The 144,179-nt window shown below is 40.5% G+C and overlaps 1 protein-coding gene across 4 annotated transcripts; it reads left to right on the forward strand.

Moving 5' to 3' along the window:
- Positions 1-3,877: 3,877 nt before the first annotated feature.
- pip4k2a.S (phosphatidylinositol-5-phosphate 4-kinase S homeolog, type II, alpha) lies at positions 3,878-97,061 on the forward strand. Of its 4 annotated transcripts, none has more exons than XM_018269098.2 (11): positions 3,878-4,134; positions 4,559-5,141; positions 65,116-65,213; positions 74,858-74,954; positions 83,609-83,761; positions 83,931-84,077; positions 85,314-85,352; positions 90,286-90,399; positions 91,380-91,623; positions 92,136-92,239; positions 94,418-97,061. In XM_018269098.2, the coding sequence occupies exons 2-11, from the start codon at positions 5,001-5,003 to the stop codon at positions 94,496-94,498; spliced, it is 1,218 nt and encodes a 405-aa protein (XP_018124587.1). In that variant the 5' UTR covers positions 3,878-4,134; positions 4,559-5,000; the 3' UTR covers positions 94,499-97,061. The 4 variants fall into 4 exon arrangements, with proteins under 4 accessions (XP_018124587.1, XP_018124586.1, XP_018124588.1 ...); XM_018269097.2 differs by having other exon boundaries at positions 3,878-4,079; XM_018269099.2 differs by having other exon boundaries at positions 4,133-4,153.
- Positions 97,062-144,179: the final 47,118 nt, after the last annotated feature.

Below are 144,179 nucleotides of genomic sequence, written 5' to 3' on the forward strand. Positions count from 1 at the left end.
TTGAAATAGCATTGAATCGGGAAGCTTGCATCTCTGAGCAAAGAGACAGAGAGCCTCAGCAGACTCTTAGGGGCAGATTTATCAAGGGTCGAAGTGAATTCGTGGGAATTTTCGAAGTAAAAAATTCGAAATTCAAAGTTTTTGAAGTCGAAGTAAAAATCGTACAATCGTACGATAAAACCGGTCGATTCGAAGGATTTAATCGTTCGATTTTACTTTGACCGCAGAATAGCCAAATTCGATGAAAAAAGTTCGAATTCGATATTCAAAGTATTTTAATTCGATGGTTGAATTTCAAAGTATTTTTAACTTCAAAATTCAACCCTTGATAAATCTGCCCCTTAAAGTCAGCACAATTCAGCGATTTTGTGACAAAGTCCATTACATGACATTTTCATATACCTTTTTTTGTTACAAAATATGATTTAACCGCATTTAGATTTAGGCATTCTTTTTCTTATTTGTCCTTCTTGGAGGATTCTTTTCCGCACAGACACTCTGAAACATATTACAGTACATGCATAATGTATTCTTCTCACTGCTGACAGAGCCCATTCTATTCTCTTATTGTATGAGATTAATAAGAGATGTGTTAGCAAAGTGAGGATTTGTTCATCATGATACTGGCAACATTTGCTACTTGTAGGTAAGAACTGTACTGGCTGCCGTTCCCGATGGAGCATGTGCTGATATAGAACTCGATCCCTGCTAGGTAATTACAGCAATTATGTGTGTAACACAGTGACTTTTAGGGTAAGGCCAGACGAGGAGATTCGGGGAGATTTTGTCGCCTGCGACTTATCGCCACGTCTTTTGCGCGACTATCTCCCCGAACTGCCTCAGCATCTTTTCCCCATAGGCTACAGCGCAAAATCGCCTGCGCTAATGCACACGCGACTTTTCATTTGAGCCTATGGGGAAAAAACGCTGAGGCAGTTCTGGGAGATAGTCGCGCAAAAGACATGGTGATAAGTCGCCAGGCGACAAAATCTCCCCGAATCTCCTCGTCTGGCCTTACCCTTACAAGTGTCAAATAAATCTTGATTGGTAGCTTAGTTTCTTAAAGGGATATTTGTATTATGCCAAAATTTCCCGTAAACATTTGTTTTAATTTTTCAGTGCTAGGTGATTTTCTGTTAATACACATATAACTACAGACTGCTGTGACGCTTCCTCGTCTCACACATTATACTGTTTAAGGGATTGTTCACTTCAAAATTAAATTTAGTATACTGCTGCGGTCTGCAATTATTATTTTTTTTTTATTATTTTATTCTGCAGCTATCTGCTGGTTTGTATGAGAGACTGGGAGATTAATTGGAGAGTGTATCTAGAGAAAGTCAAGTAATAAAAGGTAAAAAGCCACTTTTGAATTCTAATCATATTCCTTTTACTGATTAGTGCATATACAATACTGTCTCCACCTCCAGATATATAGGCACCAAAGTACCACCCTATTAAATATGCCACCCTAGGCATAGGCCTCAGATGCCTATATATAAATATCAGGGCTGGACTGGGAATAAAAAGCAGGCCTGCCAAAAAAAATTAAAGCAACCCACACATAATTGGCAGCCAGCCCCAAACCCACAAGTAAAAAAAAACCAGGGTCCTCAATATAACTAAAAATAAATTGGTGGCCAGCCCCTCCAACCGGCAGTGTTCTTCCAGCAGTTTCTCCTGTTCACTGTTGCGGTTCACAACTTCAGCTGGCATTTGGAGGCTCGCAGCTTCTTCTTCCATTTGGAGGCTTGCAGTTCTGGCTCTGTTTGTTTTTTTACACTTTGCAAGCTGTTATAAAATAAGGGCCTATAGGAGCGCGGCTATAAAGTCAAAAGCCCTCAGCTGAAGGTGGGTGGGGAAAGCAGGAGGAAGAGCTCAACCCGCACCCGCCCGCCACAAGGGAGTGCGAGGTTGTCCCGAACCCAACCAACTCGCGGGTATCGGCCCGACCCACACATCAGTAAAGGCTGGTCATTTTTTTCCAGAAAAGGTGGCAACCCTATTTGTACATGAAATGCCAGGGCCTGTTGTAAATCCCAGTCTAGACCTGACTGTGGCCATAGGCCCAAACTGACAATTTGTAAATTCAGGCAAATGATACCAGGGGCTACAGAAAGATACCATAGACCAGTGATCCCCAACCAGTAGCTTGTGAGCAACATGTTGCTCTCCAGCCCCTTGGCTATTGCTCCCAGTGTCTTTAAGTAGGCGCTTATTTTTGAATTCCAGATTTGGAAGCAAGTGTTAATTGCATAAAAACGGAGTATAGTGTCAAGTAGGCTGCCAGTCCACATAGGGGCAAATAGTTAATCACAGTCCTTTTTTGGCACCCAAGGGACTTTTTCATGCTTGTGTTGCTCTCAAACTCATTACATTTGAATGTGGCTTTCGAGTTAAAATGGTTGGGGATCCCTGCCATAGACAGTCACTATTTAGTAAGCTGCTGGGGGGCTATATATTCTTGTGGATGATGTAATCCTTTCGTTATTCGGTAGTGTATGGTTCACCCTCAGAGTAAGGCACCGCCAGACCTTCAAACTTTCACAAATCTTAGATATAACTCTGGAGAATCTCTTTGTTCAGTAATTCTTTTATTCAGAAATACATGACATGTTTCGGACCGAGTAATCCTTCCTCAGGTGCATCTGAGGAAGCACCTGAGGAAGGATCAGTCGGTCCAAAACATGTCATGCATTTCTGAATAAAGGGGGCTTTTTGGGCCTGTGTGTGGAATGCGACTGGCCAAATTGACTGCCACTCCAGACTTGCTAGGGCTTAAAGGTGGCCATACACGAGCAGATAAAGCTGCCGATATCGGTCGTTTGGACCGATTTGACAGCTTATCTGCCCGTGTATGGGGGCTTCCGACGGGTCATCCCGATCGATATCTGGCCACGATATCGATCGGGAAGGTTGGATTTTTACCCGACCGACCCGTCAGAGCCGCTTGGCGCATCGTAATTCGATCGTTCGGCCATACGGCCGAACGCTCGAATTACCCCCGATATAGCCACGCAGTTTAGTGGCATATCGGGGAAAGATCCGCTCGTTTGGCGATGTCGCCAAACGAGCAGATCTTTAAGTCTATGGCCACCTTTAGGTGCCAATACGAAAGAAATCCACGGCACACAGGCTGCTGCAAGCAAGGATCCCCTTGCACGTTTAATGCGTGACCCCGAAACGTTGCTCACTTCCGCATTAAACGTGCAAGGGGATCCTTGCTTGCAGCAGCCTGTGTGCCGTGGATTTCTTTCGTATTGATTCAATTGTGAGGTGGCCGAACCTCTACCACTGAGCACCGGACTTCGCATTATACACTGGGTGTGCGAGAGCCAGCTTTTGTTTTACACCTTTAGGTGCCCACATACTATAAGATCTGCTCGTTTGGCAAGGTCGACAAACGAGCGGATCTTAACCCGATATGCCCACTAACGGCTGGACGATATTGGATGAATCCGAACATTCGGCTCCCGGGCCAAATGATCGAATTACGATACTACGAATGGGCTCCGACGGGTCGCAGGACTGCATCAACTAGCCGATGTGGTCCTGGATCGTACAAAAAAAAAATCAAACTTGACCAATCGATATCTGGCCGATTTTTGGCCTGATATGAACAGGCAGCCCCCACACAGAGCTGCAGAATCTGTATAAAGGACCAATATCGGCATTTAATCTGCCCGTGTATGACCTTTACTCTGCACCTGAGGTAAAACACCCGCAATTCAGCCACAGTGACCATACTCAGGGCAGTAGGTTACACGACACAGACGGTATGAAGACTTGTGGGCCAGTACGAAGTAATGCAGTGGATTTCATTTAACTTGTAGCCACATAAAGCCGCTGCGACGAGGCGCGCTCTTTCTCACGCCCTCCCGCACGTATTCTGCCCGGGGCTCTAGCTGATGAAACCAAGAAGGCTCTGTGCCCCGGCGCCTTTCCAAGTGAGGCAGGGCCCGACCGCCCCTCCTTTTCAGTCTTCCCTCCTCCTCCGAGACTGTCAGTCAAGCAGCAGAAGCTGTAAGCGGCCGGAAGCGCTGGGAAAGATGCGGCCAACAGCAGCAGCGACAGACGCGGTAGGGGCTGGAGGATTGTAAAGGGGAAGCACTGTCCTTAGGACAACATAGAGGAGTGAGTGGTGCAGATGTCGGTGAGACGCGGTTGGAGGGGAGGGAGAGGGCTGTGTGTCTCCTGTATGCACGGCAGCAGGGAGGGCTCTGGCTGCAGCAGGAGAGGTTGTGAGCTGGAAATACTGCAGGGTGCCAGTGTGTGTCTTTATTTATACTGGGACTCTGTGCCTGACTCTCCATCTCTGCTGATACAATTGATTGCAATGTATGCTTGAGGATTTTCTGCTGGACCTGTTCATTTCTAACCAATGTCATTGTACAGATAGTCAGTGGGAGTCGAATCTCCCAGTTCTGCTTTCCATGACCCTGCTATTCAGATGCCTATACTTATCTAGACAATGTCCTGTTCCAGACCTTCTGGCTGGGGATGCTGGGAGTTGTAGTTGAATAAGCTAAAATCTGTGCTATTCTTTATTTCTTTGCAGTTGGAGCCGCTGCTGCAGTGTCTGTCCGTCCTTCGCTGCCACCCAGCCGAGCTGAGATAGATGGATAGGATACGATCCAGTTCAGGGAACAGGAGGGAGGCGCATTGAATCAGACCCCTGTGCCTGGCAGGAGACAGAGGAAAAGATCTGAATTGGATGTGGGAGAAAAGAGATAGAGGGAAACGCCTACAGAGCCAGAAGATCTCTCTCTCCCCGTGTCTCACACACACACACTTCTCTTCTGAGCAGTCTTTTCTTTCCGGGGCTGGCTATAAAGCCCTGCCTGAAGATTGCACTTTTTTTTTTAACTTCTCCTATATGTGAAGAAAACTTTCCTGGATCTTGCCATTTTTTTTTTTGGATGTGCCGATAGTGGTGACGGATACCAAATCCAATTTCCCTTTCTAAAGGACAAGGAATTTGTGCAAGTGGGGGAACAGCTATGGCTGCTGCAAGCACCGCAATCTCCACAATGGCCAGTAAGACCAAGACTAAGAAAAAACATTTTGTGGCCCAAAAAGTCAAATTGTTCCGAGCCAGCGACCCTTTGCTGAGCGTCCTGATGTGGGGAGTGAACCACTCGGTAAGGGAATAGGACTGTCAATGTCCTTTCCTATTGATTTTATAGTTGCTGATGATAGGACATGAGGGTATGTGACCTGTGAAGGTATGATGCCTGGCTGCTTCTTTCTGATATACTTGCGGGATAAAACAACGAACGGTATCAGGTCTGCAGCCTTACTGTTAATGTAAAACCTGCCCCAGAGTGTTGCTGATTGGACATAAAAAGGTTATTAAATATATGCTGGGTATTCTGTAGTCTTGTGCTGTTTTATGGGATGGTTTCCCCTCATAATTATGCAACCCGTATGATATAAAAGCTGCAGACTTACATACTGGTGAGTTTAGGGTACAGCAGTTTTTATGAACCATCACCGACCGTGGATTTGCAGGCAGCTGCTTGACTTTAGCTTGCCCCTTGGCAGTGCATCAGTGAAAAAAGGCAGATCAGGTGGCTTGTGTTGCCTCTTTATGTGATGAATTGCACACGTTTGGCTACAGCTCTGTGAGCTTTTGAGCTTTGGAGAATGGTTGGGCAGTGACAATGTTGATTTTTATTATTGTTGTCCTTGCCTTGGTTTTAGCCTGATGCTCATCTTCGTACATAAGCCTTCGGAGGGGGGAATTTGGAGGAAGGGGGAACTTTTAAAGGGGAACTAAGGCGAAAATTAAAATTCAACAAAAGCTTCATCATACTGAAATAAGGAACTTTCTAAAGGCAATCAATTAAATATCCTATATGTAAATTATACCATCTGTTTCTCTTCATTCTGTCTTCATGCAGGAGTCGGCTGTCAGACAGTTAGATCCAATATATCTGATATTTGCCTAGATGTATTAGAGCTCATTCTATTTAAATCACCAGACATCATGTCTCTCTACATGCAGGATTTGTGCAAAAGGCAGTTATTTTGTTAGATTCTGTTTGTACTGGAATCAGTTATTTGAGTGAGTTCTAATACATCTGCTAGGAAAGGATGCCCCCTATAAGGTATATTGGATCTAACGGACTATGATTATCTGACACCCAACTGCTGCATGAAGACAGAATGAAGAAGCAGATGCTGAGAGAGGAAAAGTGAAGATAAACTTGATTATTTCAGAAACAATGCAGAATTTAATTGATTGTATTTAGAATAATGAAGCGTATATTACATTTTCACGATAGTTCCCCTTTAAGCTGATTAATTTGTTTAAAGGAAAGATAACATACATTAATAAGTCAAGGAGTGCCCACCATGCCAGTGAACTGTATGTTGTGTTTATGTGTATACAAATAATGTGGCACAGGTCCATGAAACAGTTGATAGCTCATGGCACACAGGGCGTTATTGCTGATGTGATCAAAACACCCTAAATGCCCAACTTTTATAATTGTAGCCCCCCTTATACTTGTCCTGCAGTTCTAATACAATTGGAGGCCTGAGGTGGAACATCTCTGCACCTAACCTAGGACTTGGTTAGGGATTTGCCTGGGATTCTGCCTTTTTCTGCAGGATTCGGCTGAATTTGAGAGCCTGGCTGAACTGAATCGGAATCCATAATATCACGTGACTGTTCTTCACATAAACAGGGAAATTACCTCTTTTTTTTAACCCTCCCTTGCCTTAATTTACATATGCAAATAGGGTTCTGATCTGGTTCAGGATTCGGCCAAATGTTTTATGAAAGATTTGGCATTTGCTCAAATCCCAAAATAGTGGATTCAGTGCATCCCTAGCTTTAATCACATCCCAACTTGGCATCTTATTTGACTGTAGAGATATTACAAAGGGAAATTTATTATCATCACTTTACACTTGAAAAGCAAAGAGGTTATGCATTAGCTGCAATCTCTACAATAGCTGTAATATTCTGGCTGAACCAATGGAACGACCCAGAGGTGTATAGGGAAGCATGAGTAACTGTCATTCTCTTCCAGGAATAAGACCATTGTCCCCAGGCCCGGACTGGCAATCTGTAGGTTCTGGCAAATGCCAGAGGAGCCACTGTAAGGTGCCATAGAAAGTCACTATTTAGTGGGCTGGTAGGAGGCCTCTGTGTACTTGGAATGCCAGTTCCTATTTTGACTCCCAGTCCAGACTTGATTGTCCCCCCCATGTACATTGCTGCATTACATTGGTGCTGCGGCTCCCCCCCCTCTTCCTTATGCATTGGAAACTGGAACTCCTGTGCTATATTTGGCTGCTAAAATATGGCTTAGAGATTCCATGTTGCATTGCTTGGATGTTTGCAGTGTGACCCCTTGGATACGGATAGACAGATTTCATGAGATGTATCTTTCCCAGTCCTTGTGTTGTGTGCCATGTGCCACAAAAACACCAATAGTTATGAGTGAATCTGTCCCATTGCGGTCAATGTTTTTTTTTTTTACATGCAACCATTTTTACACGCGCAATAATTTTTCTCTCTCCAAATGCACGTCAAGTTTTTACTTATGGGACTTTTTTGTCCTAATGCATTTAAGTCAATGGGTGTTTTTCATATTGCGAGTTTATTGTCTTAATGCATTAAAGTCAATGGGCGTTTTTGTTCTTATGGCGACTTTTATTGTCCTAATCTGCATTAAAGTCAATGGGCGTTTTTGTTCTTGTGGCGACTTTTATTGTCCTAATGCATTAAAGTCAATGGGCGTTTTTGTTCTTGTGGCGACTTTTATTGTCCTAATTCATTAAAGCAATGGGCATTTTTTTTAAGGCGACTTTTAGTCCTAATGCATTAAAGTCAATGGGCATTTTTTCTTATGGTGACTTTTTTGTCCTAATGCATTAAAGCAATGGGAGTATTTTTAAGGAGACTTTTAGTCCTAACGCATAAAAGTCAATGGGAGTTTTTTTCTTATGGTGGCTTTTATTGTCCTAATGCATTAAAGTCAATGGACATTTTTTTCTTATGGCGACTTTTATTGTCCTAATGCCTTAAAGTCAATGTGCGTTTTTCTTATGGGCATTTTTTCTCTGCGAATTTTCCTGCAGCGAATTTCTGCCGCAGTTTCGCGAAAACAAATTCAGAATTTTGCCGCAAATCCATGGCTAGCGTATAAATTCGCTCATCACTACTCCTTAGTATTAAAATCATAGTTTCAAAATTCTTTCCTCTTCTTAATTTAAGTTAAAGCCAAGGGAATGGTTGGGCACATGGCACTCTCAATGCTGACTTTTCAGTGAGAAAATATTAAAGAAGAGGCAAAGTTTAAATGGCTGGTGCCCTCGCTTACATCTGCCTGGCAGGGCATCTTTTGTCTCTCCTGGTCCATGAATAGATCTAACTTAATAGGATCTTGCTTACTGCATTCCCAACAGTGTCATTGACTTTTAGGGCACTTGGGGAGTTCCCCTCCGTGCCTCGCTCCTCCGAGCCTATTGCACTCTCTGAGTGTGACCTGTGTCATTTTAATCTGATTAGTAGATAGAGAGAAATATGATCTCTGCTTGCTGATGGCTGGCCCATGAAAGTTTAAATATCCCTGTGGGTCCTGTGCTGTGACTTATTAGGGTAAGGGCACACGCTAAGATTCGGGGAAATTTAGTTGCCCGGCTACAAATCGGCTCTTCTTCAGCCGACTATTCTCCCAGAAAAGCATTCCTGTCAGCTAGAATCTAAATCGCCGGAGGGATGGCCCTTGGAGCGTTTCATTTTCTGAAGTCGCCCAAAGTTTCCTCGTTGTTGGGGATATTAGTCGCCCGAAGAAGAGGCAATTTGTCACCCGGCAACTAAATCTCCTTGAATCTTAGCGTGTGCCCTTACCCTTTGGGGACTAAATGTTATTGGAAAACTACAAAGCGGTTGGAGTACTCATTAAATGAGGCAGATGCTGCCATTCAGCAGATGTAATTATGGCATGTTTTCCATTGCATTACCTTAAATTAAGAAATTGCATACTGGAGTACTTTACCATGAGTATTGGCACACTGCTTGATCTGTACTCTACCAGCTGGTTTACCAGCATTATTGGGAAATAATATATTGCTTGCCTGTATTGTGGTAAATGCCACTAGCATTAACTGGAAGTATAGGTTTACATATACAAGTATGGGACCTGTTATTCAGAATGCTCCGGACCTTGGGTTTTCCGGATGATGGCTCTTTCCATAATTTGTATCTTCTTACCATAAATCTACTAGAAAATCATGTAAACATTAAATAAACACAATAGGCTGGTGTTGCTTCCTATAAAGATTAATTATACCTTAGTTGGGATCAAGTACAAGGCACTGTTTTATTATTACTAAGAAAAAGGAAATAATTTTTACAAATTTGGATTATTTGGATAAAATTGAGTCTATGGCTGATGGGCATTCCGTTATTCAGAGCTTTCTGGATATTTTTCTACCTACCAACCAACTAATCAGTTAAGGGTTCCTTTGAGTTTATAACAGCTCAGAGTATTTCTATTTCTAGAAAATAAGTTTATATTAAACTAATTCTAGTATGATATAGAGGACTATTTTCTTGGCAGCATTTTAATTAGTCTTAAAGTGGACCTGTCATCCAGACATAAAAAGCTGTATAATAAAAGTCCTTTACAAAATAAACATGAAATCCAAATTTTTTTTTATTAAAGCGTTTATAGCTGTTGTAAACTCTTTTAAAAATCTCAGCTGTCAATCAAAATATTAGGCATAGAGGCGGGGCAAGCAAGCAATTTCTTTCACTTTCCATTCAGCACTTTCTAGATACCACTGCACTCTCCACATTCCCTACCATTCTCTAGTCTTAACCATTTAATTGTGTAGCCAGGGCATGGGGATGGACATCAGGTCCCCCATTCTGGTGCACAAACAAGATTCTGAGATGATACAAGACTTGCCTTAATAACAGTGTCCTCAAAATGGCTCCTGCCTGCTTGTTATAATGAATTCCCAGACTGATGGAAACAAGATTCAAATAATTTATATAGTGTAATTAAAGTTAATTTTGCTTGACTAACATGATAAAATAGGAGTTGGAATAATTTTTTGTATTTTTTTCCATTATTGGCTTTCCTATGTTGCCTTTTTCCAACCTGGAATTGATAATGCTATTGGTTGTCTGGGTCGATGAACCCTGGCAATTAAAACTTCAAAAAATTCATATATATCAAGAAAAACTACCCTTACAGCAACTGCTGTAAGCACCGCATGAAGATTTTCATGTTCCAGTCGTCATATTGTACAGCAGCTCTGAACCATGACAATGGGGAACTCCGGCTTCCAAACCAAAATTTGATAAAGAGGCCCACATAACACAGAATCCCTAATATATCCATCACATATATCCATACCTGTTTCTTCAAAAAGTAAGAATAAATGCCATTTTCTATGCTGAAATCCAGCTGTTTAATAGTTAGCTGTTTTACAGACAGCATGCAGGAACTACATAACCGACAATGCATTGCACTGTGATGTTCTGTTCCTTATTGAAATCATGTGTGCAGGGAATTGTGGGGTTTGGAGGATGCAGTCTACAAAGTAACAGTAGTCAGCCAGCTCAGCAAAGTAGTCAGACAGATCAGCAGGAGAGCAGTGGGCTAGGCTTAGGGAACTGTTCCAAACCATTAAAAATCATGAAAAGTCTGCATATTTTTTAATTTATGTATATTGCAAAGTTACTTGAAAATTATGTTTACTTTTCAAAAAGCTCGAGTTATGTTTGTGTGGAATTCCCCTTTAAATATTGTTGTAAGAATGTAGTTCCTATTTACTGATGCATTTTAAAGGATACACTAAATCCAGGGTACAAATAATAACAATGGGTTTGACAGAATCCCTTGGATTAGCTCTGTAAAACAGAACCATTGTTTTCTTGAAAATCTGTTGGTAGTTGGGGCTGACAAGTGCTAAAGTATATGGGGTTTTTTGGTTATCCCCCTCCGTTTCTATAAATGGGGAGTTGCTAGTTTAAGATAGGGGGGATGCATATGTATATTCCCAGTGCTTTAAAGGGGAAGGAAACCTCGTCGGCGCTAACCCCCCTCCCCCCTCTCGTGTATTGCCCCCCTCCCTCCTCCCCTCTGGCCTACCCCTCCCGCTGGGCAAATGCCCCAAACTTGTTACTTACCCTTCTGCGCAGGTCCAGTCCAGGGAGTTCACAGACGACATCTTCTTCCATGCGATCTTCTTCTTCCTTTGCCCCTCGTTTTGGCGCATGCGCAGTAGGAGCATTTCGCCGGTACGGATCTACTGCGCATGCGCCAAAAGTCACGCGCATGCGCAGTAGATCGTACCGGCGAAACAATCCTACTGCGCATGCGCCGGTCAAAGCAGGAAGAAGATCGCGTGGAAGAAGATGTCGCCTGTGAACTCCCTGGACTGGACCTGCGCAGAAGGGTAAGTAACAAGTTAGGGGCATTTGCCCAGCGGGAGGGGTAGGCCAGGGGGGAGGAGGGAGGGGGGGCAATACACGGGAGGGGGGGTGGGGGGTTAGCGCCGAGGAGGTTTCCTTCCCCTTTAAGGTTCTTTGCCTTATTAATGCTGCTGAATATGACCAGCATTCTATTGTGGATTTGCTGGATGATGAGGTACAGACAGACCAAACTCTGCGTTTCCGTGGAGGAAGTGGTTTTCAGTCAGCACGTTCTGCATGGTGGCAATCTCTTTTTTGTTTAACTGCAGAATGATTAGTCATTAAATTGGTCTCTTTCTCGTTTTCACTTTATTTTCATGTGATTGACACCCTTTGAGACATCAAAAAACTCTCACACTAACACATATATGTATGGACTGTTATTTCATGAAGGAACACGTATTGCGGTTTATTTTTAACAGGCCTGAAAGGTTGGAAAAGTTGGTCTTGACATGATGGCACTGTTAAAAGGGAACTCCACAAAAACATAACTTAAGCTTTTTGAAAAGTAAACATAATTTCAAGCAACGTTGCAATATACATCAATTAAAAAATATGCCTTTTCATGACTTTTAAAGGTTTCTGACAGTTTCTTAAGCCTAGCCCCCTGCTCTCCTGCTGACCTGTCTGACTACTTTGCTGAGCTGGCTGACTACTGTCACTTTGTATCAGCGCCATCTGTCCTTAGACTGCATCCTCCAAACCCCACAATTCCCTGCACACGTGATTTCAATAAGGAACGAACATCACCGTGCAATGCATTGTTGGTTATGTAGTTCCTGCATGCTGTCTGTAAGCTGTGGAGAAGTTCTTACAACAAGTGTTTAGTCCCTTCTTCCCTGCCAGGATTTCAAATAATGCAGAAAGAGAACAGTTAAACAGCTGGATTTCAGCATAGAAAATGGCATTTTTTCTAACTTTTTAAAGAAACAGGTAACTGTGATGGGTATATTAGGGGTTTATGTGTTATGCGGGCCTCTTTATCAAATTTTGGTTTGAAAGCCGGAGTTCCCCTTTGATTGCAGCACTTGTACTTACTGTTATATATTTTATGTACCCCATATATCTGACCACCCATAATAGCTATTTCATTTCTGCATGAACAGGTCAAATTTTGGTGGTGAGATTAAAGGAGAAAGAAAACTACCAAACCAGATTATTGCCAATAGATTAGCCACAATACTGCAAGCTTTAACACTATATTTATTCTGCAGAATGCTTTATCATACCTGAGTAAACATCTCTAGAATCACTCTCTGTTTGTTTAGGATAGCAGCTACTATATTAGCTTGGAGTGACATAATTTCCTGCCTGAGTCTCTCCCTGCTCATACATCACTCTGGGCTCAGATTACAGCAGGGAGGGGGAAGAGGAACAAATTGAGCATGCTCAAGCCCTAGCCCTGGAGGTTTATGCTGAAAACCGGAAGTCTGATACAGAAGTCCATATATACACAATAGAAAGAAAGAAATGTGATGTTTCTTTTGACAGAGGACTCAGAGCAGTATTACTTTAAGGTTTTACTGGTGTATTTATATTGAGCTTTCTGATAAAGCTTGCTTAATTTTAGCCTTTCCTTCTCCTTTAATCATATCGGGGGAAATTTGGTGTCCGTTTAATATCCAGATTGGTGAACCAGATCTGCAGGTGTGTGCCAGACACAAGGTACTCTAGCAATTTAGGAATGCTGAGGCCCTATCTGTAGAACATAAATGTCCAACCTGCAGCCCTCCAGTTCTTGTTGGAACTCCCACTATATTCTGGTCACAAAGAAAATATAATTACATTTTTATAGCAATTTACCAGTCACTGAACGTTATGGTGGGATTGTTGGTGCAAAATTGATTGTGGTTCATGAATTAGTTTTGCTAAGTTATGTTTCTCTCATTTGTCATCTTTACCTGTTCTTGTATTTATTGATCCTAGCCTTATCCTGTAACTCTCTCCTCTTCATAAATAGTCTTTGGTAGGTCACACCCTATTTATTTAATCTCCCCTTTCACAATTATTTGAGATTACGCGTTTGTTTCTTTGATGTTTAACTCTTCCCGTTCCCTGCCTATTGCTTGGTTAGCAAACCTCCCAGATATCCTTATACCATTTTAGGAATACAAGCTCCCCAGACAAACACCTTCAGCGTTATCATTACCACCGGCACCTGACATGCTTTTTTGTTTTATACAAACAAATGACTTCCATGGAATATCTACAGCAGTGCCTTCAGTTATTTGCATGTGGGTGGGTGATTATCCAGTATACCACATGTTTTTATGTTGGCTAATGTTAAAATGGTTAAAGCAAAGTTTTAAAAAGTTGGAGGGCCAGCCTAGGGTCAGAGCCCTCTGTAGAGCTTAACAAGGTTACAGAATATCTGTGCAAAGGTAATCTAGCTATCATTCTAAGAATATCTAGTAAAGCATATAGGCTTTCAATCTAATTGAAAATGACCTTTCAGGTCACGTTGGAATTACCACTAAGGGGCATATTTATCAAGGGTCAAATTTCGAATTTAAAAACTGCGAAATTCGAATTAAAAAAAAAAAACAACCGAAATTAAGTTGACACTTTTTTTTGGTTCGAATAGGTCCGTTTTTATTATTTGTGGTTCTTGAGGTTATTTAGCTATTTATTCAGCAGCTAAAAGTTATCTAAAATGTGAACCACCCCTTCAGGGTAAGGGCCCACCTGGCGATTCGAGGAGATTTAGTCGCCTGGCGACTAATCGCCTCGACTAATCTCCCCAAACGGCTTCCCCCTGTCTTGCGCTGGCTATAATGAAAAGTCGCCTGCGGCATGGCACACGCTGCGCTTCGTATTCCGAAGTTGCCTCACAAGGAAACTTTGGGCGACTTCGGAATACGAAGCGCAGCGTGTGTCATGCCGCAGGCGACTTTTCATTATAGCCGGCGCAAGACGGGGAAGCCGTTCAGGGAGATTAGCCGCCCCAAAGAAGAGGTGATTAGTCGCTAGGCAACTAAATCACCACGAATCGCCAGGTGTGCCCTTACCCTTAAGCTATACACACAATTGGGGTTTTCATATAATTTGGTTATTTTTATACCAAACTGTATGATTTATTTGTGCTTGTTTAAGCCTCAGTAATATGCCCAAAGCAAACTCTTTCACAGTTGCATCAAATCTGATAAGCCATATAGAAATGAACCAATAAATCAAAAGTATGGAGTCAAAATTGCACTGGTCCACACTTCTGATACTGGTTTGATATAAGGTACATAGGGTAATCAATCTAATGTAAGTAATCTGCATGTATGGCCTATTGCATGATTATCTGACTGGCTATCAGATGTAACTTGCTGGCGCAATACAAATAAAACATAATGATGAGATGTGTTAGGGATGGGCGATTTTTTCGCCTTGTTTTGCCGAAAAAATGACGCCCATAGACTTGTATGGCGTTGTGCGTCAAAAAAAAAGAAGACGCACAACAAAATGTTTTTGACGGCCATAGACTGTCATGGGCGTCTGCAACATTTCGCCGGCGTCAAAATTTTGACGGAACGGGTCAAAGTCGCCCATCCCTAGATGTGATCAGTTATCCAGGAACAGGACCGGTATGTAGCCACTGCGGTTGTCTTTGTTTGGCCTTCAGTACCTCTAGTGTAAGTAGGGTTGCCACCTTTTCTGGAAAAAAATACCGGCCTTCCTATAGATTTATCTTTTTTCCTTATTAATAACATTGGGGGTCAACCATCATTTTTACCGGTAAAATACCGGCTAGGTGGCAACCCTAAGTGTTAGCTTTTGTCTGACTGAATGAGATATAGGTGCTTTCTACTAAAATGATAATCATCTCTGTTTTGATAGATGTTTTTGAAGAATCCTGATCACAGAGACCTTCCAGGCTTTGCTGGTATGTCAGTTGTTTTTAGCTGTAATCCTTTGTTGCTTCAGCATAAATTGCTTGTGCTTTGCCCTGCGCTATTTGTTGATTCTAGGCAGGAATGTCTAATTCCAGCTTTCAGTGCTCTCTCTCTGCTTTTAGGATATTAAAAGCGGAAAGTTGTTTCCTTTTGGAAATGAGAACTGTGATTTAGAAAACGTTGTCTTTTTGTACGCTTGTGGCTTTAAAAATGATTATGGCACTGTTGGTTGAGCAACAAACACAATTGTATTCATCTCTGTGACCAACCAAGTATTTATTAAGAAAAATGACATTTGTTGAGTACACGGATTTTGTGCAAGCAAGTGCAAATATCTGTGGATCAAGGCCTTTAAAGCAATTGACACCTGTGTAACCCAGGGGTGTAGTACAGAATGCTCGGGAACTAATGGATTTTTCTGTAATTTTGGAACTTCATACCTTAAATCTACTAGAAAATCATTAAATAAACTCAATAGGCTGGTTTTGCTTCCAATAGGGATTAATTATATCTTAGTTTGGATCAAGTACAATGTACTGTTTTATTATTTACCATTTTTAAAAATGTGGATTATCTGGATGAAATGAAGTCTATGGATGACAGGCTTTCCGTAATTCGGTTATTTCTGGATAACGGGTTTCTGGATAACGGATCCCATACCTGTATATCACTAAAGCCTGATGTGGACTGGCAATCTAAAGATTCTGGAAAGTGCCAGGAGGAGCTGCTGTAGAATGCCATAGAAATCCCTTGGTCGCATTTTTGCAATTGTTGTTAGGGGCCCCAAAGGTGTTTAATCATGGGCTGGGGGTTGCAGTGTTATTCACAGGGGAGGAGTTGGCATATGGATTAAAGGGTATGTTTATGGAATATTTAAGGTTATGACTTACATCCCTGCAGTGAGCACCAACCATTTGTTTTTTTTTTGGTGTGTTACCACCATTAATATGGACATTGTATTAAAAGTTTCTGAGATAACATGGGTGTGATTTAACTGGGTGTGGTTTAAAAAGGGGGAGTGGTCAACACTGGCTTCAGTTATCGGCCCTCCACCACGTAGGCCAGAAAAGTTCCTGCCCTCAGTACGGTTGGACAGCACTGCTCTAGAGCAATACTGGCAATACATGAACTGATAAAATAGTTTTGCTGAATTTCTGTATGTGTATGCTGGCTTGCCTGTCCGACCGATATCTGTATACCCTGAATATTGGTCATGCAGTTAGAAAATTAAATTTGCAGATGTACCATGTTGGCCATTGTATCAGCATATAAGAAAGTGAAGAGGAGCTTCTTCCTGGTGTTTCTATAGTTTGGGTGGGGGCCCACAATAGACAGATAATTTGTTGCATTGGCTTGATTGGTCAAACACAGTACAGGACCAGTCAGTGTATGGCTGCCTTAAATGGTGCATTTATAAATACAGAACTCAAGCTAACTGGCTGCGTAGAAACATATTTTAAAACTGGTTACACCTTTTAATTCAAAATAATGAAGTAGATAAATTGTCAATCATTATTCGTTATGCACAGTTATGTAATAATCGTTCTCCAGAGAATGACTACGGGTTTGGGTTCTGCAGTACAGAAGTGAACATTCCAGACCGGGGCATTCATTTGATTTCCTGGCAGCCACACTTTTTTTGTTTAGAACCTGTCTTACCAGGAAAATAAAGATTGCCATCGCTCTTATTACGAGTGTCCTTGGAATGAGTCGCTTTCTAGTTTCTCTGAATTGAAAAATGGTGAAACATTGAATTAGTGTAAAGTTACAGAACTGATACAAGGCACAATTTGCCCTCCGTCTGATTCAATGCTGAAAACAATTATGTACAGTTTCTCACTGTGGGGTGAATGTATAATTGGTCACTAATGTAAAATTCACAGTTCGTTCGCAATGTGAATAAATGTTCCCAAAGTGAAACATTTTGCCTTTGCAAACACTTTGCCCCTCACACGACAGTAGGATCGAGATTGCAAATTTTAAATATTAAATGGTGCGCAGTGTATGTACTAAAACTTCTTACCGTAATAAAAAAGTTTGCTCCAAAAGTTTATGCCACCTTCAAGCAGGTGTTAAAGGTTTGCAATGTGCAATAAAGATTTGCAATACAATGAAAGCCTAATGGAGAATATTACATTGCAACTTGAAAATTTGTATTCACAAATTTTATGACATTTTCCCCATGGAGTGATATCCTTATAATGTGTAATAAAATAATAGTTCTTACTTATTCATTCTTATGATAAGTTCTTTCTTATAACAATTCTTACAATGTAGTGATTATTTCAAACTTTCTTCAATTCTTTAAAGGAGCAAAAGAAAGTGAATGTTTATCTTTGTTCTTTTGCATTAAATGATAACAAGGATTAGCTACTTCAGCTATAAGCGAGTGCTTTGCCAGTGCAGTGAAGCATAGGGAAAAATGCTTTGAAATTATGGTCAAGCAAGTTCCGCTGATGTTCGTGTCAGCTTGTGTGAACAAAGTAAGTTAGGTTGACACGCTTCCATCAAGTTCAACCTCTTAACCCTATTTCAAAGGAGAAGGAAATGCAAAAATGCAAAAATCAATACCTTCTTGTATTGTACTCCCCAACACCTCCTGAAATGCTATGGTATAAACGCACATAGGCCCGTCAAATCTCGTAGAATCCATGTCCTTGTTCGCATCGCTTCTTTAGTCAGGCAGGCACCATGTTAGTAAAGGCATCCTTTACCTCTTTCTTCTTATTGGGCATGTGCAAAAAAAAAAAACTAGTTGACCCTGTAGCGCGTCACCACTGACGTAGTGCTCATTAGTAAGCAGCGCCAGCATCGCATTAGCCTGCTCTGTATAAAGGTATTGTCCCCTCGCTGCGCACCGCAAGCGCTTGAAGCAGACTGCTGTCCCCACTATAAGTAAACACTGATTCCCATGTGTCTCCATAGCTCCCAAGATTGGGTGGGGGTGTGGCATAATGGTCCATGATGACGCGCACATAGCCTCATTTGGTTGGGAGAAAGGCAGTGCCCGAGGACATGCACTCTACAACTAAATTATGAATAATGCGCCTCAAGGCTGCAGCAGCAGAGCGGAAGGTGCCTGTAAAAAGTGTGACGTTACCCGAGTCACACGCTGCAGTCTTCAGAGAGGGTAGCTGCTTATACATCAGACCAGGGAGAACAGTTTGAAAATTGTCAGTAAGTTCTATGTGCTAAAGACTTTAGTTCAAAGGCTATTTATGGTTTGCCTTTCCTTCTCCTTTAACCTGCCTAACTGCTGGTTGATCCAGAGGAAGGCAAAAAAAAAACATTTTAAGATTCTCCTCAGAGGGGGAAAAAATGAGTTCCTGACTCCAAGATGGCAATCGAACTAGTCCCTGAAGCTGGCAATACACAGACTAATTCCGACATTTCCTTAATGAGTCGGCCGTTTATTGGCCTGTCTAGATATCCAATATACAGGTTAGAATCTGTCCTGACAGACCTGCATAGACCCAAATACATTTGCATCAAATCATTAAACATCTTATTCTGATCACTTACCCCATTCTTTCTTTTTCCTTGTGACTATGTTGTATCTTAGAAAACTCTGCCAGGAAAAAAGTGGGCCCAGACAGACATTAGATCCAAGGCTATCATTTTCTACCTGCTAACGGAAAAATGGTGATACACTGACTACACCGTACTGCACAATCTAGAAGAGTAGTTTAATGATAATGAACCTTTCTAATGAATTAAATGTTGTTGAAATCCTACACTGTAGCATCAACTCAACTCAGAATTAAAGGAAACATGTATCCAGGGTATTTCTGTATATATTTTCTGTATATTTCTTGCAAACTAGTTGAGGTCTTTAATCAGTCAAAAAACGGCGCAAACATGGTCGCTAACGTTCGCAAAGGGGTTTAAGAAAGTTTTTTGCTGTAACGAAACATATTACATTATCCCATTAGTGTAGTTTGCATGTTAGATTGGTATTGTCCATCCAGCAGCAGGGCTACCAGTATAGCTTAAGGTGGCCGTAGATGTTACAATTACAATCTCTCCTGGAAAAGATCTTTTCAAGAAAGATTGTTCGTTTCAATACACACGTTTAGAGCTGAATCGTCAGATACACAGGTAGAAAAAATAGAATTCTACTTGTATGTGACGTTTCAGCAATAACAATGGCCGATGTTCGGGTGCCTTCAAAGGCGCCACATCAAAATTCTGGGCATCCCGATCAATGAGCCAACCAATATCTAAGTCTTCTGCCAATATTGGTTGGCTCGTCTCCCACCATATACGCAACGAATATCATACAAAAATTAGTTTCGTACAATATTGTCGGTGCGTCTATGGTCACCTTAAGTCATTAATGTCATAGTATTAAAGCTTGTTTTTCCAGCAAGAAAATAACAGAATTCTAAAATATCTAATGACTTGCATATCTTTTGTACTGTATGTTGTAACAGCAATCACAATGATCTTTTGATGTGTGTGGTGTTTTTGCTTTTGGAAACAAAGCCAGAAAATCAGATTACTATATCTGGAACTCTCCTCAGTGAGGCAACTTCGGGCGACTATAGAAAACGCATTGCCGCTTGCTCATTAGCGCAGGCGACTTTTCATTGCAACATATGGGTAAAAAACGCTGAGGTAGTTCGGGGGTGATAGTCGCTCAAAAGACTAGGCGATTAGTGGCCAGGCGACAAAATCTACCCGAATCTTCTCGTGTGGCCTTACCCTGAGGATTGAGTATTATTATTATTATCTCTGAGAAGCATCTTTTCAGATTTTGTCTTTTGCCTTTCCTCATAAGGGAACACTTTATTACATTTATGAGACTGGCTGGTAGGATGTGGCACATGCTGCTACTTGGGGAGAGTAGTAGCCCAGCGACAAATCGACTCTTCTTCGGGCAGCTAATCTCCCTGAAATGACTTCGAATAGCCGAAGCGATCCGAGTGGCATCCCGCTGGCGATTTACATTCTAGCTGGCGGGATGGCACTCGGATCGCTTCGGCTTTCCGAAGTTTCCTCGTGAGGCAACTTCGGGCGACTTCAGAAAACAAAGCGTTCAGAGTGCCATCCCGCCAGCGATTTACATTCTAGTCGGCGGTAAGGCAGTTCGAGGAGATTAGTCGCCCGAAGAAGAAGCGATTTGTCTCTGGACGACTAATCTCCCGAAATAGCAGCGTGTGTCTCTGCCCTTAGTATAAAGACTCTAAAATACAAAGCATCTAAAATAGTTAAAGTGGCTGTACATGGACTGATAAAAGCTGCTGACTCTGTCTTTCCAGTCATTTTTATTGCTGCTTACCGGTAAATGTAATGACTCAAAATGCAGACATTGCCCCTGTTATAATAACAAAAGGGATCTGTTAATTTTCCTGGAATTACAAACTCCTCGCTGAAGAGCAACAGGCAATGTTTTCGAAACTTTTATAATGTATTATGGTTACTTCCTTACAGTTAGAGATTTAAAGTAAATATATTTGTGATTTTAACATTGAATGTATCCAGCATAATGGCCGTTTCTTGCTTTATATCGACGTGCACTTTTATTTTTTTCATTGAATATATTTCTTTTTGCTAGTAAAAGACTTTTATTAATTCATATTTTTAACCCAGCTGATATTAATATTGAACCGATTATGCATTCTTCAGAGAAATATCTCTTTTCATATACTAAGGCTGCAAGCAATAAAACATGTTATCGCTGCATTCGTATCACTCCCGTCTAGATAAGCTACGTACAGTACCTCAACAGACGTCTTACTGGTCTGGCACCCAAAATCAACTACTTCCACCTATTGACTTCAATTGGAAAACACCTGAAAGTGCAGTTGATTTTGATTTTCAGACTAAAATGCTGGGGCCTTTTTAGCTAGCTAACAAATTTGCACGTTAATGTTTGCAGAATGACCTGTGGCAGGAGAATCCAGATAAATGAGACTCTCTGCTGTGGGACTGATTTACTACTATACCAGCACATACCTCTGAACATTTTTGAAATAGAAAGAGGGACAAAAAGATGTGTCCTGCCTAGCAGGCCAATTACTTTGATCACATTCATTTTGTGGCCACACCCCCTAATTACCATGTTTATTTTACAAAATTTGGCAAGTTATAAATGCCTGAACACATTTCTGTGGTTTTTGTGTTATTACAATTTTGCTAATGAAGATGAATTCCCCTGTAAGTTGAACGTTTTCCCTGCTTATCTTAAATTGTTACAATATGCTTATCTCAAAATTGTTACAAAAGTATCCAAGTGCAACTGGTGGCTGTTCTGGGCTCTCTGTCAGAAGCCAATTAAGTTAGAAACGTTGTATCTTTTTCTGTCAGTGCAGGAGATCAAAGACAAAGTTGGGACATTTCAGTAACAAGCTGGGACTGCCGGTTGAGCTGTCGAAATCAGAACTGTCCCGCTCACAATGGAACAGGTGGGAGGTATGCCACTGCAGTTGGTAGAAACCATTAGTAATTATTTTTCCAGTCTGCTAAAAGTTAGAAAATGAAAGCAAATTGATGGGTTGCTACAGATATCTGCACTAGTGCAATTTAGCAACCATGCTAGTCAATTAGCCCCAGTTAGGAGACTGCCTGTTTAAGAAGCCGCTTTTGCTTTTGGCTGTAGTTGCACTACGGTCCAATTTGGCATAGTCATCTAATACTCCTTTTGAGAGAAGTTGATCTCCTGACTCTACATCTGTTTTCAACCTGCAGTTAGTATTTAGAGCATGGATACCAGGGAGGCCATGCCAAATGTTTCTAGTCTCAAGAGCAAAAGGTTGACCAGCAGATGTACATTTATAACCTAAAGCATGCTTTACATTCCCAATTTCATATGGGATAAATTACTAAACCAACCAGTTTTCCCCCAAAGATCTCTTACATGGATGCTATCAATAAAGTATATAACATTTTAATCTAAAACCGTCCATAGTCTTTTGTAGCAAGGAGACAACTCTGTATGGGAATAGCTATTTCTTAGTAAACGTGTGACTAATATCAGCTTCCTGTCAAAGAGTCTGGACATGATTTATGATAGAGCTCCTAGACAGACAGAAATAATCAGGGCAAGATCAATGATAATCTGAAAAAACATAGACATTCCACTGCTTGCATCTTGGCTCCTTTAGAAGGAAATTTAAGGTTAATTAATGGCAACTAAGCAGGACCACAGTGCCTCTAAAACATATATTATGTACTGTAAGCTGAAAAGATGAAACTGTACTTATTATACTATTTAATTTGTTTCGTGTATTTATATTTTGTAGGTGCATATGCTTATGGTTTTACTATTTTGCATTCATTTTATGATAAGGCATCTATTTTTGCAAGAACATTTTCCTGCATTTTTATCTGCTAGCCCTATTTTGACATTTCTCTTTGTGCTCTCTACGTTTTGTCATAGAGATTGCTTAATTGCTTAATATAATGTGTACTTCTGTAGACTATTCTGTCATGAATACTGCAGGCTAATAATCACCAAAGTTATACGTTTTAATATCGGGTAATGAATGGATTTCTAATTAACATCTGACTTCTTAGGTGCATGCATGTGTTCTCCATGAAAAACGTTTTATAAATTGGATTAGATTGAGTTTAAAAGGATTGCAAAATAAGTCTCCATAGCAATTTATGGTCATGTAGGGGTTTCCCAGAATCACTCGATTTTTTTCTAACTTTTTCCTGAAAAGTCAGATTTTTGCCTGAGAAGCCTGAAAAATTAGGATTTTCGGGCTAATTCCAGCGCAGACCACAGAAACTTCCAAAACTTACATACAACCTTGGCAGGTCTGAAATGGAGGACCTTTTCCATCCTCGCGGTTTAATAAATCTCGAGGGTTTTTTTTCCACTAAAGATTCGGATTTTATAGTAAAAAAAACTCAAATTTTTTCAAGTTTTTTGCATTCAGACTTTAATAAATAACCCCTGTAATGTCTGCATATACACATGACAATATATACTCTATATATATATATATATATATATATATATATATATATATATATATATATATATATATATATATATATATATATATATATATATATATATATATATATATATATATTTTAAGAGCAAGTGATGGAAAAAAGCTCTCTGTTGATGCTTTTGTGGCGTTCTTCTATACCTGTGGGCAGATTTATCAAGGGTCGAAGTGAAAATTAGAATATTATAATTTTCAAGTTTTTTAGTGGAATTCGTCTAGGGAATAGTTAAAATTCGATTTGAGTTTTTTTAAAGAAAAATTTGAATTTGATTTTTGAAATTTATCATGTACTGGTTCTTTAAGAATTAGAATTTGACTTTTCGCCATCTTAAACCTGGCGAATTGCTGTTTTAGCCTATGGGTGAAGTCCGAGCATTAATTTGGAGTTGTTTGCAACCTTCCTAAATATCAAGTTTTTTTTCTGAGAAAAAAAAAAAATCTAATTTTGCGGGTCAATCCCATTCACACGAATTTGAAAAAGTATTTTTTTCCGAATTTCCAGTTCATGGGAGTTTTTACAAACTTCCATGAACTTGAAATTCGACCCTTGATAAATCTGCCGATTTGGTGTATTTGGCAGGTACGATGAAGAAAATGACATTTTCTGAACCGCCAACCTTTAGGTCTAATACAGGTATGGGATCTATTAAACCAGAATACCTGGGAACTGTAGTTTTCTGGATAAGGTTTTTTTAACTCAGTTTGGAGCACATGCCTTAAAGCTACCCCAAATGTGTATATTAATAAAACTGTATTACTGTTTTCTCACCAACAAGGGCTTATTATGTTAACTTAGTTACCATCAATTACAAGGTACAAACTAATAACAGAAAAATAAGGAATCTGTAAAAAGAGAATGAACTATTTGTTTAAATTGGACACTATAGCAAATATTGTATTTCTGTGACACTGGGTTTCCGGATAATAGATTCTATACCTGTATTCTTCTAAGGGCAGAGACACACGATCAGATTCGGGGAGGTCAGTTGCCTGGCGACAAATTTCCTCTTCTTTGGGCGGCCTAATCTACCCGAATCTGCTCGTGTGTCTCTGCCCTAAGGGCCTTTGCACATAGGAAGACAGGCTCAATTCTAACTCACTGATTAAAGTGGGAATTGGGTTTCCAAGGAGTCAGCCAGTATGTTTTGGGCAATAAAAATCAGCTTTTTAGCGACTTTGCCCTCCCTCAAAACAAAAAAAAAAAATAGCTTTCAAAACTTGACCAGGTATAAAAATTACAATCACAAATGCTTCTCCTCAAAGCCATTTTGCAAGTTTTGCTGTGATTTTATGCAGCAAGTTCTGCTCCAGAATGAAATCTCACTCCTTTTGGATCCTTATCCCTAGATTTTCTTTTTCCATTTTCCTTCCCTCTTGTTTTTTCCTACAACTCAAAGCTCCATCCTACGGGACTGTTAGCAATTTGAGCAGCCTTCTCTATTTTTTCAGCAGTGTCCGTCTCGTTTTATGAAAATCCTAGGCCTTCTCATATTCATAAGTGCAATGCAAGCACAAACTCTGGAAAGCTATTTTTAAGCAAATATATACAATGAAAGGGGATCTGTTCCTATGGGAGCCATCTTAGTGATTTTTGCAGGGGTTGCATTGTGCATGCCTTGTGTTGAGCGAAACAATTCCCATGCAGCTGTTACTGCTGCTTGCTCAGAGAATGTGACGTGAGCCTCAGGAGACCCTCGCTTTCACTGCCTCCAGTACATGCTAAAGGGGAGCAATAGCCCGTGTCCGTTAAATCTGTGGCATGCATTGGCAACTTGAGACTTGATGCTTGGGCTCACTTGAAAGTGGGAGCATGTGGAGACAGCTGTTAGAGCTTGCTAATCCCTGGGTCCCCTCTCACTGACAACCAACCTAAAAACATATGAAAATGTTGTCCTTCAACATAAGACGTGATATATTTTCATGCGTATAGATAACGTAGTATTATCGTAGTATTATCATTTTGTATTTCTGTATATCAGGAATCCAAACCAGACATGGGATTCAGAGCAGAGCGACTAGTGTGCATGCCAGGGGAATTGAGGAATAGGTGCATCATGGGATTGTCTGATGTATTAAAATGGATTCCTTGGAACTGCTTCTCCTCAGAGACTGTCATGAAACATGAAAAGAGAGAAGAGAAGTATCCTAGACTGATGGCAGCAGGACAGAGGGGCAAAATGTGAGAAGGTTGGGGAAGTTAGTAGAGATGGAGGTGGAGTTGGTACATAAGTCCTTCAACTCCTCAGTTCATGGTATCTCCGACTTTCAACTCCGACTCCTCTATTTTTAAAGGAACCTGTAACACCAAAGGTAATTAAAATTAGGGATGCACCAAATCCAGGATTCGGTTCGGGATTCGGCCCTTTTTCAGCAGGATTCGGCTGAATCCTTCTGCCCGAACCAAATCTCTAATCCTAATTTGCATATGCAAATTAAGGGCGGGAGGGAAACAGCATGACTTTTTGTCACAAAACAAGGAAGTAAAAAATCTTTTCCCCTTCCCATCCCTAATGTGCATATGCAAATTAGGATTCAGATTCAGTTTGGTATTCGGCAGAATCTTTCGTGAAGGATTCAGGGGTTCGGCCTAATCCAAAATAGTGGATTCGGTTCTTCCCTAATTAAAATATAATGTACTGTTGCTCTGCACTGGTAAAACTGGTGTGTTTGCTACAGAAACAATACTATAGTTTAAATAAAAAGCTGCTTTGTAGCCATGGGGGCAGCCATTTTTTTCTGGCTTGAATGGCTGCCCCATGGCTTCCCCACAGCTTATTTGTATAAACTATAGTAGTCTTTCTGAAACTAACACCCAGCTAACAGTATATTATAACTGTATGTTATATGTTAATTACTTAAAACAATATAATTTTTTGGTGTTACTGGCACCAGCTCTCTTTATTCAGCAGCTCTCCAGTTTGCAATTTTAGAAATCTGCTTGCTAGGGTGCAAATTATCCTAGCAACCATGCTTCGGTTTGAATAAGAGACTGGAATATGAATAAGAAAGGGTCTGAATAGAAGGATGAGTAACAAAAAACAGCAATAACAATATATTTATAGCGTTACAGAGCATTCGTTTTTACATGGGATGGGATGCTGAAAAGAGGTAGAAGAAGAAGGCAAATTAAAAAAAAAAACTATAAAAAATAATTAATGAAAACCAATTGAAAAGTTGCTTAGAATTAGCCATTCTATGAAACCCCCCTTTAAATACAATGCAACATTAACTAAAGGATTGCTTCTGCCAGATCCAACTTCATAGAAGCTCTTTAATCTGATTTGATTTTTTCAGTGCTTTTGTACTCCAGATTAAAATGTGTATAAATATCAGGCTGTATAATAGTTCAGCTGAACTTGACGCTAGTGAAACTGCTACAAACTGGGCTTTATTCTTACAGCAGAACATGTTCTAGTCTCTTTTGAATTTCTTCATGTGTGAACCATGCATCATGTATTACTAGAATTGGGACTATTAATAAGGAAACCTTCATTAGCTGGTTCCTCATTTGTGTAGAGAGACAAAAAATATGAATTCAGAATCTGAGCTTTTTTTTTGTTCTCATCAACCAGCAGACCCCCCCCTCTGATATTAACGGTCCCATCCCTTCCTGCTTAATTTTTTTACTATTAACATATTTTAAAAAGAATTTTGGATTCTTTTTACTGCTTGCCGCAATATCCTTTTCCATATCGATTTTGGCTTGCCTAATAGCTTTTTTGCATTATATATTGGCCTCCTTGTAAATTATTCGGCTGTCCCAGCTAACTTTAAATCCTTAAAAGCACGTCTTTTCTTACCCACCTCAACACTTCTATTGAACCAAAAAGGTTTTGCTTTGCAACGACGTTCCTTGCTTACATTGGGAATATACTGACATATATTTATGAAGCAGAATTTTAAAGACTTCCCATTTTTGTTCTGTGTTTAACTCTGTGAAAAGCATTTCCCACTTAATATGTTGCAGAGATGCCCTTATACTGTCAAAGTTTGCACGTCTGAAATTTAGTGTTTTAGTTACTCCCTTATAGAATTGCCTCTCAATGGAGACCATGTTATGATCACTATTCCCTTAATGCTCACCCAATGCTAGAGATGAGTTCAGTATTACTAGTTATTACAAGATACAAAAGAGAGTTATTCCTAGTAGGTTCTTAGAAAGCTGTGAACTATAGCTCCCCACATCCCTCTGTCAGCCAATGCTTGTTGAGAGGTGCTGAGAGCTTCAGCCCAATAACAGTTGAACTACAACTATGGTGTTCTAACGTTGTAGGCCGTAGTCTTTTGCTTCATGGCTCTGAGCCTTCTTTGGCCCTGTCATCGGAAATCAGTTTGTGTCTGGGAACTGCTCCTGCTGACAGGTATAGGGGCGCATATAAGAGAGATGAAATGAGCACAGAGAGTCTCATTCTGCAAAACATTTTAGCACCCTATTAATAAAACAGTTGGCCTACATAGAGAGAGTGTTTGATCAGCTCAGCAAGTTTTCAGTGGTATTTAGTATTAATAATGTAAGATGTGTTCTGTCTGTTGAAATGGAATGTGTGCCCCTCAAAAAACACTCCGCTACATTGGTTAAGTGTGTGCGTGTATGTTTACGTGCTGCGGCAGCGGATGTGTGCTGCATCTGAAATGCTTTACATATTGTGCCAATTTGCTGAACATTTAGTTTGTTCAGTGGTCCCTTAGGCTTAGCATACTGGCCTCTTTCTTGCTTGAATGTGGGAGGCTGAATGGGAAAACATATTTCACAGAATGTCTACATTCTAGCAACACTGTGGGTTATCATTAAACTGCTTTTTGCTGCCTACAGACTGGCCCCAATAATTTCCTATTTTCATGGCTAGATGTGCCTTTTATTGTATTAGAGACTATTTTATAGTGGCGTGTGCCTGTAACAGACAATGGCATGGTTACTACAGGTTTGAATTGCCTTTTAAGTGACTTTTAAAAAAACTTGATCGATGCGACTAAACGTAGCAACTTAGCAGACGTAAGTAAATGTTCTAGTCGCCGCCTGCTGCCAGAATAAATCAGTTGGCACAACTCGTTTCAAAAGTCGTGGTGACAAATTGCCCTAAAAGTAATAGGGACCTTCAACTGTAAGTTGCACTGGGGCAGGGACAAATGTGCAAAAGTTAGGGATATTTTAATAAATATGCACCCATGGGTTACCCCCTAAAGCTGCCACTAGAATCATGGGCTTACTGTTGCCTATATATAAATACAGCTTTGGTGATAACATCAGTGGTTATCACCAATACGGGAATATTTTGGCAGAGATTTCAGTGATCTTAAACCTGAACAGTCAATTTTGCACTGGTCTATCAGTGTGAAAACCAAATAGGTGGCACCCTTATCAGACATTCAAAATCATAAGGGGGAATGTAATAAAATTTGCAAAGAGCAAAACTTTGCGAATAAAAATTTGCCTGTCGCAATGTAATATTCTTTGTTAGGCCTTTCTTGCATTGTGAATCTTAATTGCACATTGCAAAACTTTAAAGGTGAAGGAAAGGAGTTTTTACTTGGGAGTGCCAAAAGTAAGGCACCCAAGTGACTGTAGCTACTTACTTGACATCCTGGGCCAGTTCTCCTATCGGCAGAAAACTGCACCAGCCCAGGGTTATTCCAGCGAACACCACGGAGCAATCGCCTTCCTGCTTTTTCTTTCTTCAAATTTCCCGGGCAGACGCAAGTGCAGTAGAACGATCGCTCTGGAATAACCCCGGGCCGGTGCAGTTTTATGTTGATAGGAGCACTGGCCCGGGGTGTCTGGTAAGAAAATAGAATCACTTGGGGGTGCCTAACTTTTGGCACCGCAAGTATAAAATGCCTTTTCTTCTCCTTTAACACCTGCTCTGGAGTTTCATTAAATATTATATGGCGATTGCGAAATTTTATTACATACACCGCGAATGTTCGCAAAAGCAATTTGGTTTCAAACTTTGCAAGGAGGTGTTGAGGTCTTTAATCGGTCAGAAATTGAGCAAACATGGTCTCTGATGTACGCAAAAGTGTCTGCAAACGTTTTGTGCGCTAACGAAACATATTACATTTCCCCATTAAAGTTTATGGCAAACAGTTAAAGTCCCACTATCTCTCCTACCTATCTCTTTTGCCACCCAACGCTCCTTTTGGCTTTATTACTCCTTTTTTCTGCTCTCTCCCTCCAAAAGCCAAGACACTGATAAAGCTAGCAGTAGAATTTGGTTGAACATAGATGGCCAGCTGTAAATAGGTCAGTGACCCCATGCACATGGCAATGTATCATATGCCCAGAAGCGTCACTAGAGGGGGGCGGGCCCTGGTGCGTTACGCACAGCTGGGCCCCGCCCCCTCCGAACGCCCGCATTTGTCAGCGGCGCGCGGTCTGCCGGGGGCCCTGAGAGGGTGCGGGCCTTGGCCCGCTCGCACCCCCTGCTCCCCCGGTAGTTCTGCCACTGCATATGCCATTATGGGTTTTCTCCTTTGGTTGGATTTATCTAATCTGCTGCACAGACTCATGGTAAATAAAAAATTAAAAATGGAAATGACATTGTTTAAAACTATAGATGTTATAGTGCTTGTGCAAATATGTGGGTGGGGTTTTTTAAGGTGAAGTGCACAAGCTGAAGGAAATGTCAATACATTGCAGCTATAAAGTAATTGAAGAAATAAAGACTAGTAGTTCACTAGCAAATTCCGAGGATACTCTGCCTAGCACAGCAGCTGTTGTTTGGTAATGGAGACAGATTGATGAAAGGGAGCAACTGCAACTGGCTCAGTGCTTATTTCAAGATTAAGCACTGAAAATTATCAGCAGGATGTTTCACACCACTTTATGGGGGAAAGAAAAGCCAAAAGATGATCTCAATTAAAAAGAAAAGCACGACACAAAGCAAGACAAATGTAGTGTACACCGAATATTGCTGTAAACTATAGTAAGCATTTTTATACTGTTTAATCCCTTGTGCCCTGCTATCCTGAAACTGCTGAATGAAGCCTAATATTTGTTGATTTATTAATGATAGTTCCTTGGGTTGGGGCAATACAAAGTAAGAAAACACAAGAAAAATCTGATGTTTTCTTTCTTCTATTGTTTTTTCCAGTCTCTCTCTTTTTTTTTTTTACCACAATTTGAATTTTTAAATGTAAAACCTAACAATTTGTGTAAATGTTTAGAAAAAAAATTAAAATTTTTTGTGAAGTATATGACCAGTATAGCCTATCCAATGGGTCAGCAATGCAATCCTTTCAAGGCCCCTTGAAAAACTTTGGAACAATACTGCACCATGTTGTATCAATAAAAGAACATAAATGTTATACGATAGATTCCCGATTTTACATTCTCGGAATTTACAGTTTCTCGGATTATTTATCGTCCCATGCTCGTACACTCCATTAATTTTTGTCATTTATGTGATCCAGTCACTGTCCTAAACAGGTCTAAAATTCATATCAGCTTCAATGGGTGCTGTAGATTATTAATGAAATGAATGAGCTATTATTCTTTTTTAAGAATATCTGAAATGCCCAAGGTTACTCATCTATAGACTTTTACTTCAGCTTTGGTTGAGCTCTGCAGTGTGAATTGTTCTGGAGGGCTCTTCTTAATCCAAAGTACCCCTGCAGTAGAAAATTATCAAACATGCAAAAGGGAGTAGATCAATAGCAATGAGCTGCATCTGTGCTATATTGTGTTGTGTGCTTTTCTGCCATTATGCATTATCCTTCTCACGTTTTTGACTGCCTTTACATTCATTCAGCTGCCACAGATAGACACACATCTTAATGCATAATGGGATTTCATACAAATTCTTGTTGTGGTTTTACAAGCAGGTGAACAAGGGTCCCCTAGAATCCGGCAAGTGACTTGGTTCTCTGTATACATTGAGTACATTAGTTAATGTGTTTCTCGCCAGCTTTGAACTATCTTGTTCTCCAAATTGGTGCTTTTCATTTATAAAAACGAGAGAATTTTTTTTGGGTTGGCATCTTTGCTTTTGTTGGCCTACAATTCCATCCCTGGGTGCTGAGCTATATTATAGTGTGTAGAAGGGTGCTGGGATTTCAAGTTTAGAAAGTAATGGAATGATATATATTATCAATAAATCCAAACAGAACATTATTGACAAAAAAATCTTTGTGGGTCACAAGGCTAACTCCTGGATGTTGCCGTCTTTTTATTTTACATCCCCTAAAGTGATCAATGAGCCCTGGGAAATATCTATTAAAAATGATTCTGTCCCCTTGCAAAGAGCTCTCTGTCGCTTTGCTAATCTGTCACTGTTGTTGGCTCTGAAGGGTTGGAGTAGCTTCTCAAAACCCAGGACAGAGGCCACTGAACCTGAAAAATAACCCCCGACCAGCCTCCCCTCTAATAGTGCATGGGTCTCAAAGTCTGTAAACTGCACCAAACCATAGCATAGTCAAACCAATATTAGTCTACATTGCCTTGACCCACACCTGCACTTGGCTTCATGGTGGAGGAAAGGTCCTACCACTGATGTCACCAAGAGAGGCGATAATAGGAAAACACCAAAGACCAACCCCAGAGCTAAAGTTGCAGGTCTAGCAGTACTTGCAGCTGGACAGTAACTATAAATGTTGTACCCTGGGCAATTATATAGTGAATAAAGTACCCCATATTGTAAAATATAAGGAAGGGGTTAGTGCCGAAAGAAGCTTTGTGATTTTACCCCAACAGGCTTTTTTTTCAATGAAAATTCAGCACCTAAAGGCTGCCAAAGATTTTCTGTTAGAAAAAAAAAGTTTGCCAAGTTTACCACAGAATTTCATTTAAGAAAGTGTGAAGCAATCTTTAGTGTTAATCCAGAATCTCATCTTAATTGACCTTCACAAACAAGCATGTTCCTCAACTCTAACCTTTATCCAAGGCTCCCTTCAGATACTTTTCAGGGTCTCCCTAGGTGGGCCAACAAGAATTGCCACCTGGCTGATAAAAATGATGCTTTATGACAAATTAATTAATGGGGAATAAAGATAAATATATAGGAAGGCCAGTATAACCCTTGAGTTAACCCCATAGTTTTGGAACCACTGCACTGTAGGATATGTACAATTAGGTTGTATGCATGTACTTAGACCTCAAAGATCCAAAGAAAAAACTTTTTGCTTTGCTGTGTACATTTCAGGGCATTCAGTAATCTTTTTACCTATCATAACTCTTTTGTGTACCGTTTAATCCTTTCAGTGAATATTATCAGAAGGGCTTTTCCTGCTGAGTGAAAATGTGGTCATTCTTTTTCTAGGAGATGCCTCGATCAGATGTTATTACAGCTGAAAAAGAAGGGTTGATGTCCTCTGTGGCCTTCTCTGGCAGTACAGAATGCATCATAATTCACAGAGATAGGCCCTACTAAAGTAGGAACACTTCTGCTTACAGATTTAGAGAAATAATACAATATTATAGCTATATATTTACTCAGCAGCCTCCAGCTTGTGACTGAGATGCATTTGTTGACCTGCCACTCTTAGCTTCTTTTCATAGCCAGACGCTGGCTGAGGAACCTGGGAAATGCAGTTTAGCACCACAGGCTAAAATTGGAAGGTCATTTAACTATTAACTTTTAGGAAAAGATTTACTGAAGGATGGAGCAAAATTTGTCCTCTGGTGGATTATCAGCTCTAATGTGAAAACCTGTTTCTTCTCAGTTATTAAAATTAATTTTGTTGTAAAAATTAACCTCAGTTTTTTAGCACTGGTTTGCACGTGGAATGATAATCCTGAAGATTCTAATATAACCAGTTTTTAGTTGTAAGTTCTTTTCATATTGTGTTTCATGCATAATAAGGGTAATGTAAACCCTAAAACATAATTATTTCTAGTATACTGGGTTCAATTCCTTATTATATATGGCTTTAAACTTTAGGGCAGTGGTTGTTCAAGCCCTGATTGGAGGCCTCCCCTTGGCTCATAACAAGGTCAAAGGTACGGGAAAACATTAATATTGCCATTCATTGGTTGCAAGAACATCTAAGAAAGCAAATGTGTTGGCCTCAGAGCCAACAATTGGATCATAACAAGGGCTGTATCAGCAGTTTGATGAGGTCCTCAACCAACAGGATATTCAAACCTGCCCAATAGGTATCTGGCAAAGCCATGGGCAGATATTGGTCAGGCAATTTGTTATTTTTACCCTATACATGAGCCTTTAAGCTGCTAACTTTAAGCACCTAATTTCAACCTGTGCTGCAACCTTTACAGATTTATTCATTCATAGCAGTTTCTTTCCTTGCTCTCTTGCTGAATTGGTTTATCACCTATGACTTTTAAGGTGGCTATAGACGTTACAATTACGATCTTTCCTGAAAAAGATCATTTGTTTCGATACACACGTGTAGAGCTGAATCGAGAGATATACAGGTAGAAATAATAGAATTCTACCTGTATCTGATGATTCAGCACTAACAATGGCCGATGTACGGGTGCCGGCCGATCGACGTGCCGGCCGAGTCCAAGTCTTCTGCCGATTATCAGTCGGCTCGTGTCCCACCACACGCATTGAATATCGTACGAAAATTCACTGCTCACTTCACATTAATCCTCTTGCAGTGTCTTGCAATTTTAAATATATAACTAAATCAGACTAGTTTACTGCAAATGTCTCAATGCTAGTCCACAATGTTCAGTTAGATTAGAGAAGACAATGGGGTGTTTGGCAAAAGAAGAAAAACTTCTCTGATATATTAGGCTTCTTTACCACTGAACTTGTGCAGAGCCCTAAGACATTCTCAATCTATTCATATTATATTGTGCCAACATACAGTATTATTTAGAACTTTACAAAGAAGGTTAACCATTCACATCAGTCTTGGTTCCAAAGGAATCTTACTGTGTGATTTCCCTCCCTTACAGACACACTAGGGTCAGTTTCATCAGGAGATAATTAACCTGCCAGTGTGTTTTTGCAGTGAGAGAGAAACCTGGAGCGCCCTGGGGAAAATCAAGGAGAGCACAAACACATTATTCTTCATGAATATGTTACCCTGGTCAAAATAAAACCCAGGACCCCAACAACATAAAGCATCAATGCAAAGCACTGGTCTATTTAGTAAAGACATTTGACGAAGTTTGTAAACGTAGGGCTATGGGCATGGTGCATCTTTTTTTAATACTTCTTTAAAACAGCAGTGGACCCTCTCCACCTGTCATTGTTCCTAATACAAGTGATTGGAAAGTGTCCCACCTGAATCGCACAGAGCAGTAATAGGAACATCCAAGAATAGGAATTTATTCAGAGATCCCAAAGAGTTGTAGTTCCCTAGGGCCTTGCACATGAATGATTACATGAAAGATGGCATAACCTTGTGTCTCATACGCCTTCTTCTAGGGTGTAAGCTCTATTGAGCAGGACCACGTTTACCTCTTACCATTCTATTGTAAAGCAATGTTACAGCTTTAAAGGTCTATGGTAAGAAGACTTCTGATGAAAACGTTATGCTTTATGGATTTTGGCATCAATGCCTCCAAGAATGCAAATATTTTCATTCTCCTTGTGTGCTCAAGAGAAAATCTACTGGAAGCTCTTGTGCTCAGCTAGGGAACAACATCACACAATAAGGGCCCTTAGTAATAATATAATAAGATACTGACAGTAAATGAACTGTGTGATAATGGTAATGAGTAGAAAGTATGGCCATAGAACCTCGAACATTAATGTAATTACTGGAAGTGAATTAAGCTGAATTGTAATGGCGGATTCTATGTTCTGTGGCTTACAAACAGCTGCAGGTTTTACTTTATTCTCTGATGAACCTCTGAACTGATAAAATAGTGGGGCTCATTTATCAACACTGGGCAAATTTGCCCATGGGCAGTTACCTATAGCAACCAATCAGTGAGTAGCTTTTTAAAGCCAGCCGCAGGTAGAACAATGAATGCAGCAATTTAATTGGTAGCCATGGGTTACTGCCCATGGGCAAATTTGCCCAGTGTTGATAAATGACCCCCAGTGTTTTTTTGTGCTTTACACATTTCCATGTGTTTTTTCCCCCCTTCAAGTTGTCTGTAAGCAGCTGCTTTGTATCAAGTCTAAAGCAAAAAGGAAATGTGTTCTATATTAAGCCAGTTTGAGGTGTCTTTCCTTATCCTGCACTTGCTCTCACAGCAGTGCAACATATTCTGCTGTCAGAACCCCCTCCTGCCAAACCAATGTTTGTTGATGCAGAGTCATCTTCAGTCGTATCCCATGATGATCATGTTGATTGCTCAGCTCAGTCTGAAAATTGTGCTTCTTCAATTCTGTTGATTTTGGAATGCGTACATGGCTTGGAGCTGCAGGCTTGGATTGTGCCTCATGCTCAGCTTTTAGAAAAATAGGGAAAGCCTGAGCGGATTTAGGCCTTGATTTCTTTCTTATGAGATCAGTATTTATATAAAGCCAAAGGTATCTGCACTTGAAACCCTGGCTGGAATGGAAGGTCAATGATATCCCAGACATGTTGCACTCTTATTTTATAAGATTCTTGGCATAGTCTCTCAAAGATCCTTCACTTACAATACCTTCTGAATTTCTTCAACATGACCATTGCCCCAGGATGGTGGGTATTTTGTATGCTTTTGCACTGAATAGAGAAAAAAAGTGAAGGACTGTACTTCCTACAGTCATGTCTACTGAGTAATCATATGCCATATGACTCCAAATAAATTCTGGTGTATGATTGCTCTTTAATCCTAAGAAAATTCAACCAATCGCTGTTTTCTTATTGATCTGCAGTTCCCGTATTAGTAAAACAGGTGCTGGCTCTCCTCTTGCCCTAGAACTAAACCCAGATGCCCTTGTCTTAAAGTCGACTCTCTTTCAAATAGAGGCACTGTTAGAGAAACTCAGTGCTTTGCTTTGCTATTCTGCCATCATTCTTAGGTTAGCATCAACTCTGTTCTTTTCTATCTTGTAATAACTAATAATACTGAATTTCCAGCATCATATTCACTGGGGCAATCCTTTTACAGGGTTAAAGGGGTTGTTCACCCTTGCATTAACTCTTAATATGAGGTAGGGAGTCATATTCTGAAACAATTTGCAATTTTATTTTTTATTATTTGTGGTTTTTCAGCTATTTGTTCTAGTTTCACAAATGTTAGAGGGAGTGGGGTACGTACCTCAGGGGTCTGTCCTCTGTCCATTGTTTTTTTCATGTGTTCATGCATCACCCGAGGATTGGTATTGTAAGTAAGTAAATGTGAAAAACAACAGATTCAAATCAGGATGAATGCAGTAAACTTTGAATACATTGGTGGTGATAAATGCATTAGGGTAAAAACAGTAATACTGTTGCACTAAAATGATTTGTTGGGGGCCCCCCTTATTGAGATGGGTAACTGACTGTGCAACTCTACACACTTGCAAGGGAACATAACGCTTTACAAATACATTAGAGGACATTATGGACAAATTAACAAAAAAGAATGATGAGAGGCCACCCTTTAGACTGTACTAAAGACATGGTCACCGCAAATGGTTCTTCACCATGGAAGCAGTGAATTTATGTAATGTTCAGTGATTCTGTGATGGCAGATTCCTTCATTGCCTTTAAGAGGAGCTTGGGTGTCTTCATGGACAGGTTAAATATCCAGGGTTAAAGTTTGCAAGCACCTTTTGGTAAGTTCAGCTTGATATATGTTTATAATTCAGGGTGTGGAACATGTGCATGCTCCAGCCTTTGCAGAACTATAAGTTGTTATGCTCACACTTCTGTCTCCTTCTAGGTGGGTGCCTTTAGGCAGGCAGGCACAGATACCAATACAGATACTTTGTATCAATATGTACAATGATAGTATGGGCATTATTCTCAAAGTTCATCAGACGCAAAAGAAGAAATTGCTGCAAAATGATTGAGTATGCATACTAGATCAGTACCCAAAACGATGTTACTAGCACTGCATCATCCTTTTTAGCTATAGAAAGGAGATGTAACACAAACACATTTTCATTCCATAAAACAAATCGTGTGCATCTAAAAGTTTCTATTCATACTACTCACAGAAAGGTCATTTTCTTCTCAGAATCAGGGGCCAGCTACAGGACACATGTTTACGACATATGACTGCTGTACGTTTAACTAAAGAAGTAGCTAGAAATGTTGTACCTTATGTTTTGTGCTTCTGTACCAGCCCAAGGCAACCACAGCCCTTTAGCAGTAACGATCTGTGTCTCCAAAGATGCCCCAGTAGTTCCCCATATTCTTTTCTGTTGATTTACTGCACATGCTCTGTGTTGTTGTCACTTACTGAGCTTAGGGACCCACTCACAATATACAGTACACAAAGAATAAAAATGTCAAAATATAAGGCTGATTAGTAATTAATAGAGATAACTACTACATGGCAGCACAAAAACAGTGCATCCAAATTTAATAATCAGCCTTGTAGCATCAGCTTATATAACAGGCCAACCTCATTTTCTGCTGGATAATTTGCAACAGCCCCTAAGCTTAGCTTCTCAACAGGCTCAAGGCCCACTGAGCATGTGAGTGTCACAGACACTTTGCAAGATGGTGACCCCCTGCGACAAGTTTGAAGTCCTGGATCATTGCTGCTATTGGGAGGCTGAAACTTTAGGCTGGTGTAATAACTTCAGTATGTAAAATATGACTTTTTAATCATATTCATTATTATTGTTTAGTTCTCCTTTAAGCCTTAAATAAAACATTACCTGTGTGGACTCCCCATATGATGCCTGTTCTGAATATCAAGCAATCATATCAGCCTAGTCACCAGCTCCCTCTAATTCAGTGGTTCCTAAATATTGGCAGTGCATCAGTGATTAAGGGGGGGGAATACCAATTTGCATTTCTACATACTCTTGAAGGCTTAGCATGAAGCTCTAATAGATTTGGGGTGAGCACATATATGCTGTTCTGTTGGAAGTATGGCTGAATGGCTTGTACTGCGATCATTCATATACCTGTAAAGCTAAGTAGCAACTGATCTACCTGTTAGATACAACACATCAACTGTTACAGACATACAATTACAAGTATGCCTGCAGCTAGAGGGTCAGTGTACTGAGGGAGCTTATTTGGCAATTTTGTAATCGTTAAATTCACTGTTTTGAGTGATTATTTTAGGCTTCACAGCTCTGTCTTTCTGTGCTATTAGACAGTCAGCTCTGGGAAGCGTGAAAAGGGAAACATAAGCATAGTTCTACTTTCTGGTTGTAGCTTATAGGGAACAGAATTAAGTCACTATATTCAAGAGCTGTCAAAAAGGCAACTTCTTGCTTAGTGGTCCATGTGCTTCCCCCTGTTTAGATGGGCCCAATTTAACACTACATGACTACACTTCCTTTTCCTTTATGTGGAAATACACTCTTCCTCTTTATAGCTGCTTTTGTGCATTGAAGCTATGGTACTGCTTGAGCTGAGGCGTTTTCCATTGGTTAATGTCATAGCAGCACATGGGGACACCGCTGCACTTGTTCCTTTTTCTTTGTGGTGTGGCAAATTTGCTTTAATTGCTCTGTGGGCATGTGTGCATGTCTAAGTGTATTATGTTGATCCCTTAGCATGAAATGTATATGTGTAACCAGATTGGCTTAAAGATTGGTATAATATCTGGTTTCCTTTTCATGCAGAAGGGGAAACAAGACTAAACCTTAAACCCAAAGGAGGGCTTGAACGGAAAAACTCTGCAAACCTCTGATCAAGTTTAACAGCTTAGCTCTGTTTGCATAGGGTATGAGTTGCTCCGATACAAACTACCAGTTAATAAAGTTCTTAAATGGTATTAGATTCTGTTCAGCTAAAGGAATGCAGGACATGACTGAAGACTAACCCCCATATGTAGTAGAAGGCTCAAAGTTTGCCCAGGAGCAGTAACCCATAGTACCCACTAGGATCTTTGCTTTTAAACAGCTGACATGCAAATGTTACCTTCTGATTGGTTGCTATGGGTTACTGCTCCTTGGCAAACTTTGCGCCTTTTACTACATAACCCCCTTAGTGGCATAACTTTAACTTTTTGGAGTTAATGTCTTCACTTGTTAGCTCTTAGGACATATTTGGCTCTTAGGACATCTATGCACAGGCTCATTCTTACGTATCCTCCTGATTTTGGACTAATAACTCTTAGCTCCAGGAAATGAGCCAGCCTTCATTTAAACATTAAGCTGGGGGAAGATGCCCTATAAGATATGTATAAATACAACATATGTTGGCTTATTCAGACCTCATCTGGCAGGTCTGAATGTCATGAAGTATTTTTTCTTTGTACCCATGAACTCTCTGGGATGACATAAAATACTAATATTGCATATACCATAGATTCTAACTGCATGGAACTTTGCTGGCCAGGCAGTTCCCTGTCTATGGGCCAAAAATGGTCCCTCAAAAAGAAACCACATTGTTGTGTACCAAGTTTTTTCGTTAGTCAAGAAGCTATAGTAAGGATCTTTAATGAGTTTGGGATTCTAAGTTGTTGTATGAATACATAATGGAAGTAAATAAATACCCTTTACCATGGACTTACAGTATGTTTTCAAACACGATGAGGTCCTTTCCAATCTTTTAAAGCTGGAGACTCACTTGGCCAAGGCCATAAAGGGTAGATTCCGAATTCTAAATTTAAACTCTGTATTACAGTTCTGGGTTTCCAAATCTTTACAGCTGTTGAAATAACACCACAGTGGAAGGCTACATGCCCAGCAAATCAAGTCGCCAGCAGAACGGTGACTTTACTTTGAAACTGTTGCTCAGAAGTTGTTACTTTCTATGTGGGGAGTCAGCCTGTCTGCGTGGCTTTGTATTTGCTAACAAACTATCTCCGCTGCCGCACCACACACTGTCCAGAAGCCACAGAATCTTGTTTATCCATTCCGAAGTAAAATTAGATTAACAAACCTATATTAATAAGACTGAGACAAAAGTGCAACAGGTAGGCATCCTCTGTAAGGACATTACAACAGTCTCAGGAATGTGATATAACTCCGCACTACAGGATTGCGATATAACTCCGAAAACATGGACTTGCATCCCGGAAAATGCGCTGAGCTTGCATTTTCATGTCCAGTCTTGGCATTGCTTGCCCTCCTTTTTTTTGCTTTTAGAAACACTGACTAAGAGTTAACTTTTAAAGATCAAAATCAGAGTTTAGACGCTAGCAGGGCATATAGTGTCCATTTACAGTGCTTTGTTTGGAAATGTGATATTCCCTTTAAAAAAGGATTTGGCACTTGGCAACTGAGTTACCTACTAAGTTTATAGGACTAGAGGGAACACCAGGGGGTGATAGAGCCTGGTTAGAGGCCATGCAGTGATTGGTTCAGGTTAACGTTTAGCATGTTATAGAATGGCCTATTCTTAGAAACTTTTCAATTGGTCTTCATTTTTTATAAATAATTTGCTCTATGCGTCTGACTCTTACCAGCTTTTAAAAGGGGGTCGCAGACCCCAGCAGCTGAAAAATGCTTGCTCTTTAAGGCTACACTGTTATTGTTATTGTTACTTTTTCTTACATTTACTTTAGGCCCTCCTCTATCCATATCCGTGTGTCTCTTTCAAACAACTTTGAGCCCTAGCAAGCAGATAGCTGTTGAAATACCAAACTCGAAAACCGCTGAACAAGAAGTGAAATCATTCCAAAACCGCAAATAATAAAATATGAAGCCCAAGTGCAAATTTTCTTAGAATCACATTCTCTACAAGATACTAAAAGTTGTAAAGATGAATACCCCTTCCCTGCAAGCAGACAAAAATTGTCACTGGGACTGGCAACCAATAAACTGATAGATGTGTTGGATCACTTTGTAGGATCATCTTTTATTCCAGACCTCTGACAGTTACCTTCAATCCTGACTTCTGAATTGTTTTCTGGTTGCTAGGAAAATTATGCCTTAGCAACTCTGTAGCAGTTCAAATTTCTGACCAGGCAGCTATAAAATAAAAATACATAATAAATTAAAGGAAAAAAAGACAAATTGTGCAAATTGTGCAAATTGTCTGAGATCACGATCAATGGGTCAAGGCGGAACAGGGCTGTGTTTAATTATTCAGTTGCTTATTATGCGCTCCATTATGCTGGAATATTCTCAAAAATATATTTCGCAGAGAAGGACTTTGATGACGCTGAGGAATTTTAAGCATAATATGATGGTTCTTTATTTTAATTTGTGTTAAAGTTCATTTGAAACTTGTCGACTGTAGGATTGTGCAAAGGTTTGTGGGATTTGTAGTTCGGATACATTAACAGTGCCCCCCTAAAGCAAAGAAAACGGGGAACATATGTGAAATCACTGGCAAATGCAATCTGCAGTTTTGCAATATTGGGTTTTTCCAGCTCATCACAAATCCCACAGTCTCATCTAAATGTTAAATGTCAACAAAATTTGCAGGGAAATGTCAACCCTGCTGGAGAGATAAGAATCATTCACTGGAGTGATGCTTTCTGCCTCTATTACTGTCCTTTTTTTCTCTGAACCACAAAAAAAAAGCATAGAAAATGGGAATTTACAGGCTGATCTTTCCCCCTTGTCTAAGGTTCATTACCTGCCATGTAGCTTGGAATGCGCGGTGCTTGCGTATAATGCGTTTGGTTTCAGTTTGAAGCAGCTTGCTTAATTGCGCGTGAAACCGCCTTACTGACATTTATGCAGCAAATTGACGTGCATAATTTAATAGAGAAAATATTATTTAACAGACAAACTTGGGGCAAAATTATTTATGTTCTTCTTGTGCCTGAAATGGAACAAAATCTTTTGAAGCAAAATGAATGCAAAGAATGAAATTAGCTTGGGTGGTCCTTGTCATTTATACCATTTGTCGTTTATGTAATTTGCCTTAAAGGCATACTAACCCTTTCATGTTCCCTTTAGCTAAAAGAAATATCAGGATATGTGGAATTATTTATTTATTGAAGGACCTAGCTTGTTTAAAGGTGTTCCCATAACCCTCCTTATGTGGCTCCAAAGGCAGACTATTAAGTTGGCATACATGCACCAATAAAAACTGCCAGCTCAGCACCCCCAGTGTTCTAGCTTGCACCATTGTTGCTAATCTATTGTCAATAAACTATCTCTGTAGCTTTCCTTCTTCTTTAATGCTTTCCTTTCCCAATTGAATGATATTACCTACCTGATATCTGAGTGATTTTTAGTCAGATATCGGAAGAGAGGGACCCATACACAGGCCATTAAACTCCTAATTATTTGACTAAACGGGTCCAACCTGTGTGTAGGCTGATTGATAAAAGTTCTGCTCATTTGGTGACCTTGCCAAACAAGCTGATCTTTAGGAGTATGACCAGTTTTACAAGGAACCCGCAGGAGAGCTGTATGCAGTAGAGGATACCTTTTTAAAGAAGAAGGAATGTTGTTTAACACTTGGGGGTGCCAAATGTTAGGCACCCCCAAGTGAATGTATTTACTTACCTGAAACCCCAGACGGGTGCTCCTATCAGTAGAAAACTGCACCGCCCCGGGGTTACTTCAGCAGGCACCACAAAGCGACCCTCTTCCAGCTTCTTCTTTCTTTGCGAGGCTGTACTTGCGCATTAGAGCGAAAAGCCTAACTTTAACTAAAAAGTCAGCTAATTCATTCTGCTGCGCATGCGTCTGCCCCGGGAAATTTGAAGAAAGAAGAAGCCAAAAGAGAAGTGATCCGTGGTGCACTCCCCTGCATTCAGTTTTAATGTGTTCCACTGCAGGAGAGTGCAGGAAGAAATGCAACATATTCATTTAAAGGGGTCTGTACTCACACAGACGCATCTAAGCACAAAACGCAGGTGGAACACAATATGCTGCATTCCACCTGCATTTGGCACTTACATGTGTCCATGTGAGTACAGCCCAGTTTAAAATAATTGACTGTGTTTCTTCTTGTGTGCCCCTGCGGTGGAACACATTAAAACTAAAAGCAGGGGAGGGGAGTACAGGGAAAACCACTTGTCTGTATGAGCCATCAAACTGAATGAGCGCTTAAACTGAATGAAGGCAACAATTAAAGCTCCAGTTGTATTTACAATAGTGATGTGCGTGTCGAAAAGACCTTGATCTGAACCCGCACTCGGCTTTCCCCCTCTATTTATAGACCCGCCCCACTGATGATGTCACAAAAGGGGCAGGGCAGGCACTATAAAATTGGAAGCCGACAGTGTAAGGTCGCGGGCGGGGAGAGCAGGTAGAAGAGCTCAACCTGGACCCACCCACAAAAAGTGTGCTGAGGTTGGCCTGAACCATGGGATTTACTTGGCCTGCCTGCACATCACTAAGGCTTGAGAAAGGGCAAGACCAGGCCCGAAACGTTGCCTGTTGGTTACTGACCAATTGTAATAAATTCTCACATTTTGCAAACAAGAGGTGCTTCAGTTTTTCTCTCTTCTGCACATCACTAATTGGCAAGTATAAATGTGTGCATTTTAAACCAGGGCTGCAGTTAGGTAAGAGCAGGGGGTCCAAGCAATACACTAAAGATGGAGCAGTCCGCTATGTATAAGCTGTTGCAAATTAGGGTTGCTACCTATTTCACCCGGACAGCCCGGTTTTTGGAAGGGTTGCCCGGGTGAAAAGTGCCTGTCTGGATTTCCAAATTAAGAAATCCAGACAGGGCATTGAAGTGACTGACATGGCAATCAGCCAATTGCTGATCGCCACATCATCAGTCCCACCCCCATGTCACCCGCCCCTGGCATCATCCAGTCCGCCCCCCAACATCACCAGGCCACCCCTGCCCGGTTTTCCCAAGGAAAAAAGGTGTCAACCCTACTTGCAATTCATCTCCTAGACCAGGGCAAATGTGGTTAGTGTTGCACTAGTAAACTGAATTTTTTTCAGTCTTTCCTTGTGTCGAAGCATTTGTAAAGCTATGGGTACTGTATTTTCTCAGTTCTGCTGTGAGTCAGTTCTGAACCTTTTCCTTGTCTTTATTCCACATGTTTTTCTCATTAGGGAAGGGCATATGTTTGTAGTTTAGTAAGTAACAACTTCACACACAGTACTTGGCATCTCTGCTTTGCATACATAGTGGCCAAATAGCCAAATAACATTTAAAAGTCTTATTTTGGTGACTTATAAGCAAGTGTAAATTGATTATATTTGCACCTTTCCTGCTTGAGAACATGATTACGGCAAAGCATTCTGGGGATTCAAGGCGATCGTTCCTCAGCCAGTGATAAAAATAGTGATAAACCAGTGATAAATATCAGAGATGATTTAACCTGAAGTGGTTAAACTAAACTGCACTTTCTCTGTCCCTTTCCTTCATTAATTTTTCAGCCAATCTTAACCACATAAAACACTCTGCTGGCATGTATTTTTCAAGGGCATTGAATCTGGAATGGCGTCTGACTCGGCTGATTTTTATTTTCTCGGGCAAGGGAATTTTCGCATCACTGTGATTTATGGAAGCATCTTTTTCACAGGAATTCTGGGTACCGGTAAATGGAAATCGACTTTGTGATCACGCAGGTTTACAGTATCATTAAATCCGCACGCTGTGCTGTAGTTATTCTTCAGGCTGGAGCAGGAGGCTTTTTCAAAAGCTTGGTTTATATATTTTCCCTGCAATTATAGAGCTTTTATCTGCTGTCCCAGGGTACACAAGATAGCATGCTGGTGAACACTTGTGTTTTTATATGCTCTGGCGACAGTTGTGTTGGAGCTAAGAACAGGTTTAATTAGTCACATTGGGGGTCATTTATTACCCTAAACTAAAGGTGATAATGACAGGAACTGGCTGCAAATGATTTATAATCTTTGTTAAACGCTGCAGATTATGTAATTTATGGGATACGTTAACAGGAAACCTTATATAATTATAGAAAGTCTGTCTCCCATAGGCACCATTTTAGCCAAATAATTAAAATTTTTTAATATTATTAGCTTTTACTCTGTAATAATAAAACAGTAGCTTGTACTTGATGCCAACTAAGATATAGTTGGCATCACCAGCCTATTGGGTTTATTTAATGTGCAAAACCAGCCTATTGGGTTTATTTAATGTGTTTACATGAACTTCTAATAGACTCATGGTATGAAGATCCAAATTACGGAAAGATCCTTTATCTGGAAAACCCCAGGTCCTGAGCATTCTGGATCAGAAGAAACTAACTCATTCTATACATGTGAAGTCGCAATCACCGGGGGTGCCAAATGTTAGGCACCCACATTAAATGGTCCAGTGCTCCTGTTAGCAAAAACCAGTTTTTTTTTTTTTGCAGAAGTTCTTTTTGTTTCTACGTTTTGCTTTCCCTACCCACACCATAACTAAAAGAAGATGAAAGAATTTGAAGATTGCGAACAGGATCCTTCTTCTTAGATTGGTGCTGTTTTTAGCGAATAGGAGCACCAGCCCAGAGTATTGGGTAAGTGATTTTCATCACTGGGGTGTTGCCTAATTTTAGCACATCCCCCCACCCAGGTGATTTAAACTTTAGTTCTCCTTTAAGGCAGGATTATTTGGTTTGGGAGATCTCAGCCCTGTTTGTTTTGTACATTAGAGGGCTGTAAACTGAATATTATTTATTAATAGGATATTAAGTGTAGGCTGTTTTTTTTCCTCCTGTGTCAGAATGGTGCAATCCTACCAGCAGAATTCAACTAGAATAGGGAGGACGGCAGTTCACAAAAACAAGGAGTCTTCGATACCTATATTTTGCAAGTGGGGTGATCCCAAAATGTTTTCACCAGGGGCGTAAAAAGAAGCAGATCCTGCGGCTGCAGGTTGGCCCAGGAGGTATGGGGGCCTCATGAGGCGCTAAATATTAAGCAGTTTCAACATATATGGGTAGAAAAGGACAACCTCTGATTATGCATGTAAAATTAATTTGCTGTGGGGCCCAGTAACCATACCTCCCAACTGTCCCTTTTTCGAAGGGACAGTCCATCTTTTGACAGCTCAACCCGCAGTCCCTCATTTGTACTGGAAAGTCCCTCTTTTCTCTGCACTGAACAGCCAGAAAAAGAAACAAAGTTTCTCACTTAATTGGCTTTTAGCAGAGAGCCCAGAACAACTAACAGGTGCAAATAAGATACTTTGTAACAATTTTGAGGCACAAAAACACAGACTAGATAAGGAGAAATATTTTCAAACTTTCATAACCTGCCAAATTTTGTAAAACAAACATGGTAGTTAGGGGGTGTGGCCACAGAAAGGGGTGTGGTCAAAAAATTGCTGCGCTACATGCAGAAAAAAAAATTTGTCCCTCTTTTTACTTCCAAAATGTTGGGAGGTATGCCAGTAACATCTAGTTAGGCCACTGGTATTCACGGTGCATCAGGACACAAACGTGAGAGAGGGAGGAGAGCAGATCAGCAATACAACTGGGGATAGCTAGATGTTTTTAAGTTTTTCAGAGAACCAGGAAAAATGTTGTATTGTATTGGAAATGTATTATGCACAATATAGAGGTGGGACCACTAAAAACAATGTAAAAAAAAAAAGGGAAAACTTGAAATCAGGGGATGTAAAATTGAGGTTTCACTGTAATTGTCCCAGGTTTTTGTTTTAATGTGTTGGAATACAATAAATATAGGAATAAGGTGGTTAAAGTCACAAAATTTGCACAAGCTGTAGTAACCCATAGCAATAATTCCGCAGGTAGTGTTTACTGCTCTTCTGTTTGGAAATAAACATTGGTTGGTGTGGGTTACTAGACACGTGGCAAACTTTAATTTTATTTCTTCGTCAATACTAATTTAGCTTTGCTCACCTTCTGCCAACCTATATCTGTTAGCTGATTCCTTCATGATTTTACACTTTTGCCAATGTTTTTTAAAAGTGCCTTAATCCTGTTACTGCCAGATCATCAAATCCCTTGTTATAACCAAAGGTCTGGTTATAAATATAAACATATACTCCCTTACTGAACATGAGCTCAGTGAATAGGGCATGTACCAAACCTACTTTTTGCTTGCTGTTATTATGACAGATTTTATTGTCAAAACTGAATCTGTTCCATGTTGGATCCTTTCTAAATACTTAATTTCATTCTCTTGCATAATGGATTCCTGTCACAAAACAGTTTAAGCCAACTTTGTGGGTTAACATTTATTCAAGGTTAAAGTTTCAGCTACCTTAAAACACTATATTCAGCCAGAGTTCCAAGTATATTCTGGTCCTAATTATCTTTCTAATTGGGCTCCTAGAGAGGGACGCTGTGCCATTGAGGAGAGTTGAGAAACATACCTCAGATGAAAGTGCCCCAATGGTTGAAAAATTGCCACAAAAAATGGCCACAAACAGCCAATAAGCACTAGGGAATGCACCAAATCCAGGATTCGGTTTGGTATTTGGCCAGGATTCAGTCTTTTTCAGCAGAATTTGGATTCAGGCAAATCCTCATGCCTGGCCGAACTGAATCCTTAAAATCATGTGACTTTTCGTCACAAAACAAAGATGTAAAATAATTTTAACCACGTGCTGTGTGTGCAGTTCTCTTTCTTTCTTCCTGCCCCTGATTTGCATATGCAAATTAGGCTTCAGGTTAAGTATTCTGTTAAATCTTTCACGCAGCATTCGGGAGTTCGGCCGAATCCCAAATAGTGGATTTGGTGCATCCCTAATAAGCCCTGGTGCTGGTCATTCCAAGTGATTGCCAGAGAGGGGAGGGGAAAGAATTTTCTGCATTTTGCCATGAAGCTGTGAAGTGCTGGCGGGGGGCAACTTTAAAAAACAAACAAACCAGTTACCCCCAACCAGCTCCACCTTTGTTGTTTGTTGGGAATAATATTTTTGCCCAACTGGTGACCTTTAATGAAACTCAGGGATTCTGCTCAGCAGGGCCAAAGGTAAAAAAATTTATCAACTAAATGTATCAATTTAACACAGAGCTGCTTCATAAAGACATAAGAAGGTGAAAACTTTAAACTTCAGTATTAAAAAAATGGTTGAAAATAGAAGATGGAAAGTAATTGTAAACATTCTTTATTTGTGTCTGAAACAAACTGAACTGAAAAAATTGATGGAACAAACCCTTTAATGCATAACAATACCCAGCATAGATTAAAAATATCCATCCGATAGTGTTCAATGTAGGTTACATATAGGTTACATATGTGCTAGAAGCACTCTCCATATTCATCAGCAGATTAATTCTACTTGTATTACGACGTGGGTCTTTTTTTTTATTTTCATTAATCAATTTTGAAGATAATTCTATCACAGGATTTCTGAAGTTATTCTCTCTGTCTGCATTTTGATCTGGACTTGAAACCAAGGAACATAGTTCTGAATGAACTATTAATAATGTTTGTGGGTGAATAAATGAATGCTGCAACAGACAATAAACATTAAATCCTGATATTTTTATTTGCAGATGTAAACTAAATGTTGGCTGCTCGCACCATGTGCATCCCACCTAAATGCCATTTCCAGTGGCACAAGTGGTATACTAAACTTGCTACTGTTAATAGCATAACGTTGATATATGTAGATACACATCATAGAAAGACGCTCTTCAATTGTGCTGCACATTCAGTTTAGATACACTTTGAAGCAAAATGCCCAACAGGTGCTTTTGTATTTTACTTATAACATTTGCTGGTGTCGTACCTAATAAAGCCTTTCCTTTCTCTGCTTAAGTGTTAAGAGTACTGTAAAAAAAAAGTTCACCCCCCCCCCATTCCTCTCTCAGCAATCTGTCTCTCTTCTTGCAGCTTTGTGTCGGAGTTAGTTATTTTGAAAGACAGTTAGCTCTACCACATTGTCTAGCTATTTTCCGAATTGGCATCCATAGGGTGAATGCGCCTTCCGATGTCAGTCATTAGAGTGAGTCAGAGCACAGATAGGTACAGCTGTCTGTACAGGATTTTAATTCTCCTTCATCCTAAACTTCAAATGAAACATCCATAAAATTCCTCTAAAGATCTAAAGAATGTTCTGGCTGGGTGGTAACCAAAATCACAGCTGGGTCCGTATCTATAGTACAGGCTCTCTGAGTTTTGAGAATTTTGCAGTAGGTGTGTGTGTGTAAGCAGCTATAAGCTACTGAAGTACTTCTTGAGAGGTGAAGCTTTTTTTTCGAAGGATGAGAGAGATCTTGGCAGGAGAACAGTGAATACAGAGGTGACTGATGGGATTTATGCTTTGCACTCGTGCATTATGATGCATCATTCGTTCACATTTATGGGGCCTGTATACCGTGTCTGGTTTTGGTGCCAAGAAGCATCGGATGTCTGTTGCAAAATATAAATGTGTTAGATGGATTGTATAAAATGTGCCTTGGGTTCATTACATAATAAGCACTCACTGCATACAGGTAACCAGCATTTTCCACAGTGTTTTAATTCTTTTATTTTAAGGGCTAGTCCACACGAGGATATTCGGGGAGATTATGTCGCCTGGCGACTAATCGCCTCGTCTTTTGAGCGACTATCTCCCCGAACTGCCTCAGCGTTTTCCCCATAGGCTACAAAGAAAAGTCGCCTGCGCTAATGCGTTTTCATTGTGTTTCAAGCACTGGAGAATACCTTAATTTTGATTTATTTATTTAATTATCACTGGCCAGAAGGTTTGTCTGGATAAAAGGAGGCATCATGTAGTTCTTACAATAAACTATGAGAATTATTGGTCGTCAAAACTCATCGTCCCTTGGTGTAGCTAACCTTACCCTATACAACCCTAAAAAAGAGTTTACATGCTATTAATACTAGTATTTGCTGAGTATTATTTATGCAATACAAGAAAAGAAATCTGTAGTGTCATTCCCTTAATTTTGTAGTGTCATTCCCTTAATAGGCACCCTGTAATAAACACTAACTTATACAACCCAAGCACTGGTGCAGACAATAGGCTATTTAAACCAAGCTGAAATAATAATTGTTCTTGCCTCTTTTGCATCTCTCCTTGTTTCTTTTCTCAGTAGATACTAATAATACATTTCTATTTGTGCCATTGTTTAAGATCAGTAGATCCTACCCTGTACTGGAATGTTTAGTTTATCAGTCATCTATCTACTTTAATGCATTGTTAGCACCAAAAAACTAGAAGACCATTGTATTCCATAGTTTTGTATTAGATATTGATATACCAAACACATCTTATGATGGTTTCAGTTGCTTGTAACCCATCTCAGGCCAAGGCCTTACTTATTTATCATATTTAACACCCAGACATCACCCATCTGAAATATGTATTAAGATTGATTGGCACAACCATGGTGATAAGTCCTTATAAGAGGGATAGTGCTTCAATCCTTTCCAAAATCCGACCTTACTTACAAAGAGAGTTCTGCTGGTTATAACATACTGCTCAAAAATGTATGTTTTATTGTACAATAAGATACACAACAATATAATCACAGCTGGACAATTCCGTTAGACCCTTAAAAATTCCATAATGCCCATACTTCCATTGGGAATTTGTAAATGATTGTGCAGGGGCGGCTGTAAAGCCGCAACTATATTGTTGCATATTTTACAATAGAGGAAATTGTATATTTTTTGAGTAATAAGCTGTGCCCAGCAGAACCTGTTTGCAAGTAAGGTACTATATTAGAAACATCTAAAATAGCATAAGTAAAATTATTATTGACATCTGTCTGCCGTATTCATTGTCACATGCCTCCACAGTACAATGTTATTAAAATATTATGCACTCCCCTACAATTAAACATTATTTAGGTGCCCATTTATACCCAAGCTTTCATGATCAGACAGTCGTTCTTTGTTACAAAAGCCCGGCAAACTTTGGGCAAACTTACCAAGATTGCAGATGTTTTTTGTCAAGAAACACACGAAACGTTAACTCACCTGGGGTTTCCTTTATGGTGACTGAGCGCAAAAGCTCGGCCAATCATAAACGGGCCCCATAGACTCACCATTTTATGATATGATCAGTCAGGAGATATGTATGGGGATTAAGGATTCCCCATGGGCCTCAATGAAGCTCTAAAGAAGCTTAATATATTCATAAGACTAACCTCCCACCTTGGAACAGGTACCCCCAGGTTCTGGAGAGAATCCCCCCCTGATTAAATAAATGGATTAAAGAGATACACACCAAAATACGCATGGATAAGCTAACAACCCACAATAGTATGTGCTTCATGTGATTTTTATTCATAATCTAGTGGGCAAACAAGTGTCCCAATCTCTGGAATAGATCGATGGACTTATTTTATAATACAGACTCTTCTTGATTTTCTCAGCCCCCCTTTATCTCCTTCCACTCTGTTCTTTCCACTGCCACCATTTTGCCCCTAATCTGCCCACCATTCATCTTCCTATACCAACATCTTGCCATGCTCTATTGTGTTTTTCACTATATATAACCTATATAACCATGTCACTAACAATAAGGCCAAAGATTCTGCATCCTCAACAGTGATTAAGAAACGTATGTTCTTTGGCTAAATACTATCCAAAAGTCACTTATTGAAGAGGATATAGACCTTTTGGGCTGAGTAAAATCCATTAATAATTTTAGGGGACCACCTGTGACCCCTGGCATCCTATTGTTTAATCAAAATGAAGTGAATAACTAAATGCGAGGCTTATTTCTGTTTGCCCCACAGGTCTCATTATCTCATATCAGTGCTCTATGTGGTGTGATGTCCTTTAAATTACTGTTCTTGTCAAATGACAAGGAGAAAACATGCGATCCCTGGCGAGAGAGTATTGCCCGCATTATATTGCTTGACAATGTGCCAGAGAATTTATTTCCTGTTGGTGAATATTGTGCTGTTCTGTGTCAAAATGTGACGGGAATAGGGATGGAAAGAAAAATGACCACAGAGATACAACTTTATTCTCTTTGAGTGTTTTAATACGCTCAAAGAGGCAAATGTGTTCTTACTGTAAGAGCACAGCACACATAGCGTTTATTTATTATACTGTATTAAACAAAATTTGCCAAAAAACTTTGTTAAAAGCTGTGTAAAATAAATGGCGACGGTGTGTGTAATTTTATAACATGCGGACGCCAGATTTGACGCTGTTATTTTACATTGCTTCTGGTTGAAGTCAAATAAGGAAAAATTCGTAAACATTTTATGCCGTTTTTTTAAGTGTGTCCATGTGAGGTGTATTATCCTGCCTTTACACTGCATAATAAATGCCCCTTAGGGGGTTATGTAATAAAAGGCACTAAGTTTGCCCAGGGGCAGTAACCAATAGCAACCAATCAGCAGGTAGCATTTATTGGTCGCCTGTTTAAATGCAAACATCTTATTGGTTGCTATGGGTTACAGCTCCTAGGAAAATTAATGCCTTATATAACATATGGGGGTTAGTGTCTTTGATCTTGTGGCTGCCATAAAACTAAGGCTACTTTAAGGTAAGGGGTTGTTCACCTTCCAATCATTTTTTTTGGTTCAGTTGTTTTCAGACATTTTTTATTAAGTTTTCCAAAATTGAAGTTTAAAGTTTTATGTTCCTAAAGTTTTATTTTTCTGTCTTGGCAGTCGAATGATCCAGGTGCAGATTCTGAATAGGGATGGGCGAATTTGTCCCGTTTCGTTTTGCCAAAAATTTGCTGCCGGCGAAATGTCGCCGACACCCATTAAAGTCTATGGGCATCAAAAACATTGTGTTGTGCGGCAAAATTTTTTTGATGCGCGTCCTTTTTTTTGACGCACAACGCCATACAAGTCTATGGACGTCATTTCTGCGGCAAAACAAGGTGAAAAAATTCGCTCATCCCTAATTCTGAACTGTTACAATTTGCTCCATGAGTTGATCCATTTCTCAGCAGCATCTGTGGAATATTAGCAACTATTGTATCAAGTCTTATGGCTGCCTTTAATGAAATTTAGAAGAAACTCAGCATCACCAAACATATGAAATGTATCAACTAATGCAGCAATTTAGAACAGTTTACAGAGCAGCACCCTTAAGAAGTTGCTCATGCAAATGAAATAAAGTACATTTTAAAACATGGATTTTAAAGAGCATATTTGTTTATTCATTTGCGTATGCAGCCTCTTCAGTGTGTGAATATTCAAAATAGCAAAAATAGAACGCACTCTTATAAATGAATTGTACAAATACCTCCAAGTATTACCGTGTGCATAACAACCAAAAGTTTCTGGGGTTCCCACCCCCTTCCTCAGTGGAATATTGTGTTCCACCTGTGTTTGGTGCCTTTAAATGAATAAGCAGGGTTTATTCCTGCACTCCTAAACGTTTTAAAACTGACCTCTGGGGAACACAAGAAGAACCTCTCGTCTGTATGAACCCTAATTGTTAAAGGGACAATATATATTTGTGCTTTCAATAAGTAAAATAAATATGTTTTTGATTGAAAATGTCTTGTCTATTTAATTAAAAAAAATTAAAATGTAAAAAATAATTATTTTGTTTTTATCCGTAATGCACTTCTCGTTTCCTGTAATCAGGAGTGCTTGCATGAAAAGAGATAATTGGTTACCCCTTCCCAGTTGCTAGGTGTGTCTCAGGCTTACAGATAATTTTTTTTTAATTAAAACAATATGCAGTAGTAATTGAAACACAAGACTACAAACTAGGAGATTAGTCGCCCCGCAATTAATCTTTTTGAACCGGGTCAACTAATCTCTTCCGAATGCTTCCCCAGAGGCTAAAATACAAATCACCGCTGGGGAAACATATGCGGAGCGAAGATGCCTGACGTTTTCTTGCGAGGAAACTTGGGGCTACTTTGGAAATGTTTTCCCAGCAGTGATTCACATTTTTGCCTCTGGAGAAGCATTTAGAGGAAATTATTCGCCCTGGCTAGAGGAGAGTAAGGGTCTGGCCACACGGGCAGATACGGGGAGATTAGTCGGCAAGCGACAAATCTCCTATTCTTTGCGTCGCCTAATCTCCCCAAACTGCCTTCCACCGGCTAAAATGAAAATCGCCTGGGGGCAGGCACTCAGAGTACTTTGTTTTCCGAAGTCGCCCGTAATTGCCTCACGAGGAAACTTCGGGCGACTTCAGAAAAGGAAGAGCTCTGAGTGCCTGCCCCCAGGCGATTTTCATTTTAGCCGGCGGCAGGCAGATCGGGGAGATTAGTCGACGCAAAGAAGGGGAGATTTGTCGTCTGCCCGTGTGGCCAGACCCTAATAGTGGGGTGACAAATCTCCTAGTCTTCCCTTATCCATTAAAATCTAGTTTAACACTGGTGTATATCTCCCTTTATAGTACAGAAATTGTTCTGCTCGTAATTGACTATGAATGCAGTCGAAAATTAGAGCCCTGTGTGTAAAATATATAAGATTTTCTTTTTTTTTTTTTTCCGCTTTTATTTTTTTATAATCTCAGATATTCTATAAAGGGCTCCAAATAATTAACCTGTCAAGTTTTGACTCGTTTCCACAGCCATAATAATTTTCCAAGATTTTGAATGTGGTAAAACAGACTTTTTACCTCTGTGATACCGAAGATTATTTGTGTTTCTAATTAGTGTAATTACAGTTCAAAAAATGTAATTAATCACTTTGCATGAAAAAAAAAACCCACCAGCCGAGATCCAGCTGTTTCTAGATTGGCACAGTTGTGCGTTTGAGGAGAAAAGCATTGATTCTCTTGTCTTTCTGTAGAAGAAGTCGGCATATTTCACTATTCAAATATAGCCGTGGTACCTCTTATCCAGAATGCTTGGGACCTGGGGTTTCCAGCTAAGGGATCTTTATGTAATTTGGATCTCCATACCATAAGCCTACTAAAATAGAATTTAAACATGAATTAAACCCAATAGGATTGTTTTTCATCCAATAAGGATTAATTATGTCTTAGCTGGGATCAAGTACAAGGCACTGTTTTATTATTACAGAGACAAAAAAGGAAAACATTTTTTAAATTTCAATTATTTGATTAAAATGTAGTCTATGAGAAATGGCCTTCACGTTATTCGGAGCTTTCTGGATAACTGGTTTCTGGATAATGAATCCCATTTCCTGGACTATTACTCAAGCTCACATTCTTCTTCTACAATGGGTGGAGGTGTATCATCCTTTCCTTTCTTTTATCTTTCTTTTTCTTCTGCTGTTGCTCTTAATGGTGTGGAGAGCCATCTAAGCACCTGGGGTTTCCACAGAAGGATTGTAACTGGCTATTTGGGAGCCCAATGTATATTATATTTATTACCAATACCAGAAACAAATTTATCAACCACTTTCTTAGAGCATAAAATAGACAAGAGCAACAAGCCGTTGTGCTGCACTTATACTAATGGACCTTTTATTAGCCTTTCAAAGTTCTAGATGTTTTTGATTTTTTTCACTAGTAATTGTCTCAAAAACTGGAAGAGATTTTTGTATTTTTTAACACGTTTTTTTTTCCATTCGTACTTTGAGTCTTTTAATAACTTTCATGGCAGTCATGGTTTTAGAGAAAAATAATTTAATTCTGTTTTCAAAACAAAAATTCGAACTTCAATAAATGGGCCCCTAGCCCCCCACCTGCCAGTATCCCAAGGGGATGCAAATTTTGATGATTTAAGTGATATAAAATTATTAAAAAAATTGTAAAGAGTTAAAAAAAAGTTTCATTCATGTCTTGGGGGATTAAAAAACTCTTACATTATGGACCCTATTCTGGCATTCATAGTTGCTTTTCTTTAGTCAAGAGCTGAAAATAAAATCTGTAGCTTGTGAAGTGGAATGCCCTGATCTCTGTTGAAGTTGTGTGGCCTTCCAAGGTAGGGCAAGGTTGTAATAACCAAGTTCTCATTACAGTGTGTTCTGGCTTAACTTTAGCCTCTGTCCATCCCTCCGTTTACTGCCCCACTTCTTCTGCCATGTGCTCCCTTTTATATTCTCGCGCAGGCCCCATCCTATTATGTGATGTCACAGTGGGACGGGACAGGGTATATAAAGAAGGAAGCGAGCCGGGTGCTGGTTGAATTTTAGTAGACCCATACATCACTATTATACAGGGGTTATTGGCTCCAAACACTAGTGGCCCTGCGTGAAACCAATTTATAAAAACCCACAGACCATGACCAGAACTGCAACCTGCATATTTACCCACTTTGATCTTCTACCCGACCCCAACTCGCAACAGCCTTATCCGTAACCCGATCTTCAACCCCCCGACTACCATTAAACAGGAAGTGATGTTGCTGCAAACTGGAAGTGACATCATTAGAAGTGGGTGGGACAGAAAAAGATTTTGTAAAATTTTAAAAGGAGTAAAATATCTATACCCGCAGGCCCGGACTGGCAATCTGTGGGTTCTGGCAAATGCCAGAGTGGCTGCTAGAAGGTCCCATAGAAAGTCAGTATTTAGTGGGCTGGTGGGGGCTGTTTGGGCCTCTGTGTACCTGAAATGCCAGGGCCTATTTTAATTCTCAGTCCGGACCTGTATACCCGCACCTGAAAATCCCACCCTCATCCCGCAGGGTACCTGCTTTTTTGCTTGTAACCAGCGGGTACCCGACCCGCTGCAGGACTCTACCCTGTACACCTGTCCATATACATTATTTGTCCTCAAGTAGTTCTTTAGCCTATGGCATCATGCTTATATTCTGTCATTTCCTGTTTATTATCCAGTGTCTGTTTATCTGCTAGTATTTTTATCTGCTATTCCTGTGAGGGCTGCATGTATGTACCTGCACTTTCTGCTTTTTCCATCTGCAGCAAATGTGTTTTTAAAGCCAAGGTAAGCATTGTATATAATTTTCGAATAGCCAGGTACGGGGATATATTTATTTACATGGAAAACATTTTGTTTTCCACTTTGAGAGGGGCTTTGATGTATTTTAGTGCTTTACTGGTTGGTCTACACCGGCCAAAGAATAAAGATCAGAAGGCTTATCTAGCATAAACATGATATGTGCTAAATATTGGCTCTAATCAATATTTTTATTTTACCATTGTGCAGTGTATTTCCTATGGCCCATTTTCTATACAGGCACCCAATGGGGTGGCCCTTAGGTCATACTTGGGAACCCATCAACAGACACTTGCAATTAAATCCAGCATGACGCAGAGGGGAGAGTGGGGTGTACCCCTCTCTTTGGCTGATACTTACATAGCCTTCTTTTTCACAAGAAATCTTCCGGTTGCTAGGGATGAGTACTGCTCAAGTCAGGTGGACGCTCTTTCCAAACACACAAGGTTTTCCCTTAGGAGAATTCAATATACATTCAGTACATTATCTGGAAAACTCTTATCCAGAAAGTTCAGACTAATGAAAAGGTCGTCTCCCATAGACTCCACTTTATCCAAATATTTAAAATGTTAAAAGATGATTTCCCTTTTCTCTGTAATAAAACAGTACCTTGTACTTGATCTAAACTAAGATATAATTAATCCTTAGTGGAAGCAAACCCAGACTATTGGGTTTATTTAATGTTTACATGATGTTCTAGTTGATCCGTTATCCTGGATAACAGATCCCATACCTGTATTAAAAAAAATAATGTTAATAGGTCGATTTATTCACCTATTTACCATAACCAAACTTTTAAGGCTTATGTTTAATATAGGTGCGTAAGTCCAAGAACTTTTTAAATTTTTTACATTTTTACATTTTTTAGAAACTTCCAAAATTGCCCAAACTTTGCCTGCAGCGGCAGTAAGCCGAGTGAGCTCCTGCAAAGGTGTTTCAAGCAGCTGTCAATTTGTAACATGGCAATATCCATTTGATGCCCCAATGGTGGGGACGCTTTGCAGCTTCCCCGTAGGCTGACAAAAACTGCAAAGTATAAATTGTGTTAACATAGGTAATTTTCCTTCATTTGTCAGTGGTTCAACAAATTGCCTTGATATACAGTTTTTCAGATGGTCATGGTCGTGGCCAGATATCGATCGGGAAGACCCATCGGAAGCCCCCATACACGGGCAGATAAGCTGCCGAATTGGACTAAAGGACCGATATTATCAGCTTTATCTGCCCGTGTATGGCCATCTTTAGTGGTAGTTATATCCGTGCGGGAATATAATTTCCGCCTTTTCTTGCTACTACTAACAGTGCAAGAACAGGCAAAAAATTTGCCAGCGTGACGTCATTTCGGTCTTCGACGATTTACTAACGGTTGCCGGTGTAACTTCGCTAGCAAAGGAGATAGACTCTAGTGGTACTTTGCTCCCTAACGCCTGGCGAATTTGCGCTCTGGCGAATGGATATAACTACGCAAATTCACTAAGATGCGGATTTTATTGAACGTTACTTCTTGCGTCAGACTTGCTTCGCTTGGCACAGTAACGCTAGTGCAACTTCGCCAGCGTTCGGCGGCCTGGATGCAACTTCGGATTTTAGTGAATTAGCATTGTCCTGGCGAATCTACGCCAGGCGAAGTGTTGCGCTGTGAGCGAAGCTGTCGCTGGCGAATTTTCGGAGGTTAGTGAATTTGCCCCTTGAATGGGGTTATTCATTGTTTGCAGTCTGTTTTCATTATTCCCTATGAGGTTGTTGCGCTCATTCGATATGGTGCAATGACTGCAGCTGATGCAGGGAATGGCAGGTGGTTGCAACTTTAAACCAGCTTGACTACTTTCAGCTGTTCTACCCAGCTGCCACTGAGTTTAATGGAGCAAAGCATCCTCGAGCATGTTATTATCTATGTCACATCCATTTTAAAAATCTCAGCTGCAGAATCACAGCACGTTTTTTCTCCCCCAAGCTTATTGTGAATTGAGATTTAACTGAAAAAGTGACCACTACAGTTACCAGTGTCAACGAACCAGTAGTTGTTCAGATACAATAAAATCCTTGTATACAATGTTATAAATCAAATTATATCGCTGGTGCAGCTCCAAGCAGAGCATCTACAGATGGATCTGTATGATGGTGTTGGCTGCATTTTTTATCATTCTTGTTTTTAAACAAGCATGATAAAGGTTGGGCAGTTTCATAACCAGTGCTGAGCTTTAAGGAGATGGGTGGGTGACTTGTGGGAAAAGGTACAACATCTGCTATGATAGTCTGGAAGGTGCACACAGACCTTAAAATATACCGGTAATGATATTTGATGGAAATGAAAAGTCTCTTTCTGTAAATGTTTCTTTAAAGGTTTTAAGAATTGTTTTTGTCGTCCCCTGCCTTCGCTTATTAGCTCCTCAAATAACACTTAGTCCTGGTGGGTTAAAGGGTCACTATACACTAACATTTTCCAGGAATATAACGATGAGTGCAGGGAATATCTCTGCTGGCATAATATTTAGGGTAAGAATCAGTATGGCACCATCCACAATTTCCATTTCCATTTTAAAAAACTTTTATTTCCTTCACATGGCTTTTAGATTTCTGACATGCAATATTTTAGGCCCCAATATAGGCCTTTTTTCAAGCTTAAAGGACAAGGAAAGTCTAAAATAGAATAAGGCTAGAAATGCTGTATTTTGTATACTAAACATAAACATGAACTTACTGCACCACAAAGCCCAATCAAACAAATGATTTATGCTTTCAAAGTTGGCCACAGGGGGCTGTCATCTTGTAACTTTGTTAAACATCTTTGCAAGACTAAGACTGTGCACATGCTCAGTGTGGTCTGGGCTGCTTAGGGATCGTCATAAACAAAGCTGCTTGAGTTCTGCATGGCTGGTAAGTAAGGTGGGGGCTCCCTCTGCTGTTCATAAGTATGATTGTTTCCCTGCTCAGCAGTTAGGGACCGTCTGACAATTCCTATCCAAAGCAGTAAATGAAGGGAGAATTTCACTGCATACAGTCAGGTTTCTTATAAAAACGTTACACATTTTTTAAATAAAGTATATTGGAGATAGGTTTCTTTTTCATTAAAGAAAGTAAAAATGGGATTGTATTTTTTGCCTTTCCATGTCCTTTAAGGCTTTTTAAAATTTAAATGGAAATTGTGGATGGTGCCATGCTGATTCTTGCCTTGTTGTTGCCTGCTGGAGTGAACACGAAACATTATTCATCTTTTTTTGAGTCTGAAAAGTTTGGTGAGAGCTGACTATATTCCACTACTATGAGATTTAGGGTATCTGTCGTCACAGGTTATGAGGGGTCCCTGCTAAGGCATCATTTATGGTTTCATTTGAATTCATATCATACCACGCTACTAAGCGATGCCCGTTTCTGGCTGCTGTAAAACCAAAATATAAGAAGTAGACTGTGGGAAGGCAATGGCTGCCTAGGCAATGTTAAAACTGCAAGATGAGCCTTTAACATTACTACAAAGGGGGATATAGAAATGGAATATAATTATGCTTTAATATTTTAATATTTCCATTATAAAGATGCATTTTGGGAGTATAGAGGCCCTACTTCCTAGGCTAGGGGCCCAACTGTGGCATTAGAAAAGTTATTGTTCCCTTAATATGTAGAAAACGTATATCATACAGTGTCCTTGGGGAATACAGATGGAGAAGACCTGTATGTTGAGTGGAAAAAGTGTTTTAGCAGATGCCTCTTTTAATATTTGCTGCATTGTTAGATTTCAAAGCTAGCCGGCAGGGAATAATAGAATAATCTAGGGCCTTTGGCTTGTTATTCTACATCTGAGAACCTCTGGCACAAGTAGAAGAGACTTCCCCTGCTGGCACCACTATCTTTTGTTCAAAGAACAGATCCCTTTCATTTATTGTTTTAATTAAAACAAATTGTGTTTCCGTTCTTGTTCGGTCACTGTATCTTCCAGCGACATTTTTATGCCGAGATTTCATTTTCATGCCAGGGGAAGAGCTCTGGTTCTAATTATTTTCATTGCTTTGTCAGTAGTTTATTTATCATTTATACTTACATTTATCAAAGATCAAAAATCGAGTGCACTTGATAAAACTCATTTGCAGACTTTGTTCTTATTATATTTTTAAAGTTTGCAACAATGTTAAATTTAGGCTGTGTCCCAATCTAATCTAATCTGATTTAATCTGGTTGATTCATTATATAGAGTGCAAGTGAAATTTGATCGTAGTTTAAGTAAGTGTTTTTTTGGCCCAGATCACTCCACATCTTTAAAAAAATTAACATCATTTAATCTCATAGTAGAGCTCCGTGCAGACTTCAAGTGGTTTCCTTGATATAGATAAGAAAAACATCCAGTAATGTTCTCTTCGCTTCTGTCACCAGGATCAAAGATAAATTGAAATAAGGTTGATTATAGAACTTGTGTGTGTGTAATAAAAAATAAGCAAATCCCTTACAGGTGCATTATAGAGCATGCAGAGGTTTACGTATACAGTGATTAAATGTTTAAAAGTTTATTTCCCTGTATTTCCAGTGCCTCCTTCTTTATACATGTAATCATGTATATCATAATGAATATTGAAACCTTTAAAGGAGAACCAAACCCTAAAAATTTATATGACTATTAATTAGGGATGCACCGAATCCACTGTTTTGGATTTGGCTGAACCCCCGAATCCTTCACGAAAGATTCGGCCGAATACCGAACCGAATCGGAACCCTAATTTGCATATGCAAATTAGGGAAAAGCATTTTTACTTCCTTGTTTTCTGACAAAAAGTCAATTCCCTCTCTGCTTCTAATTTGCATATGCAAATTCGGGTTTGGTTCGGCCAAACCCGAATCCTGCTGAAAAAGGCAGAATCCCGAACCGAAACCTTGATTCGGTGCATTCCTACTATAAATGCCATATTTCATATAGTGAACTTATTACACCAGCCTAAAGTTTCAGCTTCTCAATAACAACAATGATCCAAGACTTCAAACTTGTCAGAGGAGGGTGATCATTTTGGAAAGTGTCTGTGACACTCACATGCTCAGTGGGCTCAGAGCAGCTGTTGAGAAGCTAAGTTTAGGGGTCATCTCAAATTATCAAGCAGAAAATTAGGTTGGCCTGTAGTATAAGCTGGTGTTAAATTCTGATGCTAGTCGCACTGGTTTCTGCTGCCATGTAGTAATTATCTGTATTAATTACTAATCAGCCTTATATTGTGACATTTCTATTCTATGTGTACTGTATATTGTGAGTGGGTCCCTAAGCTCAGTAAGTGACAGCAGCACAGAGCATGTGAAGTGAATCAGCAGAAAAGAAGATGGGGAGCTATTGGGGCATCTTTGGAGACACAGATCTTCAGTGTTAACAGCATTGGGCATGTTCTTTTATGCAACTAACCAGCCTTCAAACCAGACATTCAAATATAAATCAAATGCCTCTTTTGAAGCAAAAAGGGATTAGTGATCTATCCCTTGTTTTAGTTGTGGAGATGAGATCCAAGCAAGGACTATACTGTACAGACTGGGGTTAAAAGGGCAGTAGTACAAGGATAGAAGCGTGGGTTACAGAAAAGAGCACCTGATTGATACGGAAGACATTAAAATGCAACAGTTGTGCTGATTAATTGATGGAATCTTGCCAGTTTGATGTTCTCTTTAGCAGAGAAGGCTCTCATGTTCTCTAGTAGCCCTCTAGGTCACCTTCTGTTCCACTGTTGAACTCCCGATTCACTCTTGTGGATATCACTAGTGCGGCAATACTGAATCATGCAAGAGACTGCAAAACAGACCTTTTCAACTAAGGGCTTTAGATCCTTTTTGCCTTTTACAGTCAACTAAAACTAAAAATTGGTCTCTGCAGTTACGTGCTGCTTTTATTATAGGAGTCTTTACTAGTAAATGTATCCAACCTCTGGAAGTGATGGGGGTGTATTTATCAAAGAGTGAAGTTAGAGATCGCCACAGTCCGCTAGAGTGAAATTCCGCCACTCTCCATTCATTTTTATGGGACTTTGAAAGGCGTATTTATCAAAGGATGAACTTTCACCCATTGATAAATACTCTTTTAAAAATTCCATAGAAATGAATGGGGAGTGGTGGAATTTCACTCTAGAGGAATGTGGCGATCTCTAACTTTACTCTTTGATAAATATACCCAAGGGATGGTAACAGGTTGTAAAACATTTGAAAGCTGTGAATCGTTTGCAGAAGAAAAGCAGAAATAGTGAGCTTAAGGGCTCTTACTCATGAGCGTTTTTACCTGCGCTCCCCTGCGTTCCGTTTTTCGGCGTTCAGCCGCAGGGGAGCGCAGGAATAGACGCATTTCATTATTTCAAATGGGGCTGTACTCACACAGGCACGTGTAGGCGCCGAACGCAGGAAAAATGCAGCATGTTGCGTCTCAACCTGCGTTCGGCACCTACATGCGCCTGTGTGAGTACAGCCCCATTTGAAATAATGAAATGCGTCTATTTCTGCACTCCCCTGCGGCTGAACGCCAAAAAACGGAACGCAGGGGAGCGCAGGTAAAAACGCTCATGAGTAAGAGCCCTAATTGTACCCATTTACTACAAATAACTTGTATGGTTCTTAATACGATGCTCTATCCCCCTGGGTAACAGAAATACCTTGACTCTCTAGCTTTGTATTGTCTTTAATTCCGAAGCAATAATCATCTTTGTTAAATATCATGGTCATCATGCTCTAAACAATTTTTTATATAACTTGTTAACCTAATAAATTACAGAGATAAGAAAACATTTCCACTCCCCTGGGAGTTTTAATTTGTTTAATTAAAATTTCATTGGCACAGCTGTTAATGCCTGTTGATTCTGTCAGTAGTCAACTTAGCAATAGTTCAGTTACCATGAAGGGATGGGGCAGTGTAAAATGATTGTCTTAGAACCCTCATAGTCCAGGTATGGAATCTGGAAATGCGTTATCCAGAAAGTTCCAAATTATGGAAAGGCCTTCTCCATTATAATCAAATAATCCAAATTTTAAAAAAATATTTCCTTTTTCTCCGTGATAATAAAACAGTATTTTGTAATTGATCCATAATAAGATATAATAATCCTTATTGGAAGCAAAACCAGCATATTGTTTTTTTTTTAATGTTGACATAATTTTCTAGTAGTTTTAAGATATGGAAAGACCCGTGATCTGGAAACCTAGCATTCTGGATAATAGGTCCCATATCTGTATATAACAGTGAGTAAGTGTCCGAGGCAGCACTAAGCACACAAAGAGGTGTTTTTCATGATGTAGAAAGCTGTCTATTTTTAAAATGATTGTATAATATATCCCTTTTTCAAGAAATGCACTAAATCAAACATATTTGGTTTTGGCAATTTAACGCTATATTAAATTTATAGTCCTGGTTGAATTTGTTTGGATGCTAATGACACAAATCACAAACCATATGTGTTTGTCTTCTTGGCATTGATGTGTCAAATAAATGTAAGGTATATTTATATTTTACTAACATGCACATTATACATGCTCACCCCTTCCCCCTCAAAGCATTAAAAGATTTCAAATCTATGTACCCCTTTCAATTTTTGATGTTTTGTTTATATAGCCCAGAAGAGAAGGAACAATGCAGTGACCAGCTTACACGTCAATGCCTTTTTATTCTATTGAACCTGATGTTATTGCATCTTTATTAAAGGGGTGGTTCTTTTCTTATCTTATAGAACGACCAATTCTAAGCAACTTTTCAATTGGTTTTCATTGTTTATTTTTTATAGTTTTATAGTTATTTGTATTTTTCTTCTGATTCTTTGCAGCTTTCAAATGGGCATCGCTGTCCCCTTATGAAAAAACAAATATTCTGTTAGGCTACAAATGTATTGTTATTGCTAATTTTTATTACTGATCCTTCTATTCAGACTCTCTCCTATTCATATTCCAGTCTCTTATGCAAATCAATGCATGTTTGCTAGGGTAATTTGGGCCCTAGTTACCAGATTGCTTAAACTGCAAATTGAAGAACTGCTGAATAAAAAGCTAAATAACTCAAAAACCTTCAAAAATAAAAAATGAAAACAAATTGCAAATTATCTCAGAATATCACTCTCTACATCATACTAAAAGTTATCTCAAAGGTGAACAACCCCATCTGTATATGTATATGTAATCGAAATTGTTCAAGATACCAGGCGGCAACTAAACCTGTATATTACATTGCTGTTATTCTTTCTATATCTATTATACAAAGAAAGGTTACATTGGAACCCTAGTGCCAGCTTGGTACTCTGAATCCAAGTTGCTTATTTATTCATATTTGATAAATTAAATTTTTTATCAACGTGCTGTTTTTTATTGTGTCTCTCTTCCCGCAGATCAGTGAACTCAGCCATGTCCAGATACCCATCATGTTGATGCCAGATGACTTCAAAGCCTATTCTAAAATCAAGGTGGACAATCACCTTTTTAACAAGTAGGTGACACTATAAGAGCCAGCATTGATGCCACTATTGGTTTCTCTATCTGTCCAAACTTTCATTCCAGCCTTCCTACTCTTCTGTTTGATCATTTTTTGTTTCTTCTTTTGGTACATCTAAGGCTTCTTGTGTTCTCTTGTTCCTCCGCTCTCCTTTCTTTTAGGGACCGTTCAGTGTAAAAAAAACTGGGTAAATAGATAGGCTGTGCAAAATATAAAATGTTTCTAATATAGTTAGTTAGCCAAAAATGTCATCTATTAAAGTTGGAGTGACTGGATGTGTAACATAACAGAACACAACTTCCTGCTTTTCAGATCTCTAACTCTGAGTTAGTCAATGACTTCAGGCGGGGCCACATGGGACATAACTGTTCAGTGAGTTTGCAATTTATCCTCAGCATGCAGAACAGATTCAAAATCAAACAGTTATGACCCATGTGCCCCCCCCTCAAGTCACTGATTGGTTACTGCCTGGTACCCAATCAGTGGAAACCAAGAGAGCTGCAAAGCAGGAAGTAGTGATCTGGCTATTATGTTAAACAGTTACCGTATATACTCGAGTATAAGCCGAGTTTTTCAGCAGCCAAAATAAACTGAAAAAGTCTACCTCGGCTTATACTAGAGTCATTACGGTACCTAGTTGATCAACGCGACGTTCCCCCGGCAACTCGCACACTTCCTGATTATGCGCATCTCCTAGCACAGCAGCCTCCTATAGCACCGCCCTCTACTCGAGGAGCCGCTCCTTAGCGACCCGTGATTGACTGCCTACGACGACGTCTGTCATCACTCAGTCCCGCCGTCAGCCGCACGTCAGGGAAGGGCGGATCGTTTAGCTTGTTCGATTGCGTGTTTTGGCTCGTACCCCTGCAGGGCAAATAATAACAGCAAGCCCCATCATGTTGCTGTGCAGTGTCAATGCAGCTGCAAGGAACACTTTATGCTGCGCAATAAGGGAGCTGCCTTATTAAAAAGGGAATGACAGGCAACAAAAGTGTATCTACTAAGGAACGTATAAGCCAATGATTTTCTGCTGGATTCATTGCAGTCATCTCCTGGAAAGCCTACACCGTGCCCTCACCTCCCTCCCTTTCCTCTACTGCATGGATGTAAGTTATTCACCTACTGTATTCTCCCTTGCTGTGAACTGCTGGAGCAGGCATCCTCACCCTATGGCCTATATGTACTACAACTCCCAGCACTGTGTAATCTGTCTGTGCCACTGCTTTGGCCTCAGTCTTTTGGGCTGTGTGTAGAATAAAGTGCATGGAATTGCTATTTAAATATATATGGAGAGGACTGCTTGTTTTTCCATATGTAGCATGGGAGGAAAATTACCAGTAGCTGCTGCATTTCTCACCCTAGGCTTATACAAGAGTCAATAAGTTTTCCCAGTTTTTGTAGGTAAAATTAGGTACCTCGTCTTATACTCGGGTCGGCTTATACACGAGTATATACGGTACTCTCTCCAGCATTTATACATTACATTTTTAGCTAACTAACTATATTAGAAACATGTTTTATTTTGCACATACTATCTATTTACCCAGTTTTTATTTTTACACTGAATAATTCCTTTAATCATCTCTTTTTTTACTTTTTCATTGTTTGTTAGTGATGTGCTGGCCAGCCCAAAACCCATGGGACCTGCGGGTTGTGTGGATTAGGGCCCACTTCGACACACTGTGGGTTTTGGGCAGATGCGAGTTGAGCCGGTGACCTTTTCTGTGCCAACTTCTGCAGCCACTATTTATAGGTGCATGTCTGCCCTACCCCACCCCTTTTGTGATGTCAGAGATGAGTGGGTTTATAAATAGAAGTGCCAGTCGGGTGCAGGTTGACCCTCATATAGCTATTGGTTATCATTTTATTGCATCCATTCTTCTGCATTGTTCCCTTTAGCAAAGTGCGGGTAGACAAAAAGTCGACCCGCACTTTTATTTATATACTCTCACCTGACCAGGCCATCTCTAATTTCACAAAAGGTGCAGGGCAGGCGCGCACCTATAAATACTAGGGATGCACCGAATCCAGGATTCGGTTCGGGATTCGGCCTTTTTCAGCAGGATTCGGGCGAATCCTTGTGTCCAGCCGAACCGAATCCGAATCCTAATTTGCAAATGCAAATTAGGGGCGGAGAGGGAAATCACGTGACTTTTTGTCACAAAACAAGGAAGTAAAAAATGTTTTCCCCTTCCCACACCTAATTTGCATATGTAAATTAGGGTTCAGATTCGTTTCGGTATTCGGTTGAATCCTTCGAGAAGGATTCGGGGGTTCGGCAGAATCCAAAATAGTGGATTCAGTGCATCCCTAATAAATACAGCCTGTTGGAAGGATAAGCTGGTACAGTAAAGTCTCCTTTTCAACCTGCCCCTGACCCCGCAAACTGTGTGTGTCGAGCTGAACCCGATTGATAGATTTCGGGCCAGCCCACAGATCACTTGTTTCTTTGGTTTTTTTTTTCATTTCTGTCTTCTTTCTCTGCAGTGGTGCAACTACCATGCAAATGACCAAGCAGGTAGCTGGGCTGGTACATACACTGTACTATACCTTTTATTTGACCCCTCTTTTCCTTTAAATTTCTTGTTCATTCCAGCTCTCCTTAATATGGAACAGGAATATTCTTTCCCAACAGTTAGGCTTTATTTTATCATACTTTCCATTTTGATGTCCAAGTAGGTACTTTATGTAGTTGTGTCCTTCCAAAGAGAGTAAAATTATTTGTCACCGCACAGTTTCACAATGGTAATATTGCCAGATGAATATATCGGTCACCTTACGTGCAATATCAAGGACTCTGTATTTCGTGAAATCATAAAAATAGGGAGTATCCAGCTAGAAGAACTGGAAGTGTAAGGGGCATCTGGAATGAAATGAAAGAGGAACTATATTGTGGAAATGAAAATGTAATATCAGCTTCCTCATACTGAAATAAGAAACTTTCTAAATACATCAATTAAATATTCTGCATTGTTTCTGAAATCAAGTTTATATTCACAAATCCTCTCTCAGCATCTGTTTCTCTTCATTCTGCCTTCTTGCAGCAGTTGGGAGTCAGGTGAATGATCCAATATATCTTTCCTAGCAGATGTATTAGTGCTTAAAGTGATACTGACACTAAAAAATGAATTTTAGCATATGAATGTACATTAAATGTTACCTATAGGTCATGTTGATCATTTTTTGCTGAGAGGTTTGTTTTTGTATATAATTGTTAGTTGAAGTTCCTAAGCCTGACTCTCTGACACTCTGACTTTGCCAACCTGACTGTCCCATCTCAGCCTGTTAGTTACAGTTTCTAATGCTAACGGACTCCTGCTGCACAAATATGGCAGCCCCCTCATACAGGAACATGGGGGATCAGATAGATAATGTAAAAGCATCATGCAAATACTTTATGGCAAAGTTAGAAGTAGCTTGCAAAGCCAATATTATAATAGATGTAAAAAAAAGTTTAATTTCAGGTGTCAGTATCTCTTTAACTGATTCCAGATCAAACAAAATAACTGCCTTTGTCACAAATTCTGCATGTAGAGAGACAGGATTTCTGGTGATTTTAATAGAGAGAGCTGTAATACATCTGCTAGTAAAGGGAGCCCCCCTATAAGATATATTGGGTGCAACTGTCAATGAATATCTGACACCCAACTACTGCATAAAGAGAGAATGAAGAGAAACAGATGCTGAGAGAGGGATAGGGAAGAATAACCTGATTATTTTAGAAACATTACAGAATTTTTAATTGAATGCATTTAGAAAGCTTCTCATTTCAGTATGCTGAAGCTTATATTAAATTTTCATTTTCACGATAGTTCCCCTTTAAATACGTAAAGAACTGAAATGACAAAATGTGTTTCTATTTTTTTTAAAAAAGCCAAGTAAACTAAAAACACTTCATTTCTTTTTGTGACAATGACTTATTAAAAACAAATGAGTGACTTCCATAGAATCTCTAAATGCGTGAACATTCATTTATTTATATCACATTAGATTTTTTAGGCAGTGCCATCAGGGAGATACATGGGGTACTGTAGTCAGGTGTCCTTAGCAGAGGAGACCTCAAGAGACATTTGATTCACTGGTCATGAATGATAAGGGGCTTATGGGAGAGTTGGTAGGGTTTGGATACATTTTGGGGGGTGTTTTAGTATAATTAACATGTTTGGGATGGGTCAGGGATATAATAGCAGTTGTTGGTGGGTTTTTAGTTTTCATTGGGGCCCATTCTACTTGTTGGCAGTGCCCAGGTGTGCCCCTTGCCCCAATAACTTATTAGTACAGGGCCCCATAATTCCAAATGGCGGCCATGTGTATAGGCTGTGCTTTACTAAGGTTGTTCCTTATTCATATCAGTTATTGTTCATATTGCAAATGACTAAGGAGACTTGACATAATGTGGAGCACTATTCCTTAGAAAACCCTTTTTGTTCTCTTGCCGTTATTTCAGATTTATGCAGATTAATAACCATCAAGAACAAAGTACTATTTTATTTATTACAGAACAAAGGAAAATCATATAGAAATCTATGACATTTGACAATGCTGGATTTTAGAGCTTTTTTTTGGATAACAGATCCTATACCCTGTAAGTGATGTTACACATACATCTTTGTTTATGGCAAAACAATCCTGCTGGTGTTTTTTGTATTAATAATATTTTTTTTTTAACTTAATTTTTAAATTATGGACATATGAAAACAATGCTTGAAGCATTCTGGCTAATAGATCCCATACCTGTACCCCTTTATACTGTATTTCTTTGCAGAAGCAAGATCCTGCATAATTTGCAGGATTTCAGATTCTCTTACCTGACTATTTTGTAGATATCTTTGTGTACAGTATAAAAATATTAAAACAATATTCATAATCGGATGGGAAGGTGAGGATAAATATGCTGAAAAGGCCATTGTCATTGTTCAGAAGTAAATTGAACAGTAGAACACAGTGGGGCTCATTTATAAACACCGGGCAAATTTGCACCTGGGCAGTAACCCATAGCAACCAATCAGATGATGGCTTTCAGTGCTCAACCTGCAGCTGGCTGAAAGAAGCTAATCACTGATTGGTTGCTATGGGTTACTGCCCAGGTGCAAATTTGCCCGGTGTTTATAAATGAGCCCAAATGTGTCTGGTGTCTCTAGTTATTCTTGGTCTGCGGTGAGTCATAGTAATAGGAATATTAATTAAAAGCAGATATTTATAACACAAATGTCACAGTGCTGCTTTCTGTTTGACAGAAGAATATGTCAGTTGTTATATCTTTAATCCCCATATTGTCACCCTGAGTTATATGAACTGCTTCCATAGAGGGTTTTGTAGGCAGTCTATGGCAACACAAGCACTGAAGCCTTAATTTTCCACATCACAGAGGTAGCAGCGGCTCATCAACATGGCAATATCGGTTGTACTGCACATGTGCCACTGTGTTCCACAGGAGGGTGGGCAATCCGGAAGTCAGGGATGATGTTGGCAGGCAAGAGGCAGTTCATTATGTGCATGCTTCAGTTTCCAGATCTGCAAGACTGCACAGAATTGTGGTCTAGGTCTTGATGAAGAACAATGTACCGTATATACTCGAGTATAAGCCGTCCCGAGTATAAGCCGAGGTACCTAATTTTACCTCCAAAAACTGGGAAAGCTTATTGACTCGAATAAAAGCCTAGGGTGAGAAATGCAGCAGCTTCTGGTAAGTTTCAATCAAAAAATTGAGGGTTTCTGCTCCCATTGGATCTTGGCGTCTCGTTTTTGGATACCGGCGACCATTCTTGGACGCCGGCGAATATTCTTGGAGACTATTCTTGGACGCCGGCGACTATTCTTGGACGCCGGCGACTATTCTTAGACGCCGGCGACCGTTTTTGCGCTTGACCCGAGTATATGCCGAGGTAGAGTTTTTCAGCATATTTTGGGGGCTGAAAAACACGGCTTATACTCGAGTATATACGGTACTCCTGGGTAAATCCTTTAGAACAGTGGTCCCCAACCTTTTTTGGCCTGGGGATCTTGTCCCCTAGACTCGGCGCCCCAGTTCAAGACTGTCTCGGCCTGGTGATTGGGGAACCCTGATTTTGAAGTACTAACAGATGTGGAGTTTAACAGGTCCTTCATCCAAGCACTTCAATGTATTTAAAGATGCTCCAACAGTCTATGTTTAAAGGAGAGCTAAACCCTAAAAATGACTGGCTAAAAATGCCATATTTTATATACTGAACTTATTGCACCAGACTAAAGTTTTAGCTTGTCAATAGCAGCAATGATCCAGGACTTCAAACTTGTCACAGGGGGCCACCATCTTGAAAAGTGTCACATGCTCAGTGCAGCTGTTGAGAAGCTAAGCTTAGGGGTCGTCACAAATTATCCAGCAGAAAATGAGGCTGGCCTGTAATATAAGTTGAGGCTACAAGGCTAATTATTAATATTCACTTTTTAAAAAGAATTCTAATATTTTGCCAAAAAACAACTTTGTCATTAAATTGGTAAAGTATTTGTACTTCAAAAAACACCTTTTTAGACAGGAAAATCAAACAGAAACTTAGAAAGTCGTGGCAGTATTTATTTCCAAGTGACAGATGCCTAACAAATCTGTCTATCTTTAATTAATTGGATGTTAAAATAAAGTACATAACTTTTTTTTACCTTTGATCTGGAAACAAGCGATTTCTTTGAAAGACCCAGGAGTGCGCTGCTCCAACGATTGATTTACAGATGCCAAACCCTTGCACAAACCCCAAGGCCCAAGCAAGGCAATGTTTGAGCATTTTGATGCCGCTCCCCCAATGCTACTTAAAATATTAATTTTCACTCTGATTTTTTAATTCTGAATACCTTGGTATTGCTTGTTAATTTGAACATTGTTATCAATAATCAGGACCTGGACTGCTTTTTACTGTTTAAAGATTCTCTTTGAATTCCTGTATGCTCATCTTTAAATTGCTCCATCATTAAATATGAATGATTTTTAATGTGTCTGACTTCAAAGCAATAATCATTAACATTCAGCTGAGGCAGTCTTCCTAAATAGTAAAACAAAATCAATTATGGGGTAGCTGCTGTCTATACAGCGAGTCCTGTGCACAGGCCCAATTAAACCAAAGTAAATATCAAAGACATGCACAGTTTCTCGCTTAAAAACATTTATTGGTGCATATAAACCACAAAAAATAACATGTCAATATTCAATTCACACACACCACAAAGCAGTGTCTCCCCCCCAGTCTGCCTACCTGTTGTTAGCCACACCCTCCTGACGCGTTTCGCGCTATTGGGCGCTTCATCAGAGGTCTTCCTAAATACACTGGAACTCAAACTCAGGGTATGGGGAGTATCTGTCAGATGCATTTAGGGTGAGCAGGGGCCCAAGTGCTGGAACACTAAAGGTGCAAAGTTGTGCCCACTTGAGCCATTGTTCTCTGCACCTTACACCAAATATAGAGCAAGAAACATAGTACCATGCTGATAGTCACAAATTAACCCTTTACTTGAAGGGAGTCTGTCATGATTTTTATGATGTAGTTTTTATTTCTTAATTGCACTGCAAATAATTCACTCTACAATATAACATTTCATTCCTGAACCAACAAGTTTATTTTTTTAGTTGCAATATTGGTGTGTAGGCAGCCATCTCAGGTCATTTTGCCTGGTCATGTGCTTTCAGAAAGAGCCAACACTTTAGAATGGAACTGCTTTCTGGCAGGCTGTTGTTTCTCCTACTCAATGTAACTGAATGTGTCTCAGTGGGACCTGGATTTTACTATTGAGTGCTGTTCTTAGATCTACCAGGAAGCTGTTATCTTGTGTTAGGGAGCTGTTATCTGGTTACCTTCCCATTGTTCTGTTGTTTGGCTGCTGGGGGGAAAGGGAGGGATGTGATATCACTCCAACTTGCAGTACAGCAGTAAAGAGTGACTGAAGTTTATCAGAGCACAAGTCACATGACTGGGGGCAGCTGGGAAGCTAACAATAAGTCTAGCCCCATGTCAGATTTCATAATTAAATATAAAAAAAATCTGTTTGCTCTTTTGAGAAACGGATTTCAGTGCAGAATTCTGCTAAAGCAGCACTATTAACTGATGCATTTTGATTTTTTTTTTCCAATGACAGTATCCCTTTAACTATTGCCATAAGCAGGTAGATAGTTAATGGGTCCCTAGCGCTTGGCATATCTGGCCTTCTTGGTTTGGATGATGCACATGTGCCACATTCCTTCCACCCCATGTCAATTTAGAAAGAGAGGTGCACCAATGTAGGGATCATTTATGACCTCAAAATGCAAAGGGCAACAAATGGGTGCAGTTCAGTTCTTTTTGGCACGCTGCCTTACGGATTGCCACAGGTCTGCAACTGCCCCAAAAAAATGTAGTGTTGACTGTGTTAGTCATTTTTATTTATGAGGGGCAGGAAGGGGTAGGCACGCCCCTTCCCATCCCCTAATTTTAACATCTGAATAACATCATCTGCGCCTTCTGATGCCTCATAACACTGTGATCTGAATTTTAAATGCGGTGTGAGAATCAAAGTGCGGCATACCCCATGTGCAAGTGCTTGTTAAATGAGCAATTGCACTCGTTTAGTGCTCTACCACTTGCTCCGTGGGGAAAAATTACCCCCTTTGTGTCCACCCAGGGAGGCCTTTTGCCAGACAATACTTGGCAGGGCATGGATGAAAAGGGCTGTTAGGCAAGGAGTATACCGTTATTATATTTGAAAAAAATCTCCAAAAACCTTATTTGTGCAACTTAGACATTCCACTGATTGCTCCCATGGACTGTTAAGGAGAACCAGCAGCATATAGAACTTTGCATTTTAGAAATTACAACTCCCAGCACTCACCAACATTCAATGGGCCCTGCAGAGTCTTTTTTTCCATGGGTCAAGTAATGCCAAAGTGCATGTTCCTCCGCGCGCAGTTTTCCTACAGTTGCGCAGCAGTTCTGCAATAGTAGAGTACATAATATGAAGTGCTCCTATTTCGGGGCATGCAATTTCTCAGTCAATATGTTATGTTTGCTTTCTTTGTTATTATAAGAGCACATGGCTAAACGGAATGCGCAGAATGTAGTTTATGCTTTTGGCTACAAACATGTAAAAAGCATGTGGTTTTGTTAGTGACATACCTAAGCAAACACAGTCAGGCAAACCCATCCAGGTAACAGCATATTAAATAGTGGTGTAACTAGATATTGCTGGACCCCACAGAAAATTATTTTTCAGGCCCCAAAAAAGATGTTAACTTGTTTTACCAGTATTTATTTAAAATATACATGAATTCGGGCCTCATAGGGCCCCTTTACCTCCTAGCCCCCCCCCCCCATAGCTACAGGGTCTGCTTCCTCTATAGTTACACCCCTGATTTTAAGCAAAGAAGCAGCATCATGGGCTGTGTGCATGTGGCCAGTGGTTGGAACCACCTATTGGGGATTATTCATTCCAATTATATCTATTGATTGAGTGACTTGCCTCTTACTGACACCTGGTAACCAGAATGCATATTGATTTTCTGGATACAATTTATTATTTATATTTTTAAATGCTCAACATGCTTCTAGTCTGTTATTGTAACTACTGGGTGGTTACTAGGTTGAGGACAGTCTACCTTCATTCCTAGTTGTCTTAACATTATCTTCCATTTGGTTTTACAGAGAGAACATGCCAAGCCATTTCAAGTTCAAAGAATATTGTCCAATGGTTTTCCGAAATCTGAGGGAGAGGTTTGGAATCGATGACCAAGACTTTCTGGTAATTATTTTTGATAATTTATTTGCTTGCCTGCTAAATATTTGAATCCTCCACTGCATTAAAGCAGAATGTGTCAAACTTTGGGGTTCATGTGGTGGTACACAGGATCAGACTGGGGGGGCCCAGGGCCCACCAGTGCTTCTGCCTCAGGGCCCCCATCCGGACCCTGGGGGCTGCTGTCTCAGGGCCTCCCATCAAGCAAACCCACCGCTGTGTGTGGGCGCATGCACGTCAGTCACGTGTTAGCACGCGACAGTGCGCGCACTCACACTGGTTTTGACAGGAAGAAAACCAGGGTGTGGGTCTGGCCCAGTCCAACCCTGGTGGTACAATTGTGAAACTGTACAACCTATGAGATGTCATAACATTAAGTTAGCAGAGTGCCCAAATTATTGGTCCACTGGTCACCTGGGTTACTATGGTGATGGACCCTGCCAACAAGTTTAAAAGGGTCCCAATGAATAAAAATGCATGCTCCTGATCTGCCCCAGACTCTCCTCTGTTGTGCCAAATCCCTGCCCATGAGCTACCCAAACCCAACCTACTCTCCCACAAGTTCTGTCCTTTTTGTGACCCGCTGTAAATGAATAAGCCCTTAGTACAAAGGGCCAAAACAACCATTGCTTTGACAATAGCACTTGGTTGCATGAGATCTCTGCCTTGTCTTATCTCCAACACTCTACTAATTTGTATGTTTTTTATTTCTTATCAAATTTTGAAAGAAAAAAAACGAACTTTTTTTTAAGGGTTTAAGTGCAAAAGGCATTTCCCCTAGTTTGTTACTATTGCTCTTCATAGAGAGCATTAGTACTACTGTCTGGATCTTCAATTCACCTAAAATAAATACCTTGATATACGTCCACTTTTTGCAGTCTGCAAAAAAGGAGACATAGCATAAATGAAAATCCCCTAATTTTGTAGGCAATTATAAGTAATATATGATGTTGCTTTTACATGCTAAAAATGAATATCTTTAACCACTTTATTAGAGCTCCCTATAGATGTTCTCTGGTCCCTGTCTGTGTTTAAAATGAGGGGTGGGCGTGTCCTAACGGTCCCTGCCAGAAGCACAGTAGGAGGGGGACAGCCAATCACAGCCCTGCAGTCACATAAGAAAAGACAGGCTTCAGTTCCCTCTCAAGTCCTGCTAGCTGCTGATTGGTTCCTGTCCTACAGTACAGCGAGCTGAGAGCCGCCAGCTCCCCCGCACAGCCTGGGAATTGAGGGAGAAGGAAGTCAACGAGAATGGAGGGATTATTAGTGTTTTTGCAGAAATATTCAATAAATCAGCATGAAACACTATTTTTTTAAACACAATTCTTCTATATCTAAATTAGTATAATGCTTTGGGTATGTTTTCATTTTTTACACAAAAAATCCAATCATCTGAAATTCCCGTAGAGGTCACTGGTTGGCAGTAGGGTTCTCCACCCTATGAGGGGGACTCTTTTTGTAGCTAATAATTAAATAAGGCAAAATACATGAAAGTTTAATTACAATAGGGTGATATTGTTGGAAGGGGCAATGGAAGTTATAGCTCCACAATACTAGGACGATATAAGCTGGACGCTGCTGGCTGTACTGTTATTTCAAGTCAAAATGTGACACGGTATAAACTGAAGGTCGTAGCAGCCCTCAAACAGTACATAAACTTGAAATCAAAATTATGAACCATTTCGGCTTTCATTTATCTTCTTGTTTCCTTATGAGATCGTATTAAGTTTCCTGTGTGCTTTGTGCAGAGAAGAAAAACAATCATCTCATAGTGGTAGCCAGGGAGATAATGAAGGTTAAGTTATTGCACGACTACGGCTGAACGAGTTCTTTTTGCCCCTTGAGTTTTGGTGAGTAATATTGCTTTCGGTTAGGCTTGGCATGAGATCTCAAGATTGTGGCATTCATCATCTCTATATAATGATCTGCACACTTATTCTTGAAAATAGCCCGGCCTGTCGCACAGCTGTGTACTCGTTGTACTGTTCAGCTTTAGTGGTAGATTTGAAGGAGAACTAAAGCCTAACTAAAGAAGTAGGTAGAAAATGTTGTACATTATGGGGCAGATTTATCAAGGGTCGAATTTCGAAGTGAAAAAAAACGTTGAAATTCGACCATCGAATAGGCTAGTCCGACATTGAAAGTCGAAGGATTTTTAAGGTCGTACAATTTAATCGTACGATCCTACAAAGAAATCCTTTGACTTCTCAAAACTTAGCCAAATACTGGCTATAGGTTCTAGCAGGTCCCCATAGGCTAACATAGCAATTCGGCAGGTTTAAGGTGGCGAAGTGTTGAAGTCAAAGTTTTTTAAAGAGACAGTACTTTCGATTTTCAAATGATCGAATTTGTGAAGTATTTTCAATTCGAATCAAAGTCAAATTTGGCCTATTCGATGCTCGACCCAAAAATTACTTCGAAATTCAAAGTTTTTAATTTGAAAATTCACTTCGACTTTTGATAAATCTGCCCCCTATGTGTTGGGCTTCTGTACCAGCCCAAGGCAACCGCAACCTTTTAAAAGTAAAGATCTGTGTCTTTAAAGATGCCCCAGTAGCTCCCCATCTTCTTTTGTGCTGATTCACTGCACATGCTCTGTGCTGCTGTCACTTACTGAGCTTAGGGACCCACTCACAATATACAGTACACATAGAATAGAAATGTCACAATATAAGGCTGATTAGTAATTAATATAGATAATTACTACATGGCAGCACAGAAACCAGTGCAATTAGCATCAGAATTTAATAATCAGCCCTGTAGCATCAGCTTATATTACAGACAAACCTTATTTTCTGCTTGATTAATTTTTGAGTCCCATGGCAGAAAAGGGCCAAATAAAAACAAAGTTTTCCTTTCCTGTTAAAATCAACATAGTGTGGCAACTTTAGAAATTGTTTCCCAGATAAAAAATTTTGGAATTCTAGCATAGAAAATTATGGAATTTGGCTGCTTTAAACCAGAGTTTATCCAGAATAGTGGGAAAAGGTTAGTTAAATGAAATTAAAGGAACAGTAACACCAAAAAATGAAAAAGTGTTTTAAAGGAATGACAATATTATACAATATACAATATAGTGTATTGTTGTATTGTACTGGTAAAACTGATGTTTGCTTCAGAAACACTACTATAGATTATATAAACAAGCTGCTGTGTAGCTATGGAGGCAGCCATTCAACCCCAGGAAAGACAGTAGATAACAGATGAGTTCTGAAGAATCCTATTGTATTCTACAGAGCTTATATGTTATTGGCTGTGTATCCTGTGCCTTTTCTCCTTTTTTTAGCTTTGAATGGCTGCCCCCATGGCTACACAGCAGTTTGTTTATATAAGCTATTGTAGAGTTTCTGAAACAAACATACTGGTTGTACCAGTACAGGGCAACACTATATTATATTGGCATACCTTTAAAATACTTTTATTTTTTGGTGTTACTGTTCCTTATATAACAGCTGAGAAAATGTTAGAAACCTTAATTTTTTCACTTTTAGAAACCATTTTATTATTTGGAGGGCTTTTGGGGAGCAGACCATGAATATGTAGGGGGTTGTTTACTAAACTCCGAATGCAAAAATTACGAAAAATTCAAGATTTTTTTTATACAATCGGACTTTTAAAAAAGCATGAATTTGTCAGAATTTATTAAACCTCGAGGATGGAGAAGTCCGAATCAGAAAATCCGGCATCTCAGACCTGTAGAGGTTTCATATAAGTCAATGAGAGAAGTCCCAATGATTTATTGATGTGCGCTGGGTTTCGTTCAATACCCCGAAGTTTTCTGCGTTTTCGGGTGAAAAATCCGAAAAAATCTTGTTAATTGGATGAAAAATCCAAAAACATTTGTGAAAATCAGATTTTTACCCTGCAAAGCAAATTTTCAGCAAAAATTACTTCCTAGACTCCAGCCCATAAAGGCCCCTTAAGTGCCATAGACTATATGATCTATTAGACAGATTGCTCAGGACCTGGGGTTTTCTACTAAAAATCCTTTCAACATTAGATAAACTCATTATGGATTTATACAGCTTAGTTACTATCAAGTACAATATACTGTTTTATTACAGAGATAAAGGAAATCAGTTTTAAAAAATTAGAATTATTTGCTTATAATGGAGTCTGTGAGGGGTGGGCTTCCTGTAATTCGAAGCTTTCTGGATAATGGGTTTCAGGATAACGGAAGCCATACCTGTATACATAAACCCTTTTGCTTTCACTAGGTTTTCTGTTACCCGGTTCAATTACTTGGCCACTTTTAATATCATGGTTCAAGGGCTGCGGAACGTTCCACTATTAGGAAATGGCTCAATTAGTTAATTTAAAATGAAATTATACTCTGGGGTTTCAAGTACAGCTTATTCTTATTTCTCCTGATATTTAGAAACAGAACAATAGGGCTCTTAATCATTACATTTAGTAGGAGAACTCTGCTGCTTTATTGCCAATTACTCAGGTGTGAAAGGTTTCTCGTAACAATCTTAAAGAACAAGGAAAGACCAATTCATTGGGGGGGGGCAAAATGTACATTTCCCCCCAAGGTTGATTTATATAGCGCTTTACAGATATGACCCCTGAAAGAACCCAGTGGAGTAAAGCTCACTGCTGCAATGCCTGCTTTCCCTGACCCTGGACTATGGGACCTGTTATCCTGCAAAGCAAACTTTCAGTAAAAATTACTTCCTAGACTCCAGCCCATAAAGGCCCCTTAAGTGCCATAGACTATATGAGCTATTAGACAGAATGCTCGGTACCTGGGGTTTTCATAATAAGGAATCTTTCCATAATTTGGATCTTCATAATTTACCTCTGCTAGAAAATCCTTCCAATAAGGATTAAAGGGATCCTGTCATCGGAAAACATGTTTTTTTTCCAAAACGCATCAGTTAATAGTGCTACTGCAGTAGAATTCTGCACTGAAATCCGTTTCTCAAAAGAGCAAACAGATTATTTTATATTCAATTTTGAAATCTGACATGGGGCTAGACATTTTGTCAATTTCCCAGCTGCCCCCAGTCATGTGACTTGTGCCTGCACTTTAGGAGAGAAATGCTTTCTGGCAGGCTGCTGTTTTTCCTTCTCAATGTAACTGATTGTGTCTCAGTGGGACATGGGTTTTTACTATTGTGTTGTTCTTAGATCTACCAGGCAGCTGTTATCTTGTGTTAGGGAGCTTTTATCTGGTTACCTTCCCATTGTTCTATCACTCCAACTTGCAGTACAGCAGTAAAGAGTGACTGAAGTTTATCAGAGCACAAGTCACATGACTTGGGGCAGCTGGGAAATTGACAATATGTCTAGCCCCATGTCAGATTTCAAAATTGAATATAAAAAAATCTGTTTGCTCTTTTGAGAAATGGATTTCAGTTCAGAATTCTGCTGGAGCAGCACTATTAACTGATTCATTGTGAAAAAAATGTTTTTCTCATAACAGTATCCCTTTAATTATACAACATTGAAGAAAGAAAGATGCCAATTAGAGTATAAGCACTGCCAAAGTGTATTAAAGTCCAATAGCAAAAATAAACATTAACAGGGAAGAGAAAACTCACAGTTCACCCCAGTCCATGGGTGCATACATATGACACTTGCTGTATACTGTACCTCAAAGGTAAAAACCATTGAGGGGGAAAAAAACAGAAAAATAATATAGTGTAGTACTTATGAGTAAAATGTCCACATATACTCTAAAAGTTGTTGTAAGTGCTAAGTTCACACCCACATTTTTTTTTGTGCTGCATGCCACCTTAATACATATGCATTCTGTGGAATACAATCCCCTATAAACAAAGGGTATTGAAAAGTAGAAATTGCACCCGTGGCGTCTAGTTGTAGTTCTACAAGAGCCCACAATCCGATATCCTAGTGCGTTTACCAGGTGATCATACTTACAAGAAGTAAGTTAAAGGGAGACTGTCATGGGAAAACATGTTGTTTTCAAAACGCATCAGTTAATAGTGCTGCTCCAGCAGAATTCAGCACTGAAATCCAATTCTCAAAAGAGCAAACAGATTTTGTTATATTCAATTTTGAAATCTGACATGGGGCTAGACATGTTGTCAATTTCCCAGCTGCCCCCAGTCATTTGACTTGTGCTCTGATAAACTTCAATCACTCTTTACTGCTGTACTGCAAGTTGGAGTGATATCACCCCCCCCCCCAGCAGCCTAACAACAGAACAATGGGAAGGTAACGAGGTAGCAGCTCCCTAACAGAAGTTAACAGCTCCCTGGAAGATCTAAAAACAACACTCAATAGTAAAAGCCAAGTCGACTGATTCAGTTACATTAAGTAGAAGAAAAAACAGCCTGCCAGAAAGTAGTTCTATCCTAAAGTGCAGGCACAAGTCACATGACTGGGGCAGCTGGGAACCTGACAATATGTCTAGCCCCATGTCAGATTTCAAAATTGAATATAAAAAAATGTTTGCTCTTTTGAGTGGATTTCAGTGCAGAATTCTGCTGGAGTAGCACTATTAACTGATTCATTTTGGAAAAAAACATGTTTTTCCATGACAGTATCCCTTTAAAGAAAGGCTTTAAGATTGGTAGGTGTCCTGGTTCACTTATAATCATTTTGTATCCTTAGTGGGTAAAATGAAGCAACATGTGTGGAAGCGTTTAAACAGTTTTAATAAATAGTAAAAATTACACTCACAAACATTTCTTATTTAAAATCGCTTATAGAACAATACAGCGCATCCGTCTGGTGATCCGAGTCTGTTAGCGTCTCTCTTGTTCCAGTACGCGTGTCTCGTGTCTCCGGCTGCTGCTTCCAAACTCCTATTTCACCGCTGACATGTTTCGCTGTCTGGCTTCTTCCAAAGAGTGATCCCATTTTTTGCTGCAGCATATGCTGATGGAACCTGTGTGTAATCCACTGCCACCTACTGGATGTCTTCTATTTTACATCCAAGTTGCTCATAGCTACAGTTTCCCCTGCTAGTCTATAGTGGGGTTATTGCATACAAATATTTATATGCTGCATAATGCACCAGTGGATTTGTGTTCTCATTGCAGCAAACTATCTGTCACATCTGTAAAGTAGATGAATGTATTTAAATTAAGCTTGCCAGCCTACAGCTCATACTACATAATCAATTATTTTCGGTATTGTTATTAATAACATGCTGCTAAAATTGTCTTAAAAACCATATATTGTATTTAAAAAGATGTGTATTACGCTAATGAATAAGGAGAAGGTGACATTTTTCAGTTTAACAGGGATGGCAACGCAATTCATACCTCTTAGGGGGTTCAGATCACAGAACAGATTTGCAGAACTTTTTGAGGGCTACAGACTGGGTGTCCCTAATCAATAACTCACATATTATATACATATGTTATATGGATATAGTTTTTTTTTAATATATGTTTATGATTACATAGTATTGTTTGTAGTTTATTTTAAAAGAATAATTGAATACAACCCTTTACACAGTATATAACACATGCTGTCTCATTTCAGGTCCGGCTAGGGGCAGATTTATCAAGGGTCGAATTGAAAATTAGAATTTTCGGGCTTTTTATGGTCAAAACTGTCAAATTCGACTAGGGAGAATTCAATTCATGTTTTTAAAAAAATTCGAATTCGATTTTTGAGATTTATCATAGTCTGGCCCCTTAAGAATTTGACTATTTGCCACTTAAATCCTGCCGAATTGCTGTTTAAGTCAATAGGAGATGTCCAGGGATCAGTTTGGAGTTGTTTGCAGCCTTCCTGACATTCGAATTATATAAATTCAAATCGAATTCAATTAGAAGTTTTGAGTTTTTGGGTCAAGCTAATTCATCCATTTGTAAAAATTAGATTTTTTAAAATAAATTTCAAACAATTCAAAGTAAAAATTGTTCAACTATTCGACCATTCTAAGTACTGTCTCTTTAAAAAAAACTTCGACTTCATACTTCGTCAAATTAAAGCTACCAAAGTGCAATGTTAGCCTATGGGGACCTTCCAGAGCACTTTTCTAAGGTTTTTTTGGTTGAATAGAAATCCTTCCATCGATCGCTAAAAATCGGTCGAACGATTTTTATTCGACCGCAGGATTGCCAAATTTGTTGAAAAAAACTTCGAATTTGATATTCGATTTCAAAGTTTTTTTAATTCGATGGTAGAATTTTGAAGTTTTTTGTACTTCGAAATTCGACCCTTGATAAATCTTCCCCTTAGTGTAGAGTCAGCCATTAGATGCCACTGTTCTGCTGCTGCCAGGAACCCTTGGCTGTCTTATCCAGATAGGAACAGAAAATAGTATAGATTATACACTTATTTTAAGGGTTAATGTAACCTGTATCAATTTTTCTTAAAGGAACAGTGACATCAAAAAATTTAATTGCTTTTAAAGGAATGACAATATAATGCAGTGTTGCCTTGCATTGGTAGAACTGCTGTCTGCTTTAGAAACACAACTTTAGTTTATATAAACAAGCTGCTGTTAGTTTAGTTTATATAAATAACTGCTGGGGGCAGCCATTTAAAGGAGACAAGGCTCAGGTTACACAGCAGATAAGCTCTGTAGAACATAATGATGTTATCTGTTATCCAGTATTTAACCATATATATATATATATATATATATATATATATATATATATATATATATATATATATATATTTTCACTATGTGCCCCCTTTCTTGCTTACATTCTCTTTTTCTGTTCCAGAATTCTCTTACTAGATATTCCCCCCTAGCAAATGATTCCCAGGCCCGAAGTGGAGCCCGATTCCATACGTCCTGTGACAAGAGGTATATCATCAAAACTATTACCAGCGAAGATGTAGCAGAGATGCACAATATTCTAAAGAAGTACCATCAGGTAATCCCATGTATATATCATGGGTCAGTAGGGGGGTGAGATAATGTCAGTTCTGCAATGGAAAGCATTGGGACTAAGGAAGAAAGTCATACAGTAATATACAATGCACATACATTATCATATAAACAAGTGCTTTGAAGAATAGTCATTTTTGTTTCTCTACTTTCAGTTTATTGTGGAATGCCATGGCAACACGCTTCTCCTACAATTCCTGGGCATGTACCGGCTAAACGTTGACGGAGTCGAAACATACATGATTGTCACTAGAAACGTCTTCAGCCACCGACTCTCTGTGTATAGGAAATATGATTTAAAGGTAAAATTATTTCTAAAAGGATAGTTTTCCTTGAAATTCATTTTCATCAGGATGTAGACAGCAGTAATTTAAAACTATTTGCAATTCTTCTGGGTTTTTTTTTAATCTTTTTATTCTGTTGCTCTCCGTTCAGGAATTTTAACAGTCCATTTTACCCTTTTACCTCAGCAACCAGTTAGTGATTAGGAAGTCAGAATGGAAAGATAGGCAAAAAAAATTCAAAATGTACCCTCACAGAGCATACTTTTTTTATTCTGTTGCTGGGGTCAGTGTCCCTGACAATCATTTAGAATTTTCATTTGCATGGTGGAAACTGGAAGAATAGGATGATAAATTAATAGAAATCGTAAAAAAAATGTAGACCGACTGCTAAGAAATAAGCCAATAACGTATTTCTATAACTTAAAAGAGTGTGGCATATTTGACTTGATCATGTCTCCTCCCCAGGACCTAGTGTCCTTTCTTTGAAAACTTCTGTATTTTCGGCAAAAATCAGGATGCTGCTCCAATTAGCAGAGGAAGTTGAACTGCTGTAGGAAACTCGGACAGCTGCAAGGCTGCAAATACTAATATTTTAGAAACACAAGTGAGACCCATCATAAAATCATGCCAACCTGTAGATTATAAGGTTTCCATTAGAATGTAAAGCATAATAGTCAGTGGCCCTTCATGTAAAGGCAAAAAAATAAAATCCAATTTTTACTTTCTTCTATGAAAAAGAAACCTATCTCCAGTATACTTTAATTAAAAAATGTGTACTGTTTTTATAAGAAACCTGACTGTATGCAGTGAAATTCTCCCTTCATTTACTGCTGTGGATAGGAATTGTCAGACGGTCCCTAACTGCTGAGCAGGGAAACAATCATACTTATGAACAGCAGGGGGAGCCCTCACCTTACTTCCCAGCCATGCAGAACTCAAGCAGCTTTGTTTATGTCAATCCCTAAGCAGCCCAGACCACACTGAGCATGTGCACAGTCTTAGTCTTGCAAAGATGTTTAACAAAGTTACAAGATGGTGACTCCCTGTAGCCAATTTTGAAAGCATAAATTATTTGTTTAATTAGGCTTGTGGTGCAGTAAGTTCATGTTTATGTTTAGTATACAAAATACAGCATTTCTAGCCTTATTCTATTTTAGACTTTACATGCCCTTTAAGTGTCTTTTTGTTTATGAAAGATAATTTTGTATGGCTTGTCTGGTATCATGTGGTTTATTGGAACCGTCTGTTTTCTAGGGCTCGACTGTAGCAAGAGAAGCAAGTGACAAAGAAAAGGTATTGTGTTTTTCTTTATGTTATGCACTTTGTGATATATATATATATATATAGAGAGAGAGAGAGAGAGAGAGAGATATGAAACGAAACATGTTATCCAGAATACTGGATAGCTGGGATTTTTAAGATTTTGTGGATCAACACTTTTCTATAATTTGAAGTTCCATGTGTTGCTCTTCCATAAACACAGATTTATGGCAGGTTAGTTAATATCACATGCAGGATATTATTCTAGAGGAACAGTGAATCAGGAAAAAAGGTATATATAAAATATATATATATTTATGTATACGTAACTAAAAGAAAGATAGTTTAGTAACTGCAACAATTTTGTTACCTTTATAAGAATGGGAGAATTTGCTACATGATTAATATTAAGATAACAAAGTTACATTGTATTTTGTTAATAACAATTAAGCATTTTGCACTTTGAGAATGGCCTAGGATTAGGCCGAAACATCAGCCGCCAATGTGATAATAATTTTTTTTTTTTTTTAAATTACCTGTGAGTGCAGTTTCTATTCGATGGACTATTACTTTGGTTTTTGATACTGCACCCAGGCAAGTTAGTTCTATTTTTTGTGCCGACTTTTGGATGGATTATATAAATATATTAATATTTGTTGTCCCATGAGCAGGCTGAGCAGCAGAATCATAGGTTGTGGCCTTTTGTGGCCCCTGTGTTTCCCCCCATTGCGGAGCACTCTGCTACGCATCCAAGATGGCGACACCCAGGGCCGCGCACTGATGTCATCACGTCGATAACTGAGCAAAAATTCTAAATAAAAGGAATGCCAAGAAGTGGGTTTAATGCCCAAAAATAGGTTGCGCTTATTGTCGTTCCTGGGTGCTTTATAATTCTTTATTAACTGATTCTTGGACTTTTGACCCTTGTACCTGACCACAACCGATTGCTGCCTGCCTTGAACTTTCTGCCTGAATCTCGACCACAATCCTTCTTTACCTTTTAGCTACTACTGGACTTTGCAACTAGTGCTTCCTCCTCTGTCCAGACTTCTCCACTAATTGGGCTGTGAGGCCCTGACACCTTGGTAGCTTGTTGGGCACTTCGGCCTGATACAGGGTTCTCAACTTGCCTCATGGCATAAATGTCCCTGGCTTTCAGGATAATATGCAGAGATATTAATCAATTTTATATTGGCTCCTATTAGGGTTGCCACCCGGCCGGTATTTTACCGGCCTAGCCGGTAAAATACCTGCCGGGGCCGGTATTACAAATTTATGCAATGTAGCTGCCGGTAAATTTGTTATACGATCAAAAGGAGCCCTTGGCCTGCCCCCAATCCCCTGCAACTTACCTTTTTTTTTTCCTCTTCTAGTGTCCGCGGGTCTCCGTTGTGTGGCCCCGCCCCCTTTGACATCACGCCCCACCCCTTTTGATGTCACGCCCCGTCCATTTGAGGCCCCGCCCCCAGCAGCCGGTAAAATTTTTTATAAAAGGTGGCAACCCTAGCTCCTATAGACTAGGGATGCACTGAATCTAGGATTTGATTCAGAATTTGGTCATGATTTTGCCTTTTTCAGCAGGATTCTGCTGAATCCAAGTGATTCAAATCCAAAAAAATCCCATCACTTAAAAAAAAAGTAAAAAAAAAAACAAAAAAGAAAACAAAAAAAAAGAAAGTCAAAAAATATTTACTGTGCTTGCAGTGGGTTCCCCCCACAATTTCCCTAATGTGTATATGCAAATTCGATTTGGTTCAGTATACGCCCAAATCTTTCACAAATGGTTCGGCCATATCCTAAAACAGGTGAAACTCCCAGTCCTGCAGCAGTTGAAGCAGTACTAACATAGTCTCCTGTCTAATCGTTATTTTCCAGGTTCCTACTAGTATCCTATTCAACACAGAGATCTGATATACGACAAAAAAATGCTGGAGGTGATGAAACATGATAAAGTTATTGCACTAAGTGTAGGGATTTTCCTTGATCGTGTCTGGGTTCCCATGGTGGCAAATGATTGACTCTTAATGCCGCAAGCTGTGAAATGATCATGTGGGCTTGCCCTTAAAGTCCTGCCTTATACATGCCCGTACCCCATGTAATTACCTGGCACATTTCTGGACATCTTTTCAACAAGGGAACTTAATAAAATGTTGATGTCTTCCTTGGAATGAATTCAGACATATTTTAGGTTTTATTCGCTGGAGGCTTTATCCAGTCACTTGCAGCTTAGTTGCAAAACTCATTAAATGTGAAATCTGTCAGAAGGGGAAGATTATTCAGAGGGGGGTTTATGGGAGAGCTCTGAGCACTCATTGGATCTTCTCAAGGAACATTTGGATGGGCTCAGGGCAAATTACAAATCACCTTTCAGCTTAGAGATGGAGGTTTTACAGAACGTAATGTCTCATTTCTACAATTCTCAGAAATGAAGGAGATTCCTCATTTCTGGCAATTGAAGCTTCTGTTAAAACAATAAATATTTTCTCACCTGTTTATCGTCAACAGTGTTCTCCTCTGAGTTAGCGTTGCCTCCTGCCCAGTTTTACAAGGGGCTGTCCAGTTCAAAACCTTCTGCCCAGTTTAGTCAAACCCAGACAAATATTATCCATCATGCAATGCATGACATCATAGCCCTGTCTGTAACATCACTCTGCCATCACCAACATCCCAGTCCTGCCCCTAATTTTGCCTGGCCTTTTCAGCTAGTAAAGATGGCCCAGATATCATCCATGACCTTTAAGGTTGCTCCTAAGCTCTTTCTCCTTGGTGACATAACAGACGGGCACAGTATTGGCAGATCCACCACTCAAGGGTTTTGAACAGGGACACCAGAATACGCTGCACTGGGCCCTGTACACCTCAACCCTAGGGTTGCCACCTGGCCAGTAAAAATTTTGTTTTAATGCCAATGTTATTTTTAGGGAAAAACCATAAAATTATAGGAAGGCCGGTATTTTTTTCCAGAAAAGGTGGCAACCCTACTCACACCTCATCCTTTTATTTTTTTTCCCAGTTATATGGGCACCTGAGGGTTGCCCCCAAAAGGTGAGTGCCTATATATATATATATATATATATATATATATATGTATATATATTATCCCACAGCACCAGCACTCAGATCAGTGTATAACAGGTGGTGCACGATTAAAGTTGCATATATAGTATAAAGAGGATCAGCACTCACATCGTTGTAGATGAAGAAAATAGTATTTATTCAATAGATTTACATCTTAATCTTAATTAGGATTAAGATGTAAATCTATTGAATAAATACTATTTTCTTCATCTACAACGATGCTGATCCTCTTTATACTATATATATATATATATATATATATATATATATATATATACATCCAGCCAATGGTGATTAAAACAGAAATCCTAGCAGTCCCGGTTAGCCTCTAACTGTCAGCAGTTGCAAGTTGAAGGACAGTTGCAGGTTGGCAGTCACTAGGGTTGCATTCTAGGCTGAGAAATATATATATATATTTTTTTCCCTTTTGGGGGGGGTATAATAAAAATGGCTGAGCTATATATATATATATATATATATATATATATATATATATATATGGTCCTGAGTATTTTGTTGGCCTGAAACCACCTGTCTCATGGGTTTTGGCCCAAGATGTGCACCACTGTCAGCTCAGGGTCTCTTTAAAATAAAAATACTTGTGCATGTGCAGAAAGAAAGTACTGCTCTCCCCTATGTAGGTCAGAACCACCCAGTGCAGAGTAAGTCTTGCACTTATCTTGTAACCAAGGGGATTGCATGGATAAAGTAATGTATTATATGCAATAGCTCTGCTTATCTAAGGAGGGAAGGACTCCCTGTGCAGCAGTGCAGTTCAGTTGCATTCCCTGGCTCACTCCATCCGTTATTTCCATGTCACAACATTCCCTTGCAGGCGTCTCCTCCTTCTACACTGAAATTCAACAGTTGTCACATTCTTGCATCTGTTTTGAGTTTCTCCTACAGCCCCCAGGAAGATTTATTGTTCATTGATAGGAAATCATCCAGGACCCTACTGCTCAGACAGATTAGCTCGACCAAAGCTCGACAAGGAAGCATTTAGCTCCCCGGTGGCCCTTCTTTTCGGCAGAGGTGCAATTCCGTTATATATAAAATGAGTGCATATAGTTCAGCTTCGTTTGCTTGTACTGACAGTCTGGGCAGGCAGCCAGCGTATGAGGAGCGTGCAGCCCAGTGGAGATGGAGAAGGGAGTAGAGGAGGAAGAAATAAAATCTGTTTGCAGACAGAGCAGATTCCACTAAGAGAGTGAACATCTTACTAAATGGATATCGCCATGATTCAAAGCCTTTCAAATAAGTATTTCTTATTTAGACTACCGGGTGTCATGGTGTCTGCGCATCAGTAAATACTGCCCATATCCACAGTCATTAGGTATGTCGCTGGCTATTACAGGAGCCTGGGTTACATAGAGCAGACCAGATAAAGGAAAACATAAAATACAAAAGAAATAGTTTATTTCCGTTTTTATTGATTGACTGCAGAGCAGCTGGGAGAAGCCAATATCTGTCTGTATGTTCTCTGCTCTGCTTCTGTGTAGCCAGGAGGTGATTACAGATCATGGGAAATGGGGGTCTCATACACCAGCTTTTCTGGTGCCTTAAAAAAACTAACAAAAGCCTCTAAACCCACAGTCATACCGACAGCTATGCATTATATAAGCAGCCGACCATTAGAACATTACATTTATTGTTACTTTTTATTTGTATAGCAACAACAGATTCCACGACATGTTCCAGAGATTATATATATCATTCACATCAGCTCCGGCCCCAGTGGATCTTACAGTCGAAGGTCCCTATCACATTCACACTATTGTTAATTTTATCAGCAGCTAATTAAACCCAAATGAACCCAGGTGGCAACCCTAATCGTCACTCACACATCCACGATAAATAATGGCGTTTTTTTGTGCGTTTTTCCACAAAGGCCAAAGAACTGCCAACCTACAAGGACAACGACTTCATTAATGACGGGCAGAAGATCCTTATTGATGAAAACAATAAAAAGATGTTTCTTGAAAAACTTAAGAAAGATGTCGAGGTAGGTTCTTCTGCATACAAGCAATGTAATACTAATGGCAGCACGACCTGCACTCATCAAAGTCCAGTGTGCAGAAGCAGGTGCAAATACGGTACACCATCATTTTTACCCACAATACAGCTTCTTTTCCCAGAATTTCATACAAATATAGGACCTGTTATCCGGAATATATATACACACACACATATATATATATATATATATATATATATATATATATATATATATATATATATATATATATATATATAGTGAAAAAGGATTGCGGCACTCACAGGGTTTTAGTGAAAAAACAAAAAATTTTTATTATTAAGCCTCAACGTTTCGATCCCCCACAGGGATCTTCGTCAGGAAAGATCCCTGTGGGGGATCGAAACGTTGAGGCTTAATAATAAAACATTTTTTTGTTTTTTCACTAAAACCCTGTGAGTGCCGCAATCCTTTTTCACTGCTTATTTCCCATGCTGGCACCCAGGTATTAAATTTGTCTACGGAGTGCACCATTCCTATATATATATATATATATATATATATATATATATATATATATATATATATATATATACCTTGAGAAAGGTCCTAATGAGGACCGAAATGTTGGACTGTTATATCATGCATTACTAAGTAGAAAGCCTCACTGCAGAATTTGGCTTCATGATGAGGTTATTCATAATCAGAAAAACCTCATTAATACATTTATAATTGGACACAATCAAAAAAAATATTTGATTATATTACTTCCTGTCTAGTCCAAAAACCTGGCAGATATCTAGCGGGCAGATTAGAATATCTCAAATTTGCATCCGCAGACAATTTAGCTTTTCTTCTCCATGGGTATAATACATTAATTCAGTAGTGAATGCAAAAGTAATTAGTGCTGTTCCTTGCTTTGTTAATATTCAATAGAATGAGTATAATCAAAATGACCGGATACACCAAGCACAGAGGAAGACAATCATACTTTTATTTTACCTGTTTAGTTTCTAGCACAACTAAAGCTCATGGACTACAGTTTACTGGTGGGGATCCATGACGTGGAGAGAGCGGAGCAGGAGGAGGTGGAGAGTGAGGACAATGATGGGGAAGAGGAAGGGGAGAGTGATGGGACGCACCCGGTTGGCACCCCACCAGACAGCCCAGGCAATACACTGAATAGCACACGGCCACTGGCACCTGGAGAATTCGATCCAGCAATTGATGTGTATGGAATTAAATGCCATGACAGTATGTATCTACTGCTACTACTATTTGCAGTCTAAGAGCTGTTGTCCCAAAATATTAGCCAAAATTGTAATATGACAACACAACCAGGGTTCTGATTGGTGTCAAGTCAAAAGACAAACCCAGATTTGGATTTCTGCAAAGTGACTTGAGAGCTGATTCAGGTCTAGCTCAGGATTCAGGTTTAGTTTGTGTCTGGTAACCCATAACAACCCATCCATACTATTGTAGTAGTAACAGCAGTAGAGCAGGGAATGTCATCTGCTGACTGGTTGTTATGGGTTACTAGACTCTGAGCAAATCATACGCCTGTTATATTATCTCCCCATTTTGTTCCTAGCAATAATGTATGTTGCTTATGTCCTGCTGCCTAATTCTATACTTTTTGAATGTGCTGCATGGTTGCCATTGCTTCTAACTTTGTTATTATTATTTACGTAATTATTATTTATGTAACGCGCCTGTATTTTCTGAATGAAGCTCTGTGAATCTCACTTTCCTTTGTCTATTTGCAGATGCTCCAAGGAAAGAAGTTTATTTCATGGCTATTATTGACATATTAACACACTATGATGCAAAAAAGAAAGCAGCTCATGCAGCGAAAACAGTTAAACATGGTGTAAGTATATGGTCTCCTGTTAGAAACCCAAATCGGTATATAATGGGGCAGGGCTGTTGACTGGGTAAAGGAAAATGGGGGGTGTAGTCCAGCTGGAATGTAAAGGTGGCCATACACGGGCCGATAAAAGCTGCCGACAGACGAGTCGGCAGCTTATTGGCCCGTGTATGGGGGCCCCCGACGGGCTTCCCCGATCGAGATCTGGCCGAAAGTCGGCCAGATCTTGATCGGATGGGATTAAAAATCCCTTCGGATTGCGGCCGCATCTGTTTGTTGATGCGGTCCCGCGATCCGACCGCCCGTTTGCGAACGCTAGGATCCGATCATCCAACCCTAGGGCCCAGGATCGGATGAGCCCGATACCATTGAGGTGGGCATATCGGAGGGAGATCCGCTCGTTTGGCGACATCACCAAACGAGCGGATCTATCCATGTATGGCCACCTTAAGTGGGCAAATTGCATGCCAACTCTGCAGTCTCCAACAAGAAGTCATAAGGAAAACCAAGTGAGCAGGAAAATTAAGCTATTTATAACATTAAGGATTAAACAAATCACCAGTTTCAATGGTTGATGGTTTGAGGTGAGCCCTCCGAGCTATGACCTAAGATTTTGTTCCGTTTGCCTGTATTGCCAAGGTCTTTTTCCCTCTTGACTTATTGGGGCAGATTTACTAAAGGGCGAAGTGGACTTTGCAAGCTAAATTCGCCAGAAATCCCGTCCGCAGGGACATCGCTATTTTACTGACGTAGACGACAATTCGCTAGCAAAAGATTCCGTCGCTAGCACAGTTTCACACCTTGTCACCACACGAATTTTCGCTCAGACGAATAATCATCACTCCACAAATTCACTAAAGTGCGAATTTTACAGAACGTTACCTCTTTCGCCAGCGTTTTCTTCACCACCTTACACCTGATGAACTGATAAGATGAAGCCACATCCTCCTCAATCTTATGTCAGTGACATCATATCCTGTATGCCAGAAACTCATAAAAGTTGTTAAAAACGCTGGTGTTTTTTCAATTTTGTAAAGCGGGGTTGCCTTCAAAAGTCGTAGCTATTAAAGATTTTTGTGTTAACATTTTTTTCCAAACCTTTTGAGGGGCATGCCACATTTGTTTTAGGGTGGGCTCATGTCCAGGACATTAGAGGATCTCTTTTGTCTTTATTTTGCTTGGACATGTGTAATAATAAGTGGCCACTTCAAGCATTTGCACCAATATCTCTAATAAAGACATCTATACGATCTCTATGTACCCGCCCTATTCAAATTTACCTAAGTGTAAGAGTACTAATAAAGTTTCACTAGGCAGAATTGAACGCACTGACAAATTAACCTTTGCCAAACTTTTCCAGCGTTCGGCTGCTGAGACGCAACTTCACATTTTAATGAATTAGCGTAGTGGTAACAAATTTACGCCTGATGAAGTGGTTCCAGATGTGGCGGATCGTTCGCTGGCAAAAATTCGCCCTTAAGTGAATTCCCCCCATTGTGTTTTTGCCTGCTTGGTGGGAAAAAACAGGGAACTAAATCCTAAAAATTAATGTGGCTAGGTGCCATATTTTATATACTGAATTTATTGCACCGGCCTTAAGTTTCAGCTTGTCAATAGCAGCAATGATCCAGGACTTCAAACTTGTCACAGGGGGTCACCATCTTGGAAAGTGTCTGTGACACTCACATGCTCAGTGGGCTCTGAGCAGCTGTTGAGAAGCTAAGCTTAGGGCTCGTCACTAATTATCCAGCAGAAAATGAGGTTGGTCTGTAATATAAACTGATGCTACAGGGCTGATTATTAAATTCTGATGCTAATTGCACTGGTTTCTGTGCTGCCATGTAGTAATTATCTGTATTAATTACTAATCAGCCTTATATTGTGACATTTCTATTCTATGTGTACTGTATATTGTGAGTGGGTCCCTAAGCTCAGTAAGTGACAGCAGCACAGAGCATGTGCAGTGAATCAGCAGAAAAGAAGATGGGGAGCCACTGGGGCATCTTTGGAGACACAGATCTTTACTGTGGTTGCCTTGGGCTGGTACGGAAGCCCAAAACATAATGTACAACATTTCTAGCTAGCTTTTCCTCTAAAATCCCTTGCCCAATTGGTACCTGGGCTATACATTGGTGCAGGTGACAATGCCACTATGATAACTGTATCTCTCCCCATCTACAGGCTGGTGCAGAAATTTCCACTGTTAACCCGGAACAGTATTCTAAACGTTTCTTGGACTTTATTAACAATATTCTGACGTAGCCTCACCTGCCAGCAATGGAAAGTCATAGAAGAGAGGACAGCTATGGATACAGCATGGATAGAGAGGCAACAGGACTTGCTGTTACTTAATTCTTCCCCTGCGGAGATCACTCCTCCACCCCTTGTAATAAAACATCTTCTGGCAAAGATGATACGCCTGGGGATCACAGACTTCACTCGCTGCCTGGCATAGCCCTAGATATGGTTTTTTTTTCTTTCTTTCTAACTCTTTATGTGTCTCGTAAAGAAGGAAAGCTTCATTGGCGCTGCAGGAATAATGCACAGATACAATTGCCAGCAAAAAAAAAAAATGAATGGAGAGCTAAGGAACGATGGGGTCAGGCTAAGCAACCTGCAAGCTTTCTCTGCCCTGGGAAAGGATTAAAGTGAAGTCAAGATGTAAACTGTAGATCAGTTTATTTTTATTTTATTATTATTTTTTAACTCTGGGGCAAGGCAGTATTCATGGAAATCACTTGAGAAGCGCTAGGTTTTTATTTTTTTTGCAAAACGTTGCTCTCAGCGGAACTTATTCGGGCGTTTTCACGCGACGCTGTTCATTGCAGGACTCGAGATGCTGGCGAGGATCATGGAGTCAGAGTCTCGTCAAAGCTCTTTGAGTGCTAAAGAAGCAATGCACTCTGCTTTGGCACCCAAAAAGACTCTGGTTTAAATCTGCACCTTGGAATCGGTGATGCCATAATATTTCCGCCTCTATGTCATATACTCGTCTGCCACAAAAGAAAATAATCTGCACTTCAATTTATGACTCTGATAGCTTTTTGTCCTAAACAGGTTGCCATACAATGACGTTTAACATCACAGGCAAGAGCTCTACTCGCTGACATGCACATTTGTAGGCAATATTCTAAAAATCATTGGTTTAACTGCTTTGTAAACTCGTGGGGCAAACATAAAGCTTGTTTCACTTTCCAGTGTCCAGTCGTTGGCCCCCAAACTTATTATTAAACTGCAGCTCCCTTCATCTGCCCTTGTGCACTGCTGGGGTTTTTTTAAAAACAGGCAGTTGCAGAACACTTCTTTGTTAGGACATTTACCTTCAGAATGGAGTGATGGAACACAGGGTGCAGTGCCAGCCATTGGAAAACAAAACTGCTGAAAACACCTTGCCTTTAATTTAAATGGCTGCGGGTATGAGCATCAGTAGGCACAATTACACAATTTGACTGACATACCTGCAGTAACTGAAAGGGGTGATTTACCTTTAAGTTAACTTTCAGTATGTTATAGAATGGACAATTCTAAGCAACTTTTCAATTGGTCTTCATTATTTTTTATAGTTTAGTAAGTATTTGCCATTTTCTTCTGACTCTTTCCAATGTTCAAATGAGGGATCACTGACCTCACCTAAAAACAAATGTCCTGTAAAGCTACAAATATGTTATCGCTACTTTGTATTACTTCTCTTTTAGTCAAGCCCTTTCTTCTTCATATTCCAGTCTCTTTTTCCAATCAATGCATGATTTCTAGCGTAACTTGCATCCTTACCTGCAAACTGGAGAGCTGCTGAATAAAAAGCAACAAAAATTAAAACAACTCCGCTCAAGAACCACAAATAATAAAAGATGAAAACCAATTACAAATTTTCACTCTCTATATCATACTAAAAGTTATCTCAAAGGTGAACAACCTCTTTAAACAGGTCAGTGGCAAGGTATTGTTGGCTCTTTGTCAGCCATGGGGAGAGGGATTTCCTAGGGGTGACAAATCACCCTGTTGCCATCATCCTTAGAGGTATATTTATCAAAGAGTGAAGTTAGAGATCACCACAGTCTTCTATAGTAAATTCCTCCACTCTCCCTTAATTTCTATGGAATTTTGAAAGGCGTATTTATCAAAGGATGAACTTTCACCCATTGATAAATACTCTCTAGACTTTCACTCTAGAGAACTGTGGCAACCTCTAACGTCATTCTTTAAAAAATATACGCCTGGTGGCCATATAGGCACAGATAATATTGGACAAACTATTTTTCGAAGATATTTGGTGCGTGTATGGTGGGAAAAAAGCCAACCGATATCGGCAGAAGACTTGGATATCGGTCTTCCCTCCGATCGGGCTGGATGGAAAATTTTGATGGGTTTTCTTTGAAGATACCCAAACATTGGGCATTGTTAGTGCTGAATCGTCAGATACAGGTAGAATTCTATTGTTTCTCCCTGTATATCTGACTATTCAACTCTACACGTGTGTGCTGAAACAAACGTTCTTTCATGGAAGGATCTTTTCCAAGAAAGATCGTAATTGTTACGTCTATGGCCACCTTTTATTGTTGATTGGCTGCAATGCCTAAGATTGTCCACAGGGTAAACAGGAACATTCTTTACTTGCTCCAGCCTGCCGTTATTTATCAGTGTCTGCCAACAACACATCTCTGCTGCTGTTGTGACCTTGGACTTGGGAGTCAGGGAAAGACCCAGTAGACTGGAGCACCAATAGACATAAATCTCCAGCCTTTGCCCTACAGCCATGAGAGAGAGAAGAGAACCCACACTGGTTAGCAATTAATAAAAGGCTTATGTGTCGTTCAACATTAAACCACCAAAAAGAGGGGGCACAGGACACAAAATATGTTGATCATTCACAACATAGAAAAGGAGGTCCAGGTGCACCACCCCCAGACCCTCATCTTAGGGAGCGGATAAACCAGCAGCATACAAAAAGAGGGGTGTCTGGCACTCAGAAAAATTCCACAAGGGCCGCAAAAATAAAAGTTTATTTTAATATTTATTGTAGATCCATTAAAAAAGGAACAATATCTCCATTGGCCCTACATGTTTCGTGCCCCCCCAGGGCACTTAATCAGGATTAAACGGGAACTCCGGCTTCCAGACAAAAATTTGATAAAGAGGCCCACATAACACAGAAACCCCTAATATACCCATCACAGTTACCTGTGTCTTCAAAAAGTATGAATAAATGCCAATATCTATGCTGAAATCCAGCAATTTAACAGTTCTTCTCTTTCTGCATCATTTGAAATCCTGGCAGGGAAGGAGGGACTTAATAATGATGTTACAAATTGTAACAACTTCTCCACAGCTTACAGACAACATGCAGGAACTACATAACCCACAATGCATTGCACTGTGATGTTCCTTTCCTTATTAGATTCACATGTGCAGGGAATTGTGGGGTTTGGAGGATGCAGGCTGAGGACAGATGGCTGTTGATACAAAGTAACAGTAGTCAGTCAGCTCAGCAAATTAGTCAGACAGATCAGCAGGAGAGCAGGGGGCTAGGCTTAGGGAACTGTCAGAAACCATTAAAAATCATGAAAAGTCTGCATTTTGTTTAATTGATGTATATTGCAAAGTTGCTTGAAATTATGTTTACTTTTCAAAAAGCTTAAGTTATGTTTTTGTGGTGTTCCCCTTTAAGTGCCCTGGGGGGGCACAAAGTGCTTATGTGTCGTTTAACCCATTTAATGCAAGATGAATTTCTCTCTGGTAGTGAAAGGGTTCATTGTAACTATTTTCTTTTTATTTAAAAAAAACAAATGTTTGGCAATTTTATGTTTACATACATGGGCATTTTTGTTCATGTTTCCAGAGTGTGTATCCAGCCCCTCTGTTGTTATTAAAATACATTTATATGTAAAAGGGATGTTTGGGATGAGGAATGTTATTGGTAAAGGTCCACCTAAACTATATTGTTATATCACCAGTGATCAGTATGTTGGTGGAATTCTGGGTTTTGCAGTTTGCTGACATCTGAAGCGCCTCCTGTTGCTTAGGGCAGAGACAGACGAGAAGATTCGGGGAGATTAGTCGTCCGGCGACAAACCGCCTCTACTTCTCCCCGCCGGCTAGAATCTAAATCGCCGGCGGGATGGCACTCGGAGCTCTTCGTTTTCCCAAGTCGCCCCAAAGTTTCCCCGTGAGGCAACTTCGAGCGACTTCGGAAAACGAAGCAATCCGAGTGCCGTCCTGTCGGCAATTTAGATTCTAGCCGGCGGGAAGGCAGTTCGGGGACATTAGTCGCCCAAAGAAGATTTTCTTCTCGTCTGTCTCTGCCCTTAGTCTGGGCTAAACCTCAAAACACAATGGGAACCATTGTGAGCCTTTTTTTATTCTATCACATTGTCTAATGCCCTCACAATGTAACATGGACAGCCCTCGGCTTAAAGGAAACTCTAGATTAAGCATGGGTTGCTCCTATATGAAAGACAGTGGCTATGCTGGAGAAAAGAGAATTCACTAGAGGGGTTTCTGGCAGGTACTTTCTTTGCTTGTTATTGTGGTTTAATATCACTGTTACCTGCATAACCATTTGTCACCTTTTGTAGATGGCAGTGCTCTCCACAGTGTGTCCTAAAACAGCACCATCTCCCAAAATGGCCGAATCCTTACAATCACCAGGAAAATTCAACATATTTGAAATATTACTTCTCCTTTAAGAACACTGGTGCCTGGGGCTATTTAGGGTACTTTCAAAAACATCGCATTCCTTATATATGAGGCCTATTTTTTGGCCTTGTCATTGTAGCTGGATTTAGCAATGAGAAATGATGTTAATGCCAGATTATAGAAGAGTAAATACAGGTATACTCGGATCTGTTATCTGGAATTATTGGCGCCAGTAGCCTCCTGGGACGTAAAAGGAAACACTGTGCCTAAATTCTGAAATTAATGATCAAAATTCACTGGGACTGTTCCAACATATTTGGATTCATGCTGGAATATTTCATGGCACGTACAAGATGGGGCGGGGTGTGAAATGTTTACTATTATAGTGGAAAAGGGAATTTGTCATAATAAAGTATTATTCCTTTAAACAAGATGCTGGGTGACCTGACACTGACGGCTTTTGGAGCTTTATAGTTAATATGTTTTTGGATAATGGATCCCCATACCTGTACAGGTATGGGATTCATTATCCGGAAACCCGATATCAAGAAAGCGTCAAATTACAGAAAGGCTGTCTCCCATAGACTCAATCAAATAATCCAAATTTTTAAAAATGATTTCCTTTCTCTGTAATAATAAAACAGTAGCTTGTACTTGATCCAAACTAAGATATAGTTCATCCTTATTGGAAGCAAAACCAGCCTATTGGGTTTATTTAATGTTTACATGATTTTCTAGTAGACTTAAGATATGAAGATCCAAATTATGGAAAGATCCATTATCCCGGAAAACCCCAGGTCCCGAGCATTCTGCATAACAGGTCCCATACCTGTACTTATAAATCACCAATAAAATAAGAGCCACTTTTGGAACACTTTTCTGCCATAGTTGAAAATAAGGATATCTATATTCTGTACCTGATTGGGAACCCCATGATATGCAATAGCCTTATAACAGGAGATGAAGAGCAATACTACTGTTTTACTTTCACTATTTCACCACAAACGATGTTCCACAATACTTTGTTTCCTGTAAGAGCAACGTTCCTTTATCCGTAGCCTCTACACAATGTGCATATGTTTTCTGCAACCTGTTCCTCTTTATTCCTGGTTTGCATCGCTCGGTACAACAGTTCTGACCCACTTGCAGGCTTGTTTACATGTGCATTCTGCTCATTTGTGTTTCATTTTTAAAGTAAAATGCAAAATAAATAAAAATTCAAATAAAACTGCAATAACTCACACATTGGCATTTGCATTGCATCTTTTATTTTATTATGGAAACAAAATGCTCGTCTGGCAGAACCGTGCGCCCCTGAAAAAAATGGTAGTGATTCTATAGGCGCATCACCATCATAAGCTGCCATGTTGCTGCCCGTGGGATGGTTTAATACCTGCTCCAGCAAGTACAGACACACTGAAAAGCTGGCCTTCAGGCTCATAATGAATTCCAGTTAGGGGGGGGATTTGAAGACAAAGTCTATTTGCTGTGCTAGATACTTGTGAAGCCTAGCAGGAAGGTCAGGTATGATTTATTTGATGTTCTAAATAGATAGATATATATATATATATATATATATATATATATACATACAGTATATTGCTGGAAATATGGCTTAAGGACTGATACAGCAATGTTTTCTTTAACCTTGTTAAACCTGTCCAGAGATACAACCTTCAACTGCATATGGAATCCAAAAAAAAAAGTCTGACAACCACAGTTTTAGAGAATATAGCATTGGACAGCATGGCTATAAAATCTAAATAATAACCTTAGGGAGAATTTTATCGGCCTCCAACCTGTCTGGTAAACACATTTCACCTTTGTGATATTCTGTTAGGAAAGAAATACTGTAACAAGGCCAAGCAGCCTGGCCATAAGAAGCTTATTGGTATTATATGGAATATTATAAAGAAATGGAGTTACACCAAAATTTACTGTAAAAGTATACTCTGTAGAATAGGGGTGCCCAGGACGTCGATCCCGGTCTACCAGTAGATCTCGTTAATGTTCCTAGTAGACCGTGATCTTGGGCCCGGCTTCACTGACTTGAAGAGAAGAGGAACAAAGGAGATGAGCAGCACGGAGGGAGGGACACTAAGGGAAGGGAGAAGAGCGGCACAAAGGGAAAAGAGGGGAGATGAGCGGCACAAAGGGAAGAGAGGGGAGACGAGCGGCACAAAGGGAAAAGAGGGGAGACAAACCACACAAGGGAAGAGAGGGGAGACGAGCGGCACAAAGGGAAGAGAGGGGAGACGAGCGGCACAAAGGGAAAAGAGGGGAGACAAGCCACACAAAGGGAAGAGAGGGGAGACGAGCGGCACAAAGGGAGGGGAGACGAGCGGCACACAGGGAAGAGAGGGAAGGCCAGGTGTCGAGAGTAGATCCCATTGTAACAAAGTCTGGGCACCCCTGATGTAGAATATTCAGGAGACATAGTTACATAGTTAAATCGGGTGGAAAAAAGACCAAAGTCCATCAAGTTCAACCCTCCAAATGAAACCTAGCATTCATACATACACACAGGCCCGGACTGGCAATCTGTGGGTTCTGGCAAATGGCAGAGGGGCTGCTATAAGGTGCCATAGAAATTGAGTATTTAGTGGGCTGGTGGGGGCTGTTTGGGCCCCTGTGTGGGCTGATTGGGCCTCTGTGTATCTGAAATGCCAGGGCCTATTTTAATTCTCAGTCCTGGCCTGCATACACACACTGACCGCTGCATACACTCACATAAACTCTATAAACACATACACTAACTATAGATTTTAGTATCACAATAGCCCTGGATATTATCAGGGTTGGACCGGAGCCTTGGGGCCCCACCGGGGCTGCAAAACGAAGGGCCCTCCTGGCAGTCCCCGGGGGGGGGGGCGGCAGACCGACCCTGGATATTATACTTGTCCAAGAAATCATCCAAAAAGGCATTAACAGAATCAGCATCACCCGCCAGTGCATTCCACAACCTCACAGTCCTGACTGTGAAGAACCCCCTACGTTGCTTCAAATGAAAGTTCTCTTCCTCTAGTCTGAAGGGGAGGCCTCTGGTACGGTGATCCTCTCTATGGGTAAAAAGGTCCCCTGATATTTGTCTATAAAGTCCTCTACTTGTAGAAGTCAGTTGAACTGTATGCCTTCTGAACAGGGAAAAGTGGATTCGTAATTTGGTCCTGTTGAGTCCAGTATGGTCACAATGTAGGATGTTCTGTTTCTTATAGAAATGATTCTACAGGTATTTCTAAGTACCTCATATGTTAAACAAAAGTGCCAGCCTCTTCTATACCATATGTTCTGCAGGAAGGCCAGTGTTAGGGTTTTCTGTATGATACTGAGCTGGTTTGTAGTGCAGATATTTATAAAACCTGTTACCACATTCCTCCTTCTAAGCCATGCTCTTGGCACCCTTCTATATTCCAATGCCTTGTGCAAACGAGAGAGGTGAAGGATTCTCACTTTGTTTACTCCAGTGAGTGAGAAAAAAAACCTTTTTTTGGCCAACTAAGCTGATCATTTCCCAAGTCAACAACCAGATGATATTGGAGGTTGTAGGCAGACCACAGCCTGATGCTTTTATTGGCTGACCCAATTTTTCACCAGTCCAATCAGATACAGATCAGATTTCCCATTCCCATGCTAAGTACTGTTTTATTATTGCAGGTACATTAAATCATTAAAATACAAGAATTATTTGCTCTCAAGTTACGCTGCAGTCATTTTGAGTTTTCTGGATTATACATAGGTTATCTGATGGTAGAACTTGTGCCTGAACCTGGAGATTATTTGTAAATGTGCATTCCCTTCAGGGCCAGGGGAAGGGTGCAACTGGGGGAAAGTGCTGAGACCTTCGCCTCATATCACTGCTGCCTTCTCTAGCTCTGGTTCTATGTTCACACCCAGCAGCAATGCTGTACAACACAAAAAGTGCGAGCAAGTGTGGGGGTGGGTTTGGTGACAAGCAAGCTGGCTGCTAGCTAATGGGGAAAGGGTTGGTGGTGAGCACTGCAGGATGGTGGGAAGAGGAGGATGGACAAGAGCTTACTAGAAAATTCAGGGACGTGTAATAAATGCACTAGTACCTTCTGGCCTTCCACTTACTTCTATACACTGTATCAATATATATTATTCAGTATATTTTCATTCTAATAGACCTTTAATGGCACTTTTGTTAATTGTGAGCCTTAATTCTCATCATATTTATGTCATAATTTATATTGCATTCTCCCACTTTGCCGCTGGTATGAGATCAGCCAAACTCGAGCTCAGGCCTATTAGCCTATGATGCCAGATGTTCTCTACGTAATACTGCGCCTAGGCCCATAGCTCAGGATTAATGAGCTCAATTGCCTTTGCTGGTCTGGGTAATGACTTCAAGTTCATGTTTAACGACGTGTCAATGAGACCTGAGTGTCTGTTGACTGAAGAGCCAATTAAGGTCAGTTGCTCTACACTGCATCAGCCACACAATACATTTAAAAAGTGTTCAGATCCTTATCCAGTGTAATCATTTAAAAAATCAACACTGAAATTTAGTGATATTAAGGGAGGAGACACATATCTTTGGGGCGACTAATCTCCCCGAACTGACTTCCCATCAGCTAGAACTAATTTGCAGGCGGGAGCGCTTCGTTTTCTGAAGCGCTCCGCCTGTTTTTCCTCGTGAGCGTCTAGGCAGAGGTATGCCTAGTTCAGCCCAGGCTATAATTATAATATTGAAAAGTACTTAATTAAAAATGTCTATAAGATGCATAATTGTAATGGGGGGATCAGGTTTCAAGGCAAAAAGTTTGTGGAGCCATATTAAATATGCAACAGATCCCATCATCTCTAAACTAGAGACTATGGGGCAAATTCACGCCAGGCGCAACTTCGCCGCACTTCACCAGGCGTAGTTTCGCCAGCGCTCCGCAAATTCACTAAAATCCGAAGTTGCGCTCAGGGGTAGCGTAAGGTTGCGAAGTTGCGCTAGCGTTGATTTGCTATGTAAAGCGTGTATCAGCACTACAAATGCCTAGAAAACCTTCAAATCAGCAAATAAAAATTTTATTTTGCCCTACACATGTGCCCACTGTCTAGGTAAGTTGCCATGAGTCAGGAAATGTAGGGGGGAGGAAGGGGAGCCCCAAAAAATGTTTCGATCTTTTTCAGCCTATCACCCATAATGTAGAAAACACGCCAACGTTTTTTGGGACTTAGAAAAAATTTTGACTTTTTTTCAAACAATCCCTATCTACTCTATTGCGCTTCGCCAGGTCTGAGGTGGCGAAGGAAGTCTAGCGTAAAAGGTAGCGTTCAGTACACTGCGCAAGTTAGTGAATTTGCGTAGTTAAATCGCTAGTGAAAATTCGCCGGGCGTAAGGGTGCGAAGTAACACTAGCGAAACTACGCCAGCGTTCGTTAGTGAATTTGCGCAGTAACGAAAATGCCAAATGCTAGCGAATTAATGCTAGCGAATTAACGCTAGCGTTCGGCGCTTAGTGAATTTGCCCCTATGTTTTTTTTCAAGTATTTGCCCTCCTATTCTGCCTCTTTCTCTCCGCTTTGCAATTTAATGCTGTAAGATAAGTCAGAACACACAGATTGTACTGTATGAGCTGGGAGTCTGGAGCAGGGGATCCGAATGCCCATGGAAATATCCGAGAGCAGCTGAGAAAACACAAGTCCGTAATTCCTGAAATGTCCGGCCGGAATCCCAGAATAATCCATGTGATTCATTCTGTTTTGCTCACTTGCACTCACACCCACTCACCCCATTTAATATTCTCATTCTCCACCTGCATATGATAAGCAGGACTCCAAGGACTGTATGAAGTTTGTGCCCCTCTCTAAGGGATACAATGACTGTCATACAAAACTGCACCCAACAAAGCTAATGGGTAGAAAAATCTGCCATCTCAGGCCATGTAATGGGAACAACATATACATAAGGGCGTCCAAAGGTTGTCCCTCCAGTAAAACTATAACTATTACAACAGATAGTTTGTCAGTAGGGGTTGAGAGATAGAAGGCCTCACGCTGGACAACACTGACATTGTATAAAATGAGATATATTTGTTACACCGCACCCATCCCCATTATAAAATATCTGGAAAAACGATCTCACTCCGTTATTATAAATAGGACATTTCTTTCCATGGTGCAACAATAAGTCTATTGTCATTTCTCTCTCTTACTGAAAAAAAAGGGGAATAAAGTTTGCACTGGAGTCAATATATTCGACCAGAAGTGTGTAAAACACTAAGTAATTACATAGTATACATTACGACAAGTAACATCAGAGAGTTTATATTTGTTTATGGACTCCCTGGCTTCTGTCCGTGTCTAGCCCAGCCCTATTGACTGACTAGTAGTTAACGACCGGGTGTTTATGGCCTGAATGCCTTATCATTAGCAACATTTGCTTCAGATTGAATCCCAATTACAGGCTATACACTAAACTCATTTCCTGCCATTACTGGAACATGCCTTTAATCATTTGGGTTTTCGGATCTTCTGATCTATATGTTTTAAAGGAGAAAGAAAACTATGGAGGCATGTTATTATCAATAGATTAGTTGCAATAGTGGAAGCTAGAATGCTATATTTATTCTGTAGAATGTTTTACCATACCTGAGTAAAAAGCTCTAGCAGCTCTCTCTGTTTGTTTAGGATAGCAGTTGCCATATTAGCTTGGTGTGACATCACTTCCTGCCTGAGTCTCTCCCTGCTCACTTATAGCTCTGGGCTCAGATTACAGCAGAGAAAGGAGGGGGGAGAGGAGCAAACTGAGCATGCTCACGCCCGGGGCAAGAAGGTTTAAGCTGAAAAGAGGAAGTCCGATACAAAAGTCCATGTGTTCACAATAATAGGAAATAAATGCAATGTTTCTATTGGGAGGACTCTTAATGACATCACAGAATGATCACTGTGCATGTGCACATGTTAAAAAAAATGGGGAATGGCATATGGCAGCAGGGGTCGCGGTGGTACAGTATCACAGAGGAAGGGCCAATTGGGTCCCGAAACGTTTGATCGGGTGTGGAGTGTCTGAAGCACCTTGCAATCAAAGTTGGGAATACCCTGTTTGAAGCACAATAAGGTACTGGGGTTCTTTTGTTGTTTGAAAGTATTTTGCTGACGTGTAGCTAGGCCAGTATTGGTACCTGCACCTCTACATGACATATTTTCTTCAATTTAACAGGGGTCCCCAACCTTTTTTAACCCATGAGCAACATTCATATGTAAAAAGAGTTGGAGAGTAAGGGTAGGACTCCACGAGCGATTTTGTCGCGATCCGACGCACTGCTACAAAACGCATGTGAATTGTCGCATGAGACAAAAATAAGGTAAGAGATAGAATTGTCGCATGGTGTCCCAGCGTTGATCTGATGCGACACGATTGTCGGATGCAGACTCAGCGCGCAGCATCTGCGTCCGACAGTCGTGTCACGTCGGATCAACGCTGCGACACCATGCGACAATTCTATCTCTTACCTTATTTTTGTCTCATGCGACAATTCAGTTCCCCCTGCTAAAGAAATTACTCTAAACAATAGTTAATAAATGATGTGCTTTGCTATAGGTCTGGGTCTGGGCAAATCAAATGCAGCCACTAACACTGGTAAGTGATTGTATACAAACATACAGCAGTCAGTCCATATACCTGTAAGAAACTCCCCACACAGACTGCACTGTGAACTAGACATACATCACAGGCATGAAACAAAAGCAATAGATCTGTATACATGAACACTATCTATTGCCCAAGGGGAAAATACCATATGTGTCCTGGGCCTTATATATTTTGTAACTAAAATCATCCCCCTGCGTGCAGTGACAAGCTCATCTTATTGGGTAAGGACCACATTAGCTAAATCCCACAGTGTGATATGATCTGGACAGTATGATTTGACCCAGTCCCTTCCCAGAGTCTATTATCCCACTGTTACTATAGGCACCATCTCTCCCTACTATACCTGCTATCCCACAGTCACACTCCCTTCCCAGAGACTATTATCCCACTGTTACTATAGGCTATACTGCTATCCCACAGGAGACTATTATCCACTGTTACTATAGCACATCTCTCCCTACTATACCTGCTATCCCACAGTCACACTCCTTCCCAGAGACTATTATCCACTGTTACTATAGGCACCACTACTATAACCTGCTATCCCACAGTCACACTCCCTTCCCAGAGACTATTATCCACTGTTACTATAGGCACCATCTCTCCCTATACCTGCTATCCCACAGTCACACTCCCTTCCCAGAGACTATTATCCCACTGTTACTATATGGCTATCCCACAGTCACATCCAGAGACTATTACCCCACTACTATAGCACCATCTCTCCCTACTATACCTGCTATCCCACAGTCACACTCCTTCCAGTGCATACTATACCTGCTATCCACAGTCCATGTATACTGTACTATGGCACCATCTCTCCCTACTATACCTGCTATCCACAGTCACACTCCCTTCCAGAGACTATTATCCACTGTTACTATAGGCACCATTCTCCCTACTATACCTGCTATCCCACTCACACTCCCTTCCCAGATACTATTATCCACTGTTACTATAGGCACCATCTCTCCTACTATATCTGCTATCCCACAGTCACTCCCTTCCCACTTATTATCCACTGTTACTATAGGCACCATCTCTCCCTACTATACCTGCTATCCACAGTCACACTCCCTTCCCAGAGACTATTATCCACTGTTACTATAGGCACCTCTCTCCCTATATACCTGCTATCCCAAGTCACACTCCCCTTCCCAGATACTATTATCCCAGTTACTATAGGCACCATCTCTCTACTATACTGCTATCCCACAGTCACACTCCCTTCCCAGAGACTATTATCCACTGTTACTAAGGCACCATCTCTCCTACTATACTGCTATCCCACAGTCACACTCCCTCCCAGATACTATTCATCCCCACAGTTACTATAGGCACCATCTCTCCCCTACCTATACCTGCTATCCACAAGTCAACTCCCTTCCCAGAGACTATTATCCACTGTTACTATAGGCACCATCTCTCCCTACTATAGCCTGCTATCCCACAGTCACACTCCCTTCCCAGATACTATTATCCCACAGTTACTTATAGGCACCATCTCTCCCTACTATACCTGCTATCCCACAGTCACACTCCCTTCCCAGAGACTATTATCCCACTGTTACTATAGGCACCATCTCTCCCTACCTATACCTGCTATCCCACAAGTCACACTCCCTTCCCAGATAACTATTATCCCACTGTTACTATAGGCACCATCTCTCCCTACTATACCTGCTATCCCACAGTCACACTCCCTTCCCAGAGACTATTATCCACTGTTACTATATGGCACCATCTCTCCCTACTATACCTGCTATCCACAGTCACACTCCCTTCCCAGATACTATTATCCACAGTTACTATAGGCACCATCTCTCCCTACTATACCTGCTATCCCACAGTCACACTCCCTTCCCAGAGACTATTATCCACTGTTACTATAGGCACCATTCTCTCCTACTATACCTGCTATCCCACAGTCACACTCCCCTTCCCAGATACTATTACCCCACGTTACTATAGGCACCATCTCTCCCTACTATACCTGCTATCCCCACAGTCACACTCCCTTCCCAGAGACTATTATCCCACTGTTACTATAGGCACCATCTCTCCCTACTATATACCTGCTATCCCACAGTCACACTCCCTTCCCAGAGACTATTATCCCACTGTTACTATAGGCACCATCTCTCCCTACTATACCTGCTATCCCACAGTCACACTCCCTTCCCAGAGACTATTATCCACTGTTACTATAGGCACCATCTCTCCCTACTATACCTGCTATCCACAGTCACACTCCTTCCAGATACTATTATCCCACTGTTACTATAGGCACCATCTCTCCCTACTATACCTGCTATCCCACAGTCACACTCCCTTCCCAGAGACCTATTAATCCACTGTACTATAGGCACCATCTCTCCCTACTATACCTGCTATCCACAGTCACACTCCCTTCCCAGAGACTATTATCCCACTGTTACTATAGCACCATCTCCCCTACTATACCTGCTATCCACAGTCACACTCCTTCCAGAGACTATTATCCACCTACTATAGGCACCATCTCTCCCTACTATACCTGCTATCCCACAGTCACACTCCCTTCCAGAGACTATTATCCACTGTTACTATAGGCACCATCTCTCCCTACTATACCTGCTATCCCACAGTCACACTCCCTCCTCAGAGACTATTATCCCACTGCTACTATAGCACCCATCTCCCTACTATACCTGCTATCCCACAGTCACACCCCTTCCCAGAGCTATTATCCCACTGTTACTATAGGCACCATCTCTCCCTACTATACCTGCTATCCCACAGTCACACTCCCTTCTCAGAGACTATTATCCCACTGTTACTATAGGCACCATCTCTCCCTACTATACCTGCTATCACAAAGTCACACTCCCTTCCCAGAGACTATTATCCCACTGTTACTATAGAGCACCATCTCTCCCTACTATACCTGCTATCCCACAGTCACACTCCCTTCCCAGAGACTATTATCCACTGTTACTATAGGCACCATCTCTCCCTACTATACCTGCTATCCCACAGTCACACTCCCTTCCCAGATACTATTATCCCACAGTTACTATAGGCACCATCTCTCCCTACTATACCTGCTATCCCACAGTCACACTCCCTTCCCAGAGACTATTACCCCACTGTTACTATAGGCACCATCTCTCCCTACTATACCTGCTATCCCACAGTCACACTCCCTTCCCAGAGACTATTACCCCACTGTTACTATAGGCACCATCTCTCCCTACTATACCTGCTATCCCACAGTCACACTCCCTTCCCAGATACTATTATCCCACTGTTACTATAGGTACCATCTCTCCCTACTATATCTGCTATCCCACAGTCACACTCCCTTCCCAGAGACTATTACCCCACTGTTACTATAGGCACCATCTCTCCCTACTATACCTGCTATCCCACAGTCACACTCCCTTCCCAGAGACTATTACCCCACTGTTACTATAGGCACCATCTCTCCCTACTATACCTGCTATCCCACAGTCACACTCCCTTCCCAGATACTATTATCCCACTGTTACTATAGGTACCATCTCTCCCTACTATATCTGCTATCCCACAGTCACACTCCCTTCCCAGAGACTATTACCCCACTGTTACTATAGGCACCATCTCTCCCTACTATACCTGCTATCCCACAGTCACACTCCCTTCCCAGAGACTATTACCCCACTGTTACTATAGGCACCATCTCTCCCTACTATACCTGCTATCCCACAGTCACACTCCCTTCCCAGATACTATTATCCCACAGTTACTATAGGCACCATCTCTCCCTACTATACCTGCTATCCCACAGTCACACTCCCTTCCCAGAGACTATTATCCACTGTTACTATAGGCACCATCTCTCCCTACTATACCTGCTATCCCACAGTCACACTCCCTTCCCAGATACTATTATCCCACAGTTACTATAGGCACCATCTCTCCCTACTATACCTGCTATCCCACAGTCACACTCCCTTCCCAGAGACTATTATCCACTGTTACTATAGGCACCATCTCTCCCTACTATACCTGCTATCCCACAGTCACACTCCCTTCCCAGATACTATTATCCCACAGTTACTATAGGCACCATCTCTCCCTACTATACCTGCTATCCCACAGTCACACTCCCTTCCCAGAGACTATTATCCACTGTTACTATAGGCACCATCTCTCCCTACTATACCTGCTATCCCACAGTCACACTCCCTTCCCAGATACTATTATCCCACAGTTACTATAGGCACCATCTCTCCCTACTATACCTGCTATCCCACAGTCACACTCCCTTCCCAGAGACTATTATCCACTGTTACTATAGGCACCATCTCTCCCTACTATACCTGCTATCCCACAGTCACACTCCCTTCCCAGATACTATTATCCCACAGTTACTATAGGCACCATCTCTCCCTACTATACCTGCTATCCCACAGTCACACTCCCTTCTCAGAGACTATTATCCCACTGTTACTATAGGCACCATCTCTCCCTACTATACCTGCTATCCCACAGTCACACTCCCTTCCCAGAGACTATTATCCCACTGTTACTATAGACACCATCTCCCCCTACTATACCTGCTATCCCACAGTCACACTCCCTTCCCAGAGACTATTATCCACTGTTACTATAGGCACCATCTCTCCCTACTATACCTGCTATCCCACAGTCACACTCCCTTCTCAGAGACTATTATCCCACTGCTACTATAGGCACCACCTCTCCCTACTATACCTGCTATCCCACAGTCACACTCCCTTCTCAGAGACTATTATCCCACTGCTACTATAGGCACCACCTCTCCCTACTATACCTGCTATCCCACAGTCACACTCCCTTCCCAGAGACTATTATCCCACTGTTACTATAGGCACCATCTCTCCCTACTATACCTGCTATCCCACAGTCACACTCCCTTCCCAGAGACTATTATCCCACTGTTACTATAGACACCATCTCTCCCTACTATACCTGCTATCCCACAGTCACACTCCCTTCCCAGAGACTATTATCCCACTGTTACTATAGACACCATCTCCCCCTACTATACCTGCTATCCCACAGTCACACTCCCTTCCCAGAGACTATTATCCACTGTTACTATAGGCACCATCTCTCCCTACTATACCTGCTATCCCACAGTCACACTCCCTTCTCAGAGACTATTATCCCACTGCTACTATAGGCACCACCTCTCCCTACTATACCTGCTATCCCACAGTCACACTCCCTCCTCAGAGACTATTATCCCACTGCTACTATAGGCACCACCTCTCCCTACTATACCTGCTATCCCACAGTCACACTCCCTTCCCAGAGACTATTATCCCACTGTTACTATAGGCACCATCTCTCCCTACTATACCTGCTATCCCACAGTCACACTCCCTTCTCAGAGACTATTATCCCACTGTTACTATAGGCACCATCTCTCCCTACTATACCTGCTATCACAAAGTCACACTCCCTTCCCAGAGACTATTATCCCACTGTTACTATAGACACCATCTCTCCCTACTATACCTGCTATCCCACAGTCACACTCCCTTCCCAGAGACTATTATCCACTGTTACTATAGGCACCATCTCTCCCTACTATACCTGCTATCCCACAGTCACACTCCCTTCCCAGATACTATTATCCCACAGTTACTATAGGCACCATCTCTCCCTACTATACCTGCTATCCCACAGTCACACTCCCTTCCCAGAGACTATTATCCACTGTTACTATAGGCACCATCTCTCCCTACTATACCTGCTATCCCACAGTCACACTCCCTTCCCAGATACTATTATCCCACAGTTACTATAGGCACCATCTCTCCCTACTATACCTGCTATCCCACAGTCACACTCCCTTCCCAGAGACTATTATCCCACTGTTACTATAGGCACCATCTCTCCCTACTATACCTGCTATCCCACAGTCACACTCCCTTCCCAGAGACTATTATCCCACTGTTACTATAGGCACCATCTCTCCTGATATCCCACAGTCACACACCCTTCCCAGAGACTATTTTCCCACTGTTACTATAGACACCATCTCTCCCTACTATACCTGTTATCCCACAGTCACACTCCCTTCCCAGAGACTATTATCCCACTGTTACTATAGGCACCATCTCTCCCTACTATACCTGCTATCCCACAGTCACACTCCCTTCCCAGAGACTATTATCCACTGTTACTATAGGCACCATCTCTCCCTACTATACCTGCTATCCCACAGTCACACTCTCTTCCCAGAGACTATTATCCCACTGTTACTATAGGCACCATCTCTCCCTACTATACCTGCTATCCCACAGTCACACTCCCTTCCCAGAGACTATTATCCCACTGTTACTATAGGCACCATCTCTCCCTACTATACCTGCTATCCCACAGTCACAGTCCTATCAAGGCAATTATCCCACTGCTTTAAAAACGAAAGTAATTCAGACTGTCCTGTTTTGGGGCTTGGATAGTCTGATAAACAAATCTCATTGCCGGCCTTAACAATAATTAACAGCAGGTCATGAAAAGAGCAGCCACGTCAATCATGCTGAAAGGTGACAGTCAATCTCTTGCCATTGCTTTTGTCCATAGCATCTGATCATCTTTTCCAGCACATGTCATTATAAATCCACCATTTGTAGGCACAATCAGTACATGTCTGGGCAATGTGTTTATACTGCCATGCAGACAGATTCATTAAAAGGAGAGAAAATAAGTTAAGAGGCTAATTTAAATGGATGTTTTATTTATTTATTGATGAAGCAAATTATATATTTGTAATTAGCACACACATATTTATATACATTTTTTTAAGACAAATACAAGAAGCAAAGCAACCGTAGAGGTTTGGTTTCTGAGATGCAAATGAAAAGCAGATTATAATTTGCACAAAGCAATGTATAATTAACCTAACAAAGCATCCTCTTCAGTAAAGATTTATTCAATAAGCATTTAATTATAAAACAAGAGAGTGTGTATATGGCATATCCTGTTGATAAAATGCTAAAATGGTTTTAATTGCTGTTAGAAAATGGTTTAATGCATCTCGTAATGACTGAGCTGCATTTACATAACAACATGCATGGATAGCGATCTCTATTCCTGCTAACAATATGGATCCTATAAGTAGCATTCACATTCATTTATCTCAGAACCCAGTGTGTGGGGCCGTAAGGCTAATTACAGACCACAAGTGGCTCCTTGAAATCCATTAATCCACCTTATAAAAAAAAAAAAAAAATGAAAGAAAAAAATTAAAGGGACACTTAAATGTGAAATCCTTAATAATTACGCACAAGGAATTAGTGTCATGAACAGTTATAGCAATGCATGGCAGAAGAACAAAATGGTTATATTAAAGGGGTTGTAAATTAACTTTTATAATGATGTAGAGATTGATATTCTGAGACAGTTTGCAATTGGTTTTAATGTTTTATTATTTGTGGTTTTTGAGTTATTTAGGTTTTTATTCAGCAGCTCTCAAGTCTGCAATTTCAGCAATCTGGTTGCTATGGTCCAAATTACCCTAGCAACCATGCAATGATTTGAATAAGTGACTTGAATGTGAATAGATGAGGCCTGAACAGAAAGTTGAGTACCGTATATACTCGCGTATAAGCCGAGTTTTTCAGCACCCAAAATGTGCTGAAAAACTCAAACTCGGCTTATACGCGGGTCATACCTCTGCTCTTCCCTCTGTCCTTCCCTCTGTCACCTCTGCCCCAGCCGGACTGCCTGTGACTGCCTGTGTCGCCGCCCGGAGCAGGTCCAGGAGCTCCGGGCGGCGCGTCCTTCCCTGCCGGCGTTCGCTTTCAAAATGGCGGCGCCCATGGCCGCCACGTGGGTAGCGGCGCCGAAAATGTTCTTTTAATCTAATTTTAATTATTTCATAGCCTTTTAATGTACACTCTACTTGAAATGGGGGGACATCTCCTTTTAACCCTTTTAACCCGCTTACAGAGGTGAACAATTACATCATGAATGGACTTCGCTACAGGTTTTGGCTCATGTTCTGAAAACCTCATAGCCCTGAAACCAGTGTGACAGATACACCAAACAAAGCAATAGGAAACCTATCAGCATGTGCCAAGTGCTGCTCCTTTGTGCTGATCAATAACACTATTTGAAGGGCTTTGTCTGATAGCTGCTCTTCTAGTGATCAGCTAAGGGCTCTTACTGACGTACGGTTGTAGCTGCGCTCCCCTGCGTTCCGTTTTTCTGCAGTCAGCCGCAGGGGAGCGCAGAAATAGACGCATTACATTTTTTCCAATGGGGCTGTACTCACACAGGCGCGTGTAGGCGCCGAATGCAGGAAAAATGCAGCATGTTGCGTCTCAACCTGTGTTCGGCTCCTACATGCGCCTGTGTGAGTACAGCCCCATTGGAAAAAATGTAATGCGTCTATTCCTGCGCTCCCCTGCGGCTGAACACAGAAAAACAGAATGCAGGGGAGCGCAGCTTCAACCGCTCGTCAGTAGGAGCCCTAAGGGTGGCAGCAGACGTCACTACTCGGGGAGATTAGTTGCCCAGCAACAAATTGCCTCTTCTTCAGGCAACTAATCTCCCCTAAGTGGCTTCCAGCTGGCTAGTATGTAAACCGTCGGCGGGATGGCACTCAGATCGCTTTGGTTTTCTGAAGTCGCCCGAAGTTTCCTTGTAAGGCAACTTGGGGCAACTTCAGAAAACAAAGCGTTCCAAATGCCATTCCAATGGCGATTTACATTCTAGCCGGCAGAAACGCAAGGTCGAAAGAGAAAGTGTACAGAGAGTACAGAACCCTGAGGCACCCCCACACTAAGCTGAACTGGGAGGAGGATTTGTTAGCAAAAGCAACAGAGAAGGAGCAAAAAGAAAGGTAGGGAAGAAATATGTTCTGCTAATAAGAAATACTTGTCATAAACAATAGACTATTGCATGGTATTGGCTCTATAACATCCAGAGATGATAACTACCAAAAATGAAATGTGTAGAGTGAGGGAGCTGTTGCTAACTGCTTGGAGAATTCATCAATCTCCAACTGTCAGTAGCCAGTCCTTATACAGCAGGGGACAAGACGTGGCAGCCACTAGGTAATGTCGTATCTCCCTCAGTTTCACAGAGAGAACAGGGCAAACGATGCTCATTAATCATCTAATTACAGGCACAGATTTGCAAGGTGTGAGGGAGTTAATGTTTGTTTTGTCTGGATAAAATACCCGCATTGTACTTGATGGTAACTAAGTTGCATCTATCCATACATTCACGGAAGCCAAATTATTTTGGTTATGTTAATATTTTTTTTTTTTTGTGGCACTTAATTACTTATCTGAAAAACCCCAGGTCTCAACATTCCAGATACCAGAGCCTATATCTCTAATCAAGAAGTTAGATACGTAGTGTTCTGTTCTGTTTATGGCAGTGTGGGATCCAGACACAATGGACCCCCTATGGAAACTCATTATGGAATTAATAACTATTACAAATTGAGCTTATTCATAAGAAACTTCTTGCAACTTCTAGGGTATAACACGGAACTGGAGAAATTACACTTTTAAAGGATTATTTCGTGAATATTAATAGTCGTATGAGCTTGATGCTCATCTCATGCCAAACTATTGACAATTATTATGATAATTATTTCATTAAAAAGTGCAATACAAAGTACACTGGGTGGGGTCCAGTTGGGAGAGGGCGGAGGCAGGGTGTGAAGAGGGCGGAGGCTAGAAATGGATGGGAGGATGGGAGGATGCTGGGTGCACTCTAGGTACAAACAGTTGACCCAAACAGTTTGGTTTTTCGGGTGTTAATGTTCTGTTCAGTTTTCAGTCTTGTGAAACCCGAATGAAACCATTTCAACCAAATGAAAACCAATTAAATACCAAGATACTCACCTTGACAAGGCTTAGTTATTATGAAGTGCAGTTCATTTCTTGTTATTAAAGAAACAGAAATAAGGAAATCAATCAAAAATAAGAAATAGTTTTTCTAAATGAGCATTACTATATTTCAGAGCTTTCTGGATAACTGATTTCTGTGTAATAGATCCCATACCTGTAGTTAAAGGATTGGTCTTACTCATTTGGATTGAGGTAGAGTTTCAACTGGACATCTCAGTTTGTCAACGGGCTGTCCATTCAAAACTTTCTGTCCCATTTAAAACATTGTGAAAACTGGACAGAAATCCATCCATTTGCATATAAGTGATGTAATAACCCTGACCCAGCATCATAGCTCCATGTCGTCCACGACATCATTGTGCCTGCCTCTGATGTCATCATGCCCACCCCAAGATCACTGCTCCACCCACAATGCTATCTCCTCCACCCCATTGTTTGGGTTTAGCCACCGGCAAAGGTTGGATGGACTTTAAAAAAATGAAGACCAAATGCAAGTTGTCTTAGCATATCACACGTTACATCATACTAAAAGCTTTTTTTTCAGCTGTGCACTTAAAAGCCATAACTGAACATCATAAAGCCTCATAAAAGGAAGAGGGGGAGTTCTCTGGGACGTTTTTCCTTTTATTCGCTTTTTACAATTTTCACCTAAAATACACATACATTAAGATATGTACATAGAGGCTAGCGGCGCTCTGTAAATACTGTATTCGAATGCAGCGCCGATCCGCGCCTTTATGCCGCCTGAGGCGGCCTTCCGTTGCCGCCCCGACCCCTCCTCACGGCGCTCACATTTTCTGCGCAGGAGGGGGTCGGGGCGCTGCACGACGCTAGTGCAGAGAGCGCGTTTGCGCTCTCTGCACTAGAAGAGCCGAATTTCCGGGTTGAAAACCGGAAATTCGGCTCTTAGTTACCAGGAGCGGCATTTTTGCCGCCCCTGGTAACCAGGGGGGCGCTGCCGCCTGAGGCGAGTGTCTCAACTCGCCTCATTGGTGGAGCGCCCCTGTTCGAATGTATCTTGCATGTGTGTATTTTATGATACAGAGACACAGGGATAGACAGAGCAAAGCAACATGTACAACAGCATTAGCAGCCCATTCTGCCCGAGTTACTGTATCAGTAACATTTTGCTTTGTTTGAAGGCAAAAGAAAAACTTTAATTATATTCTTTGATGTTTCCTCCAACTTTTCGTGCAGCCTCATGTCTTGCACATGTACAACAAACGTCTTAACCAGCTTGCTGCCAAGAAAGCCATTTGCTCACAAAGTTATTGCTCGGTCAAGCAAAGCAGTTCCAGACTTGGGAGAACATTTATTATGGTAAACATGATATTGAAAACATGAGAACTCTGAAATGCCGGCACCATTATGTGCTCATTTGAAATTGCATCATGGGATGGACTGGTAACACAGGGTGGGTTAATGCCGTTATCAGGGAATCGCACTGGGATTTGTAAATAAAGCCCTTCAAATCCAGCCCTCCATGTTCAGGCTGAGATTTTTGCCAGTGTAAGGGATAATCCATGTACAGGTATGGGATTTGTTATCCAGAATGCTTGGGACCTGGGTTTTCAATAAAAACAGAACTTTTCCTAATTTGGATCTTCATACCTTAAGGGTCAGGGCACACGCTCAGATTCGGGGAGATTAGTTGCCTGGCGACAAATCTCCTCTTCTTCGGGGCGACTAATCTCCCTGAACTGAATAGGCTGGTTTTGCTATCAATAAGGATAAACTATATGTAAGTTTAGAGTACAAGCTACTGCTTTATTATTACAGAGAAAAAGGAAATATTTTTTAAAATGTGGATTATTTGGATAAAACGGAGTCTACTAGATATGGCCTTTCTGTAATTCAGAGTTTTCTGGATAATGAGTTTCATACCATTATCTGTAGCATGAAGACCTTAATGCGTCTTATTGGGTGGCCCAAATTGAACCCTACATGCAGGGCCAGAACAAGGGGTAGACAGACAAGGCTTCTGCCGAGAGTTCATGGCCACTGGGGGGCACTGTATTAATAAGCCCCTTCAATATATTCATATAATATAATATTATATTTCATATAACCCACATTGTCTGTTGCAAGTAGGGTTGCCACCTTTTCTGGAAAAAAATACCGGCCTTCCTATATATTTATCTTTTTTTTTCCTATTAATAACATTGGGATCAACTTTAATTTTTACTGGCTGGGCTGGTAAAATAACGGCCAGGTGGCAACCCTAGTTGCAAAAGCCAGAGTGCACAGTTGATCATCATTGCAGAAATCTTTACAATGAACACAAATCAGAAAAGTAATGCATGAAACAAGCAGTGCAGCTAGACCAGTCCATCTATGAGCAATAAACTATATACTGTTCATAATGAAATGGCTAAAAGCAGCAGGGTAAAGAAGCAGGTTTGCCTAGGGAACCACAATTTCAGCTGTGTCTACCTGACCCGATGCACAACAGTAGGATCCGCAATCAGATACGTTGCTCAGTTCTCTTGCACCTGTCACATTGAAATATAGAATTGAGCAAGGAAGCACCAAGAGACACTTCTTCCTTCAGTAAAATAAAGTTTGACCAGAACATTAAATTCTTGTAAGTTATACTTAGGATATATGTCCCCTGTCAATATTTTAAAAACACATTTTTTGATTCTACCCTATTATTAATGTATGTAAGAATAAATACAAGTAATTAATATTACATTTGTACAATTTTTTTTTTAAATTTTATGATTGAATATGCAGGCCATGAATCCACTGGTTTATGTCAGCTCCTTTGCCTACATTTGCAGGAATTGCAAGAGCAGAGGACCATTGTCTCCTTGAAGGTTTTTTACAGCCAGACCAGAGTTGTCCAACTAACTCCATGTAGGAGGTCTGTTACACCAAGGGGCCCATTTATTTAGCTCGAGAATAAAAAAAACGTTGAATTTCGAATGTTTTTTTTGGCTACTTATACCATTGAATTGGCTACTTCGACCTTCAACTACGACTTCGAATTGAAAGATTCGAACTAAAAATCGTTCGACTATTCGATAGTCCAAGTACTGTCTCTTTAAAAATAAAACTTCGACCCCCTAGTTCGCCACCTAAAACCTACCGAAGTCAATGTTAGCCTGTGGGGAAGGTCCCCATAGGCTTTGCTATATTTTTTGGTCGAAGAAAAATCGTTTGATCGAACGAATTGCGGTAAATCCTTTGACTTCGATATTCGAAATCGAAGGATTTCAATTCGGCAGTCGAATATCGAGGGTTAATTAACCCTCAATCTTCAACCATAAGTAAATTTGCCCCCAAATATCGATTATGCAGGTTATGCTAAAATGATGCTGTTTCACAAAGAATGGTTAGACAGCGGGACATAAAAGCTTGCTGGATCCCCATGGTTTCGACAGTCCTGTTTATTTTATCAAATGATGTTGTAACCTCTATACCCTTGGCTGATTGTAAAAACTATTATATAGAGAGGAAAGGGAAATCATTTTATAAACTTTTGATTATTTGGATAAAATGGTGTCCATGGGAGGCAGCTTTTCCATAATTCAGAGTTTTCCAGATAACTGGTTTCCGGATAACATATCTCATACCTGTAGGGTAAAAATACCGGCCTTCCTATATATTTATCTTTTTTTCCTATTAATAACATTGGGATCAACCATCATTTTTACCAGCCGGGCTGGTAAAATACCGGCCAGGTGGCAACCCTACATACCTGTAATAACAATATGATATCCATTATATTTATCGGTGTGCTTGTTCCATGTTGTATAGATGTTCATACTTGTAGGGAAGCATGGTGGCACAGTGGTGTGTTTCATGCAGCATTATTGTCCTAGGTTCTACTCCAGCCAGGCCACCATCTTCAAAGAATTCTTTTTTTCTTCCCATGCTTACATGGATTTCCTATGGATACTCAGGTTTCCTCCCAGATCCCACACTCCAGAAACATACAGGAAGGTTAAAGGTTAATTGGCTCCTAATACACTATTTTGTAGTGTTAAACTTGTCTGTGCTAGAGCCAGCAATGTGGCAGGCATTACATATATGCTTATATGTTCTGTGTACATAAAAATAATATTAACAATATGAACAGATATTACAAGACTAATCTGTGTAGTTGTGTAGTTTCTAAAGTTTTCTGTATGTGAGTATGTAATGCCCTCAACAGAGCCCCAGTGCCCAGTCTGTACATAATAAAGTGAATAAAGTACCCCCTCTTGTAAAATATAAGGATATTATAAGTTACCGAGGAGTTTCATGACCATATAAAAACACAAGGCCGATGGCTGAGTGTTTTTATACAGGTCATGGAACTCCGAGGTAACTTATAATATCCTCATATTTTACAACTGGGGGTACTTTATTAATTATAATACACAAATTTTAGTGAGTCATGTGACAGAAATTACATCACTACTCACCGTTTATAACTGATGACATCACTACTCACCGTTTATAAGGATATAATTTACAAGATATTCATGACTTTTGTGTATTATAATAATATATAGATAATACTTAAAGCACCAAGCGTGCTTACAGATTGTTATGCTTCAGTTCAGAGGGAGAGAACACCCACAGAGCTCCTGTAGGAAGCCTGAGAGATCCCAAAGACAAGGGAAATATGGTGTACACAACCCTCCCCGGACTGGAAATTAAGATAAGAAAGGCACATGGACAATGTACAATTCTGACGGCCTCATTTGTAGATACCATGAATGTCCTACAATTCTTCATCAGCTTATGGGTCACAGGGTGGATATTTGTTAAATCTCATTTATCACAAGCTCAGTCTTTCTGGCCATGAGCAATTGCTTTGTATCCACCAGATTGGGCTGCAGTTACTGCTTTGCAAGAAATCAACATTTCAGTCCAGTGACACTGAGGCTTTTGGCATCAGGCCCACAATATTTATTCATGGTCCCTTGCCCCATAACAAATGATATTAAATGTCATATTAGTCATTTAGTCCTTCATTCCGCATCCTCATCTAATGTTATGGTCCCTCTTCTGTTAGAGTTACATTGACTACAATAAGATGTTTGTTGTCTACATGAAACCTACAATTGGCAGAGTATGCCCTAAAAGGGGACCTGTCGCCCTAAGAAATAATTCCAAATCCTATTTTATGATGTTAGTCAAGCAAAATAAACCTCATTTACACAATATAAATTATTTCAATCTTGGTTATAGTCCTGGAATTCACAATTACATCAAGTAGGCAGGGGCCATTTTGTGGACTCTGTTATAAAGAAAAACTTCAGATCATGCCAAAATCTTTTTTATGCTCCAAAATGGGGCACCTGATGTCCATGCACTTACTACAAAATTAGACGTTGACGAGAGAGGGGGAATGATGGAAGGGCAGCAATATTTAGTAAGTGCAGAAAGGAAAGTAATTGTCTGCCTCGCCTCTATTACCTAAGGCAGTGATCCCCAACCAGTAGCTCGTGAGCAACATGTTGCTCTCCAACCCCTTGGATGTTGCTCCCAGTGGCCTCAAAACAGGAACTTATTTTTGAATTCCAGGCAAGTTTTGGTTGCATAAAAACCAGGTGCACTGCCAAACAGAGCCTCGATTTAGGTTGACAATCCACATAGGGGCTACCAAATGACCAATCACAGCACGTATTTGGCACCCCAAGAACATTTTTCATGCTAGTGTTGCTCCCCAACTCCTTTTACTTCTGAATGTTGCTCACGGGTTCCAAAGGTTGGGGATCCCTGACCTAAGGCATAGAGACAGGGCAGGCAATACATGATACATGATATGTCCGGTCCCTTTTAATGAAGTTAGGAATCCGGGGCACCGGCATTTATGTGCCATAGAGTTGAGGAAGTTGAGTCTATGGTTTGGGCTTTCCTCTTTTTTATATGTGCCGCACTGCACATTTATTGGTAACAAATGGCACAGCAAGATCATAAAGAAGTCAGCACAGTGAGGATAAAATGCAGCCGTGTGCACCGTATCCACCAGGTAAGCAAATATTATATGTTTAGGGCAGAGTTTTTGTAGCATGGTCACAGCAGGTGCAACAAGAGAGGCAAAGTTGAAGGCTGTATCAGACAATGCTTGTATTTATATTGGCCAGTAAAGCCCACACCTGCAGCTAAGGATTTCTTGAGTATTATTACACTCTCTGATAAAGGCCCAGATTAACCAGGGCTAAAAAATACATCTTCCTTAGCACTTAGAATTGTCAGTTACAAGGACTCATTTACGCAGAGTGCAAAGTACAGGCTGCAATTTGTTTCCGGGTTTTTTCTGCACTTTGCACAATGTGGGGCATTGTGCAAATAGCAGCAGACCTCTGCACTCCATTTCTCAACACAAATAGGTTGAAAAAAAAAAAATTTGCCTGAATAAAAGGGAGGGGACAGGGGCAACAAACATCAGCGGGCCTAGGGGAGCCCACTATGTAAATCCGGCCCTGCATGTATACTAAATTTCCCCCTAATAAAAACAATAATAAAGGGACAAAGCTACCATCATACACACTCGTATATCAATAGCTATTTGTGCTTCTGTCCAACGGGTGACTATTTTATAGTATGTTTTCCAATAAAACTTCTGGCACCCACAATACTTTGCTGCATTCATATTGCATTTCAGTAACACTGTTTTTCAAATTACAGTGCCACACCATATACAACCTAGGCTTTCATACTGGTTATACTGGGCATGGGATGAGCTATAATCAAATCCATGCCAGTAACCCAAGTATAAAAGAAACTGATAGCACTAAGCCTATGAGTGCAACATAGGGACACTGTATGGGCCCAGTATGTTTGTCCTTCCTCTGTGCACACACCAGACTTAGCCTTATTGTTGGGCTCTATTTCAGGTATCTATCGTGCACAATATCCCACGCCCTTAATGTTCAGGACAATAAAGGGGCTGCTATTTTGCCATGAATTCCTCAGATGTTGTGAGTAAAATGTCAGCTCCCGCTGGCATGAGTTAATACAGATATACCTTGAAAAAAAACATGAATGCTCTGAGCAGCCCATAATTACCCTTACACGCTGTTTATCTGAGCTAAAATAAATAAATGCTTCATCATGGTATAAACATTTGCCCTTTAATTTAATGAAAACAAATCCCTTCGGCGCAGCATCACAGGATTACATAATCTTACATAATGTTCACATTTGGTCTTTGTCATAAGAGTTTCCCTTTGAAAGCAGATAGCGCCGAGCCTTGTACTCCTGCACTCAAGGTATCTCATCCCTGTATGAGCCAGGGCTGGGAATATTAAACTAAAAGGCCTGCACATTACACATATGGGATTATTTGAGCAGAAAGTGCTTTGCAGATCAAGAGCTCATGCTTAAATCTTAATTGTTGGTTGGATTGGAAGCTTCATATACAAAAAAGAAGGAGAAGGCACATTCCCTTAAATCAAAATGCGGGGTGCTAATCCATAGGGGACTCCCCATGAGGGTCTCCAAATAAGATTCCAAACATTTACAAGTAATGGATTGCACACCCAATTTCAAAAAATAAGTCAATTTATTTTAAAAAAAAGAAAGAAAAAACTAAAAATTATACAAAAAATTATATATTAAATATAAGAAGATGAGCCCAACGCGTTTCAACCTTAAGGGTCTTCCTAAGGGCACAAATAAACAAAAAAATCAAAAAGGCAAGAGCTTCATAGCTGAAATCAATTTTCCACATATAATTACACACATATACTGATCAGAGCACCCTATGGGACTGACTGTGTAAATTCAGCCAATCTTCATACCTGCCTTGCCAGCCACTTTTATAACTATATTATTAAAGGGGTTGTTCGCCTTTAAATAAACTTTTAGTATGAAAGTGATATTATGAGACAATGTGCAATATTTTTTAATGTTTGTGTTTTTTTAAAATTATTTGTTCAGCTGCCCTCCAGTGTGCAATTTCTTTTTCAACATTTTTATTGGGTTTTCAAAAAATATACAGAATTACTTTTACACAGCGTAAATTGAGTATGATTAAACTATTTGAATGCATTTAACGTGCTGTTTCCACTACAAAGGAATAATACAATTGTGAAAAACATGAGGATTATACTTGCCTCAAATAAGAGTACATATGACGTATATAATAATGTTTAGTTACCAGATCTACTGTTTAAACTAACAAAAGCAACACTCCAGTGTGCAATTTCAGCAATCTGGTAGTTAGGATCCAACTTACTCCAGCAACCATGCACTGATTTCAGTAGACTGGAATATGCATAAAAGAGGGCCTGTATAAAAATTTACAATAAAAAGCTGAAATAACAATAATAATAAAAATTATTATTTTTATTTACAAAAAGAAAAACAAATAGGCAGACATAACAATAATGTTGTAGTCTTCCACAGCATCCAGAGGCTATATTTTAAGAAGTGAAAAATAATGACAATAGGGTTGGGCACTTTCGGGTGAACCCTTTGTCCCAGATGCAGTATTCACTGCCAGCCTATCCCCTCCCCATTCCCCAACTGCTCCATGTTGACTCAGCCCCATTAGTAATGGGGTGACATTTACCCAACCCCCTCTGATGATGTCACATTTGGGGGGTAGGCATGGATATATATATTGATGTGGTATGTTGGGATACGGTTGGGCTAAGGGTTGCCACCTTTTCCAGAAAAACATACCGGCCTTCCTATATATTTATTTTTTCTCCCTATTAATAACATTGGGATCAACCATCATTTTCACCGGCAGGGCCATAAAATACCGGCTAGGTGGCAACCCTAGTTGGGCTATGGTTGGGTAAATGACAAGCGCAGTTGAAGAAAGTGAAAAAGGTTTTTGATAGCTGTGGAATTCTCTCCCTGTGTTAGTTGTACCTTCAGATACATTAGATCGCTTCAAGAAAGGGTTGGATGCCTTTTCAGCAAGGGTGGAACTACAGGCAGGGCCACCATCAGAATTTACGGGACCCCTACAACAGAATTTTGTGGGTCGCCCTACAAGTAAAAAAAAAAAAAAACATTGGTGGTGTGGCCCCTCTACAAGTTAAAAAAAAAAAACATTGACCAGGGGCCCCCCAAGTCAAAAAAAATGTTAGTGCCCAAAGGTTTAAAAAAAAAAAAAAATGGTGTTCGGCATGGCTCGGCTCCTAATTCGGTGCAACTCAGCTCCAGTTTGCAATTTCATGAATCTGGTTGTTAGGGTCCAAATTTCCCTAACAACCATGCACTGATTAGAATAAGAGACTGGAATATGAATAGGAGAGGTCTGGTCAGAAAGATGAATAATAGAAAGTAGCAATAACAATATATTTGTAGCCTTACAGAGCATCTGCTTTATTATAGGGTTGCACTAAATCCACTATTTTGTATTCGGCCAAACACCAGAATGCTTTGGGAAAGATTTGGCCGAATACCGAACCGAATTCTAATTTGTACATGCAAATTAGGGGTGGGAAGGGGAAGACATTTTTACCTTGTTTTCTGCCAAAAAGTCATGTGATTTCCCTCCCGCCCCTAATTTACATATGCCAAAACCGAATCCTCCTGAAAAATGCCGAATCCCGAACCGATTCCTGGATTCGGTGTATTCCTACTTTTGTATAAGGAGTCAGTGACTGTAAGAAGAAGGCAGAAAATAATTCAAAAACTATAAAAAAGAAAAACTGAAAATCTGCTTAGAATTAGCTATTCTTTAATATAGTAAGAGTTAACTTAAAGGGGAACTACACCTTTAAAGGGAAAATCATGTTCCATCTATATGAATATCTGATTAATAAGAGCTTCATAATTATTTTAAATACGCATGCTTTAGGGTCACTGGCAATTAACACCTTTATCAGAGGCGCTAGAAAGAAATACAACTGAAACTTGAAAGATTCTGTAGTTTAAACATGTTGTTTCTTTAGTATCAAGTCACACTGTTTCTCTGCGATCTGTCGCGCTTATTCCGTGCGTAGTCGGTGAATGCGGTTTATAATGGGCGCTGACCACAGTAGTGACAAGGGGCATTCAAATAATTTATTCATTTTATTACCATTTGGAAAAAATCTCGTTAAAAAGAAAAAAAAACAAAATAAAGAATAAAAAATGAAAAAAGCAGAAAATGACAATTTCCAGAAGAGAACAGAATGCATATTTCTAAATACACTGAGGTTCGTTACAGTTCGTTCACCTGCCTTCGGTGTGACCCTGCAAAGGACGATAGGAATAAAGCATGCCGGGAGGAAATCGTTCCAAAATCGTCTCGATATAAAGAAGTCTTGGACAGAGGAGCCCTGTACTACCATCAGAGACCGGCAGGGGGCGCAGGAGATTTATCAGTGTTTGTTCTGTGCGGCAAATAATAGGCGACAACATTAGAGGTTTCTGTAACTGTTTCACTGCCTGGTTACTTCTGTGAAATGTATCGATTCTACTCATCTGTGATTTTTACGGAGGAGGAGACAGAGGGAGAAAATGTTATTCTAGGTAATTGTAAGATTGAATGAAATATTTGGCAGTTGGATGCTATTCTGTCTGTGCGATTAGCGGGAGCCGGGAGCTGCCATACTGCTGATCTGACCCAAAGAAGATTTAAAAAAAGGGGGGACAGAGTGATTGGATGCTTCACAGACAGTATGGGGCACATTTACTAAGGTCGAATTTCGAAGTTAAAAAACTTCAAAATTCAACCATCGAATTTGATACTTCGATAGCTGAAGTATTTTTTCGATCGAAACCGGATGTTTTCGAGCGAAGTAAAAATCGTTTGAACGAACGGTTTAATCCTTCGAATCGAACGATTCGAAGGACCGTACAAAAAAAAAAACCTTTGACTTGTAAAAACTTAACCAAAGACTCAGAGAGGTTCTAGGAGGTCCCCCACAGGCTAAACAGCAATTCGGCAGGTTTAAGGTGGCAAAGTGTTGAAGTCGAAGTTTTTTAAAGAGACAGTACTTCAATTTTCGAATGGTGGAATTTGTGTAGTTTTTTCAATTCAAATCGAATTTTGGCCTATTCGATGGTCGAAGTACCCAAAAATTACTTCAAAATTCGATGTTTTTGAATTAGAAAATTCACTTCGACCCTAAGTAAATGGCCCCCTATGTGTAACAATGAATATTTATTCGAATTATCACTTGCATTATAGTCTGCTAGTGCCGCCGGAATGCTTATTATTATTAATAATAACGTTCTCTCATTCTTATTTGTCTTTCATTCTCTCCATCTTCCCTTTCGTTCATTTATTCCCTACTTTTCATCCCTTTGTCTGTTCTGCAAGGCTTTCATGATTTATTGTTAGAGATGAATTGCTCTCTATGAAATATAAACCCAATGAAAGGAATTAGAAAATATTCAGTTGCCCTTTTCCCCATGGGACAGTACATAGCAATGGGCACGGGCTCATCACTTCTCACCTATTCTAGAGACTCAAGAGGGGAGATTCTAGTTTGTAAACATGTCTATAGGGAACAATAAAATTCCTATAGAAGACAAGGGATTCTAACTCACTGACCATTCCGTGTGTTGTAGGGGAGATCCCTCGAGGGGAGCGACCTCCTAATCATCTTCGACTTAGAATATCGAAGTCGAAGGATTTTAGCGCAAATAGTGCGATCGAACGATAAAATCCTTCGAATCGAACGATTCAAAGGATTTTAATCCAACGATCGAAGAAATATCCTTCGATCAAAAAAAGTTAGCCAAGCCTATGGGGACCTTCCCCATAAGCTAACATTGAGTTCGGTAGCTTTTAGATGGCGAACTAGGGGGTCGAAGTTTTTTCTTAAAGAGACAGTACTTCGACTATCGAATGGTCGAACGATTTTTAGTTCGAATAGTTCGATTCGAAGTCGTAGTCGAAGGTTGTAGTAGCCCATTCGATGGTCGAAGTAGCCCAAAAAACACTTTGAAATTCGAAGTTTTTTTTACTTCGAATCCTTCACTCGAAGTTAGTGTATCGGCCCCCTAGAGTGTGGGGTCAGGTCATTATCATTTCTAGAGTGGGGTTTTGTAAATTCAGATTATTTGCAGAGAGGGAGGCGCTAGTTTATAGTTACTAATAGAGATGGGCGCAATTTCCTAATCATTCCTTCAGCTCTACAAGGGGGGGAGGGGTTCTAGTTGTGCCTATAGACGGGGGTTCGTTGCTAATAGGAGATGTAGAGAGAGGGCTGGTTACACATTATACACAGGGAGCGGAGGGAGATGGGACTATACGCTGCCGTTAGAGGATTTAGAGAATTGCGGCTCAAGCATAAATTTAATTCTCTGGGAGTAAATGCGCTGCTGCTATTGAAGCTGATCGTGCTCAATGCTCATAGTGTGTATGTCGGCCGAGCTGCTGCGAGTAGTTGTTCCGCGGTAGTGTCCCCGCGAGCCGCCGTGCCTGACATCTTGAGACTAGATTAATGCGCGTGAGTGGGCGGAAGGGGCAGTGTGGCGGGGCGGTCAGTGCCATTGTGAGGGCGCCAGCAGCAGGAACTCCATTTGTGTGCAGCGGTGGGGAAGGAGCTGAGAGAAAATGGCTGCTGCTGAGCGTCGCTCTATGTCAGGCCTGGGCTAGTTAGACAGGAGCAAATGTGGCCTCGTAATCACGTGTCCACCAGTGACAAACCTCGTGGCGCTGCTGCAGAACGTCTTGCGAGGGAGCTGATGGTCCAACCATCAAACTGCCTCTGGGCCCTGCCATTAATCAATTAATAAACTGTAATTTTATAGAAAAGAAAGTCAGCAGGTGCACCATGAGCTCTGTGCTCCTCACAGTGGGGTCCAGTCACGTGACAAGTTCTGTGTTGCTGTTTTTCACTACCCGTGTTATTTTGGGCTACTTTTCAAGTGCCTCTTGGCTGGTTTTGAAAATTAGATCTGGTAACCCTGGGCAACAGCATTGTGATGACGTCATTCTTATAAATCTGCCACTTGTTTTGCCCCAGTTTTTTTTTTTTAACGCTGTTCTTGGGCAGGGAATTGCCCCACACCTTGATAAATAGGAGCCTTTGTCTTTGCATGAAAGACCAACCCTATTAGTACTTTTATTTGAGGAGTCATCTGGTAACATTGTGGAAACCAAGGGCCAAGAGACCAAATCTATCAGTGGAGGGGTCAAAGGGCAAGTGAATTGGTGATAGTGGGCCCCAGACACACTGCGTCTGCATCCGTCAGTCGTGTCACATTGGATCAACGCTGCGACACTATCCGACAAAGCTATTACCTTATTTCTGTTGCATCCGATTTGACGCCTGCGTTTTTGCGCGTTGGATGCACAGAATACACCCGTGTAGTCCTACCCTAAAGCCCAGGTGGGTTTTGAAACTACAAATTAACCAAGGTACAGATTTGGGCTACTTTTTGGGCCTTTAGCTGGTTTGTACTTTGGAAAACAGCCAACGTTTTGTCTTGCCTTAATATGCCAAGCCTGCGTCTCTCAATGCATGTTGGGCAATGTAGTTTTTAATTAACAATTTGCAAACTCTAGTTACACCCCTGGTGATAGGCGATTCATGGTGATTTTTGCTTCATGGAAAAATTGAAAAAAGGCATATCTTCAGTGTCGGACTGGCCCGGCGGGAAACCGGGAAAAAAACCCGGTGGGCCCTGACCCTCGTGGGCCCCCGCTGGGCCAGAACCCTTTCCAATTGCGAAAAAAATTTTTTCAGGCGATGCGCAGCGCCGCCTGCGCATGCGTGCCAAACGGCGCTGTTGCGCATGCGCGCCGAGCGCCGGTGTTGCTGGCCCGATGCATTTTAGTAGGGGGTGGGGGGGCCGGAGGGGGGCCCCTGGACAGCAGTCCCGGTGGGCCCCCAGTCCGACCCTGCATATCTTCATATATATTCATTTATTTTTTTTAGTCTTTTTTTCACTGCACATGTGCTATTTTTGGGCTACTTTTGAAGTGCCTCTTGGCTTGTTTTGGGCTGGTTTTGTAGCTGACTTTGGCTGGTTTTGAAAATTAGACCTGACAACCCTGGAGTTTGTGGTGTTTGAAATATACAACATACTGTCCTGTATGGGTGCAAGCTGGGTGATGTACGATATGGGTTCCTGCTGACTGATAAGCTGCGGTATAGCATGTACTTTGGGCTACAAGATGGTCACATAGGGGGCAAATTCACTAAGATGCGAAGTTGCGCCAGGCGCAACTTCGCCGCACTTCGCCAGGCGTAGTTTCGCCAGGGCTCCGCAAATTCACTGAAATCCGAAGTTGCGCACAGGGGTAGCGTAAGGTTGCGGAGTTGCACTAGCGTTGATTCGCTATATAAAGCGAAGTTACGCTAGCGAAGGCTAATTTGCATACGGCGCAAAATTCAAATTTCAATGGAGGAATACGTATCTGCACTACAAATGCCTAGAAAACCTTCAAATCAGCAAATAAAATTTTTATTTTGCCCTACACATGTGCCCACTGTCTAGGTAAGTTGCCATGAGTTAGGAAATGTAGGGGGGAGGAAGGGGAGCCCCAAAAAATTTTCGATCTTTTTCAGCCTATCACCCATCATGTAGAAAACACGCCAGCGTTTTTTGGGACTTAGAAAAAATTTTGACTTTTTTTAAAACAATCCCTATCTACTCTATTGCGCTTCGCCAGGTCTGAGGTGGCGAAGGAAGTCTAGCGTAAAAGGTAGTGTTCAGTACACTGCGCAAGTTAGTGAGTTTGCGTAGTTTCGTCGCTAGCGAAGATTCGCCTGGCGTAAGGTTGCGAAGTAACACTAGCGAAACTACGCCAGCGTTCGTAAGTGAATTTGCGCAGTAGCGAAAATGCCAAACGCTAGCGTTCGGCGCTTCGCAGCTTAGTGAATTTGCCCCATAGTGTACCATGGGGGTATGATTTGGCTGATGTAGAGGAGGAGCCGCAGTACAAGATATTCTGTCACGGAGAGTTACGAGTGGGGGATAAAGTGCAGTTTATTGGTATGTTTGGAATATACAGTACTTTAGGGGTACAAGACATACTGTACTGTACAAGTATAATGTGGGGAGACAAGGACTAAAGGGGTACAGGCTGCTGATTGGTGGAACTGGAGCATGAGGTATAAACTAGCCACGGACCATAGGAACACAAATGGGGAGTTTACTGTGAAACAGGGTGAAAAGCTACAAACGTATTGCAGTTTAGGGGTACAAATGGTTATACTATAAGGTGGGGGCACAGTAGGGGATATACTGAACTGCAAGGCACATATTCTACTCTGAACCTGACACTTGCCAACGAATAGAAGTTTGAATGGGGAATATATAAGGTGCTAGTAGTTGTATGTAAGACTGTTATAAACTATTACACCTCCCCGCCTTTTTGGGAGTCTCTGAGAGTTGTAGCTGCACAGCACCGCCGGTGGGCTGCAGTTTATACACACTAGGACTGACACTGTGCCACACAACACTGAAACTCACACACCGTCCCATTTATTTCCGCCCTCTCCGTTTCCCTTTCTATTGGCCGCCGGGGGTGGGACGGAGGCGAGTGATTGATTGCTCGTATTTACTGAGGGAAAGCAAACACATAGTGCAGTGTGACAGGCTGGTGCGCATGCGCTGACTGGCTCTTTGCTTCTGTATGGGGTTTTTCCCTTCCTTGACAAGGGGAGCTTTGTTAGGGTCTAATGTAACCCTTGGCTCTTAATGGGCCCAGCCACAGCACCAGCGTAGTCTTTCCTCAATGCTCCAAAACACCACGGAGGGCAGTGTGTTGTTACTAGGACTTTTCCCAATCTGAGGGGCTGGAATGGCTTCAGTCAGAGAGGTCCAACTGCTGTTGAAGTTCAGCTCCCGCCATTTCCATAGAGATAGATATATGGCAAGTTCTAGTGTTTCTGGTAATGAAAACAGAATAGTATGTGAAAAAATAATATAAAAGCAGGAATAAAACACCTGAAATAAATCAGGCAGGATTGCGTCAGTTGGGCCCACTAACACTGCCAGTGCTTTTGTGTTATATATATATATAAATATAAATACCCCCTCAGCAGGTTCTCTCATTGCAGCAGTCTCCCAGAGCCCCCAGGAGATAAAAGATAAGAAAATTTACCTTTATAAAATCTTCTGCTTCATAAATATTTTTCCATCTGTAAATTTCCATTTAGGCTGAATTTCCTCACAAATGTAGCCGTCGCAGCAGTAGGAAAGCCACATTTCAAAGCAGTTATTTTGCTTGGCTCCTTAGAAAATGGCGGCCCTGCACGTTATCAGCGACTGCTATTATTTTGCAGCAAAGTCAGTGGCGGTTGTGGTGGCAACTTTTCAGGCCCCGGCTAACAACACATTTCCATGACAACTACAGACAGGAAAAAAACAATCCTACCCTGTAAACTGTATGTGTATGAGGAGTTCATGGCAGCAAAGAACTGGTTCCTTCCCTGTGAGAGTCATGGGCCCCCCAAAAATCTTTTTATTTAAGAGAACTCCTATGAATGAAAACATAATTATTTTTTCTGTTTAAGGTCTATAAATGTATATTGCAAAAAGGTACCGGTACGTGCAATATTTCTGAAGGCACGTCACTGATTTGACATAATTGTAATTTGCACCATTATTTTTACACCAATCTAGAACTGCTTTAGCATTAACGGCAATGTTCGTGTCTTTTTGTAAAACAAATGCTGAATGTCCAAAGTTAAAACGATTGCAATTTTAATATCTGAGATGAATGTTTGACAGAGATCCCTCTTGCCCTCTCTCAAGATATTTCTATTTTCATGTTATTATAATGTGATGAAGTCAAAATAATAATAGAATAATGAATAATATAAAAACTGTAAACAGTCAAGCAGCAGGTATAACAAGCTTATTTGTGGGTCTTTAAGTGCATTATTACTATAATTACTAGTAATACTAGTCCACTGCACATGAACAAATATAAACCATTTAAAAAGTAATAAATAAATGCATATGCACAAATTTATCAAAGGCAAATTCTTTGAAGAGAGACAGTTCTTAATCTGAAGTGACCCTGTCCTGAATAGCTGTTTTGTACTGGGGACTGTTAAAGTACACGTCAGGTCTTTGTTACCTTAAGTAAAACCACACAAGTGGCTTTTTTGCTAGATGTTTGTTGAAGCAACAAAATGCAGCAGTTTATTAATTGACTTTCAGTTAGGCTAACCACACAGTCAATTGGGATCTCTTTCAGCTGCAGCCTCTGTGTTATGTCAGATGAAGTTTAGCAGAGAAGCCCCTCTAATCAGAGCACAAAAGGAGAAACATAACTGGCCAGCGGCAAAAATGACTGCTGGTTTAGCACTTAAAATTATATTATTTCTGGCATAACTCCCTATTCACTGAACCTTTTTGTGTTAGGGCTCTTACTCACGAGCGTTTTTACCTGCGCTCCCCTGCGTTCCGTTTTTCGGCGTTCAGCCGCAGGGGAGCGCAGGAATAGACGCATTTCATTTTTTCAAATGGGGCTGTACTCACACAGGCGCATGTAGGCGCAGAACGCAGGTTGAGACGCAACATGCTGCATTTTTCCTGCGTTCGGCGCCTACTTGCGCCTGTGTGAGTACAGCCCCATTTGAAAAAATGAAATGCGTCTATTCCTGCGCTCCCCTGAGGCTGAACGCCGAAAAACGGAACACAGGGGAGCGCAGGTAAAAACGCTCGTGAGTAAGAGCCCTTAATATCACTTGGGGAGGAAATTACCTATTTCTCTCTCTCTCTTTCGCTCTTTCAATTCAATTCATAATTAAAAACCTTGTTTTTAAGGGACACTTACAACAATAAAATCTAACATTATGTAAAAAAAAAAAAAGAAAAAAACGATATATATTGATAAGAAAAAGGGACCATGCTTATATTTCACACTCTAGCATATATAAAACTGCATTTAGGCATTTGCCTTGTTACATTTCTAAAATATTTCAAACATGAATATTTAGCACTTCAAAATTTGGCCTATAAATACTGGCCATTTTTCTTAGTGAACTAAAAAAAATGATGAACTAACATTTTGGTTTAAAATGACAAAATTCATATATTTTAAATTTAAGTTTCGTGAAAAAATGACTTTATTCCTCAACTGCTAACACATGGAAACACTTGAATGGGAAAATTAGCATTTGATTGGCATGAAAAATCCATGTTTAAAAAAAAAAAAACTGGAATGATAAAATAGTATGGATTCTGAAAATGCCCCTCTTATTAATTTCTATCGAACTCACCAAGTTGTTAATTTGTTCAATGGATATATTTGCATAAAAAATTGTTTGTAAAACTCATACAGTATTTGTAAATATTAAAATGTAACATTCCCAGTTCATGGTTAAAACTGTAATTTGAATAAACTTGTCTGTAAGGGTTCCTACACACAGGCGTTTATGCGTTTACAAATGCATGCTGGGCGAGCACGCAATATGCATCAAGCACAATTTTTAAAAAAACGCCTGTGTGTACGAAAACAAAGTGTATCTGAACCCATTAACTCTGGTGAGATCTCAGCTGCACATAAACAGATAATATACAGAGATAGGATGGTGGCAATGATATGAGCAGCACTGATGAGAGACACTCACCTGATGTCGCTTATGTGACACTTTCTGTTTGATTCACTTTGAAAATCAGGCAATAAAAAAATCTATTCTTAAAGGCATAAATTCTCCTTTTAGCTGCTTTCAGAAAGGCAGGACTTGGCTTCTAAGCAATAAAGGGAAAATCTTAAACAATGAAGTTGGGGAAGGTGCAATATTTGTTTTTATATATGCTCAATGTCGGACTGGGACACCAGGGGCCCACTAAAAAACCTTAGACCAGGGGCCCACCAAAAGTTTTTACATCAGGGGCCCACCCTCAGTACTATTTTCTTGCTATCCTCACTCAACCTTTATTCTCCTAGTCTCTTTTCTTTACGTACTATAATCTATTATTCCACCTATTTAGCCTCTTTGTTCTCATAGAAATAGGGAATGGCCATGAAATAGGCCAAAAGTTTAGCAGCATGAGGGCCACTGACACCTGGGCCCACCGGGAGTTTTCCTGGTATCCCGGTGGGCCAGTCCAACACTCTATATGCTGTAAGTTGATCTGCACAAGATTTATATTGTGGAGAAAGTATCTATGTATATTTTTATTTATGAGACTTGAGAGCAAAGCACTGTACATTGAGTCCTGCAGCCGGTCGGGTACCCGAAGTTTACCTGCAAAAAAGTGGGTAACCTGCGGGTAGAACTTTCAGGTGCAGGTATAGATGCCGGTCGGTTTGCCAGTTTGCAGGTCTTCTCAATATCGAGTTTTACTCATTTACGTATGTTTTGAAAACTTTTTTCTGATCACACCTACTTCTATTGATGTCACTTCCAGTTTACAATGACAGCACTTCCTGTTTCTTGATGGTCAATGGGCCGCGGATTGGTTTGCAGATAAGGCACTTGCGGGTCGGGCAACGGGTCCAAGCAGGTAAGAATGGGGGTTTGCGGGTCTGGGTGCAGGTTGTGGGTTGCAGGTCTGGCTTGGGTTCGGGTTTCAAAAATTGGTTCCACGCAGGACTCTAACAGTGAGATAATACTGTAAATATGTAGAACAAACAGGGGGTTCATTATAATAAATGAGCACCTGCATAGTACCTAGCTAATTTGACAGTGTCAGTGGATTTAGTTTAAATGTCCTGTACTTTTGTGAGATCTCAGTTTTACTTTGCAGATCAGAGACACTGGCCCTCAGTTCAGTGCGACGTGGCCCCTGGTAGACAAAGCAGTTCACTGTATGTAAGTAGTGCAATGATGAAACCCTGTGACATTTTTTTCTTCTTTTCCCAAAAACATTCTCTCTAACTGACACACACTAAATATCTTGATGAGGACAGAGAGAATATTCATTTAAAACTAAGGTTTCTATAGCAGACTTTGGCTAGAGTTGCGGCTACGCTCGCATGTGCCACATACTGGTTTTTTCCCAGGAGGAAATACCTTAGAGCATTGTGCTGGGTGCCCCTGGCATGACCTGCCCTTTATTCCTCCAGACTAGAGGGGAAATATCCGCTGGTGTTTAGCCACTGGGCAGGTTACAAGGCCTAATGGGAAAGTCTCCAGTGGGAAAATCCATTGTGTCACTTTTGCCATGGGAATCATGAAATGCAGCAGTGAGTATAAGCAGAGCTGGATCTTGTCCCGCACGTTGGAACACTTCCTCAGTACGTGAGTCTCATGAACACAAGCAAGTTAACTCCTTCTGGAACACTCGCTACATTTCTGTGCCACTGTATTGTTTCCCAGATCTGAATTCTTTCCTGGGTTCCTCAACTACAACCTCTCTGGCTCAGAACCTCCCAAGGTCTGGCACATTATAGTTATGCATAAAGGTATGGCTGAAGTCCTACATTTTGGCTGCTTTCTGCACATTCCTTATACACATTCTGCCATGTTCAGGAGTCAAAGGAAACAAGGGGCCCCTGGTAATGATAGAATATCAGGAACGTTTGTGTGCGAAACCCACAGTCACAACCTAGTGGAGGCCCTTAGGTTGGAAATTACTGATATATATATCTAACATTTCTTAGTAGTGCAAGAAAACAGCTTAGACTGTTGAGACCATGGTATAAATAACGTTTTTATTTTTTTAGTTTTTTGCTATTTCTCTGATGACCTGTTTGTGGATTTCCAGAGTGTCTAATACCCATTTTTATTTCTGTTTATCCACTCCCTGAAGCTGGGGGTTTGGAGCACATCGATTACCTTATTACATTGGTGAGTTTTGCAATTGCAAGTGTTGCTTTAGTGCCCCTTGTTTTTCTTTGTGTAATGCTCTAACAATTCTTACCCAGTGTATTGATAATTAATCATTTGTACTTGTACCATAACATTCTCTCCCATTCAGGGGTGTAACTACAGAAGAAGCAGTCTGCTTCCTCTGTAGTTATGCCCCTGAGCCCAAGGCAACCACAGCCCTTTAGTGGGGAAGATCTGTGTCTCCAAAGATGCCCCAGTAGCTCCACATCTTCTTTTCTGCTGATTCACTGCACATGCTCTGTGCTGCTGTCACTTACTGAGCTTAGGGACCCACTCACAACATACAGTACACATAGAATAGAAATGTCACAATATAAGGCTGATTAGTAATTAATACAGATAATTACTACATGGCAGCACAGAAACCAGTGCAATTAGCATCAGAATTTAATAATCAGCCCTGTAGCATCAGCTTATATTACAGACCAACCTCATTTTCTGCTGGATAATTAGTGACGAGCCCTAAGCTTAGCTTCTCAACAGCTGCTCAGAGCCCACTGAGCATGTGAGTGTCACAGACACTTTCCAAGATGGTGACCCCCTGTGATAGGTTTGAAGTCCTGGATCATTGCTGCTATTGACAAGCTGAAACTTTAGGCTGGTGCAATAAGTTCAGGATATAAAATATGGCATTTTTATCTGCATTCATTTTTAGGGTTTAGTTTTCCTTTAATCAGCATTTTCTCACAGGATCTTAGGACGCAACCTTCAGGAACTCTGCCTTCCAAGCTAAGTAGATGTTCCAGCAAGACACTCTTATTATGAAAAAGTTTGGGAACACCTCTTAATTCTTTGGAGTTTTGTTTATCATTGGCTGAGCTTTCAAACTTTCTTTTAATATATAACATGCCTTACGGAAACAGTAGTATTTCAGCGGTGACATAAAATTTATTGGATTAACAGAAAATAAGCAATATGCATCATAACAAAATTAGACAGGTGCATAAATTTGGGCACCCCAACAGAGATATCACATCAATACTTAGTTGAGCCTTTTGCAAATGTAACAGCCACTAGACGCCTCCTATAGCCTTTGATGAGTGTCTGGATGGTGGTATTTTTGACCATTCGTCCATACAAAATTTTTCCAGTTCAGAGACGGAACTAGGTGGGGTCGGGCCCTGGTGCGTGCCGTGCAGCCGGGCACCACCCTCTTCCGTGCGGCTCTGCAGCCGGCGTGTGACTGCCGGGGAGCACTGCGGGCCCTGGCCCAATTGCACCCCCTGCTCCCCCGGTAGTTACGCCACTGCTCCAGTTCAGTTAAATTTGATGGCTGCCGAGCATGGACAGTCTGCTTCAGATCATCCCATAGATTTTCCATGATATTCAAGTCGGGACTGTGACGGCCATTCCAGAATATTGTACTTCTCCCTCTGCATAAATGTCTTTGTAGATTTCCAAGTGTGTTTCGGGTCATTGTCTTGCCCTGTGTAACTTCAACTTTGTGACTGATGCTTGAACATTATCCTGAAGAATTTGTTGATATTGGGTTGAATGCATCCGACCCATGACTTTAACAAGGTCCCCAGTCCATGAACACAGCCCCACAGCATGATGGGACCTCCACCAAATTTGACAGTAGGTAGCAATGTTTTTTCTCGGAATTCTGTGTTCTTCTTCCGCCATACAAATCACTTTTTGTTATGACCAGATAACTCAATGTTTGTCTCATCAGTCCAAAGCACTTTGTTTCCAAAATGACTGTGGCTTGTCTAAATGAGCTTTTATATACAACAAGCGACTTTGTTTATGGCGTGAGTGCAGAAAGGGCTTCTTTCCTGATTACATTCCTTACAGTTGAAACTGACAGTTTAAACCTCTAAGATAGCTTTGTAGCCTTCCCCTAAACCATGATACTGAACAATCTTTGTTTTCAGATCTTTTGAGAGTTGCTTTGAGGATCCCATGCTGTCACTCTTCAGAGGAGATTCAAACAGAAGCACAACTTGCAATTGGCCACCTTAAATACCTTTTCTCATGATTGGACACACCTGCCTATGAAGTTCAAAGCTTAACGAGCTAATCCAACCAATTTGGTGTTGCCAGTAATCAGTATTAGTGCTCTTACTGAGGAGCGGTTGAAGCTGCGCTCCCCTGCGTTCCATTTTTCTGCGTTCAACTGCAGGGGAGCGCAGGAATAGACGCATTAAGGTTTTTTCAATGGGGCTGTACTCACAGAGGCGCGTGTAGGTGCCAAACATAGGAAAAATGCAGCATGTTGCGTCTCAAACTGCGTTTAGCGCCTACAGCGCCTGTTGCGTCTATTCCTGCGCTCCCCTGCGGCTGAACGCAGAAAAACGGAACGCAGGGGAGCGCAGCTACAACCACTCGTCAGTAAGAGCCCTTAGGGCTCATCCAGACAAGCATTTTTGCGTTCCGGTTTCATGCGTTCAGCCGCAGGGAAGCGCAGAAGTAGACGCACTGAATTCTTTTCAATGGGCCTGTGCTCACAGACACATGTAAGCGCCAAACGCAGGTTGGGACGCAGCATGTTGCATTTTTCCTGCGTTCGACGCTTACATGCATTTGTGTGCTTACAGCCCCATTGAAAAGAATTCAGTGCGTCTACTCCTGCGCTCCCCTGCGGCTGAACGCATGAAACCGAAACGCTGGGGAGCACAGCTAAAATACGCTTGTCTGGAAAGCCCTTAGAGATTGTCATGAGTGAGGTGGGGAAACCCATATGTACGTTTTTGGATGAAAAAGTAGGAGTAAATAAGAAAACAAATGTTGAAATTGTTGAAATAAAAAAAAAAATTAAAGGCTATTCCTTAAAGGGGTTGTTCACCTTTGAGTTAACTTTTAGTATGACGTAGAGAGTGATATACTGAGACAATTTGCAATTGGTTTTCATTTTTTATTATAAGTGGGTTTTGAGTTATTTAGCTTTTTATTCATCAACTTACCAGTTTGAAATTTCAGCAATCTGGTTGCTAGGGTCCACATTACCCTAGCAACCATGCATTTGAATAAAAGACTGGAATATGAATAGAAGAGGGCTTGAATAGATGAGGAATAAAAAGTAGCAATCACAATAAATTTGTAGCCTTTACAGAGCATTTGTTTTAGATGTGGTTTAGATTTAGATCAGTGACCATTTTAATGCTGAAAAGAGTCAGAGAAAGGAGGCAAATAATTAATAATTAATGTTGCAACGTCGATGCGACCCGACACGACTGTTGGATGCAGACGCAGCGTGCAGCATCTGCATTTGACAGTCGTGTCGCATCGCATCAACGCTGCAACACGATCCGACGTGACGCCTGCCTTTTTGCGCAGCTCGTCGGATCGCGCCAAAATCGACCGTGGAGTCCTGCCCTGAAGGATTTTTATAACTGATTTGCAGGGTTTTGCTTCAGCTGTTGCAGAATCACTGAGTGCTGTGTGAATAATTACGACAATTACACGGGGAGGAAGGGGGAACCAGCAGCAACCCTTCAGCTGATGATTATGGGGATTGTAGCTGTCCGACAGTATGAGCAATTGTATCAACTTCTTTGTAAATGAAAGTATTCCAGATTCCAAAGAAACATAGTATTTCAGATTTTTTTTTGTGTGCTAGATTTAAATTTGGCTAAACCTTATGACTTGATTTGAATTGTAATAAAAAGAAAAAAAATTCGCAGCCAAATGTGAATATTAGTATTGAGATTCTTTTTTTGTTCAGATCTTTTGATGATCTTTTGCATTCGCTACGTCGTTAATTAAGCATTTCATTTACTAAAATCGATATTGCTGAATATTGTAACAGAACTACTGATAAAGTGGAACTGAGGACAAATCACATCAACACATTCTCTCTAATCCTTTAGCCTCTCTATTCCTCTGGCCAGTGACCATATTTGCTCTCCATTCTCTTTATTCCCACTCCTTTATGTCTCTTCTGTCTCTTTGGTCTCACACTCTCATTATCTACTGGCTGTCTTCCCTCAGCAGCTGCACCGACACCTGTTCTGCCGTCACCCAGAAGACTTCAGTCTGTTCATCCTCACCCAGACTTCATCAAACTAAATATAAGTTAAAAGATGACCTTTGGCTGCATCCTACTAGACCACCTATAGGTTACCTAGAAATCATCACAGAAAGTACAAGAGACAGGTAAGCTGTTTCTCCTTTATTGAAAAGAATGTACTTTCCCAAAAGACACCCAACTAACTAAAGGTGGCCATACACTATAAGATCCGCTGGTTTGGCAAGGTCGCCAAATGAGCTGATCTTAACCCGATATGCCCACTAACGGCTCCGCAATATCGTCTGGATCCAAACGTTCGGCCCTGGGGCCGAATGATCGGATTCCGATAGTATGAATGGTCTCCGATGGGTCGCAGGACCGCGTCAACTAGCCAATGCGGTCCTGGATCGTACAAAAAAAATATCAAACTTGACCGATCAATATCTGGCCAATTTTTGGTCTAAAGGACCGATATCAGCAGCTTTCATCTGCCCATATATGGCCACCTTAAGCCCCATGTGAGCAGGTTCATCCCTATCTCTCCCCCTGCAAATCAGATTAATACAGGTACAGGACCTGTTATCCAGAATGCTCGGGACCTGCGATTTCCGGATAAAGGATCTTTCTATAATTTGGACCTTCATACCTTAAGTCTACTAGAAAATCATGTAAACATTAAATAAACCCAATAGGCTGGTTTTGCTTCCAATAAGGATTAATTATATCTTAGTTTGGGTCAAGTACAAGCTACTGTTTTATTACTGCAGACAACAAGGAAATTATTTTTAAAAATTGGATTATCTGGATAAAATGGGGACTCCGTAATTCAATGCTTTCTGGATAACAGGTTTCCATATAACAGATTCCATACCTGTACACGGGAGAGGATTACAAACCAAGTCTTGTATTTTCTGTGTATTTGAGCTTTATTTCAGGGCTTTAGCAGAAAGGACTCCCCTCCCCATATTCCACTTATCACTGTCTCGCCAGACTGAGTAGTCTGCTAGGGACTAAATATTTCCAGCGAGCCAGAACTTCCAGACATTCGCTTTTAGAGTCCCAGGGAACCCTGGCAGCTGCAGACCTGCTCATATACTCACACTTCAACCAAGATATTTAGCGCCGCTTACCCAGCCAACCCCACATCGTATTCACTGGCAGAGTGGAAGAATGAGCTAAATAAATAGCAGAGAGTAACCCTGTGCATCTGTAGCTTATGCTGATCCAAGTGGCTCATGGATTAGGGGGCATGGAAATTAAAGGAAAACTATACCCCCAAAATGAATATAGAAGCAACAGATTAAATGGCATATTAAAGAATCTTACCAAATGGAGATATATATATATATATATATATATATATATATATATATATATATATATATATATATATATATTTAAGTAAATATTGCCCTTTTAGATCACTTGCCTTGAACCCCCATTTTGTGATGGTCTGTGTGCTGCCTCAGAGATCACCTGACCAGAAATACTGCAGCTCTAACTGTAACAGGAAGAAGTGTGGAAGAAAAAGACACAACTCTGTCTGTTAATTGGCTCATGTGACCTAACACGTATGGTTTGTTTGTGTGCACCATTAGGGTCGGACTGGGGGGCCCGGGGCCCCTACTAAGACGCGTCGAAGTGAGCCGTTCGGCGCGCATGCGCAACATCGCGGTTGCAATTCTAAATATCTGGAGACACTGTGCACCGTGAATCCTGGGATCCCAGGGGGCGGCCATTATTCTTTAAAATGGAAGTTTTCTATTTAGGATAACCCAATGGCACATACTACTGAAAAGTATATTATTATGAAAATGGTTTATTTACATGAAGCAGGATTTTACATATGAGCTATTTAAAGCAATATATTTTTATAGAGACCTACATTGTTGAGGAGTATAAATAAAAATAAGAACATAGCACTTGGCCGTGACATTTTTACACTGCTGTTCCCCATGTAAACTGCTGGCTGTGACTTTGTGCTTTGTATATAGTCCATATTGCTATTAGTCACCATAGCATTTTTACAAATGGAGTTTATAGCAGGTCCCCCCCACCACTGATTCCCTGGCACCTCTACTGTACATTCTATGAGCGACTGTGTGGAAAGGGTTAAATGAAAGTGGATAAAGATCATAAGTAAAGACATGTGACCCCAACCAAAACCACCACTTTCTGCCCATGATTAGTAACAAAACGAAATGACATAGACATATTTGCAGAACAATGGAATTCTCTTTTCTCTTCTTTGTGTCCACATTAGCTGTTCAGCTCTCCTACAGGTCAGAGATGAGCTCCTGTAAAAGAAAGGCCTCACCCTGCACCCCAAACAGACAGAAGTTTATACACGTACAGAATATTTCTCACTTGTTATGTGATAGAGGCTTCATGGCTCATAGTAAGGCCGGTAGTTGTTAATCCACTGCCCAGTGAGGCTGTTTGGGTGCGTTTAGAAGAAATGAAACAGGTGGATATGGATTTGTTCCTAGTTACACGTTCGAATCCCCAGAAAACGGTATATTCCCAGTCCAGCAAATTATAGGGCCCTCCTCTGCCCGTTTAAAAACAATGGCCAAAGAAAATTGCTGTATGCCTCAGAAATCACAGATTGATGGGGGGAAAAAAAGAAACAGAACAATAATATAGTGCAGTCATTTTTTCAAATTTAGTATTTACACCCTTAGTGCACCGCTTGAAAATTATCCGTGTGTGCTAGAGAAACTATGTTCTCCTCTTTAACACGTGTATTTTATTAAATTAAGCTGATAGTGAGTTAATCATAGTGAAGAAAAAAAGAAGATCCCAAAAAAAGAAGAAAAATGAAATTAAAAAAAAAGTACAAAAAAATTCTAAATAAAATAGAAAATAAAAAATTATGCACACAGGGATCGCACCCCAAATAGTGTGTAATAGTAGTGAAAGGCAGAAATACAGTGTGATTAACACTTAGGGGCACATTTACTAAGGGTCGAATATTGAGGGTTAATAAACCCTCGAATTCAACCTTTGAGGTAAAAATCGTACGAATTCGAATATCGAATTCAAAGGATTTACCGCAAATCCTACGATCGAACGATCGAAGGAAAAATCATTCGATCGAACGATGAAATCCTTCGAATCGAACGATTCGAAGGATTTTAATCCATCGATCGAAGGATTTTCCTTCGATCAAAAAAACCTTCGAAAAGTGCTGGGGAAGGTCCCCATAGACTAACATTGTACCTCAGTAGGT

This window comes from Xenopus laevis, chromosome 6S, assembly GCF_017654675.1.
Source record: "Xenopus laevis strain J_2021 chromosome 6S, Xenopus_laevis_v10.1, whole genome shotgun sequence".
Taxonomy (NCBI): Eukaryota; Metazoa; Chordata; class Amphibia; order Anura; family Pipidae; genus Xenopus; species Xenopus laevis.

Bases quoted from the DNA above. Each gene is read 5' to 3' on its own strand.
- pip4k2a.S (XM_018269098.2), top strand. From the start codon at position 5,001: ATGGCTGCTGCAAGCACCGCAATCTCCACAATGGCCAGTAAGACCAAG. The intron at 5,142-65,115 runs GTAAGGGAATAG...CTCTTCCCGCAG, and splicing joins TGTGGGGAGTGAACCACTCG to ATCAGTGAACTCAGCCATGT. The intron at 83,762-83,930 runs GTAATCCCATGT...CTCTACTTTCAG, and splicing joins TTCTAAAGAAGTACCATCAG to TTTATTGTGGAATGCCATGG.